Source organism: Schistocerca americana, chromosome 2 (genome assembly GCF_021461395.2).
Source record: "Schistocerca americana isolate TAMUIC-IGC-003095 chromosome 2, iqSchAmer2.1, whole genome shotgun sequence".
NCBI classification, from domain to species: domain Eukaryota; kingdom Metazoa; phylum Arthropoda; class Insecta; order Orthoptera; family Acrididae; genus Schistocerca; species Schistocerca americana.
This window is the reverse complement of record NC_060120.1, coordinates 838,924,951-839,069,129: the sequence shown is the minus strand read 5'-3', so window position 1 is coordinate 839,069,129 and position 144,179 is coordinate 838,924,951. Positions and strand designations below refer to the sequence as shown.

Here is a 144,179-nt window from a genome sequence, read left to right as displayed (position 1 = left end):
CACAGATAAGTTCACCATGCGTCATTTAGGGCCTATTCATATATAAATGATACCATCATAATACCTTTTCATATCCAGTTGCTTGCTTGACCAGTCGAGAGAGAGCGAATCTTTTATACGCGAATACCACTTCATTTTTCATACATCATTCTAGTGATTCGAAAAGAATATCGAATGGAATCCTAAATTCCTTGCATATAGGGTTTATGGATTTCTGCTCCCACATCATCAAGGCTAAAAACATGCTCGTACTTTGATCCATTATACAACAATCAACTGAGAAAATTACGATTTTACAAATGGTGACCACGATAAGGCATCCTATAAAGCATCACTGAAAACCTCCTCTGAAAAATACTGTAGTGAATTGGAAGGACAGGGCGACTGATATGCAACTCATCCAACACGGGCGTCCAAAATGTAATAAAACTATTCATAAATTTGAGTTCTAATGAGATCCCCACACACTGAACACCAAAAAAGTAATGAAGTAGTTAAGAAATGATAATGTGTGGAACATTTACACTTATTATCATTACAATTCACAGATCAATGTTATAAATATAATCTCAGGGCCACTTTTTCTGGGCATTGGAAGGTCACAGTAATTGAGCAAGTACAGGTGGTAACAGTGTTGCTTCCATGCACATGCGGCTGAAGCGATGATCCAGCCTTTATGTCCCATTTCATGTGCTCCTGAGGACAGGATCCAGGCCACCTCACCTCCTCCCTTCTTCTGCTTGTTGGTATACAACTCTGCCCCTCAAGGTAAAGCGAAGGCTAACAGCCAGTATGGCTTTGCTTGGTCACTGTTGTCTGCTGCCTTTACCATAATGTTTGAATGCTGAGGTCAGTCATACGCTCAAAGGCTGAAAATGTTTGAGCTGTAAAGAAATCCATGTGACATGGAAAGGAAAATCTGTGTGCCACAAACTAATGGTAGTCATCAGAATGAATGCGCATACATGACTCGTAGTCTGAAAGCTGACTCGACAATAATCTGATACGCCGTCAAAAGTTGGTTGAATGCTTTTTGCGAAGAAAAATGCAAATCACTTCTTCTCACGCATTTCTCAGTCCTCCTTGCACTGACGAATCGATCATTATCTTCACTGACAGGCTCGTCTCGAGGCTGCATCTACTTGATAGTTTTCTTCATTTTCCTTCACTCTGTCGCTCTCATCATATCGTCATTCCTGCTCTAAATTCTCGTGAATTGCTTGGTCTGTAACTCGATCATGTTCACTTTCGTCAGATAAAGACATTTTCACAAATTCGCCAGACTTTACCATAACCTGTAATTACTGTACAATTATCCCAATTCTTCACACTCAATAATTTAACACTGATATCTTATCAAATTTCAACTCACGAAAATGGCTTTTAGCATGAGAAATTATTGTGCTTTGATGCCATGTTCGTAAAACAAACTGCAGTCACCATTTGCCATCTTGTTCACATGTTGCATTTCAGAGCTTATTAACCAATTATTCCGCACTATTAATATGAAATTAGGATCATTTGTTTTCACTTTATGAAGTGCAATTGGTTGAAATATGAAATTCCAAGATCGATCTACTTATCTTTTATAGCCAGGTGCAGCTAGTTCCAGGAAACTCACCAATTGTCGACAAAAGTACTACTTTCCATCTGTCCTCCAGACTCACTGTACATAATAAAGAAAATACACAAAAATTACAAAATTGTACAGTTATTGCATCTACAATCTGAAATGATCCTGTCATGGTTGCCAATTTAAACTAGATCCTACCTGTGCTTTCTAATGACTTCAGCGATTTTTGTCATAGGAAATTGAGAAAATTTGTCTCTAAAGTTATTATTATGAACTTCTCTTCCTACATTTAATAATGGAAACTGCACTTCAAATATATCTTTATATAAAGTGAATATTTCGTGATGTTAGGAATTATTATTCTAATATCATAGATATATTTTACTGCTACAAATAATTATTTCTGGTATGAATATTAAGTATGTTCTTACTAACCTGAAATAAATTGTAAATGTTTTTAATTCTGAAATATTACTTTGTCAGGCTAAAATCAAAGTTAACGTAAACTTCTGTTAATGTGGTGTTATCTAAAGATAAATGTTCAACAACCAAAGATAACTGTGCTGTGTTAACTGAAAATCAGACTTCATAAGTAACATTAAAACGCAGGTTGTTCAGAAAGTAGAGTGCGAGAAATGAAATAAAACTAATTTTAAGCTACTTTTGGAAATAAATTAAAATACCACATGAGCTTTGACCTATACAAAGCATAGTCCACATTTAAATAAATGGTAAAGAGTGAAAAAGCTTACTGTTTCAAAGCAAGACCAAGTTTTTAAATTTAACTTACATGAATAGGCAGCAAGCCACTATACGCTAAATGGCATACAGAACCATGAACACAAGACAAGACAAGAGCTAACCAAAAAGATGAAAAAGACAAGCAATGAGAGAGAGATAAAATGGCCTCTTTCCTTTGGGTAGCAGTTCATGGAAACTTTATATTTGTGATAAATGTTCTTTGTTAAGTGTACGTCTTTGTAATTACTTTTACCAGTAATTACAGGCATCACACTTTACCTGTCTTGGAGTAATCAATTTACATCAGGCGTGTCCAACCCACAGCCTGCAGGTCACAGCAAATGTCAGTCCAGTCCAAGAAGCGAGCGCCTATCACACGATCGCTAAAAAAAGAAAAAATCCGTTTATCTAAAGTTATGATAAAATAAATATTTGGAATCTGAAACCCCTGCCACACTTCCACCATACCTCCATAGCTCGGACCAGCTTCTAGCAAAGACACTGTCCAGAAGTGTGACCTTAGCACTAGAATTAATAATTGTCACCAGTTTTCTGTAGCTAACTATTGCAGTCACATAAACAATTACAGTAGTATCTGTGATTTAGTGTCCACCTCTATTCCCTAAAATAAGTACCAAAGCACTCAAGTAATGCACACTGTAACTGGTGTTGGGAGCAGCGCAACTACAGATGTGGGCTAGTGGAAGTTTTGATAACTGCTCCATGCTGTGAAATTAGTTAAAATTCTCGGACTTCTTCTTTGTATTACTGCAGGTTCAGATTGTACAATAAGAACAAATAGATACTGAAAATTAGTGCCAAAGCCAGGCCAATGGTGGATCGGTGCTGTGTCGAAATGTTGTGTCTCTTCCACAAAAAGTCAAAGAATTGAACTGGCAGCACAATGATTATTTACATAAATTTGTGGACTGATTTTGTAATAAACTATTCTAATACGTTTTGAATGAAAGTTAGTTCAGTATATTAGAAATTATTCAGAGCTACAGACAACATTGCTGACACAACAAGATCAGGATGGTAACAGACAAAAGTGAACAGCCAGATATCTCCTGGAAGCCCTCAAAAAAACTGAAGGCCACACCCTCTGTTATTTGTACATGTAGTATAAATATTGGCATACGAACTCTTTGGTCCTCAACCAAAATATTAATTACATGTTCCTTTGAATAAGCATACACATAATTTTACATAGAAAAAAAGATTTTTGTAAAAGGGCTCTTGCCCTGCCTACTATTGTCGATTACCTTGAGCTCACAGTAAAGCATCACTTTTGTTTTCTGTGGGTTACAGCATAAAGGTGTCCCAGCAGGTTTCCATGGCTGCTCATTTAATATCCTTTTCTGTGATACTGAACATAGTTCTGGTCCTACATTTCACTGGAAGTCTTCTTCTCACAGGTACTTTCAAATAAAAACTCTCCAGTTCCTGCACAGAGAAAAACATTACTTTCATGCACTTCTGTTGCATCTTTTCGTGATGAAATCGAAGATAAATTTTTGTAATTCATTATTGCAATTACATGTGTCAGACGAGTCAATGTTATTCACTACACTACCATGATGATTTTTAACATTGTTTTTAAATTGTTTGCAGAATTCCATCAAATATGTCTTCATGTTCAGTTGCATTTGATGACAAAACTTTGATAGTCCTTCTCATACAGAAGTAGTTTTACTCGATTCAAGTAACATTTGCCAAACAAGCTTCCCACATGAAATAGCTTTCGAGAAGCTTTCAGTACATTTCGTTGAAAGTCTATCTACCTTTTACAACTTGGATACCATTTCAACATCTACATCTATATTCTGCATAGCAGACTGTACATCCCACTGTACCAGTTATTAGGGCCTTTTCCTACTCCATTCACATATGGAGTGCGGGAAAATGATTGTTAAAATGCCTCTATGCATTCTTCAATTAATCTAATCTTTTCCTCGCTATCACTATGCGAGCAATATGTGGGAGTTAGTAGCATATTCCTTCAGTCATCATTTAAAGCCATTTCTGGAAACTTTGATAGCACAGTCTCTCAGGATAGTTCCCATCCATCAAGTATTTGCCTGAGTTTACAGACTCCAACTGTTCAAAAATTCAAATGGCTCTGAGCACTATGGGACTTAACATCTATGGTCATCAGTCCCCTAGAACTTAGAACTACTTAAACCTAACTAACCTAAGGACATCACACAGCACCCAGTCATCACGAGGCAGAGAACTCCAACTGTAACTCATTAATATTATATTTGTATGGTATTACGTTTTTTTGCTTTGTTTTATGAAGTGCACAATTTTAAATTTTTGAACATTTAAAGCAAGTTGTCAATCAATGTAGCACTTTGAAATCTTATTAAGATCTGATCATATTCAGCAGTGTATCTGTAACACCACTACATAATACATTTCCAAAAAAAAAAATTTATTCTCAATAATAACTTGCTCGATGTGCACATTCATGTTTCTTGCAGTATTCGTCAATAGTCTTACTTTGATAGTACCACAACAACAGATATATGGAAACCAACAATGACCATATTGTTGAGCTCTGCATTCCTCTCTGCATTGTAGGAAATGCTCCCCGCCAGTCTATCTTGAAATCCGAATACAGAAAAATATTTAGTAGAGTCACGCACACCACATGACAATGAGAGATGTTATTGGGTTAAATCACAAGCGTGAGTCAAATGAAAATCTTAAATATTTTTATATGTAATTTATTGTGGAGAAGTGGTACAAAGCTGTATCACTTTTCAACATAATCTCCCCAACGCTCATTGCAAGTCCTCCAGCACTTACAAAGTGCATAAATTCCTTTAGAAAAAAATTCTTTTGGTAGTCCGCGCAACCACTCATGCACCGCATGGCGTACCTCTTCATCAGAACGGAACTTCTTTCCTCCCATTGCGTGTTTGAATGGTCCAAACATATGAAAATCACTTGCTGCAAGGTCTGGTGAGTATGGTGGATGAGGAAGACACTCAAAATGCAGGTCTGTTATTGTTGCAACTGTTGTACAGGCAGTATGGGGCCTTGCATTGTCATGTTGCAAAAGGACACCTGCTGACAGCAATCCACGTCACTTTGATTTGATTACAGGCCACAGATGATTTTTTAGGAGATCTGTGTATGATGCACTGGTGACAATTGTCCCTCTAGACATGTAGTGCCTCAAAACGATGGCTTTTTTGTCCCAAAAGAGAGTCAGCATAACCTTCCGTGCTGATGGTTATGTTTGAAACTTCTTTGGTTTTGGTGATGAGGAATGGCGCCATTCCTTGCTCACTCTCTTCGTTTCCGGTTGGTGGAAGTGAACCCAGGTTTCATCCCCAGTAACGATTCTTGAAAGGAAGCCATCACCTTCTCATTCAAAGCACCTAAGAAGTTCTTCACAAGCATAAACACATTCTCTCATTTCAGGAGTCAGCTGCCGTGGCACCCATCTTGCAGACACTTTGTGAAACTGGAACACATCATGCACAATGTGGTGTGCTGACCCATGACTAATCTGCAAACATGCTGCAATGTTCATTCAGTGTCAGTCGGCGGTTTTCCTTCACTATGGCTTCAACTGCTGCAATGTTCTGTGGAGCCACAACTCGTTGTGCCTGACCTGGACGAGGAGCATCTTCCATTCAAGTCATGCCATCTGTGAACTTCCTACTCCATTCGAAGACTTGCTGCTGTAACAAACATGCATCACCGTACTGAACCTTCATTCGTCGATGAATTTCAATAGGTTTCACACCTTCACTATGTAAAATCCCGAATAACAGAACGCTGTTCTTTCCTGGTGCAAGTCGCAAGAGGGGTGGCCATCTTTGTACTGATACTGTGACGGTATGTGTGCATCTGCACTATGCTGCCACCTACAGGCCATTCTACTTGCTGTTTGTAGCACGCTTACCAACTCACAGGATAACAGCGCGAAATTTCGATTTGTTATTACAAACTTAAGGTTTTCATTTGACTCACCCTCATGCAACAGGAACAGCAAGGAATCGAACACACTTCCCTGGGGTACACCTGAAGTAACTTCTGAGTCGCCATTCAAGATAACACGCTGAATCTAGCGACAAAGAAATCCTCAGTCAATTCACATTATTGTGTCTGATCCCCCATATGATCGTACTTTTGATAATATGTGTAAGTGGGGTACTAAGTCAAATGCTTTTCGGAAATAGAGATATGTTGCACCTATCTGACTGCCTTGATCCATGGCTTTCAGGGTGTTGTGTGAGAAGAATGTGAATTAGGTTTCACATTATCTATGTTTTCGAAATCCATGTTAGTTGTCATGGAGAAGGTCATTCTGTTTGAGATACCTTATTGCGTTTCATCTCAGAATATGTTCTAAGATTCTACAATGAAATTGGTGTGAGAGACATTGGACAATGGTTTTGTGGATAACTTCTGCTACCCTTCTTGTAGACAGGTATGACCTGCGCTTTCTTTCAACTACTATGCACAAATTTTTGTTTGAGAGACCTATGATAGATTATAGTTAACAGAGGAGCTAACTCAGATGTGAACTGGATATAGAATCTGATAGGAATTCCTCTAAGCCCTGGGATTTTGTGCAATTTTAACGATTTCAACTGTTTCTCGACATCACTCACACTAAATCTGTTTCACTCGTCTTTTCAGTGGTACGAGAATTAAGTCGGGACAGACTTCCTGCGTTTTCCCTTGCAAAAGAACATTTGAAAATAAAGTTCAGCGTTTCTGCTTTTGCTTTGCTGATCTCAATTTCAGTACCAGTTTCACCCATGGGTGACTGGACAGTAACTTTGGTGCCACTAGCAGCCTTTAAGTACAACCAGAATTTCTTTGGATTCTGTGAAAGATTAGCTTCCTGGCGCAATTTGTCCATTTCTGCACAGTTATTACATGAAATAATTGCATTTAAATTAACTATGTTCAGTGTCTTGACATTCCTACATTCATCACAGTACTTTGATAGTTTTGTTGCTGTTTGTGTGTCTTCAAGACTTGAGTTGCAGTTTCAGGTCCATATTTCTGATTAGGCATATTAGTAAACTCAATTTGAATATATCAAGTGCATAGTATAATTTGTTGAAACCATCATTCAGTCCCCTTTTATTGCTTGCCAAAATTTTTCATTTACTTGAATCACTTTCTGACAATTTTTCTCCATTTTCTGATCAAGCTTTTCAATTTCTTGCAACATTTTCAAAAGGAAATCATTGCCAACTCGTTCTCGTTTTGTGACGAACTACTGGCATAGAACTATGTAATGTCGAATCTAAATTGCAGATGCCACTATCTTCTTTTATTACAATTATAAGATTAACAAATTCAAACTTCTGATGTACATTAAGTGAAGCGTTCAATTGTGTTTCTTCATTAACTTAACATCACTACCATTTTGCTCTATGTCAGTCGTCGTAATAGTGTTCACAATAGTCATGGTTCATTATATTTTATGCCTTTATGTGATTTAAAACTTCCTTTACGAATTAAAAATTCGTTAACACAGCTCATATTTGTTTCCTATCCACTCCTAAACAAAACTGCATCCATAAACAAAACTGTATCCATGTCAACACAAAGAACCTCTGTTGCAAGTAACTGGTGCACTCGCCTCGTTGTTAAGTGTATTCCTTGAACTCCTCCGAAGATTTCGTTGGTTTCAATGCCCTGGAACCACTCGTTGTATGTTGTAATCAAGCCAATTACACACTAGAAACCCTACGGTACCAGTAGGCATCGTTATCTTCCTTTACTCAAAACCAAATTCATATGAATCTATGGTCACAAAAAATTATTATTTGATACTTAAATATTTTTATTCTACGTACATACTTAAAATAATGTTGACGTATTTCACATAATTTTTTTAAATTCATTTTTATTAATTTTACTAAATATACACCAGCCATTGTCTCTGCTGAAGACGCAAATACTTTGCTCTGTATAGTATTTCTGTTCTTCTTCATTGTGTACAGGCTTGGCGGAAAGTGATTGTAAGTGGAAGCCAAGTCCTTTGTGAGGCTACAAAAAGCACACAACGAACACAAGCGAATGTGGAATGCCAACGAGGATTCTCTGTGGTGTAAACAGTAAACGCTATGCGTGCATGAGTGAACGGCATTGGTCGTGTTCGGTTGGCATTCGCTTGTGATACCTAGTGTTCGTTGTCGGTCTGTTACGAACCATCAGAGGAACTTAGATTGCTGTTTGCTTCGGCGCTAGCGGTATGGAAAACTTTCGTCCTCTCTTGTCTATGTTTTATTCTGACGACATGAATTGCGTGGGCTATGGACTGATCCGATGAGAATGCAGCGCTGTTGATAGGAGAATGTAGGTATCATATTTGCTTCTGGGCCAATAGATCCACATTACAAACGCCGAAAGAAAATTGCGAAGAACTCAAACGCCCTCGTGGTCACGTCAGAATGAAAACAAACTCATTAGATGCTTGCATCAGTACAGTAGGCACGAAGTGAATACCACAAGCTCTGAAATTCTTTTTCTCAAAAGAAAAAGCTCAACAAATTTCCATGGAAGTAAAGAACAGCGAATATGTGTCTGTTATGTTTCTTAAAATTAAAAATTTAGAAAGACTTCATCATTCTCGATGCTACATTCACGGTATCACGGCTTACGTTAGAGATTTTTTTTAATGATAAATAAAAATACTTTTTCGGGGTCACAGTATTCGCCCTCTGACAAAGTATATTACAGATTTTATCAAACAACCTATTTGGTAGACAGTATGTATGTGTCCCATTTCATTAGTCATATTTCATAGGTATTATCTTCATTTCAGGTACTTTAGTTAAGTTCTTGAAAGGCTCCGCTTATATCACTGCAACCGTCAGATACACAGCAGCTTGGTAGCAATTCAAGCAATTTGATCGACTTTCATATTCATGGTGAGAAGGGCATCTGCGCTTTGCAGTACCACAGTCTAAGACTGTGGCAGTACTCACATTTTTAAATTGCTTCCTTTTCCGAAAGAATTACTGTTGATAATAATTTATTCCATTAAAATCTGAACAGAATCTTGCGATCACAAACTAACATCCTACTTCTTCGGTTGTTAAACAAAGATCGATTTGGCAAAGTTGTTGTCAAGTGAAACATCTCTGGTGGAGTGAGTTGTGATGGTGAAGTGTTGTGTAATGACTGTACGAGGTTAAATTGACATTAATTTATGGCAACAGTGTAAAGAGACGTAACGCCATTATGTCGCGTATTGGATTCATGTCTGTTGTTTTGTGTATTGCTCTGGCAAGTGTACATGGGCGCGATAAAGAAATACCGACAACCAAGTTAACGATGAATTCGTACTTGGGACCCACTTTGAAATTTTTGTATTGGTAAGTTTGGTATCGAGATTTCAGTAGATTGTATCTCCTGTTGCAAAATGTAACCTCGTACATCAAATATATAAAATTTTATAATAACTGTCTTACCTTCTAACCTGTAGCTGATAAACAGATTTTCATTTTGGTGTTTGGCATATCTAATTATGAAACTTCCCCCCCTTAGCTATTCGTGAGGCTACAGGGGGCTTTTTGAGCAGTATGCAGCCATACTGCGTCAAAAGTATCCCGAGATAATGGTAGAGGGCGACCTATATCCACCTCCAAACATCAATATTTTCCTAGCTCAAGCATTGGTAAGTAAAGTTATATTAGCTTTTTGATCCAATTAACTGTCGTTAAATATTCAGCTATTTTAGTGCGTTAATGTGAAGAAGTAATTTTAAGCCGTAACTTTTAATAGTAGAAAGAGTCCATTTCAGGTATTTGTACTGCTGGAAGTGGAAAATAGTGTTTCTCAAAGTCTTCAGTGTTGGAAGTGTCTGTTAATGTTTCTATAAGCAGTTAAGACGATTGATAATTTTTTCATAGTTAGAGATAAAACATTAGGAAATCTACAGGATCAGTTAAGAAAGTTCTTTGAGTGTGCTTACTGGATATAGAAATTCTCAGATAAATGTCATGGTGTAATCAATGCAAATATAACTCTCCAAATTTACTTGCAGGAGTGGTGGACAGTGGAGTAACTGAAATTTGGGAACAAAGTTTTCTTAATTTGTGCCTTTTTATTCATAAGATATCAGTATATATTGTCCGGCCCCGGTAGCCGAGTGGTCAGCGTGACGGAATGTCAATCCTAAGGTCCCGGGTTCGATTCCCGGCTGGGTCAGAGATTTTCTCCGCCCAGGGACTGGGTGTTGTGTTGTCCTAATCATCATTATTTCATTCCCATCGACGCGCAGGTCTCCGAAGTGGCGTCAAATCGAAAGACTTGCACCAGGCGAATGGTCTACCCGACGGGGGGCCTTGGCCACACATTTCATTTCATTTGTATATATGTGGAGCTATGTTAGATGAATACTACACTAACAGTTGGTAATCATTAAAAGTTTGCTAAGGGCTATCCATGCATTTATCGGAAATTGGCTTCGTGTGGTGTGTGACATCAAACTCCATCAGACAGGAAGAGAATGAAAAATACATTTTTTTTGTGTCTACATAATTAGATTGTTGATTGTGGTGACAGATTGATCTGTAGCATAACTAGGCATATGAGTTAAGAAGAAAGATAAGATTTTGTTCTGAGTTTGCAAAGCAGTATTGGAGGATTCTGTTAATCTCGAAGTTTCATGTTGGCAACAGCTGCTTGTTTTTTTACTCATCAATAGATCAGTTTTACAAAGATATTGGACATCGTGCTTTTAAAATTTAAGAATGACAGAAATAAATTGATTCGTATTTAGAGGTATTTACATAGTTACAGGTCTAGTTTCTCAAGAATGAGACAGGTGGTGGGCTGTGAACCATAATTTAGGGAAACCACGGAAAACCTAAATCAGCACGGCTGGATGAAGATAGGAAGCTCCTCCCTCACAAAAACGAGGCCAATCTGTTTAAAATGATTCTGCTTTATTCGGTTTATACAGTTTTGCGAAGAGGTTATTTAATATTAAATACAGCTAGTGCTGTACTGTTTGTTCATTTCTCACACCTAGTCACTGTACACACTATACACACTTTCACAATGCAACACTACACACAGTCTCCACTGATGTCAGGACCATAATGATGATATCTTGTTTGAATTTTGAGTATGGCAACATCCCACCTGCTAACCTCAAAAATTATATCATCCCTCTACATGTGAGATGTTGAGTTCAGAAAGAGGATAAGATTTTCGTATTACGCATTGACTAACTTTGGGAATAAGCTTTACTAGAAAGGAAACCCAAAGGGGGAAAAAAGTGTGGAAGTGTTACGTGGTACGAAATATTATATTATTATTTATTATTATTAATAATCTTTTTTACTAAACCACTGCTGCGTTATCCAAGCAGTTCATCAATTCATAGACTGTATTAATCGACAGTTAGGCTACTTTTTACCTGTCTTATTAAATAAGTTTTAGTGGTCATTTGAATCTCCTTTGGCTGGTCATTGTACTGTTTTATTCCTCAACATAAAATGCTGTTTTGAGTCTTGTGTGTTTTCACATGCTAATAAAAGTTCAGTTTAGATCTTGTTCAGTGGTCATGGACAGAGCTGTTTATGCAGTGATTATCAATGTTATTTTTGATGATTGTCACTGTTCGGGGCTATTTTCGATCTACTTAACTGTTTGGCAAATGTACTTTTCGGTGGAAGGGTTAAAATCCCCTTTGTTTTGATCATAACTTTACAATGAGCTCCACTACTGTTTTTGGTTGTTTGTATGGTTCTTTACTGTTCTTTGAAAACCATTGTTATATTTTATGCATTTGTTACCACCACCACCACTACTGCCACAGAAAAAAGTCCATAGTGAATAACTGAGAGTACATATGAACAATTTGTAATTAAGACACTGGCTGTTACAAACTGATGATAGGATTTGTAAGGGCTGATTTTATAAACATTGCAGACTTGAGGTCAGTGTTGACATTAGTTCATTAAGGACACAGCTATATTATAGAACACTAAATTTATCCCCACTGTTGATCTAAGCAAGCACAAAACATGCTTAACAACACCACTAAAATCAGCTATTGACATAATTATCACAGTTCGAACACACACTAACCATACAATGTAGGTAAACAGTATTTATAATCGAAGATATTGTATTATAAAGATGGAGGAAAGTAAACTGAAAACAAAAAAGATATCTTCAAACTTCTCCCTATATTAAAATATTTGTTGCTTTAAATCATGTTGGGCAAATAGACAAAATAGAACACACAAAAATACCTGATAGATACTACAGCCAATAAGAAAAAGGAATAACTGTTTTCATATAAATACATTACTAATAAATTCTGCTCTTCTTGCATTGTGACTCCTGTGAGCTTATTTTTCTGTTGGCACTGTAATTTCTTCAGACAGATTTTCATGCCATGTGCACATTTTAATACATCCTGATTAACCTTAGCACCTGAGATCACTTGTGCAGTTAACGGAAATTATCCGTGACAATTCGTAAGTGTGTGTGCACTGTGGCAAAAAAAGGAAATTTGATAGGGATATGGGTACAGTGCTAGGATATGGGTACAGTGAGTAGCACCTAAATCACCAGGTAAACATGCTACCCATATTTGATAAAAATCACATTGTGTTTTGACTTCATTTTCTTCCATAGGCAATTTGATAAATTGTTTCTTCAGTGAAGCAATGCTGGCCAATGTTTTGTGCACAGCTATGCAAGTTGTTGCTGCATCTGTTCTACACATATCACCAGCCACAATCTGAAACCTTCCTGTGGCATCGTAATATTAAGAGGTAGCATGCATCTTGGAGTCAGCAGTTTTCAGAGGTGCCATCTGCATTGAATTAAACAGTGTCAAACCATGGAAGAGCCAGGATAGAATGCAACAATCTTATGGAAAGAATAGTAGCTACTCACCATATAGGGGTGATGCTACAAAAAGACTGTCACAAACTTTCGGCCAACAAGGCGTTTGTCAAAGCCCCCTCGACCCCACACACACACGCACGCGCGCGCGCGCGCCCACACACACACACACACACACACACACACACACACACACACACACACACACACACACTCCATTGCATCTCCCATAATGCACTGCTGCTTCTAGTCTGGCTTCAGCTGCTTGAGACTGTGGTCGTGTGGGGGGGGAGGGGGTTAGTTTTTACAAAGACCTTGTTGGCCGAAAGCTTATTTTGTAACAGCTTTTTTATCTTCCCTGTCTGCTACCCAGCATCCCCGATATATGGAGAATTAAATAGTGTCATTTTCCTTTGTCAAAATGAAATTCATGTTACTTGTTTATGTTAAATATCACTTTATTGGGTATTGATCAATTGCAAACTTCCTTGAAGATTTCATTTGCTTTCTTTTCAAAGAGTTTCTGTGTTTTGTCAACGAGTATAATGTTGCTGTTGTCAGTGAGGAGCTTTTTTCTCTCTATGGCTAACACTGTCGAGAAAGGAACAATATTACAAGAAGGAAAGTTGCTACTCACCATATAGCAGAGATGCTGAGTCACAGTTAGGCACAACAAAAAGATTTTCACACTTAGAGCTTTCAGCCAATGGCCTTTGTTAACAATACACACACACACACACACACACACACACACACACACACACACACACACACACACACACGCGCGCGCCTATCTGTGACGCAGCAGCTCTGCTATATTGGGACTGGCATTTTTCCTTCTCATAATAGTTACATTCCACCCTGGATTTTCTGTTGAAAGTCGTTGATGTAGATCAGGAACAGAATCTGCCCTAATATTCTGATTAAATCTTTGTATTAATGATTATTTCTTCTGATAAGTGTTTCAGTAAAAAGTTTAGATGCATTTGAGGTATGTTATCTCTATTCTTTATACCCTGTTTCGTAGGTATGATCTGAATCGTTCATCAGCTATACCTGTTGTTCCTAATGTTTCTAGTTTATTTAGTAGAACCTTATGTCAACAATATCAAAAGCTCTTTAATGCTCTAAATATATGTTGTGGCACACTCATCTTTATCAAGTGCCTTTAGTACCACTTTTGTTAATCTACTATGACTAATTCTGTACATCTACCACTTTGGGAACTGAATCGATTCCCGTAAAAGGTTGACTTTGTGAAGTAGATCAGTAACCTGCCTTTCAAGATTCTTTTACTTTTGATAATGATGGCAGAAGAGAAATGGGCCAGTAGGTTTGTCTTTTGCATTACCTTTCTTTACAAGAAGTAAACCTCCTGTGCACCGAGCGAGGTGGCGCAGTGGTTAGCACACTGGACTCGCATTCGGGAGGACGACGGTTCAATCCCGTCTCCGGCCATCCTGATTTAAGTTTTCCGTGATTTCCCTAAATCGCTTCAGGCAAATGCCGGGATGGTTCCTTTGAAAGGGCACTGCCGATTTCCTTCCCCATCCTTCCCTCACCCGAGTTTGCGCTCTGTCTCTAATGACCTCGTTGTCGACGGGACATAAACACTAATACCCTCCTCCTCCTCCTCCTGCGCTTTTAAATACTCTGAAAATTTCCTTGCTGTGAATTATTCATTTATTATGTTTGTTATGGGAGCTGTATACATTGTTTCAGGATATCTGTTGGTTCTTCATGTATGTCTATGGAAATTTTCTTTTCTTCTTTTTTTAAGTTTTACTGACTTCATGCTGTGTTGCTGGCAGTAACATCATTGTTCTTAGTCATAATTATTTAAAGTGATACATCTACCTTTGGAAATTTTTGTCATCATTTCTCTGCAGTTACTGAAAAATGCTAATTTACACAGTTTGCTGGTGTTGTGGATCCTTTAGTACTTAAACCTCTCCCTTGTCAGTATATTATTACAACTTTTTCTGCCCATGTGTACTTTTTAATGACTTCCCCACACTGCTGTGGTTGTATTATGTGCACTGTATATTATTTTGTCATTGACTTTTCACAGCAGTTAGTACTTCCCATAAACCTTTCTGTACCTACGGTTGTTGTTGTCTTCAGTCCAGAGACTGGTTTGATACAACTCTCCATGCTACTCTATCCTGTGCAGGTCTCTTCGTCTCCAAGTAACTGCAGCAACCTACATCCTTCTGAATCTCTTAGTCTCCCTCTATGATTTTTACGCTCTACACTACCCTCCAGTACTAAATTGGTGATCCCTTGATGCCTCAGAACATGTCCTACCAACCAATCCCTTTTTCTAGTCAAGCTGTGCCGCAAATTCCTCTTCTCCCCTATTCTATTCAGTATATCTACTACCCATCTGATCTTCAGCATTCTTCTGTAGCACCACAGTTGTCTAAAATATTTATCGTCAATGTTTCACTTTCAGAAAAGACAGAGTTCCTGACACTTAAATCTATACTTGTCAACAAATTTCTGTTCTTCAGAAATGCTTTTCTTGCCATTGCCAGTCTACATTTTATATCGCCTGTGCTTTGACTGTCATCAGTTCTTTTGCTCCCCAAGTTACAAAACTCATCTACTACTTTGTGTCTCATTTCCTAATGTAATTCTCTCAGCATCACCTGATTTAATTAGACTACATTCCATTATCTTTGTTTTTCTTTTGTTGATGTTCATCTTACATCCTCCTTTCAAGACATTCTGTTGAACTGCTCTTTGCCGTCTATAGAATTACAATGTCATCAGCAAACCTCAACATTTTTATTTCTTCTCCATGTATATTAATTCCTACTCCGAATTTTTCTTTTATTTCATTTACTGCTTGCTCAATACACAGATCGAATAACATCAGGCATAGGCTACAACCCTGTCTCTCTCCTTTCCAACAACTGCTTCCCTTTCGTGCCCCTCAACTCTTACAACTGCCATCTGGGTTCTGTACAAATTGTAAATAGTCTTTCGTCCTCTGCATTTGATCCCTGCCACCTTTAGAGTTTATTCTAGTCAACATTGTCAAAAGCTTTCTCTAAGTCTACAAATGCTAGGAATGTAGGTTTGCCTTTCCTTAATCTGTTTTCCAAGATAAGTTGTAGAGTCAGTATTGCCTCAAGTTCAGACAGTTCTACGGAATCCAAACTCATTTCCTCGAGGTCTGCTTCTACCAGTTTTTCCATTCACCTGTAAAGAATTTGTTAGTATTTTGCAGGTGTAACTTATTAAGCTGGTAGTTAGGTAATTTTCACACCTGTCAAAGCTTGCTTCCTTTGGGATTGGAATTATTATATTCTTCTTGAAGTCTGAGGGTATTTTGCTGGTATCATACATCTTGCTCACCAGGTGGTAGAGTTTTGTCTAGGCTGGCTCTCCTAAGGCTATCAGTAGTTCTAATGCAATGTTGTCTACTCCCAGGGCCTTGTTTCGATATGATATAAATATAAGAACTCTTGCTAGTTATGACTTTATCATGGAACTGTGGTACTCAAGGGTTTAGGAAATACACTAAATCTCGTTAATCTGGCCCCCACTAGTCTGGCCTCTCAGTAATCCAGTCTGCATCCAGCCTCTAGTTGCTCAAGCTGAGATGACGCATATAGTAATGAATTCTCATGTGCAGCAATGTTGTTAGTTAATTACAATACTGTACATGTTTGAAATTATGGCTTTCTTTATGGTTCAATGTCATAGCATCTAAAGGGGAACACATCATGCTAGACCTCAAACAGTAACTTGAAATAAGAAGTTAGTAGAACTGAGGTTCTTTACGAAAAGCCATTGCAGCTGAGTAGTGTTGGATGAGCAACTGTGTGACCAAACTTTATTAGATGAAGAGATAATCAAAAGTGTATACTAAAATTATGATGAAAGTAGTGAAGAAGAAGATGTAGGATAAGAGAACATGAAGATACCTCTCACTGCTGGTGCTGAGGCATCTTCCTGGAGTAGATCAGAAACATGCAGCCTTAATGTAAGGCTTGTAAAGCTGTAGTGTGATAAAACATACTGCCATAAGATATTTTTGCAACTAAAAATTTGGGACAGATTTCATAGTGAGTGATACTATTGTATTTATACACACACTCAGGGACTAAGTTTTCTATGAAAATGAATGTCTCTTTGGATTTAACAAAATATAATCCCTACATGTTTACACTGAATTTAAGACACTGCCAATAATCCGGCACTTTCGCTAATCCAGCACCCATATGGACAAGGAACGGCCGGATTAGCAAGAGTCTAGTGCACCTGCTGTTATCAATTTGTTTTTGTGAGGCATTGATTCTAATTGCTCTTCATATAATTGCTAACCTTCTAATATAATCAAGCCCAGTAGTTGGAAGAGAGCCAAGCCACATCCGTCTAGATGAAGGGGAGCAGAAGTGACCCACAAAAGTACTGTCAGATATCCTTGATCTCCAGTTTGTTGTAGACTCCTATACATACGTTGAGTTAAAATGTATCTCAAAAAGAATGGCCTCCTCCACAACAAACAGAATGGATTCTGAAACATTGATAATGTGAAACACAAATCACACATCTCACCCTATTTTTCGATATTTGGATAGAATTCTACTCAAATTTGTGACTGGATTGATTGAGCATTTCTTGGTAGGGAGGATGTGCAACATGTTATCTTGGATGGAGAATCATCTGCAGATGTGTAAGTAACTTCAGGTATGCAACAGAATAGTTTGTTGGGACCGTTGCTGTTCACTTTGTATATTAATGAACTTGCAGAAAATTTAATAGCAATCTTAGACTTTTCACAAGTGATGCAGCTACTTATAATGAAGTTCTGTCTGAGAAAATCTGCACAAATATTGTCAGATCTTGATAAGGTTTGGAAGTGATTGACAACTTGCTATAAATGTTAAGAAACATAAAAAGATGTACTTCACAAAATGAGAAAAAAACCTGGTAACCTGTGACTATAATATCAGTATGTCTCAATTTGGTCAGCTCATACTATATAGTCTGGTCACGTTAATGTGACCATAGCTTATGTTAGATATCGACATGCAATAACCATTCACAAAGAGCAGGTGGCAGCACTAGCAGTAGAGGGCATGTAAATGGTGTCGGGAGGATATGGAAAACAGTGCAGTCATTGTCGTAATGCAGGAATGGAGCAATTTATCTGACATTGAAAGGGGCATGATCATTGGCTTTCAGGCCAAGGGTGGAAGCATTTATGAAACAGCTAAGTATGTAAACTGTTGGCATGCCACTATGATTGAAGTGAACAATGTATGGTAAAGTGGTGCTGTCCAAAACTGGCATCTAGGCAACTGTGGTCCACTACAGGCCATAGATGATACGCATGAATGACTGCTGTGGAGATTTGTGGAGGCAAATAGACATGAAACTATTTAAGAACTGACTGTGCAGGTGAACAGTCAACAGCCAAGGGGCTACCAACACTATCTCGCCAATGACAGTTTCAGTGAACATTGCTGCTTACAGATCTCTGCAGCAGGTATGTGGTTCATGCATCCATGCTGACTGGTGTTCAGCAGTACCGTAACTTGATGTCAGGTGGTCTTTTCAGATGAATCTTATTCTGTGCTCTGTTGGACAGATGTTGATTTTTTTATGGTATGAGATGTCTGAAAGCAAACATTTTGCAACCTGGAGGGAGTATTATGGTCTTGGAAATGCTTTCGTGGCACTTCCTGGATGATCTTGTCATTCTGGAAGGCATAATGGATAAAGACACATCACATAGATAGGGATGTGCTACAGGCGCAGTTTGTTTTTCCTCAGCATATCTATTAGCAGGAAAATGTAACATGCTGCACAGCTCATAGTGTTCCTGCGTGGTTTGAAGAGCACCAGGATGTGTTTACTGTACTCGACTAGCCACCAAACTCCTTGGATTTAAACCTGATCAAGAATGTCTGACCACCTTGATCAGGCTGTTCACACCATGGATCCTCAACCAAGAAATCTAGTGCAACTGGCCATTGCACTAGAGTGAGTGTGACTCCACATTCCTGTCAGTGCCTTCCACAACCTCATTGACACTCTTCCTGCACTGCAAGAGGTTGTTATTCAGACTTTCGACAGGTGGTCAAATTTACAAAGTAGGACTAAGAAGGATATTCAATGTACAAAGAGAAGGGCAGCATGAACAGTCATGTGTTTGACACGTGAATGTCGCAGAGATGGTGAAGAAACTGTACTGACAGAAACTTAGAGATAACTACAAACTATACTGATGAAGCCCACCGGCAAAACTTCAAGGACCAGCTTTAAAACACAAATCTTAGAAATATACTAAAACCCTCTGCATATGGCTCACATAAGAATTATAAGGACAAGATTCAATTAATTATAGCATGTTCAGAGGCATTTAAACAGTCAGTTCTTTCCATGCTCCATACATGAATCAAACAGGAAGGATCCTAACAACTGGTAAAATGGGAAGCACCCTCGGCCATGCATTTTAGTTGTTTGCAGAATTTCATATGGTATATTTTCAAATGAAACACAGTAATAGTCTGATACAGTTGCTTTCCAGCTTTTGTCTTGGAGCAGCTGAGATGACTGTGTTTCAGGCAGTGAACATAAATTTGGAAAATGTCATTTAACTCTGTTACCACTCATTGTTTCCTTTGATTACTCTAGTCACTTGAGGCAAATTGGGGTTGGTTTCTCAAACAGGCTAGCATGATTTCTATACATTTGTTTGCCCAACTGCACATTGTGTTTCTTTTGTTCTAGTGTGTCAGTGAAACGTTAAATTCTAATTTATATATCATCCTTTATATGGCAATACACAGGAGAAAGCAAACTTTGTGCCAGTTAAACAGGCAGAACAAACTTGTGGTTCCTTAACTTTATACGCAAAACAAACAGCTAACACTTCTTCCCTGATGGGCATTTTAGTAATATCGGCCTCAGTATGTAGTACATCATGAGAAGGTTGTTGGGTTTAGTCTGCAGGTCCTTGCTGATCCTGGTATTGAAGAAGCATACCATCAGTTTGTGTACACACTCACACTCACTGATACGCTTCCTCAGTGCCAGGATCTTTAGTCATCGACACCTTTTAAGCGGCGATCCTCCCCCACTCTGTCCCCACTGCTCTCAACTGTGGACGGTGAGACACCTCTTACTTGAGTGCCCCTATTTTACTCCGTTACGCGCCCGTCTACAGCTGTCGCCTGATATATCTTCCATTTTAGCAGATGACACGCACTCATCCGATCGCGTTCGCGAGTTCATTAGTGCCAGTGAGATGACGTCAGCCATTTGAAGCTCTTTTTGGGGACAAATAATCCCCCTTCTGTAATGGTTTTTAAGCTTTCCCTCTTTTTTTGTGGTTTCCCCACTTTTTTGAGTTTCGCTCCCATTGCTGCTGGTTTAAAGTATCGTTTTTTTTTACCTTTTCCTAAGTCACAGACCAGGCGCTAATGACCGTAGCAGTTTTGCGCCCTAAAACCATAACAAAAAAAACCTCGGGATCAGAAAGCACCTCCAGACTTGAAACCTAGCAAACTTCTCATGATGTACTAGATTGACATTACTAAAATGTCTTCCAGACAATATTAATAGTATCCACAGACTTTTTGTAGATGATCCAGTTATATAAAATTTACCATCTGAAGAAAACTGCAAAAATATCCAGTCAGAAAATGGTGAGATTTCAAAGTGGTGCTAAGATTGGCAACTTGTCTTAAATGTCCAGAAATCTAAAACCATTCACTTCACAAATATAGAAGCACAGTATCCTATGATTAAAACGTGAGTTGTAATTTTACGCAATAAACTTGTACAATTATCTGGATGTAACCATGTTGATGATATCAAATTGCATGATCATATTTAAGATCAAGTATAGATAAAGCATGTGATAAACTTCTGTTTGTTGGTAGGATAGTGAGAAAATGTAGTCAGTTTACAGAGGGGATTGGTTACAAAACTCTTGTGTGGCCAATCCTAGAATATTGCTGAAGTGTTTGGAACCCATACAAATTAGGTTTAAAGGCAAATATGACATGGACAGGGAGGGCAATACATATGGTGACAAGTTTGTCTGATGTACAGGAGTGTCACAGAAAAGCTGAAAAAAGCAAAGAAGTATATAAATGCTGAATTAATGGAGTATTTTAAGGAGAAACTTAAGTTAGTTTGTTATTGCTGGCTTGATTCAGAATAAGTGGTACTGCCAGGGAATCTTCAATGTCCTTTTGGAATGTTCACAATACCATAGTGACACACTAAGTTTAATATGGTTATTTGTAATTTAAATTAGTTGTTTGGGATTATTTCCTTGTTTTTCTTAAAACTTGTTTTCATTTTACAGGGAGTTGCAAAAATGTTGTTAATTGGTTGCATATTAAGTGGAATGAATATATTTAATTTGTTTGGTCAAGAGCAACCTCCATGGTGGACTTGGTGCATCAACAACAAAATATACTCCTGTATGATGACTTTTTTTGTGTGCAATGCAGTTGAGGGTCAACTGGTTTCAACTGGAGCGTTTGAAATTTCTTTCAATGGTTGGTTTTTATTCTCTCTTTTTTCAAAATATTATCAGTGTTAAATATTCAAGTGCCTAGTGTACTGCTGCTGAATGATACTGGAATATATGCCATATTGTAGTCAATAATTTGAAGAAACATGTCGAAGCTGGATGGTGTCATACCTATCAGAAATTCTCAAGAAATTAATGAAGTGTTACTGGATAAAAGCATTAGCAAGTTATAATCCATTAGAGTGAAACAAGTTCATAGATAGGTAAGTGACATGAGGAAAATGGTAAATCGAGAGAGGTTAAAGTAGTAGAGGATAGCAGAAAACAAGGTAAGAAACTTTGATGAGTAAAAGTTACTGTTTATTGTTTATCTGCATGAAATGACTGTACGGTGCAGAAATGAAAAGGGATTAAGAGCACAAAGTTGGAAGCAGCTTAAAGGCCAGCAAAGTATATTAAATGAAGGCTCTGAAATTAGCCATATTGTGGTTATTGTACATCAAATTGAGGGGTGTTCCATCTAAGGTGGATTTTTTTTTTTTTTTTAAAGAAGCTGGTTTATGGAATATAAGTAGTACAATATTTAGTCATAAGAAATACTTAGTAATGTTTGAGAATTTGCATGTATGGATCAGACAGAGAAGACAAAATAAATCTACTCAGGACAATGGTTAATGGGGTAGTATTTGACATCGTTGACATTGGAATAAGTAGGATTAATAAATTGAGCAATGTGAGGAGAGAGGCATTTTTACTTACGTCATTTCTGAAATTGGAAATAAAAGGCAAAATTTAACAACAAAAGGATTCTTTGGAAGCAAAGAGACAAAAGCATTTGACATTAAATGTCATTGAAACTGGACCCAGGAAAATTCAGAGCAATTCATGTGACACAAAGCTGAGGAATAGGTAATCCTGTTTAAGATTCAGTGTGTGGGTTGCCAACACTGTCTGAATATGTTGTTGCCAACTATGTGTGGCCATGGACAGGGCTCAGCAGTTTAATTGTTAAATGACACTTCTTAAGAGAGAGTCAGCTGCGTAAACATGAGTAATAGTCAGATGATAAATAGTTCTTGCTTTTATTTGCACATTCTTGAGGGTGGTGAAGAAAATAAATACGTGATAGTAGTAAATGAAAAAACTGTAGTGAATTTCAGTGTTTGCAAGAAGCTGTGGTTTTGTAGAGACTGTTCCTATGGTTATTTTTGTATTTATCCTGAACAGTTCAAAGCTTCACATAAGCTCATTAACCCAAAAGTCTTGACTGTCTCCAGTTGTGCATAGTTAATCATCTATTCAAAGAACAGAATGGGATAATGACCATCTGAGAATTTCATTTCTCAGCGGGTAATTTGCGCCAGTGCGCCCTGGTACAGTGTCACACAGTACTTTTCACTCACATAAAAGTTGTCCTCCATGTTTTCATTTTTTAATTTAAATTGGTATCGGATGGGAATTAATAAAATATATTGCAGAAGCTAATAAATGTATTTGCTTGATGTTGTTTTCAGTGTGAAACATTTTAAAGCAACGTCCTGTACATAAGGAAACTTGGCATTCTGCACACCAGTATGAAGTCAATTTAAGAAGTTTTTTCCTCATACATGGCACACACCTTCTTGTTGGTCTTTCTTTGTTGTAGGTAGCAGAAGGTCTGGAAAAGGCCTGGCTGTAAGGCATGTTGCTTTTGATGTTCTAGGTTGGCTTCTTACTGATATCCCTTTTCTTAGTGAAGATAAGACCACCTGTTCAACAAGACTAATCACAAAGCTCATTCTGCCTTGTTTGCCTCTGTGCTTCTTGTACGGAACATATGCAGCATGCAGTGTCTAACAAGTCAATGGTTTTCGTTTTTCCACTGACAAAACTGTCAGTATGAATTTCTCAATTGGCTTCTCCCACCATCTTTACTTTGTGGGCCTGTTGCTCTTCCATTCATTGAAACTACAAAATTCCTGGGGCTCATGCTTGATAGGAAACTCCCTTGGTCCTCCCATGTGTCTTACCTGCAGCCTGCCGTACGCAGTTTCTCAATGTCCTACATGTCCTCAGTGGTACTTCCTGGGGTGCAGATTGAAGCATCCTTCTCTGTCTGTACTGGTCCTTTGTCCATTCAAAACTAGACGGTGTGTGCTTTGTTTATACACTAGCCTGGTTGAGAGTATGAGAAGCTGCTGAACTACCACTGTCCTACCATCGTGACTTTTTCCTCTGTAGGTATGCATGCCATTTGTCTGCTCTGCGTGGCCACCCATCCTATGCCACTTTCTTCGATGACTCCTTTGCTCGCCAGTATGGGTCGCAACCCTCTCATCTGTTACCTCCCGGAGTTTACATTCGGCTCTTGCTCCGGCAGCTTAACTTGACGCTCCTTGCAACTTTCCTGGTGGGTGTAAACCCTTCACCATCTTGGCTTCATGCGATGGCCTGTGTTCACTTTGGCCTTCATTCAGTTTGTAAGGACACTACTCCAGCCTCGTTCTACCACTGGTTCACGACCTTATGGAACTTCGCGATAGTACCTTGGTGTACACTGATGGCTCTCGGACTGACTGTGGTGTCGGGTGTGCCTTCATCATTGGCACCGACAGTTTTTTGTATCGGCTTCCGGCACACTGCTCAGTATTTACAGCCGAGCTCTTTGCCCTGTATCGGGCCACGGAGTACGTCTGACAACACAGGCTTTTCAATTGTGTCCTCTGCTCAGACACTCTCAGCACCCTTCAGAGTCTCTGTGTGCAGTACACTGCCCATCCCTTAGTGCAATGGGTCCAAGAAACTGTCACTTGCTCACACTTGATGGAGCCACTGTGATGTTTATGTGGGTTCCTGGTCATGTCGGTCTGCCAGGAAATGAGGTAGCTGACGCTGCTGCCAAGGCTGCAGCCCGCTAGTTCCTATATTCCCTCCAATGATCTCTGGTGCCCTCCATCAGGAGGTGGCGTCACTTCAGTATTGCCATTGGTCCTCCCTTCATGGAATAAGCTTCAGATTTTTAAGCCATTCCTGGCGGCTTGGATGACCACCTCTTGGTCCTCCCGCTGACAGGAGGTCATTCTGAGTTGCGTATGGGGCACTGCCTTTTTAGTCTTCGCCATTTAAGTGGCGCTACCCCACCACTTTGTACGTGTGTGTGTGTGTGTGTGTGTGTGTGTGTGTGTGTGTGTGTGTGTGTGTGTGTTTGTTTTGGACAGGTTAGCAGAATGTCGTTTGTAGCACATATGTAGCTACACAAGAAATATTTCTGTATAATCATAATTTTCACTCTTTTGTCATATTTATTTGGAGATTTCACATATAATCATGCATATATTTAAAACATTACAACTCTAGTGCCTGTTTATTCAGATGTTTTAGCATTTAAGTAATAAACTTTGCTGAAATATAAATATTTTCAAAAAATTGCTTAAATATACCAATTTTTGCATTTTATTACTCTTTGAAATCAACTGAAAACATGACACCCTATACCCTGCTACTGTTGAAATAAATTTCTTATACTTTCAAAACATTTCACTTTTTTAGGACATTCGAATTTCACGCATCTCTAGACATGAACCATAATGTCACAGAACATCACTGCAGATTGAACGCACTCTAAAAATACAAAATGTCTCACACCTGGAACTGAAAACATGAAAAACATTTAGCATGGAGGAAAGCTAACACTCGCTGCGCTATATCTCTCTCCAAAAGTGTCACTTTTGAATGAGTCTGCAATTTTTTTATAGTGCCCTGGCACCTTAGTTCTGATCAGCAATTGTCACAGCCTTTCCCAGTATGGAAACCTTGAGCTATGTGTCATTTAAATGAAAAATACAAAAAAAAAAAAAAAAAAAAAAAAAAATCATTGGCAACAGACACAAAATTCGAGAGGCTGTTCACTCTGTCACTGTCTTTCACATTTCGTGTTCAGTTATTATAACTCTTACTCTTAAGCATAATATCTGTATCACTGCACAGAAACATCAGTGGCCCTGCTGCCATGGAACAGTAACTTCACACCATATCCTCCTCCTTCCAAATATGTATTTAGGCCCGGCACATTTTGACCCAAAACTACCTCTCTTCTGAAAGAAAACTAAAATTTAATCAGTAGACTGCCATGGATACCCATACTTAGGTTTCTTACCCCAATCTGTAAAACAGGCAGCTACAGCAATCCAGCCCACCCACTAAACACTTCAAAACTCTCTGATTTATTAATGTCATTATTATCTGAAGCTATGAGAAAGACAGTCTCAGATCTTCTCTCTAAAATCTCAACACATACTCATGAATTGGCTTCACCAGGCCCTTCTCAGTATTTTTCTGATGTTTACTGCTTCCTGTCTGATGACTCCCTAAAACCCACTTGGTTAAATTCAGACGTGGACCAAAAAATTAATCAATTTATTAGCAGGCTACACTTCCTAGTGGTACATATGGAAGTATTTGTTAAAAGCATGTCATGCAGCTGAATATACAAAAGAAAACCTGGTTGGGCCTAAGGTACAAGGGTTGGAACTTAAATAGTGGCAACTATTTGTTCACAACTGATACAAAAGAGTTACATGTTTCCACCGGTTACTGTCATTCATTGTAGTCACCGGCATTGTGTAGAACTTGTTGCCATAGATGTGGAAGGCGTAGTATACCGTTACAGCCTCTGCTCTTGATGGTGCGAATGGAGCAGTCTACTGGCTGTCGAATGTCTGTAACAGTTCTGAAGCGAATGCCACGAAGTGGTTCTTCATCTTCGGAATCAAATCAAAGTCACAAGGACTTAAGTCAGGGGAGTATGGTGGATGGTACAGTACTGCCCAGTCCCATCGACTAAACAGAGCAGCCACAGCTTGCGCTGTATACGCCCATGCATTGTCGTGCAAAATGATGGGTGGGTTGCGCCGAAAGTGTTGCCGCTTCTTTCGCAAAGCTTGATCACAGGTGATGTTCCAAAAATGAACAGTAATACTGTGCATTGACAGTCTGCTATGGAGGAATGTAATGCGTTAGGATGCTACAGTTTGCCGACCTTTGTTGAAGGCTTTTACCCAATGTGCCACTGTTCTGTACGGCAATGCAGATTCCCCACACGCCTCTTGAAGACCTTGACACTGTTGTGCTGTATGACCTCTGACACGTTCAATCTTGATCCAACTCATTCCTGTTTCAAAACATAGTGACACCGTTACGTTAGACCGCTCGCTCACAAATGACTGTTTTTCCCTTGATTGTGTGCATGCTGGTGATGTGGGACGGGAGAGTCCATTTGCTCAGAAGTAAGGTAGGTATGTCAACAACATGTGCTATCAGCAACAATAGTACATTCCATTGCATAGTGTCTCCACAGCAGTGTTGCCACTATTTAAGTTCCATCCATGCTCTGCTAATTCATAGTGGGTTGGATGGATATAGCTGTCCATTGTATTCTGTGGCTAGTAGCTAATGGGAATGGCGAGTTGTCAGTCTGGCATTGAAACTGTGATATTAGTTGAGCTTCAGCCACTAGATGGCAGCTTTTTTCAGGCAACACTGTGTGTTCTGGGATAGTTAGAACATTTTCAGCTCAAGTGCGAGTCAACAGTATGTGACCTTTGAAACAGTTGCAGAAGCATGTCTTTTTCGTCCACGTTTACCGCTGCATTGGTGAGTGATCTTTTTCAGTGGTGAAAAGAAGTCATTTATCAGATTCGAAGATAGAGCAACTGCTTTCAGAAAGTTACCATAATTTCAGCGACAATTCTGAAAGTTTTCAAGATATGGATGTTGAGGCTAGTGAAAGCAACTTTGATTGGGAAACACCTGATGATGAGACACTACTGTAGCAAATAGTACCTAGCGCCTTCCCCCCTGCAGGCCCTGGGGTAAGAATAGGCCCGAGTTATTCCTGCCTGTCGCAAGAGGTGACTAAAAGGAGTCTCACATGTTTCGGCCTTTATGTGATGGGCCCCTGTAGAATTTGACCTCCATTCTTCAGAATCTTTCCGAAGACCGAGCCAGTTGGGGAAGGGCACCTTTCATGGTCCATCGTGCCTTGAGATCTGTAGCCTGCTTTCTCATCATCACATTGCAGTCCCACTCATTCTCCATCTCTTGGGGAGGACACGTTTCTGTGTGCACTTTCCACCATGCACTATTCAGTGTCGCTCTCTGCACCGACGATGACCATGGACTTGCTTGCACCTGATATCCAGCACAGTAGCCAGTTGTGGTGGGGCTGCCATATATCGTATTGGTTGTAGCCCCGACAGCACAGGGATCAGTCTGCTGATGCCTGCACCGTTAACTCCCCATGTGTGCCAAGGAGTAGATGCCTGTGTTCCTCGAACATCGGGAATCCCTGCAATGACCATCCTGCCAGGTGGCCTTTGCTGCGGCTGGGTGGCGCCCATGGGGATGGCCCCTGGTTGTAGTGGATAGCATCAGGGCGGATGATGCACGATGAGGCGTATCACGTCATCGCTTGCTGGTGATCAAACACCAGCAGTGTCTAAGTGTTCTAAGTCTCAGTACAGTGCAAGGAAGTACGACCCTAACCATTCCCCTCCCTGGCCATACCATGGGAGGAATGCCAGGCTAAGGATGACAGCGAACCTTATTCACCCCGGTACCTCATACATACAAGAACTGATGGAGGCTCTTCTGTTTCGATGAAGCCACAGTTTTTTTGCAGTCCATTTGGAGGACAAGATTGGGGAGATGGAGGGCTTGTCCAAAATGCTGTCAGGCTCAATCTTGATAAAACCAGAACCATCTGCCCAGTCACGGAAATTACTCGCTTGCGACAAGCTGGGGGATGTTTGTTACCATCACGCCCCATAAGAGTCTAATTATGGTCCAGGGTATTATATTCCACAGGGACACCTTCTTTTGCAATCTGACGACGAGCTGCGTGCCAATTTAAAGTGCCGAGGTGTCCATTCCGTCTGGTGTGTCCTTCGGGGTCCGAGGGATAATCAGGTTGCCACCAGTGCCTTCATCTTGGCCTTCGAGGATGACACATTGCCCGAGAAGGTCAAATTGATGGTCTACTGCTGTGATGTAAAGGCATATATCTCTCACCCTATGCAGTGCTTAAAGTGCTGGAAGTTCGGCCATATGTCTTCCCGCTGTAATTCCAGTGTCATATCCCAATACTCCACATGCCCTGCCTCCCATCTGTGTAAGCTGCGGAGAGCATCACTCCCCTTGTTTACCAGACTGCAGGATTTTACAGCGCGAAAGGAAAATCATAGAACACAAGACACTGGACCAACTGACCTACACTGAGGCTAAGAGGAAATTTAAGCATCTACTTCCTGTGGTTATGATTTCCTCTTAAGCCGCCAAGCTGCCGGTACGAGAGCAGTTGTGGCCCCATCTGTTCCGCGAATTGCGGTCAGCTCTCCTAGTCGGAAGACTACATCTGCCCCCTTGATGGTGGGGGCACTTCCATCCCTGTTGCTCCCACACCACCTATCTGGGGAGCACTGCTCCTCCTCCCCCCCCCCCCCACCCTCCCGCCCCCCACCCCTCCCCCAACCATCAGGAACACCATTCCCCACTTCTCAGCCGGAGAAACATAAGTCTTCTTCGGCACCTCTCGCTAGGAAAGGGTCCCTTGGGTCACTCCCTTCCCAGGCTTCTGCTAGTGGTAAAGATGACTCCAGCAAGTGGCTGAAGTGCCCAAAAGTAGCTGGTTGTAGAGCTTCACAACCATCCTCAGTTCTGGAGAGTCAGTCAAGCCCTCCCAGCCAGAGAAACCCAGCGAGAGAAATCTGAAAGAAGACCCCCAAGACCAAGGGACTTGGGGTGGCACCCACACAAGCTTTGCTTCTGAGGATGAGGTGGAGATTCTGGCATCCGCTAAGGACCTAGATCTCGCCGGACCCTCAGACACCATGGATACAGACTGGTCAGGAAATAAATCCGTGGCAATGAGGCATAAACTGCCTCATTGAATATTCCATGCCTTCACAGCCTCACGATCATGTCATCCTCCAGTGGAATTGTGGCGGTTTTTCCACCGCCTGGCTGAGTTACGGCAACTGTTAAGCTGTACACCTGCTTTCTGCATTGCCTTCCAGGAAACCTGGTTTCTGGCAATGTGGAACCATGCCCTCCACAGCTATAAGCGATATTACAGGAACCTTAATGACTATAATAGTGTCAGGTGGAGTTTGCGTCTATGTCCTGAACTCAGTATGCAGTGAACCTGTGCCCCTTCAAACCCCTCATGAAGCTATGGCTGTCAGGAGAAGGGTGATGCAGTAAATAACTGACTGCAACATTTATATTCCTCCATATGGCGCAGTACCCCTGAACGCATTGGCTGCACTGATTGATTAACTCCCTAAACCTTTCCTACTTTTGGGAGATTTTAACGCTTGCCATCTGTTGTGGGGTGGCACTGTGCTTACTGGCCGAGGCAGAGATATTGAAAATTTACTGTCACAACTCGACCTCTGCCTCTTAAATACAAGTGCCCCCACACGTTTCAGTGTGGCACATGGGACATATTCGGCCATTGATCTCTCGGTTTGCAGTCCTGGCCTTCTCCCATCTATACACTGATGAGCACATGACGACCTGTGTGGTAGTGACTGCTTCCTAATCTTCCTGTCACTGCCGCAGAATCAGGCCCACGGACTCCTGCCCAGGTGGGCTTTAAACAAGGCAGACTGGGAAACTTTCACCCGTTGTCACTGTTGAATCTCCCCCACACAGTAACTTCGATGTGATGGTTGAGCATGTGACTGTAACTATCGTTTCTGCGGCAGAAAACACAATCCCTCACTCTTTAGGGTGCCTGCAGCGAAAGGCAGTCCCTTGGTGATCGCATGTAGTCGCTGAAGCAATTAAGGATCATTGGCAAGCTCTACAGCTGCATAAGCAGCACCCTTCCCTGGAGCACCGCATAGCCTTTAAACGGCTCCGTGCCTGCATTCGCCATCTTATCAAATGACGGAAACAGGAGTGTTAGAAGAGATATGTCTCGACCATTGGGTGGCATACATCACCTTCCCAAGTCTGGGCAAAATCAAACATGTTTTCGGGTACCAGACCCCAACAGGTGTTACATAAATGGCATGTTATCTATCGATGTGTCGCAGCATTACCCCCCTGCCTTTAGCACGCTCAAACGGTGGCTGGAAGGGAAAGTGATTTCATTCACTACACGCAACAGTCAATCTTATAAGGCCCCATTTACAGAGTGGGAGCTCCTCAGTGCCCTGACACATTGCCCCAACACAGCTCCTGGGCCAGTTCAGATCCACAGTCAGATGATAGAACATCTCTCATCTGACTACAAGCGACATGTCGTCCTCTTCAACCGGATCTGGTGCGATGGCATATTTCCATCACAGTGTTGGGACAGCACTATCATTCCGGTGCTCAAACCCAGTAAAAACCTGCTTGATGTGGATAGCTATCGGCCCATCAGCTTCACCAAAGTTATTTGTAAGCTGCTGGAAAGTATGGTGTGTCAACAGTTGGGTTGGGTCGTGGAGTCATGTGGCCTACTGGCTTCGTGCAGGGCGACTTCCGCCAGGGTCGCTCTGCTACTGATAATCTTTCGTCCTTAGAGTTTGCTGTCCAAACAGCCTTTTCCAGACACAAACACCAGTTTGCCTTCTTTTTTTATTTACAAAAAGCGTATGACACGACCTGGCGACATCATATCCTTGCCACATTGTATGAGTGGGGTCTCCGGGGCCGCTCCTGATTTTTATCCAAAACTTATTGTTGCTCCATACTTTCCCTGTCCAAGTCGGTGCCTCCAATAACCGCCCCCCGCCCCCTACAACCCCCACCCGCGTATTCAGGAGAATGGCATTCCACAGGGCTATGTATTGAGTCTCTCTCTTTTTTAGTGGCTATTAACAGTCTATCAGTAGCTGTAGGGCTGTATGCGGATGACTTCTATATTTCGTGCTGCTCTTACAGTACTAGTGTTGCTGAGCGGTGCCTACAGGGAGCCATTCACAAGACGCAGTAATGGGCTCTAGCCCACGAAGCCGTGTGTCATGCATTTCTGTCAGCATCGCACCGTTCATCGAGAACCAGATCTTTATCTTAATGATGATCCACTCACTGTAGTGGAGGCATATCGATTATTAGGACCAGTTTTCGATGCCCAATCGACTTGGCTACCTCACCTTCGTCAGCTTAAGCAGAAATGTTGGCAGCACCTCAATGCCCTCCGCTGCCTGAGCAACACCAAATGGGGTGCAGATCGCTCTACGCTTCTGCAGCTCTACAGAGCCCTTGTTCAATCCCACCTTAACTACTGGAGTGTGGTTTATGGTTCGGCGGTGCCCTCAGCATTGCGTTTACTTGACGCAGTGCACCACTGTGACGTTCACCTAGGGACAGGTTATTTTAGAATGAGTCTGGTGACCAGTGTCGTGGTGGAGGCCGGAGTCCCTCCATTGAAGGTTAGGCATGCACAACTGCTCGTCAGTTACATTGCACACGTTCCTAGTTCTCTTGCGCATCCGAATTACTGTCTCCTTTTCCCACCTGTGTCAGCCTGTCTCCCGCATCAGCAGCTCAGGTCAGGGCTAATGATTGCGGTTCGCGTGCAATTCCTTCTGTCTGAACTGGAGTCATTCCCTTTACCACCTATACTTGAGGTCCATTTACGTACACATCCGTGGAGTACACCTAGGCCGTGGCTTTGCCTGGACATTTCACATAGCCCTAAGGACTCAGTTAACCCTGCGACTCTCCGCTGTCACTTCCTCCAGATTCTCGACTTGTACCAGGCCCATGAAGTGAAGTGGTTTATACGGATGGCCCGATGGCAGATGGTCACATTGACTTTGCCTATGTTCATGGAGGACATATAGAACAGCACTCCTTGCCCAATGGCTGCAATGTATTCACTGCAGAACTGGGAGCCATATTTCTTTCTCTTGAGCACATCCGCTCATGCCCAGAAGACTCATTTCTCCTGTCATCCTTTGGTAGTGACCATCCAGGAATGGTCTAATCGTTTAGTGGTGTTTGTCTGAACCTCAGGTCACATCGGAATACCAGGCAACGAACTTGCCGAAAGGCTGGCCAAGCAGGCTACGCGGAAACTACTTATGGAGATGGGCATCACTGAACCTGACCATGAAGACCCGCTTCAGTGTTGCTGTGGCACCCAATTGACAGTGGCCTATGTTTTGGTGCATTGCCCCACTTTGACTGCCCAGCGATGGAGTCTTGGGTTACCGGACCCGCTGCCACTAATTTTATCTGACAACGCCTCATTGGCTGATTTAGTTTTATGTTTTGTTTGTGATGGTGGGTTTTATCATTTGATCTAAGTTTTAGCGCATGTCCTTTATCTCTCTGTGTCCTCTACCCTAGTGCTTTTAGGGTGGAAGTTTTAATGTGTTGCAGGGTGGCTGGCTTATCATTTTTATTCTCATGGTCAGCCAGCCGTGGTCATCTGCTTTGTTGTTTTACTCTCTTCATCCCATTTCTTGTGTTTCTGTGGTTTTCTTGTCCCCCTTTTGTCCATTTACACGTTAGTTGCCCTTCATTGTTCTTGTGATTATTTTCCATTTATTCCATTCTTGTGTTGTCAGTCTCTTTCGTTTTATTCTCACACTTGTGGCATTGTTTTATTCGGAACAAGGGATTGATGACCCCCCCCCCCCCCCCTCCATTTTAATCCAACCAACCAAACTAGCGCATTTGTGTGTGCTAGTTCAATTCGTGATCAATATTCGTTCAGTGGTTGTAGTGGTACAGCTGTGCCTCTAAAACAGTATGATGTGATGAATTGTTTTGTGTATGATGCTTTGTGCAAAATACTGCTGAACAGATGAATTTATATCCACAACAGTTCATAGCTTCTCATTACAGTTTAGCGGCATGCCCCAGGCTTTGCAGTTTGCGGGATACTACAAGAGAGGAGGTAAAAAACACTTACTGGAATGCTCATATTTCAATGAATTCATCACAAACGAGAGCACAATACATACTCTTCAAAGAGAGAATCATATGACAAATGGGGAAGCTGTTGAGTGAAAAACGGTTTCATCTTTTATTGATATACCGCCACTTTGCTGATGATACCTCGTACCATGCCACTAAGCACTATCAGCAGAAAACTATTCAAAATTCACCCAATTAGGGAGCATTTGTGGCACAGATTCAGATCAGTTTTCTATTGTAGAGGGGAACACCACCATTGACAAATCATCACTCTGGGAAGGATGACTTGACTAGAAGCTATTAATTCCATCAAGGCGCAACAAATTCGGCATCAATTTTATGGAAGCAGCTCCGGGTATATATGGCACTTCCTTGTTTACACTGGAAAGGACACTAATTATAGTAGCCACTCTCCAGTAGAAACAATAACCTCTTAAATTGTTTTTGAGTTTGCACGAAATACTCTGGAAAGGTCACTGCATTCCAGGTTTGGGGGACAAACAAACCAGCAATAAAACCGACATTGTCATCATAATGCGGCAAGACAGGAAGGGGTTCCTTGACTTTATTGTGTACTCTTCCTTTCCTTGTACTGTTTGTACTCTCCTTTCTTCAGTTTTTCTGTACTGAAGTAGGAGGTGTATAGGTGCTATTCTCATTTGTACAGCTGCCAGATGGCCAGGAGCAGACTGAATAAAATATTATCGAGACTTTTTCCACCACTTTATCTAGAAGGCAGGTTGCTATTGGTGAGATTCTACACAATGGGGGGAGAGAGAGATAAACTGAGACTGAATCTGTGCACCACAATATAGTTGAAATGTGTTTAAAGGCCGACATCCCATTGGCAAATGTAGGTAACATTGAAGTTAGGTCACTTTTGAATAAACATGTCGCTGCTGCTGGTTGTATACCCAGTTCAGATAAACTTAGATGAGAATATGTCAGTTAGTGTAGTGACGAAATGAAAGATGCTATGAAGGATGTTCCTATTGTGGTTATTGCTGACAAAACTTTTGGCAAAAAACACCCACTTTTTGCAGTTTTATTTTGTACGACAACTGCAAAATCAGACCAGAAACTGTATCTGGCTTCCTGTAACTTTTAGATATTTCTAACAGAAGTACTTGTGCCCATGCCACAGTAGATACCCTAAAAGACTAAAACATTAAATATGAAAATGTTGTGGATTTAGTATCAGGCTCTGACAGCTTCAGATAGTGATTGGAGATCATCTAATACCTTTCAAATGCTGGGCACACACAATTAAATTAGCAGGTGACATCTTTGTGAAAGAACTAAAGAAACTAAATTCTGCTGTCAGTAAGGTGAACGTCGCATTTCTTAATTTCGGTTGGTTTGTGGGATTGAAGGGACCAGACTTCTTAATCTCTCAAAATGAAAAGTCTATACCTTCAGTTCCTTCAAGGAAATTTCCTCATATGTGAAGAAAAATTTTTGTGATCCGATAATCAAAAGAAGTAATTGCTGGTTCCATGCCATGTAATACTTGGATTTGCAGTTACCAGCAATCATCAAAGTTTTCAGACAATTGCACAACAAAAATGCTGCTGTTGAGGTCATTCTTGCTCATTCAATACATGAAGCTGTATCACATTTAGTCTTCTTACAAAGCATATTTGTAAGTGACACATGTGCCTGCATTGTGAGTTTAATTACAACACTAGAAGATACAACTTATCCATTCGTACATTTGTTATGGGAAGGACTTTAATCAAATTACTATTGAAAAGAAATTCTGAAGGTTGTTTTCCAACAAGCACTATTGTTATGCATACTCAGAAATTAGCATAGAAAGCATCTGCAAAAAATTATCTCAGATCTGCGGGTATGAATAGTTTACAAAAGCTATGTAAACACACACCACCAGACACAACTAACATTTTTTGCAAAAGCATTCACAATGTCTCCAACCTTGCAGTTTGTGATGTAACACTGTATTTGAATGATTTTGCTGCTGTTAATATAGTAAAAAAATTACACTGTTAGAAAGTATTCCATCTGACACTTGCTTTAAAGCATATTCAGCATTCCATCAACACGTTGTTAACTGTTTGGAACATTATGAGAAGCCTGGTATAGTGCAGCTTCTACTCTGTGAAAAGCTTAAATACAGTGGATTTGTAAGAGCTACTTTATCTGCAATTTGGCCACCTGCAATAGTGCGGATGTGGAGAGGTTACTTCTCGATGTTAAATTTAATTGTAAGTGACAGGAGGTGGTGAACGAAGCAGTCCCAATTGAAACTACTTCAGTTGTTGCATTCAGTAGATGAACGTTATTATACAGGCCTATAACGCATGTTAGATGAGAACTAACAAACACTTTGGTGTTATGTCACAGAAGTAATCAAAATTCTATTTTTTTTTTTTTTTTTTAAATGAACCGTGAAAAAGAGAAAATCAAACTTACAGGTAAGGATTTTGTGTGTATATGTTGTTTAGGAGATACACACTGTGATCAAAAGTATCCGGACACCCCCAAAAAAATACATTTTTCATATTAGGTGCATTGTGCTGCCAGGTACTCCATGTCAGTGACCTCAGTAGTCATTAGACATCCTGAGAGAGAGCAGAATGGGGCACTCTGCAGAACTCAAAGACATTGAATGTGGTCAGGTGATTGGGTGCCACTTGTCATATGTCTGTACGTGAGATTACCACACTCTTAAACATCTATAGGTCCACTGTTACTGATGTGATAGTGAAGTGGAAATGTGAAGGGATGCATACAACACAAAAGCGTACAGGTCGGCCTCGTCTGTTCACTTGATGGAGACCGTCGACAGTTGAAGAGGGTCATAATGTGCAGTAGGTAGACATCAATCCAGACCATCGCACAGGAATTGCAAACTGCATCAGGTTCCACTGTACGGACTATGACAGTTAGGCAGGAGGTGAGAAAACTTGGATTTCATGGTCAAGCAGCTGCTTGTAAGCCACACATCACGCTGATAAATGCCAAACAATGCCTCGCTTGGTGTAAGGAGTGTAAACATTGGACGATTGAACAGTGGAAAAACGTGTAGTGATGAGTCACAGTATACAATGTGGCAATCAGATGGCAGGGTGTGGGTATGGCGAATGCCCAGTGAACGTCCTCTGCCAGCATGTGTAGTGCCAACAGTAAAATTTGGAGGCAGAGGTGTTATGGTGTGGTCGTGTTTTTCATGGAGGGGGCTTGCACCTCTTGTTGTTTTGCATGGCACTATCACAGCATAGACCTTCATTAATGTTGTAAGCACCTTCTTGCTCCCCACTGTTGAAGAGCAATTCAGGGATGGCGATTGCAGCTTTCAACACTGTCGAGCACCTGTCCATAATGCACGGCCTGTGGCGGAGTGGTTACGTGACAATAACATCCCTGTAATGGGCTGGCCTGCACAGAGTTCTGACCGGCACAGAGTTCTGACCTGAATCCTGTAGAACTCCTTTGGGATGGTTTGGAACGCTGACTTCGTGCCAGGCCTCACAGACAGACATTGATACCTCTCCTCAGTGCGACTGAAAGTATGCCTTTGAGAGTGGAAGCTGTCATCTAGGTTAAGGGTGCGCCAACACCATATTTAATTCCAGCATTACCAATGTAAGGTGCCACGAACTTGTAAGTCATTTTCAGCTAGGTATCCGGATACTTTTGATCACATAGTGTATGTATGTTCATGTGTTCTGGTTGACAAAAACTTATGTGAACTTAAGTGTTTGTGAGGCTAATATGCTATACTGTTAGTTTACATATTTATATGCGCCTATCATAAAAATATGCAATTTAAGTGATTCACCCCATTAAAGATGTTCCCAGAAAGCATCAGTTTTAGTATGGTTTGTTGTGAAAAAGTGTTGCATAATGTAACATCAGTCACAAAACATGTTACTATACAGCCATATCGTTCGATTGAAATTATGTACATATCCTTGCCTGAATTTGGACTGTTTTCGTTCTCGATTGATTAATGAGTGGGTGCATAATTTGCTTCCACTGTTGCTCTAAGCTCATCTTCCAAGTGTTTGCCTAATAAAATGTACACTGAATTCATATTGTGCTGTTTGATTCATGGTATGCTAAAGTTATTTACAAGAAAATAAGGCTTCAGGAATTCGGGCACAATACATGCACAAAAAGAAATTTGTGTATAGTGCACATCCCACAAATGCTGTCAGAAGTAAGGAAATTCTTGGCAACTGATGGTAACAGGACATGTGGACATGTTTCACATGTATATTTTCTCTACTCATTCATAAAAGGTTTCTGTATTCTACTGCTCTGTAGAAAGACATTACAGACTTTCCTACAATAGATAGAACTGCTAATGACAGAAATAAATATCAGTATTTAACACTATCAAAACATTAATATTCAACATCAATGAATGACACATCAAAGCATAACAGACATATACAGAGACAGATTTGACAGCAGAGGTTCAGCCACTCCTTTGTTTCCCTTTCATTAGGAGCAGGGGAATGTGAAAATCGTATGGAGGTTGGTATGATGCCCTTAGGCTGCATGAATTGAATCTTTTGGAGGTCAATAAGAGCTGTTCTCTGCAGAAGCCAACACAACACCCCCCCCCCCCCCCCCCTCCTTCTCCGAACTTCTGCTACCTGGAGGTAACTGGCATTTGAAGGCACAGCCTTAAGAGTAATTGCTACCTGTTCGAAAAACATCACTTGATTTAGACGGTTCTAGAACCAACATTGAGTCCCATTATTTCATCTGTATAGGATATATTAGAGAAGTTTCCTGTAATTTAAATTCTTTAGTCCATTTTATATATACTGTTGCCATTCTTCTTGTAGGAAAATTTCTTTCCTTAGCTGTGCAATACTGTTATTTCCAGAATAAGTTGTTGTTAATAACACTTTTAATTTCTCATTTTGATCATGCCATATTATTTTTCAGAGTTTCTGCGTGTAAATTAATATTATTTATTTGTATTACAGATGTTCCTATTTGGTCAAAACTGGAAACGGGCAGGATACCACAGCCACCAGAATTATTCCAAATCATTGATAATCACCTCCATTTTGGTCGCCAGTCGTAATTAAGGTGTAAAATATTGGTTTGAGTTTGTTTAACAATATGTCTGGTTAATTTGTTTATTCTTTTCACTGAGATAAATGTGTTTACATTTGCTACAGTATGAAGGCTTCTTCACAAAGTGGGAAATACCTGCAGGAAGTTGCCAGAAGTTTTTAAGCAGATGTACACACATTTGTTGAAGTGAATGATTAGTGCTTGTGCTAGAATAAATGTTTACCAGTATGTCTTGTTTTAAATGTGTAATACTATGTTTTATTGGAAATTTGTTATTTTGGATATTTGTAAGGTGAGAACTTCCATTGTTGCTCATGTAAAGCTGTATTTACAGTATTACTTTCTGTATCTTATGTTATGTATATTGAAATGTATAGTAAATACCATTGGTTTCCCAAAAACTAGTGTAAAGGTTGTATGCTTTCCTTTTTATGCAGTTTCATTCTTCATAAAACTTGGATTTTTACAATAACTTTCAGTTTAGAAGAAGTGTTTAACAAATATTGTTTTTTAGGCAAAAACTTGGGCGAAACCAGTGTAGTTGAAGTTCAGTATCACTCTCCAAAATCATTCAAGTATAAAAAGAATCACACCATCCTTAACTTCCCGTGATTTGAAGTGGAAGAGGGGGAAAATGGAAAAATGTTCACGCATATCAAAGTAAAGTGGATTAAAATACAGATTTTTCATTGTTGATATTTTCATTATTTATATGAACAGTATATTTAAAACCTAGCACATAAAGCACAGAGTGAGGTACTTTAATAGTTTTACCACTGGAAACTGCCTGAAGAGACAAGACCAAAAAAAATTTTAGAAGTTCGATCAGATGTGGAGTTTCTTCTCACCATTTTCTTCAGCAAAAGTGGGATAGAGCCTCAAGAGTTCCTGCCTTATTGTCGTACAGTCAATAAGGAAGTTATGTGCCATTTGTATGAAGCAACCCAAAGAAAACAGCAAGAATGTGGGAAAGTCACTCCAGGAAATTTTAACCATAATGCACCTGCTCATCCTTAATGCTTTTTCATGATTTTTTGGCAAAAAAACAACTCATGTTGCCACAGTCACCCTATTCACAAGACATGGTACCTTGCATCTTTCTATTCCTGAGGCTGAAGAGAACCATGATAGGACATTGTTTTGGCACCGCTGGTGAGGACGTCGTTTTGCCAAAATTGATGAGATAATGAAATTGATGAATGAGTTCAACACCATAACTTAAAGCGAGTTCCATAAATGCTTCCAAAATTGAAGGAAGTGCTGGCACAAGTGTATTGTATCTCAGGAGGGTTACTTTGAAGGGAACAAAGTTGATGCTGATGTATAAATATATTCTTTAAGAAAACAAAAATTCCCAGTACTGTTTGATCACATGTCATATGTTGCTGCTTGGGGTTTGGGACATGCTTCATGCTGTCATTTTCTGTTGCTATCAACTAATCAGAGCACTATGTTTTTTGTCTTGTTTCCATTGAAAAGTGGCGCACAGGAATGATATTTGCACCTGCGAGGTAAACCTCGTATGAGTGGAAGAAAATGGATTGCCGCAAGAAACCACATTTTATAATATTCATTTTTACAAATAGAAGATTTTTTTTGTCAAAACTGGCACATCAGTTTCTGCATTAGGAAAAGTGGTGCTTTGGATTTGAATTTATACTGAACCATTACTATAAACAAAAAATAACTCATTAAAAACTTAAAAATGCTTCAGCAGAAATATTTTCACATTAAGAATTATAATTTTGTTAGATTTGATGGTAAAGTGGACAACTATTTGTGCCAACTGTTTCAGCTGAAACATAATGCCACACAAGTGTCTTGGAAAAACAAGAAATCACTTGTCAGCAAAAAATTTGATCATAATATACACAGCCATGGGCACTGGCGTGGCACTCTCCTGTGCCAATTTTTTCATGGGCCAACTAGAGGAAATTGTCATAGCCTCACCAAACCCATGCTCTGGTTCAGGTTCATTGATATATTCATGATTTGGTCTCAGCCCAAGATACACTACACTTATTACTCCACAACCTCAACATTGCTCTGATTTTGCAATTACGTGGTGTGTGGCACAGGAGTGTTTGTGTCTCATTGAGGGGATTTAAGACTGTGAGTAGTGGTAAATGTGTAATTAGGTAATACATCTACACCTACATAGATACTCCACAAGCCACTGTACAGTGCATGGCAGAGGGTGCCCTATACCCCTACTTGCCATTTCCTTTCCTGTTACAGGCGAGGGAAAAAAAGACTATATATGCCTCCATATGAGCCTTAAGTTCTTGTACTTCTTGGTCCGTACACACAATGTATATTGGCAGCAGAATTGTTCGGCAGTCAGCTTCAAATGCCAGATCTCTAAATAGTTTTTTTGAAAAGAACATCACATTTCATGTAGAGATTCCTATTTGAGTTCCTGAAGCATTTCCGTAACACTTGCATGGTGTTCGAACCTACCAGTTACAAATTTAGCAGTCCACCTCTAAATCAGTTTCGCTAACTGACCTAGTGTGGATCCAAAACACTCTAGCAGTACTCAAGGATAGATTGCAACAATGTCCTAGGTGCAGTCTCCTTCACATGCGACTCTTTCCAAAACTTTCCCAATAAACTGAAGTCAACCACTCACCTTCCCTACTACAGTTCTCACGTGCTCGTTCCACCTCATATCGCATTGTAATGTTATGCCGAGATATTTGACCCTGTTGTTCTGTTCACTTTTACTGTACAAATGTACTGTTCGGGTAAATACAACCCGCCATAATAAAATGTAGAGAAAAACTACTCACACTTATTCTTCTTACTGTTGTAAACCGACATTGTAGTTATATTGCAGTATGTTGTTAATCATCATAGCAATCGTAGTAGCAGTAGTAATAATACACACTTCACTGAAGAAAATTTCTTATTTTAATATTCATGCAGGGTATATTAGGAACAGCAGACATTTCCACCAATGTCATTCTTAACACCTAACTGCCTGCCCCTATCACTTTCTTTCCTTCTCAGTCACTGCAGTTTGGACACAATTAGGTGACGTGTGTTTTGCATAAATGTTTATTACTTTTCCACATTCCATGTTTGTCTTGTTACTGACTTGGCCACACCTGCCACTCCTTCAGTGTCTTGGATGCTTCTGACCATTTTCAAAGAATCTTCTATTCTTGGAAAATGCTTCCTTGATGCAATGTGCACTGCAACCAGCGACTTTCCAAGTTCTTCCACAAATATTCTCCTTCTAGTCAATTTTCTTGCATTCCAGTTAAGGTCAAAGTCAACTAGACACACATCATCAGCAGCAACATCAAGAATATTGTAGAAAACTATCATGGGCCATCTATTGATTTTACATTTGCTTGTATATGTACTAGTACCTGTTAACTGATAGTGTAGTGTGTCTACAGCCCCTTTGGTTGAATTACAATTTAAAATAATTCTTGGCTTCTTATCAGCCCTGTCACTTATTTCCCCACCATGGTTGAGAGTGCTCATTAGTACAACATAATTATTTCTCTTACGAATGTAACTGACCACTGTAGTGTCATTTGTGAAGTAAAATAAAGAGCTATGAACCTCCTTGTTGGTCATATTTTGTGGAAGCTCTGGCTTATTTTTATGTATGGTTCCTAACATTGTCACACTGTATGATGTGAAACAAAAAAGAGGTCACGTTACATTCCAACCTTGCAAATCAGCGGTAAGATCAGCAACTATTCTCATTCCGTGCGTTTTTTTTCCCCCCCCTTCTGCAGTCCACTGTCCTTTCCTGTATAAATTTGGGCTTTCAGCACATATGAAGATTTGCTGTCACACAGAGTGCTCATCTTGATCTCATATTTTGCCGGTTTGCTTGGGATGTACTGCATGAATGAAGAGCGGCCTCTAAATGTTACCAGCTGCTCATCAGCAGTCGCATTTTCTCCTGGATTATACACTTTAGGAAGGACTTCTAACCACTTCTCCAAGATACTGCGAATTGCGGCAAGTTTCTCAGCCTTTCCTCTATTGTGGATTTCTTACTAAATCACAAGACGCACAATATTTTACAAAATGTTTCTAGGGACATGGTTGCTTGAAATATGTTCCGCCCAGTATCCTTACACCACAAACTTTTTGTCGATTCCCCATGTGAGCCATATACACCTGCAAGGAATAAGAGTCATAAGTATGTGCGAAGAAGAGAATAATCAATGTTTATCCATTGTTTACCATAAACTCAGGAAGTGCTGTAGAAAATAATGCTTCAAATGAACATTTTACATCACTTATTATGCTGCTTGCATACCTGGTAAGTCCCGAGGGACTCATGACAACGTTCGAAGCAGGTAGGTGGCCATGTTGTGTTGGTGGTTGCAACTGCCATGCTATGTTCCCATTTTTAGACGTAGAGGTCTGTGCACTACTTTGAACAGGCTGTGGACTGTCGTCAATGTCATCACAGCACTCACTTTCAGATGCATTACTGACATGATCTTTGAACTCTGAAAGTGATCCTTTGTCTGTTGAGCTGTTTACTAATTCTTCCAACACGGCATCAGTCACTGATGAAATCGTCATGTCACAATTCAGACTGATCATAAATGACAAGGAACACAAATTAAGCAGAAACAATGAATAATTTGAACAATTGGCATGTCATAATAAGTCCATTGTTGTAAATGCAGTGCCTTGAGGATAAGTATGAACTGTTGAAGTCATTACTACTATAAAAGATGAGACAACCAGAAAGTATTTCACTTTAGAGTAATCATATTATTGTCAGGTCACATTGGCTCTAACATTACGTATGTAACTTAAGGTTTGTGACCAGATTACTTAAAATATTTTAGAACTTTTTTAGCATTTTGAGAAAGTCACCAAATTTCGTAAACTTATTTTGATATTTAGATAACCAGAAATGAAATTTATGATGATTTTGGGTTGTAGACCCAAACAGAACAGCAGGGTTAAACAACTCAGATGTGTCTAGCACAACACTAGTAATACTGTGTCTGAACATTATAGGTTTGATCTTCCTACTCATCTGCATTAATTTACATTTTTCCACATTTACGCGTAGTTGCCATTCATCACACCAAATGGAAATTTTGTCGAAGTCATCTTGTATCTTTCTCTAGTCACTCAACTTCGACACCACGGCACCATCAGCAAACAACTGCCGATTGCTGTCCACACTGTCTGCCATATCATTTGTGTACATAGAGAACAGAAGTGGTCCTATCACACTTCCCTGGGGCATTCCCTGATGACACCCTTGTTTCTGATGAACACTCACCATGAGTTCTATTATTTAAAAAGTCTTTAAGCCACTCTCATATCTGAACTTATTCCATATGCTCGTATCTTTGTTAACAGCCCGCAATGGGGCACTGTGTCAGATGCTTGCCAGAAGTGTGGAATCTGCCTGTTGCCCTTCATACATGATTCGCAGTATATCATGTGAGGAAAGGGCATGTTGAGTTTTGCATGAGCAATGCTTTCTAAAACCATGCTGATACGTGGACATTAGCTTCGCAGTCTCAAGAAAGTTCATTGTATTCCGACTGGGAATATGTTCAGGGATTCTACAGCAAACAGAAGTTACTGATATGTCTGTAATTTTGCGGGTCCATTCTTTTACTCTTTTTATATACTGGAGTCACCTGTGCTTTTTCCCAGAGGCTCGGGACTTTGTGCTGGGTGAGAGATTCACAATAAATGCAAGCTAGATAAGAGACTAATGCTTTGTGAAATCAAGCTGTAATTCCATCCAGACCTGGTCATTTATTTGTTTTCAAATCTTTCAGTCGTTTCTGTATGTCAGATATGCATATTACTGTGTCACCCGTATGGGAGTGTTCAGTGACAATATGTTCATATGATTCTCCTTTGTGAACAATTTCTTGAACTTTAAATTTAAAACTACATTTTATAATCACCAACTGCCACACCAGATTGGTCAACAAGGGCTGAATGGAAGCCTTAGACCGGCTTAGCGATTTTACATAAGACCAGAATTTTCTCAGGTTCTCTGCAGTATCTTTTGCTAAGGTGGAATGGTGGTAGTAGTTGTCTTCTCCAGCATCCTGCATTCGGGAGGACGGCGGTTCAATCCCGCGACCGGCCATCCTGATTTAGGTTTTCTGTGATTTCCCTAAATCGCTCCAGGCAAATGCTGGGATGGTTCCTTTGAAAGGGCACAGCCGACTTCCCTCCCAAATCTGACGAGACCGATGACCTCACTGTTTGGTCTCTCCCCCAAACAACCCAACCCAACCCAACCCCAGCATCCTCTGAAGTTCTCATTAAACTGTGGTGGGTGTTTTCCATCCTTTATCCACTTACCAGGCACATAACTCACAAGACCAAGATTAATAACAATTAATTATGAAAGATTTACAGTGTATAGTCTTCAAAATGCAGAAAGGTTGAGACGAAACTTTAATAGAATTTTTACAAGTTAAATTCATCAGCAGAGAACTGATTAAGATCACAGACTGGATCAACAAGATAGTAAGATAAGTAGCAGATTTGATGAACAGGGTAGTCATATCCGAAATTGCAAGGTGACTTAAAAAAGTGAGAGGAGATTAACAATAGATTGCTGGATATTATGGTAGATGAATCATATGAAAGAGTAACTCAGGTCAAAGATGAACTTCAGAGTGAAATAGTAGAAAATGTAGATTTGATTTAGAATGAACACAAGAACTCAAAAGACTTTAAACTCATATTAGAGGGTATCAAAGTAAAATGTAATTTGGAGGATAAGGTTAGCAATCCAGGAAATAAATCTGAAATGTAATGTATGTGAGGACCTAAATAGTTTTTAACAGAATACAAGGAATCCCTACTGAATGTTTTATTTGAAGTCATTCAGAATGGTTTGAGGAAGTGGAAACTCGAACACCAATATGAAAATAAATGTAAAGTGCTGAGAGATGAACTGTAAGCAATTAAAAGTGACTAATGATAATGATTTTTATGATTAGCATGTAGAAGATGAGACTGACTTTAAGTAATAGAACCCATAAAAAAAAAGTAATGGGTGAGGGAGCATAGTACAGGGACAGAATTCCAAGTATAATCAAGCAATTGGAGAAATACTTCGACAAGGTTGATAGACTACAGGAGGTTGTAGAACAACCCTGTAAGAAATGTATAAGGTTAGAAGATCAATGAACAGGAGATATGAAAGGACTTGTTAATGTTCATTCCACATGAAAATTTTGTACATGTGTTACACATCTGAAAGAAATAGTAATATTGAATAATTTTTTGTAATTTTTCAAACCATGAACTTGCTGATAGTGCAATTATTAACTCAATGCCTGAATTAATTTATAGATGAAACATAAAAATTGTGTCTTGTGGCGCTTCATATGTACCTGAAACACTCAGAAGAGTGCAGCACTTGTCTGAGGCATTGGTAGCTTCACACAGAATCGGCAGCTACGTGTGCCAGTGCTCAAAAACAGTCAATCTTCCAATTATTTGCACAGCATTGGTATGATGCAAATTCGTGACACTCGGCATTAAGGGGTTAATGTATTAGTCAAGATCTGCTGTAGTGACAAGTGCAAATTAAGTATCCAAGCCAAGGGCGTAAAGATTCATAAAAGATGGCAGAAATATCAGAGTTACGGAAGCAGGTAGTTAAGAGTTAGACATGATTTAGTAGAGAAATGCAAACACAGACCAGCGAAGTCCAAATTATGGAGTTGGTTGCAACAGTGTCAAGTTCTAATTATTCAGGGTGGTTATTATATGTAAATAATAGCATATCGAAATACATAGAACACCTTTCAAGTAGATACTGTATTGCTACTATGATGGCATTATCATGATTATAATTTCTATTGAAGGTTAGTGTATGCACATTCCAACACCAATGAAACACACAATACATTGTCCAGTCACAGTAGTAGTAGTAGTAGTAGTAGTAGTAGTAGTAGTAGGAGGAGGAGGAGGAGGAGATTAAGGAAATCGGCCGTGCCCTTTCACAGGAACCATCCCGGCATTTGCCTGAAGTGATTTAGGGAAATCACAGAAAACCTAAATCAGGATGGCCGGAGACGGGATTGAACTGTCGTCCTCCCGAATGCGAGTCCAGTGTGCTAACCACTGCACCACCTTGTTCGGTCTCCAGTCACAGTAATGTGACCATTTGTCAAAAGCCTGAAGAACCACCTTTTGCAGTGCGAGCTGTTGCGAGACTTGCAGGAAGAGTGAGTGAAGTACTGGAAGGTATCAACAGGTATGTGAAGCCATGCTGACTCCAATGCTGTGGCCAGCTGTGTTAGGTTGAGGATTCCACGGCACAAAAAGTCCGATCAAGGTGGTTCCACAGATAGGGTTTAAATCAGGGGAGTGCAGAAAATGTATCCTGGTAGCCTCTGAACCACATGTATTGTACTACTGGCAGATAACATTGTGCTGAGGAAAAGCAAACAGTGTATGGGGTAGACATGGTCCCCAAAGATACACACATACTTTGATTGATCCACTGTGCCTTACAGAATGACAAGATTGCCTACAGAATGCTGTGGAAACAACTACCAGAACATAATGCTCCGTTCTTCAGCCTGGATCCTCCGGACTATTGTTGCAGGGTATTCGCTTTCAGACATTTCGAGCCATATTTGCCAATGCACATCTGCCCAATTATGCATAACATGTGAGTCATCTGAAAAGGGCATTGTCACCACTCAACAGGCTCCCCAGTTGCATTTGTTGCCAATGAATAGCAGTCAGCAGGGGTGCATGAACCAGGCACCTGCTGCAGGGACCCATACACAGCAACTTTCACTGAATGGTCATTGAGGAGAGACTATTGCTAGCTCCTTGGTTCATTTGGGTGATCAGTTGCTCAGCAGTTGCATGTCTATTCACCCGTATATCTCTCCACAGCCATCTTTCACCCCTTCATCCTAGGGCCCATGGTTCACAAAAGTTGCCTCAGGACAGGTTTTGGATAGCACCCTTTTGCCATGAATGCAAACAGTTTACATACTTCACCATTTTGGAAATGCTTCCACACTTGGCCCAAAAGCCAGAGATCATCTCATTTTAGACATCACATAAATTGCTCTGTTTCTACATTATGAAAATAAATACACCACTTTGTGTTCCCCACAATATGCTTTATACCTTTTTCACTGCTAGTGCTGACATCTGTTAATGGTTATTGCAAGTTGACAGCAAACAGAGGTGGTGGCCACATTAATGTGACTGGGACATGTATACAAAGAGAGAATTTTGGGAGCAAACCATAGTGCTATTCTTAAGCAAAAGGGATAACATTATTTAAGGAAGGATGTGGTAAGGTTATGGAACTGGGGTCCAGAGGGACATGCTGGCTAATATGAGGTATTTGGTAAGCTCATAGTTACGGAGCTGGGACCCACTGAGACTTTCTGGCTAAGATCCCGTATTTTGCGAAGAAAAGGGATCCTATCATGTTTTTTTTGTGAGAGCAATGTGGAGCTAAAGAGCATGGGGCACAGTTGCAAAGCATTTTGTCCATATTATAATGGGAAGGCTTCACCTTGTTGAATGCTATTAAACAGTGATAAAACTGATACAGTCTCTGAAAGCACCCGTAGGAATAAAATATAGAACTGCTAATGTTCTTGTTAGAATGTTAATGAAAGATAAATTTGATTATAAATGAATGAACACTTTTAAAAGCAATACTGGAAAGTAACAAGAGTTTGGGTTTTCTGGAAAAAAAGTGTACAAAATCTAACCAAGTAAGCCACTGAATATGGAAACTAACTGACTTTAATCATACTGGTTTCTAATGGAAAACATTTCATTATAGGACTGAATAATTAATTAAAGATATGACAAAGTAGATGTAACAAGAAAAACAGTACATCTACAGCCATACTCCGCAAGCCACCTGACGGTGTGTGGCGGAGGGTACCTTGAGTACCTCTATCGGTTCTCCCTTCTATTCCAGTCTCGTATTGTTCGTGGAAAGAAGGATTGTCGGTATGCCTCTGTGTGGGCTCTAATCTTTCTGATTTTATCCTCATGGTCTCTTCACAAGATATACGTAGGAGGGAGCAATATACTGCTCGACTCCTCGGTGAAGGTATGTTCTCGAAACTTCAACAAAAGCCCGCACCGAGCTACTGAGCGTCTCTTCTGCAGAGTCTTCCACTGGAGTTTATCTGTCATCTCCGTAACGCTTTCGCAATTACTAAATGATACTGTAACTTAGCGTGCAGTAAAGATTTAAGCAGAGAGAAAGGACAATTGAAGAAAAATATAGATACCAGAAACTATTATTGCAAAGGATTTTGAAACAATAAACTTTGGAAAATGAGTTTCATTTGAAATAACTGAACAAGAATATGTTAAAGTAAAAATGTTTCAGTTAAAGTAAATACCTAAATCACTTAAGTTGTTATAGTTACATAAGTAAAGAAAGATTAGTTTGAAGTACAGACTTCAGTTAGTTAATGGTTGAAAAATGTCCTGAAACTGATGGTGACACTTGCTTCATGTAATTGCTGACTCAATGTGCATATTCACACAAGCCATTTTATGAGTTGTGTTATATTTTAAGTTGTGTGTCTGTGACTACAGAAATTTTATTTTTCTCCCATCATGTAATGGCTGATCATAGTGAGATTGTATATCATCTTTGAAGATGGACCACACTGTCAAATAACTAATGGATCTAAGGCCACACTATCGCATATCAAAGGTCACATATTATCGCTGTTTCTTCCATGACACGAAGGTAATTTTATGAGTTGAGTGCAGTTTTTATTGAATCAATTTGTTTATTCATGATGTACAAAGCTTACAACACCAAATAAATGTTTTGAAGTTGGAAATTAGTTTTACCTGAAAAAAAAAAAAAAAAAAAAAAAGAAAAAGTATGATAAATTTTTATTATACGCTGGAGACTGGAGAGGTGTTTGAGTCTTACAACAAAAGATTAATGAAGTATTTGGTCATTTGATGCCAATTTTAAGAGACAATTTGATTTATTGTTGAACTGTGCACAGAAATTCTGTTCACTCAGCAGAGATTAAAGGGCTGCTACAGACGACATATCAGTTTACCAGTTATCTGTGCTGTACTTATCCTATTGTCTTCGCACGTTGTAGAAAGCTGAATATAAATTGCGATTTGTCTGTGGATTCAAAGTCAAGGACGACGACGCAGTACCACACTAGTTAGGATAAAAAATAACCTATTTATTGATGATGTATTTTGAAACTATCCCAGCAGTGTTAACAGGATATGCTATTACTTGGGAATGCCAGACTCCCACTCATAGCACCAGTACAGGCTGCTAAAAGAATGCCACATGAAATAATTCTGTAGCTGGTGGAAGCTTTTGCCGTTGAGAAACTGCACATAATACTCTGAAGAAACTGAAGACATTATGATAAACATTGGAAATATTACATTCCATATTTCAACATATAATTACACACAATACATTCATACCAAAATTTGACAGTAGCACCGAGTCAGAAATAAGACATTTGTATTAACACCCCCTTCTCCCCACGCTGAAAAACAATTAGGACTTCTGAAAGTGAACTATGCATTTCCACCAACTTAATGTCAGTTAATTTTTACATTGTATATGTTGTGAAATTTTCCTAAGTCATATTTAACAAGAATCTATTAGGCAGAATAGTCCCATATGACTTAAAATGTTTACAAAACAGAGTATAAGGTCTGGTGCACAGAATCACAGAACATCATTGTTGATGACCATCTGTTGCAGTATCCTGGAACATATTTTAAGCTCAAACATGACATTTCTGGATGAAAACCTTCTTTCAAAGAATCAGCACTGATTCCAGAAAACCACTCATGTCAAAAACAACCTGCTTCATTCAATCAATAGGTATAACAGGTAGACTATTTCCAGAAGGCATTCAGTATTGCACCATATTGTTACCTATAAACCAAGATACAATCACACACAGTATCTTCACAGATATGAGATTGGCTCCATGAATATTTAACCAACAAAATCAGGTATGTCATACTGGAGGAATATTAAACAGAAACTAAAGTCTAAATATACAGAAACAATTTATCAGACAGTGTGTCAGCAACACTAAGATTGTTCACCAATGGAGCTCTTATGTAAAGGGCAGGAAGGAAGACAACATAAGTCTACCAAAACAATGCTGGATAAATTTAGAAAACTTATTTGAAAGAGACTGTACAACCATTATGACCCATATCTTATTTAGGAATTGTGAGTAAGAGACCACACACATACCAAATGCAAATTCGCAATATTAGTACAAAGTACTCGCCCCCATGTACTGTGCAATGGCTTGCGGAGTATGTATGTAGTAAGCTGTACTGAAAGGTGATGCCTCCCAATTTATTATAATCATATTAGTTGAGTTATTGCATGTCACATGTATTACTTGACCAACTTTCCTCACTTTGCTGACAAGTTGAAACCTCTGCTGCAGGAGAGCTCTGAATTGTAGCAGTAACATGGCGGTGTGTAACGTAACTCTGTCGGTGCATGTGAAACAGTGCTGTAATTGAGTTTCTAACTGTGGAAAACATGCCTCCAATTGAAATCCATAGAATGAAAGCTGTGTACAGTGATAATTGTATTGACATAACTAACATGCAATGTAGGGTTGTTCGTGCTCATCATGAGGGAAAAGGTGATGCTACACTCAACGTGTGACAGAGCTTCAAGTGGACAATATACAGCAATCGACAAGACTTGTTGGAATCAGGTTGATGGAGCTCGCCAGAGAAAATTGCTGGGTAACAGACAGAGTTCTCAGGTAAGTGTGACAAAATATACTCACCAGGATTAACAACACTTTGTCTCTACATCTTTTCTAGTACCGATTTCTGTGCTCGTAGATAGGTCAATTTTTATTTGCTTATAACAATCCCATTGTTATTTACGGTTCATTACACTGCATGGCCTTCTCCCGGTAGTCTTTTGCCGATTCATTCGCAAACTTAACAACTATTTTCTTTCTCACCATCCATTTATCTTGTTTATACGTAATTCTTTCACTTTTTTTTTGCGTTTGTTTTTCAGCAGACCACTCTGATCAACTTTTGTTGCCATATCTTACATCGCTTTAATTGCGAAACTAAGTAGTTTACATTTTCTCCTGTGACTTTTGCTTTCTGTTTACCCAGTTTTTTTTTTTAAATTACGTCTGTTTTCACAACTTTCCCACTCGATTTTTTCCTTTTCCAATCATTTTTTTCATACCATATGGATGATCCCCTCATTACCTCTTACTAACAATTTTAGTACGATTTTTTCTGATTTTTTACTTGTTTTTCAATCTATCCCACCCTCGTCTTATTACTTTTTGTGCCACTCCCACGATTTCTTACTCTCCAAACTGTCCTCTCTTGCCATGATGAACCCCATCTCACATTACGTCCGTACATTTCGAAAACATGCTTTTGCACTATCAAAACTAAGGTCCCACATTCTGTTTCTTGAAACCTGCTTGTCCCTTGAAGTTACTTCAAAATGCCTAACACTGAAAGTCTCTGTTTCTGGTTATAATCCCAACCTACACCAGGCTCTTTTACAGTTTCAAATACAGCAATCTCTTGCTCTTACCTGGCTAATCTGTGACCTATATGCCTCCATCAGCAAATTTCCACTCTACCAGACTTCTCTCCTCCTACAAAATCCTGCAGCTATCTGCCTCTCATGTTTCCTTGATGGTATCATCCGCCAAGCCAACTTCAAACTGCAACAATATGCCAGACTCCATGTCAAAAAGCTATCCCACCTTCATCTACACCAGGGGTCTCCAAACTTTAGTCCGCGGGCCACATTGACTCCTCCACGAAGTCATAAGGGCCAAGATATACCAAGTGGGATTAAAGCACCCTAGCACTCCGTGATCACCATAATGTAAGGCTAAAGGAAAGATGAAATCGCAAAAATCTAAGGTTGTGGGAATAGCTAGCAGTGAAATGAACCACGATTTTTATTTAATTACATAATTTTGATTGGTGGACGTACCTGACCGAAATTCTGGCGTATTTTATTTTGGCGAATTTCACCGACAAAAAAGTGTGTCACTGCACATTCTTCACGGAAGCGCCCTGCAAAGTTAATGAAATCTCAAAATCACTGTTAGCAACATTATTACTGCAAGACGTAACAGAGATAGAGTATGTCAACGCATTGTTATTTCAAGCTGTGCAACAATAAGTTTAGTTATGTAGTCTTGTAGCGAGTAGCAGAGCCAATGTCGCAGTGTACTGGTCGCGATAGGCCTCGAAACTCAATTGTTGGCAGTATAGGTACCACCTCAAATATTCGGCGGGCCGGATACCGGGGATGTCCGACCAGCTAACGCAGGCCGGTTTTGGCCCGCGGGCCGTAGTTTGGAGACCCCTGATCTACATTACCTGAATAGTGGTGTTTCCCTTCCTGCCCCTATGCAGCTCCCTAAACAGCCACACCATCAACCACCACTCCTCTCCTACAAACTGAGTTTGGCCAACCTCAACATCCCACAACCTTCACCATAGCCTCCCAGACCAAGAATAACCCATAATCCCAATAATCAGTCACAACAGTACAATGTCAACCTCTCATCTAAAGCACTCTCCCCTCCTGAATTATCTAAGGGTCTCACTTTCAGCTCTAAACCTGCATTTGATCATGCCACTTTGGTGAAGGATGTACTTTCCTTCACATGTAATAGCCAGTGTTGCAACCCAATCCCAAAACCTTTCCAACAGCAAACCTGAACTGACCCCTGCCTTTAACAGTTCAGACCCTGATCCCAACTTGATCCACCATCAGCACCTCAGAATCATCCTTTACAAGCCTTCCAAGAAGTCCTCACATCCAGCATTGCCTCACAATCCTTCCTCAGGTCCCTACAACATGACCCTAACCTGCCCTTAGCTGAACTCTAGGCTCTACGTTCCCTAAAAACTGATGACTCCATCATTATCCTCCCAGCAGACAAAGGATCTACCACTATTAATTGAAACCGACCTGCAGTCCCTCCTTAAAACCTCAGATCCCTCACAAGGACTAACACCTCAATCCATAGAACTCACCCCACACAAACCATGCACCCCCACCTTTTATCTTCTTACGACCCACAAAGCCAGTCATCCTGGCCGTACTACAGTTGCTGGCTTCAAAGCACCCACCGAACTTATATCTGCCTTAGATTAAAAACATATATTAGTAAAGAATTTTACAAAAATTGGACACGGGACAGTAGTGAGAATGAAACCAAAGCCAACAGATGAGCAGTCTCGTATGCCATCTGGTGGGCTACTTTAATTTGCATGTGCAATGAGCTGATTGGCCAACTTAAATGACAAATCAGAAAACTGCCAAACATCTCTTTTTGCTCGGCAATTATTTCTCGCACAACTTACCCTGCAACATCCTTAGAAGCTTCTCAGACTGTCTCTGATGACCCTGTAGAAGTGTTTAATAATTGAACTGTGCTCAGTTCCATACTGTATTGTAGCCCTTTCATATTTTTTGAAATTAGAACACATTTACATATAGCCACTTAATATAACTTAATTGTAATGTCAAGTAACTGATAACCAAGCTCCACCACCTGTCTATTACCTTTGTATCCTGTGCAAAAGCAACATTACAACATCTTTGAAGTGACAGTGTAAATATATTGTACAGTGGAGAGGACATAAAACAACAGTATGCCAGCTTTATGCCTCTACTGCCCCTGTAAGTACAATTTACTGTAATAAATTGTTTTTAACTTTAAAAATGCCTTTTCCATAAAAAAAGTTATCACAAAAGATGCAACATCTCCTACAGTGACTTTGGTCTACTGAGGCAGAAAGGTGTCTGTTCTCCTCTAACACCAGCTATGTAACTAAACATTTCTCCACCTGAAGATAACTGTGTGAACCATCAAAATGCATAGTGGCAAACTAAGTAACCGACACAAAGCTGTTTTATTTGTACTTATTAACAGTCGCAGCCCTCGCTTTGCTACCCTTTATGAACAAATATTCAGTGGAATTCCACACTGTGAAGTTGCCAGGTCCTCGTCCATTAATGTTTTCATGAGAGAACATCTTTATAATTAAACTAATGGTACTCCATGCCAAGAGATTTGGGCAATCACCAAAAATGAATGGGATTGAGACAACCACAGCTTAGTGGCACTGTGTGAACTCAGTATTAATACTTACCCATTTTTAACTATTTCAATCCTGGTTGCTGAAGTGGCCCTTTTAAATTTACTACACTGGAGCATCATAAATGGACTGATACCTAAATGGCTGCATGTGCATGCACACAAATGTCAAGAAGCAACTCATGGTGTGAACCAAATTAAGCTGAAACATATGTATCTGCTGTGGTGAGTCAGTGTGTGTGTGTGTGTGTGTGTGTGTGTGTGTGTGTGTGTGTGTGTGTCATATTGCAATGGAGCACTTCATTAACAAAGTTGTGTGGCAAATTCTGAAAAATAGCAATAGAAACAAACACAATACAAGTGTATGGAAAAGATGGTAATCGGAGAGTATTTTACAATAGTTTTAAATGCATATGGAGTAGGAAGGGAACTGACAATGCATTTGGGTTGATATGGTACTGTTTGATCAGTGATGAAAGAGCAAAATTATGGCATCAAAATTGCAGATTCAATGTCCATTCAGTCATGATTTTTATGTCAGCTTCTTTCACATTAACAAACATTACCGGATGTGGAGGAAGTGATGAGTTGCCCCATGGTTCAGAATCTTTCTTAAACTATAGGCCCTGTAACTGGCTGGACAAGTAGAAGAAATCAGTAGCATACCAGCTCCAATAGAACCATGCCTGGCAAACCACTGGTCCCCAAACTAAGCTTTGAGCTGATAATGTGTACCTTCAGTGTTTGGTGACAGGGAAATTCTCATACACAATTCAGTTTAAAGTGCTACAGGCTATTGTAATAACAGAAAAAGAAAAAATTGTGTGCGCAACTTGATATGTTAACATTACCAATTACCACACTCGGAGGTGTGTGTGTGTGTGTGTGTGTGTGTGTGTGTGTGTGTGTGTGTGTGTGTGTGGGGGGGGAGCCAACAACAATGCTACCTTGAACATTGTGACACATTACAACTTCTGCAGCCTTCCTGCCAGATGTACAAGTCACGCGGCAAAGCACGAGGTTCCGCAGAGCGTGGAAGGTAAGGAGACAAAATAAATGACTAGTGGTCAGTGGTCAGAATCTGTTATTGGCAATTATGGCAATATTTTATCTATAGCTCCTTGGCAGAGGATAACAGTAAAATTTCAGCACCACCAAACACAGCCATAAAAACAATTTACTTATCTGGTGGCAACAAAGCAAAACTATTCCAGCTTTTGTACGTATGTGAATCATTATAGCGGTGTGCATGTAAGAAAGCAACAGGGCGATGCATCCTGCACAGACAGAATACCCTGTGGTGATACCAGTGTGTTCTCCACCTCCGTGCCAAGCCTCACATTCTGGTATGGGTGAGCAACTGTTTCTGCTTCAGACTGTCTAGCACTCTGAAAGCTATAGCTGTTGCTTCTTAACGTAATACTTGTCATGTCTGTTTTATGTCACCCATAATGATCATAGAGTAGCCACACTGTACCTAAAGTACCACATATGTGTGTGTGTGTGTGTGTGTGTGTGTGTGTGTGTGTGTGAGAGAGAGAGAGAGAGAGAGAGAGAGAGAGAGAGAGAGAGAGAGAGAGAGAGAGAGAGAGGCAGGCCTTTGTTTTTATAAAAAAAAGTACTTTTATATGGAAAATATTTACTTTTACAATAAAAAGTCTCTAATAATATTCACAGCATAAACATGCAGAAATTTTTACATGTGATAAACTAGTATACAACCCTTAGTGGGATAAATATTGTTATAAAGACATCTAATCACTAATTATATACATTTGTTTTATATTATTGTAAAATCAATATAGTCAGTCGTGTTTTTCTGTGGCAGTAAACACAGACAGTTCTGGAGAAAGGATCAGCAAAGGGAAGAAATACTTTCCTAGAACGCATTGTTTCATTTCTCACTGTGTACTTAGTATGTAAGAATATTTGCTCCTATTAGGTTTTTAGATACAGATCGTACAGGATACCATCACATTACACAAATCACTACGACATCAGTCTTTTGATTTAGTAATATGCCAATGACCCAACAATTAACGAATTCCATGCATCATATTAGGAACACTTTTTGTTTCCACTGGTTCAGTCTTCTTTGCAGGGTCTGGAGTGAAGCACTTCCACAACCTTAATGTTTCATCTGCTCCAGCTGACAGAACAGTACTGCCATCAGGAGACAAGGCAAGATGCAAAACTCTTGCAGTATGTCCAGTGAGCTCTGCAATCTGGAAATAGCACAAAACAATAAATCAAAAGTTATTTAAATATATCACTACAGTGGTTTTTAACATTGTAGTCTTAAGTGTTGTACAAATTCCAGAAATTATGATTTGTTTTCTAATGTTTAAAATTACCAACCAGTGGCGCAGAGATAAAAGCTCTGTAAAGCAGTGATATCCGAGATACTAAATTATCCCAACAAACCATGGTACCACTGCAATACCATGACAAATTTAATCACCACGTGTGTGTATTGAAGACATTTTTTATGAGGTTCTTACTTTTGTCTTTTAATATCAAAGTTTCTAACCCATTAATATCAAAGTTTCTAAGCCATAAACAGATCTTTGATGGTAGGACATTGCACCACCCAATAACCAGTCAGATGTCATATTTTCAACTATGCATCAATTTTTTGGTGCATACAGGTCATCTCTCTTGTGAGTATTTACAGCTACTTTATCCAAATAAAGAAATTAAGCTCAATCTGCCGAAAAATTATGAAAGGGAAACATACAGTTAATGTTTGGGAATTTATTGTGGTCTTTTTACTCACTGGGTGTGAGAGCAAACTTAAATATGAACACACTGCAATAACAAAGGAACGACTTTTTACAAGGACCACTTCTTTGAAATTTTGAAAATAAAATTTTTGTAAAATAACTGCAAATTTCTACATAATAGTCTCATTTACCAAGCAGAAATCAATTATCACATGGCTCATGTGACTTAACCTAAGGGTAATAGGAATTCTGTAATGCGCAACATGCATATTTATCTACCAATTGCATGATAATTTGTGTCGCATCGAGCAAAACCCAGTGGACCATGCGAGTACCCATCAATATAATGAAACAGAACACAAGTTCTTTAATGCAACCAAAATGTTTTACTTTATATGTAAATTCAAAGGTCCATTTTTTCTGTTCTTTCAGAATTCAATTAATGATTACTGCCTCACAGAATTAAAAAAGTGCCAAAACTGTGGTGGGATAGAGCCCAATGAGACACTGATCATGTGTTTCATTAGAATGAAGATGATACAGGAAAAGAAGATAAATACAATTCTTCGTATGTCTTATTGTCACTAAGTGAGGTATCAATTGTCAAAAACTTCACTCTCACCACTTCAAATTAGTTTAACCTTTCAAATTAGCATTACAGCATGTAAAACAGTAGTTATGCACTTAAACTATTACTGATTTTTCCAGCATTGTACTTTGGGACATCAACTGAAACTTACCTATTTACAATTTTCAGAGGTATCATCAAGCATGTTTTAGGCAATTCCTTGCTACAGTAACATTTGAAACTATTCATACATCACTCCATCAGGTTTGGGGTGGTTGCATGCTATGTGTGGTGGGAGAGTTAATGGAAATTAAGGACACATGGTTTGATGTTCAGAGATTGTGTTATATGCACAGTTCCTATTTACATAGTTCAGTAGTTCAGAAACCCTTGGTTTTTTTTTTTTGGGGAGGTGGGCTCCAAATTAGAGATTGCGAAGCAGCCATTTAATTTTAACACATGTGAATCAATGTTCCACCACTGGATGGTTGATCTGCTCTTTGCCACTTTGCCTGTGTGCAAAAGGGAGGTCCCACACCCACATATTTTATAATGATATGATAAAGATGCCACAGACGGACAGAAGTCATCAGCTCTGAAGGACGCCAAGACCTTAGAAAAGTTTTCTATTGACCACTCAACACCTCACTATTTGGTGAGATTTTAGTTTTATCCTTTTGATTATTTACATTCAACCATAGAATTACCATGTGTACTACTTTCATTTTTCCTCATCTCGTCATATGTAGTCAACGGCCTCCCAACACCTTTTGATGTACCCATGTCTCACTTCATTTCCGAAGAACTGTACTAATCTTATTTCATAAAATTTTAGCAACAATTCTTTAACTACATTTAAAAGTTTTAATTTTGCCACAAATTGTGTGGAATTTTTGAATCTTACATTTATGTCTATTTCATCTTGGTAAGATATTTTACAGCGCAAATAATAGAAATTATTAATGCGCTCTATAATCTTTATCTGTATCAATTTTTTTTCCTCTCATAGGGACCCTGTCTAGAAAACTTATATTACTTTTGATATCGATTACAAATTTCTTAGCTATACACTGGGGGCGGGTGGAGTGTCAACACCAAGGAGAAGTTTTACAACAACCGAACACTGGTAGACTTGTTTCTACATCTGAAGGATGATGTCTATTCAAATTTTGGGCCAGTCTTACAGGATTGGTGCTAATAGAGCCACTATGAAGTTGCAAATCAGGTTTGCTTTAAATACACTCTGTAATGGTTATGAGCATTGTGACCTTTGGACATGGTGAGTTGATTTTAGTTAAAAATCCCTTTGAGGTGCCAAAGACAATATTATCAACACACTGTGAGTTTGAACAAGGTTGTGAAATAGTGCTACAAGAATCTTGAGGTTCCGTCTGCGACACTGCAAACAGCCTTGGCAGGAACGCAGCCACTGTACATGAATGCTGGCATGGTGGTCACGAGAATGTACAATCACAAGAAGAACAGGGTTCCAGATGGCCCTATGACACTACCAAGAGAGAAGACCATCATGTTGAGCGTATGGCTCTGGTGCAACATTCTACATCTGCAGCAGCAACTTGAAAAGCTGTTGGGTCCACAGTGACCATGAACTCTTACAAATATGTTACTTCAAGGACAGCTTTGAGTCTGACATCCTGCAGCACGCATGACCGCAAACCATTGCCTTTTGCAACTTCAGTGGTGTCAAACGAGAGCCCATATAGACAGCACGATGGAACTCTGTTGTGTTTTCTGATGAAAGCTGTTTCTGCCTTGGTGCCAGTGATGGCAGTGCATTGGTTAGGAGGCCAGTCGAGTGCCTGCAACCAATCTGTCTGCATGCTAGACACACTGGATGTACACAGAGTTAAGATGTGAGGTGCAATTTTGTTTGAGAGCAGGACAGCACTCATTGTTGCCCAGTGCACCCTGACTGTAAATTTGTAGATCTATTTATTGATTTGACCTAATGTGCTGCAATTAACAGTATTCCAGCAGGTGTTTTCTAAAGGATAACACAACATTTGCCTTGATATGATAGATCACTAGATCTGCTTCAGAGTGAGCACAGATGGGACACCTGACTGCAACTCCAGCATCATCCACAACCAGCATTATCCGTCCCTGTGTTAACAACCAAGTGCAACAGGCATGGATTTCCATCCCACAAACTGACTCCTGAGACCTGTACAACACAATACATGCATGTCTGCATGCTTGCATTCAACATACAGGCAGTTACACCAGTTATTAATGTACCAGCATTTAGAATTTGCATTGGTTTTGTCTCACTCTTACATTGATCAGTGATCTTGCAATGTTAATCACTAACATACTTAACCTATACAAAGGTATTCCCCAAAATTTCATTACTCTACATTATTTTTTGGTGCTGCAATTTCTTTCTGTAGTGTATTCTGCCGAACTATCAGTTTAATAAGTCACAGCTGCAAAATACTAACGCGAATTCTTTACAGACGAATGGAAAAACTGGTAGAAGCTGACCTCGGGGAAGATCAGTTTGGATTCCATAGAACTGTTGGAACACGTGAGGCAATACTGACCCTACGACTTATCTTAGAAGAAAGATTAAGGAAAGGCAAACCTACGTTTCTAGCATTTGTAGACTTAGAGAAAGCTGTTGACAATGTTGACTGGAATACTCTCTTTCAAATTCTAAAACGCGGCAGGGGTAAAATACAGGGAGTGAAGGGCTATTTACAATTTGTACAGAAACCAGATGGCAGTTATAAGAATCGAGGGACATGAAAGGGAAGCAGTGGTTGGGAAGGAAGTGAGAAAGGGTTGTAGCCTCTCCCTGATGTTATTCAATCTGTATATTGAGCAAGCAGTAAAGGAAACAAAAGAAAAATTCAGAGTAGGTATTAAAACCCATGGAGAAGAAATAAAAACTTTGAGGTTCGCCGATGACATTGTAATTCCGTCAGAGACAGCAAAGGACTTGGAAGAGCAGTTGAACGGAATGGACAGTGTCTTGAAAGGATGATATAAGATGAACATCAACAAAAGCAAAACGAGGATAATGGAATGTAGTCAAATTAAGTCGGGTGATGCTGTGGGAATTAGATTAGGAAATGAGACACTTAAAGTAGTAAAGGAGTTTTGCTATTTGGGGAGCAAAATAACTGATGATGGTCGAAGTAGAGGATATAAAATGTAGACTGGCAATGGCAAGGAAAGCGTTTCTGAAGAAGAGAAATTTGTTAACATCGAGTATAGATTTAAGTGTCAGGAAGTCGTTTCTGAAAGTATTTGTATGCAGTGAAGCCATGTATGGAAGTGAAACATGGACGATAAATAATTTGGACAAGACGAGAATAGAAGCTTTTGAAATGTGGTGCTACAGAAGTATGCTGAAGATTAGATGGGTAGAAAACATAACTAATGAGGAGGTATTGAATAGAATTGGGGAGAAGAGAAGTTTGTGGCACAACTTGACAAAAAGAAGGGACCGGTTGGTAGGACATGTTCTGAGGCATCAGTGGATCACAAATTTAGCATTGGAGGGCAGCGTGGAGCGTAAAAATCGTAGAGGGAGACCAAGAGATGAATACACTAAGCAGACTCAGAAGGATGTAGGTTGCAGTAGGTACTGGGAGATGATGAGGCTTGCACAGGATAGAGTAGCATGGAGAGCTGCATCAAACCAGTCTCAGGACTGAAGACCATAACAACAACAACAACAACAGCAACAGTGTATTCTGCTGACATATCCATGAGTTTAAATTCAGCACACTGCAATCCATACTCAGCTTTGTATTCTCAGTACTAACAGCTATTGATACCCAGGCACTATGGCATGATGCAGTTCAACTAAATGTGGAAATGATCTGTTTTCAAATATGCTGAAAAGCTTTTCTCCCTTCAATGCTTTTACATAATTTATGAATAAACATGAATTCCTCTGTTACATTCAGTGTTGCTCTTATTTGAGTTCTGATAACCTGTGAGTGTAGCTCCTTCCCTTCCTGAAACAACATTTTCTTTGTTTTATGATAGCCTCAGCTTTCTTATTATGCCTTGTGATCATAAAATCATTATCCCGTGTTTCCATTTTGATAGAATATATTGTCTTCTCCAGAGCTTATTTGTGAATCATCTGAATCTCTCAGTCACTAAGCAGCCTCTTTTGTACACCGGTTCTCCATTTGGGTCTTCCCTGTGTAACTTTTGTTCTTATCTCAAATTATTCGTACACTGAAAATAAAACTAGCATTTTTCTAGTTAGCTACTAACCTTGTTCATCGATGGGTATTTCCATATGACTAATTGGTTGTTAGCATATCCATGACCAGATATAAATTCCCTGTAATTTGTTGACCATAGCAATGCACAGACCTGGAAACAGAGCCGAGAAGCACATTTTTACTTTGACAAACATGTTATCAACCAGCAACACTAATTTAGTTTGTCATGATTATCACCAAATTGCATATGAACAACATTTTTATGGTTGCATGCAAACATACAAAATGATACAATAGCTAATATGTACTGAACTTACTTGAGATTTTGTGTCTACTGTTTTTAAGCAGTTCCCATTGCTGCAGTTCCAGAATCTTATGCACCGATCTGCAGTGCCACCACCACTCGCAAGGATACTTGGCTGCCATGGGCACCACGCAAGTGCCTTGACTGCTGCTTGATGTTGACTAGAAACCATTACGAAAATTTACCATGTAATTTCATAGATACACCTCAACATGATTGTTGGACAAAATCTTATGGAGCATAGTACTATTTTGTTACATATGAATCATTTCAGGAACAGCAATGTTAATAACTACAGGCATTTTAATAACATTTAGGTTTTTTTAAATTCTACTTTCATGCAGATCAAAAACTGTATGTAAATATTCACATTATTCAGCAATGTTTCATTCTAGAGCTCTAGTCCACCACTAATAATGGAGGGTGGATCTTTGACAATGCTAGCCACTCATGCTGGTGAAATGTCAAACAGAAAAACGCTGAACTACTGTCAGCTGAATTTTCTGAGCCGAGTGCCAACAGTTAACATGTCAGAAGTGGCCACAAAAAAATCCTCAACAATTTTATATTGAAGCGAAAATTAATTATTATTCTAGAATCAAAAAATTACCTTTAAAATGTTGACAGTTCTGCAGTAATGTGAACCTCATCTTCTTACTTTAGTAATAATACTCTCAAAATATGTTGAATTACCACAAATGATGCTGTTTAATATAAATTCTAATAAGTGATTAATTTCTGAAAGTTGTAATGAGATTCCTATCTCAGAGTTTAGGAATCCATCATATTTATTTACTTAGGCAGAAATGAATAATTCATGACCTGTGCTGTCTAACAAACCAAAGCTGAATAGCTGAATGTGAGTCGATTCACCTAAGAAGAGTTGCTAACCTCTTGGGCAGGCTACTCCAACAGTGCCCCAGGGAGGAATAGCTCTCACTGTGGTGAATGAGTCCATGTGGTGGGGGAAGGCAAACTCACTGCGTCCTGGCTGCATTGAGCTGCAGTAATCCATCTTCAAAGGCAGCCATCGTCAGTCAGGGAAGTCCTGTGCCTCAATTGGAGGCTATATTTCTACTCATTGAGAGGGATGGATGTCCGCAGTTCCTTGTATGTAGTAAAATATTTAATTTTGCTAAGAAGTGTAACACACAGTGTCATTATACACTTTTTTATGCAGCACATTATGAGCAGATAGAAGGCGAAGCACGCAAAGAGCTAGTAGTCAGTTTTAAGAATGACATGCCAGGAGACTTAAGTTTTAAAAAGAATTCTTAGGACTGAAGTTACAGAAATATGCAGCATAGTTCATGTATTGTAACACATTTGTACTTTTCAGGGTGAATGACTGAAGGAAACTGAACTGAAGCAGCAATTCAAGCAAGCTACAAAGCCACTCACATTATAGCGATAAGTGGCAAGTCGTTTTCTGGGACCTCTCGTAAAATCATGCATGGCGGCAATTGCAGAATGATTCTATGGGAGCTGCAAGCAATTGAAGCAAACAGTTTCTTGTCAAATCCTGGACATTGCAGCGAATTAAGAGAGAAAGCTCAGGATAAAAGCTGAGAGAGCTTTGTTATATTTTCGCTAGCACTTCATGAAAGCACAGATATGTGCGACTGATGTCAACTTTCAATATTTGTGCATGATGTCTACATGTAACTGAGGAACTCTTTGATGTGGTACTGCTCAATTACACAGCAAAGGGAATTCATAGTTTTGAAGTGATTTGTGAAACAGCGGACATTTCGAACTGGCGTTGGGAAAAGCTCCATTCTGTAGCCAACAAGGTCCGCTTCGAACGATTGGGCATCATGAAGGATTCACTTCTTGTTTGACTTTTAAACTCGAGAACAGATCTGGCAAAGACATTTTCACTATTCATTGTTTCATTCACCAAGTGGCACTGTGTGCTAAGAGTGGAACTAGGTGATGTAATTGAAGTTGTGAGCAAGTGGCTGAATTTTGTGCTTCATCATAGTGCAAGTAATTGTCAATTCAAAGGATTACTGGAAGACATGGTAGCAGAGTATGGAGACATACCATACCACAGTACAGTTTGTTGGCTGAGTCTGAGAAATATTCTTGATGTTTTCTTTGCCATTTGTGAGGAAATATCTCCTTCTGGAAATGAAAGGGGAAGAAATAAGTTGTCTGAAAGATTTAAAATGGCCATCAGATCTAGCATTCTTAGTTGACGTAACTATCCATCTGTATAATTTCATTCAATCTGTCATTGCAGGACAAAGAATAGCTAATAGCTGTCATGCTGACCAAATCAGGTATTTCATGGAAAAGTTACATTTGTTTGAAAGGCAAGTGGCTAATGGAATTTTAACTTTCTTCAACAATCTGTCTTCTTTAAAACTACCTGAAGGTGCCGGTTTCAGCAATTATCAAGTCAATATAAGGCAACTCATCACTACTTCTGAAATAAGATACCTCCGCCATTTTTGAAATGAAACTGTTCAGCACCCCTTTCTCAGTTTCACCCGACTAACTGCCATCATCACCCCAGTTGGAAGTTACCAATATGCAAAATTCTACTTTGCTGAAAGACATGACACTGCAACATGCTAATTTGTCATGGTGGTATCTTGCTTTAGAGCAAAAATATATTTCACAAACTCCACAAAAATGCCACACAGATCATTTTCATGTTTGGATCAACTTACTGCTGTCCACAGCTTTTCTTAGCAATGGAAAGAATAAAAACAAGAAGTGATCTGATCTTCAGGACGTGACACTGAAGGACATCCTCAGTATTAACACTGAACACTTTGAAGTCAGATATTTCCACTCTTCTAAATAAAGTCTAATTTCAGATGCTCAATAAATATATTTCTTTTAAAACAGTTTCTTATTTTACTTATTGTGGATAGTCTTCTTGCAAGAAAAATACACAAAATGCAGGATAGCACATGGCAAAAAGTGATACTGACCGATTACATAAAAAGGTGACCCTAATGATTGAATTATTGTACATTCTACAAATGTATGTACATATGCAGTGGCAGACGAGATGAAACAAAGCAGAATGTGCTGTTAAATTTTAGATTACTGTCAGGTCCCAACCAACACCTCAGAAATCAAGATGCTTTTACCAAGGAGTGCCAAAAGCGTGTGACAATTATGGCTGTATTTAAATTTTTTAGGCTTCGCTATTAGTTCCTGGCCAAACCAGACCCTTCAGAAATCTCTAAGTATTCTGAAAAAACCATACAACATACATCATTTGATAACCTTGCAAACCAAAGTCAAAGCACATTTTTATGAAATAATATGTAACCATCCCTGTGTCGTTCATATATTTTTCACAAGAGGCACCACATCTGCAAGGCTCACTGTTAGTTCATATATTATCCAGAAGAGGCAATAGCAAAGCTCTTGTTTTATCGTTACCATCTTAACTTCTGTTCAAACTAATACTAAATTTTCAGCCGAACCCAATGCTTCATTGAATAACGCAACTATGAACAACGCTACATTCAGTACAGTAACTGTTAGGTTTGCAGTTTTAGGAGACAAAGCAGTATGCATGAATTGTTTCAACTTTTAATGCCCACCAAATCAGGACTAGACCACAGCTTGAGAAAGTTTATTGCATAATGCTTGTAAACACTACTTGAAAGCCATCATCATCATCATCATCATCATCATCACCATCACCATCACCATCACCACGTCTTGTTTCATTAACACTAGAAGGACCTTATGAGCATTGTTCAACATTAAAAAAAACAGCTTGCATTTTACTTTATAGGCCTCATTTTTCATGACTTAATTTACCTCAGTGGTTTATAATTTCAGTAAAAGACCAAAAACTGAACGAATTATGAACATTTTTATCTTCAAGGACCACAGCCAGTCATTCTGACTGGTGAGATGGATATACGTATCATGCCTGTAAAGGCACAATGGATCTTTTCATCCACTTAGCTTATTTTATTCTATTGTTGTGATCTGTCCTCCTCCCCCTCTCCCCCACACCCCACCTCATTTTACTTTATTTAGTGGAAGAGCGGACATACTGCAGTTGCCGTTCTCTGCAATACACTGTTGTGCTTTGCGCTGTGCAGAAGTTTCAGTGCTGCTCCTCATTATTATGGTGTACCAGTGGAAGAGATATTTTTGAATGTGATGAGTTGGATAAGATTGTAGAGATGACACAGAATATCAGCCCCATGAAACATAACAAAGCGAATGATCTGAGTTGAAAGATGAATATTCAGAACCTGTACAACAACATACAAATAACCCAGTGCTCACAGGTTCGATTCCAGTGGCACCACAAATTGTTACTTGCAGGCAAGGAAAAATCCATCTCACCATCCGTAAGTTGGAAGTGAAGCAACTGCAGCCGATGAAACAGTGTGGTCTAATTGCACCAGGGCAGGCACCTGGAAGATTAGAGCGCCACAGTGTGTGGATGGTAACTCCTGTGCCAGCATGTAATGCTAAGAAACTTATAGTTGCAGGCAGTTACTTGAATGCATGGCGAGTATTGATAGACAATAATATTCTACAGAACATGAACGTTACAGAAATTGGAGCCCGAGAACTTCCGCAAGATAACACATGGGTACTTGATATTGCAAAGTTAGATGCTGCCATAGCTATAATGTATGGTAAAGTGCATGGAGGAAAGAATTTCCCCCTGAAACATCTGTGGTCTCTAATGTGGGGGCCAGCATTTTCTTCTCGCGCTATGGGAAGAAATAAGTTCATAGAAGCATTTGATTTGTAAGATCTAATGACAATCACCCTCTAGCCAAGACTCAAGACTGATGGCTTTGCAGCAGCTACCCCAGTCTGGAATTCATTTGTGGCGAACTGCATCAAGAACTATAAACCAGATGCATTCAAAATCGTAAATGAGAGTCTTTTCATGCAAAGCTTGGTGCCACTTTATACAATACATGAGTAATAAGCCAGACAATTTTGTCCTCAAGTTATAGCTTGTAGCAGAACCAGTGGTAAATATCTGGTGAATGGATTTCCTTACTTGGGTCAGCAAAGCTAAAGACACACTAACATACCTGTGGCACAGCATGTTGTTACATGTCTCGTGCAACCTTCACTTCAAAAGGAAAAAATTTAACATGTAACAATTTCTTCACAGCCAAACCTCTTGCAGAGCAGCCGAAGCAGGAGAACACAGACATTGTGCGTACACTGAAGAAAACCCAAAGATAAGTTCCTCCATCAGTGAAGTCTACTGCCGGATCTTTGTAGGATACTATTTTATACAAATCTGGTGACAACAGTAACTTCATATCAGGGAAGAGCAAGAAAAATGTTCTATTGAGCACAATTCACCAGTCAGTTCGAGTGGATGAACAAATGCAGAAGAAACTTCCTGAAATTGAGTTTCTACAATACCACTAAATTTGAAGTTGATATTCTGGACCAGATGTCTCGTCTGTACACTCAAGTTTGGCTGCCGCAGATGGCCTATGTACATGTTTTTCAACATCCTAAACTTTGCTAAAATCAATACCTAGATCCTTCACAGAGAGACAACACAAAAAGAATTAGTTGTTGAATGTTTATTTTCAAATTAGCAGAAGAACTCTCCTCTGTGTATGTACAATCAAGCAGAGGACCTGATCATACATTCACTGCAACCACTGCAAAAAGTAAGATACGGATACAAAAGTTCGAACAAAACCAAAAATCTGTGTGTCCAGTGCAAGAAATTCTTATGTGGTACATGTGCTGGAACTGTTCAGTATGTTAAGTGCAAAGTATTTTGACAATGATGGCCTTGAGGGAAAAGATGTCAGAGAGAAAAAATGTTATTTTCTCGTTACTGCTACAGCAATTGTGTCCATTGTTCTTTATTTTTTGTACAAAATATATGTTTATGACCTGATTGGGGCTCTGACAATACAATTCATACGGATAAAAAATGTTTTACATTATATGTTTATTTGCATTTGAAAGTTTAGTTGAAATGGATTTTTTATTTGCAATGTCTTGTTTCAACCTTTATTTAATTAAATATACTTTAAATTTAATTAAATAAAGGTTGAAACAAAAGACATTGTAAATAAAAAATCAATTTCAATATACTTTAAATCCTCCCCCCATGAACCATGGACCTTGCCGTTTGTGAGGAGGCTTGCGTGCCTCAGTGATACAGATAGCCGTACCGTAGGTGCAACCACAATGGAGGGGTATCTGTTGAGAGGCCAGACAAACGTGTGGTTCCTGAAGAGGGGCAGCAGCCTTTTCAGTAGTTGCAAGGGCAACAGTCTGAATTACTGGCTGATCTGGCCCTGTAACACTAACCAAAAGGGCCTTGCTGTTTTGGTACTGCGAACAGCGGAAAGCAAGGGGAAACTACAGCCGTAATTTTTCCCCAAGGGCATGCAGCTTTACTGCATGATTAAATGATGATGGCGTCCTCTTGGGTAAAATATTCCGGAGGTAAAATAGTCCCCATTCGGATCTCTGGGTGGGGACTACTCAAGAGGACATCATTATCAGGAGAAAGAAAACTGGCATTCTACGGATCGGAGCATGGGATGTCAGATCCCTTATTCGGGCAGGTAGGTTAGAAAATTTAAAAAGGGAAATGGATAGGTTAAAGTTAGATATAGTGGGAATTAGTGAAGTTCGGTGGCAGGAGAAACAAGACTTTTGGTCAGGCGAATACAGGGTTATAAATACAAAATCAAATAGGGGTAAAGCAGGAGTAGGTTTAATAATGAATAAAAAAATAGGAGTGCAGGTAAGCTACTACAAACAGCATAGTGAACGCATTATTGTGGTCAAGATAGACACGAAGCCCACGCCTACTACAGTAGTACAAGTTTATATGCCAAATAGCTCTGCAGATGATGATGATGATGAAGTTGATGAAACGTATGATGACAAAAGAAATTATTCAGGTAGTGAAGGGAGACGAAAATTTAATAGTCATGGGTGACTGAAATTCGACAGTAGGAAAAGGAAGAGAAGGAAACGTAGTAGGTGAATATGGATTGGGGCTAAGAAATGAAAGAGTAAGCCGCCTGGTAGAATTTTGCACAGAGCATAACTTAATCATAGCTAACACTTGGTTCAAGAATCATGAAAGAAGGTTGTATACATGGAAGAACCCTGGAGATACTAAAAGGTTTCAGATAGATTATATAATGGTAAGACAGAGATTTAGGAAGCAAATTTTAAATTGTAAGACATTTCCAGGGGCAGATGTGGACTCTGACCACAATCTATTGGTTATGAACTGTAGATTAAAACTGAAGGAACTGCAAAAAGGTGGCAATTTAAGGAGATGGGTCCTGGATAAACTGAAAGAACCAGAGGTTGTACAGAGTTTCAGGGAAAGCATAACGAAACAATTGACAGGAATGGGGGAAAGAAATACAGTAGAAGAAGAATGGGTAGCTTTGAGGAATGAAATAGTGAAGGCAGCAGAGGACCACGTAGGTAAAAAGAAGAGGGCTAGTAGAAATCCTTGGGTAACAGAAGAGATTCTGAATTTAATTGATGAAAGGAGAAAATACAAAAATGCAGCAAGTGAAGCAGGCAAAAAGGAATGCAAATGTCTCAAAAATGAGATCGAAAGGAAGTGCAAAATGGCTAAGCAGGCATGGCTAGAGAACAAGGATGTAGAAGCTTATCTCATGAGGGGCAAGATAGAAACTGCCTACAGGAAAATTGAAGAGACCTTTGGAGAAAAGTCAACCACTTGCATGAATATCAAGAGCTCAGATGGAAACCCAGTTCTAAGCAAAGAAGGGAAAGCAGAAAGGTGGAAGGAGTATATAGAGGGTCTATACAGGGGCAATGTACTTGAGGACAATATTACGGAAATGAAAGAGGAGGTAGATGAAGATGAAATGGGAGATATGATATTGCGTGAAGAGTTCGCTAGAGCACTGAAAGACCTGAGTCGAAACAAAGCCCCGGGAGTAGACAACATTCCATTAAGACTACTGACAGCCTTGGGAGAGCCAGTCCTGACAAAACTCTACCATCTGGTGAGCAGGATGTACGAGGCAGGCGAAATTCCCTCAGACTCCAAGAAGAATATAATAATTCCAATCCTAAAGAAAGCAAGTGAAAATTACTATCAGTTTAATAAGCCACGGCTGCAAAATACTAACGCGAATTCTTTACAGATGAATGGAAAAACTGGTAGAATCTGACCTCGGCGAAGATCAGTTTGGATTCCGTAGAAATGTTGGAACACGTGAGGCAATACTGACCCGACAACGTATCTTAGAAGAAAGATTCAGGAAAGGCAAACCCACGTTTCTAGCATTTGTAGACTTAGAGAAAGCTGTTGACAATGTTGACTGGAATACTCTCTTTCAAATTCTAAAACGCGGCAGGGGTAAAATACAGGGAGTGAAGGGCTATTTACAATTTGTACAGAAACCAGATGCCAGTTACGAGAGTCGAGGGACATGAGAGGGAAGCAGTGGTTGGGAAGGGGGTGATAAAGGGTTGCAGCCTCTCCCCGATGTTCTTCAATCTGTATATTGAGCAAGCAGTAAAGGAAACAAAAGAAAAGTTCGGAGTAGGTATTAAAATCCATGGAGAAGAAATAAAAATTTTGAGGTTCGACAATGACATTGTAATTCTGCCAGAGACAGCAAAGGACTTGGAAGAGCAGTTGAACAGAATGGACCATGTCTTGAAAGGAGGGTATGAGATGAACATCAACAAAAGCAAAACGAGAATAATGGAATGTAGTCGAATTAAGTCGGGTGATGCTGCGGGAATTAGATTAGGAAATGAGACACTTAAAGTAGTAAAGGAGTTTTGCTATTTGGGGAGCAAAATAACTGATGATGGTCGAAGTAGAGAGGATATAAAATGTAGAGAGGATATAAAATGTAGACTGGCAATGGCAAGGAAAGCGTTTCTGAAGAAGAGAAATTTGTTAACAGCGAGTATAGATTTAAGTGTCAGGAAGTCATTTCTGAAAGTATTTGTATGCAGTGTAGCCATGTATGGAAGTGAAACATGGACGATAAATAATTTGGACAAGAAGAGAATAGCAGCTTTTGAAATGTGGTGCTACGGAAGAATACTGAAGATTAGATGGGTAGATCACATAACTAATGAGGAGGTACTGAATAGAATTGGGGAGAAGAGGAGTTTGTGGCACAACTTGACGAGAAGAAGTGATCGGTTGGTAGGAAATGTTCTGAGGCATCAAGGGATCACCAATTTAGTACTGGAGGGCAGTGTGGAGGGTAAAAATTGTAGAGTGTGACCAAGAGATGAATACACTAAGCAGATTCAGAAGGATGTAGGCTGCAGTAGGTACTGGGAGATGAAGAGGCTTGCACAGGATAGAGTAGCATGGAGAGCTGCATCAAACCAGTCTCAGGACTGAAGACCACACCAATAACAATACTTTAAATAGAAATTTTTCAGCATAAAGCATTTGTGTGATAAGCATAATGTGCCTCTAACGACACCACACAGAAGCAACTTAAGTAAAACTGAAAACAAAGAAGAAAAACTTCACCAGTCAAAATGCCTGTTAGCAGTCCTCCTAGGTAGTTCCCTAATGTTGGTCCTCCAAGTGTTTAAATAAAACTTATTTATCATAAACTGTAGAATTTCATTATAGCCTATCAGACAGGAACCTGGTTCAAATGGCTTCAATCTTCAGTAATTATGCAGAGAAGCATTTTCCACATTACGCAAGCACAGGAAGCAACTTAAAACCAGGCTTTCGACTGAGGAAGATAAAACCAAAAAGCAATTTTGGTAATATTCAAAATCACAAAAAAGACAAAATGAAAAACTAGAGGGTATCAATGGGTATACCTTTTAGCTGTACGTTAGTATGTAATAATGCAAAAACCAATATATACTTTACACTGTTCCACTAAAAGCTGCAATTACATCATGAGTGTGAGAGAATTCAAGTTCATACTGATAACAGACAGGTGTGTTCAGGTCAGACGATATTCTCATTGATGTTTACACTCTTGCGGGGTCACTCAACTGCCATACAAAAACTTGTGAGGAAAGAAAAATGTGTCATATCTACAAATACAAGCCCAGCTATTATCAAGTGATGTAAAGATATGTGAACAGCAGTGTTACAGGTGACAAAATCTATTCTTGTTACTTTAAAGTTCTAGCAATGTCACAAATTACACTGTGGTTGTTGGAAGATGAGAGCATACTTATCACAGCTGGCAATATCTAACGTCATGAAGTGAATTATTGTACGAGGGCATTTTGAAAAGTAAAGATACAATGGCTCGCAGTCCTTAAATGGAACATTTATTTAGAAAACGTCAGTTACATCTTATTAACTGGATTATCTGTTATTTTTTGACAATCACCCTCGTTATCCAAACATTTGTTAAGTCGGTGCACAAGCTTTTGTATCCCAGTCATAGAAGGTTGTTGCCTGTTGTCGGAACCACATTTCAACTTCATCTTTGATCTATTCATCGTCGTGGAATGATTTTCCACCAAGATGTGACTTCAGGTAACTGAGGACATGGAAGTCTGTGGGCGCAAGGTTCGGGCTGTATGGCAGATTGTTCAATACGTCCTATTTGAATTGTTTGAGTAGTGCTTTGGTTACAAGCACTGTGTGAGGCCGAGCGTTGTCATGAAGCAAGCGGACTCCACTTGTCAGCATTCCCCTGCATTTGTTTTGAATTGCCCTTCGAAGACGTTTCAAAGTCTGGCAATATGCAGCAGCATTAATTGTCGTTCCAGGAGGCATAAATTCCAACAGAAGAATGCCTTTTCCATCCCAAAAAAGCGGAAGCCATAATTTTCTTCGCTGAAATCGACATTTTGCATTTCTTGGCTTTTGTTGAATTCGAATGGTGCCATTGCACTGATTGTTGCTTGGATTCAGGTGGCTGGTGATAAACCCATGTCTCGTCACCTGTCATGATGTAATCGAGGAACTCATCACCTGCTTCAGCATAGCGTGTGAGGAAGTCGAGTGCAAAGCCCATCCTTTTCTTTTTGTGTTCTTCAGTTAACAATTTTGGACCCAGCGCACACACAATTTCCTGTATCCTAACTTGGCAGTCACAACATCAAAGAGTTGTCATTGACACGTCCGGTATGATCTGATGCAATTCTTTCAGTGTGAGACATCTGTTCGCACGAATTGCTTCCTCTGTTCTCCAAAGAAGGGCATCAAAGATCACAGATGACCGACCTGTTCTTTGTTTGTCATGAAGGTCGGTCCTACCTTCAGAGAAATGACGACACCATTTCATTACATTTTGTCGATTCATAATGTTCCCATAAACAGAAACAATTTCTTTGTAAATATCCGCAGGTCGCTGACCTTTTACATGAAGAAAACGTATGACAGAGCGCACTTTGCATTTGGCGGGATTCTGAATCGGCGCAGCCATTTTAAACATGACCTACTCCAACCAGAAGCAACATTCAACTGCCAAATGACCGCAAGGGGAAAGCCAACAGTTCAAGGTTAACACCAGTGTTGCCAACTTGCTCGCCAAAACTCTTCTGTCCATCTGGCGTACGGTGTATTTTTACTTTCTGAAATAACCTCGTATTCTCAGTTCACAGCTGCTGTTATGTAGAACGTAATGCTTGTCCTTAAGTCTAAACCTTTTTTAGTTATAAGTACATTTAGACAAACGGTTGAATCTTGCAATACTGCACTCTTACACTTTCAGGTCATAATAATTATAGTTTTTAACAACCAAATGCACCTTAGTGATGGAGGGAGAATAATTAATGTGATTGGAAGGAAAAGTTTCTAAGAATGAAGAGTGCCTAGAAGTAGGTGGAAAGTATTTTGAAAATCAAGTAAATAACTTAAATTCAAAATTTTTATGAAACTCCATCTTATTTGATTTCAGAATGACTTCAGATAAATCACAACAGTGGTTGCAGCATTATTTTTACCCACAGTTTTAAATATCAGATGCTTCAAATGGATACATAAAAAAGCTACTTACCACAAGTGGTGGCAAAACACACACATAAAAGACAGTTGTAATTGGCAAGCTTTTGGAGCCAGTGGCTACTCCTTCAGGCAGATGCATTGAAGGGGAAAGAAGAGGGGTGAAGGAAAAGGACTGCAGAGGTCTAGGCAAAACGGGTAGATTTTGGGGAAAGTCACCCAGAATCATGGATCAGGGGGGACTTTCCCAAAATCTACCTGTTTTCCTAGACCTCTCCAGTCCTTTTCCTTCACCCACCTTTCTTCCCCTTCAACCCATGCTTGCCAATTACATCAGTTTATTACATCAGTTTTTTGTCTTTTATGTGTGTGTGCTGCCATCACTTGGTGAATAGCTTTTTATCTTTCCGATTAAATAATTTTGTCAATAATTGATTGTTTTTGTTATTACAGATACTTTAAATGGTTTTTCGATAATACAAGCATAATGTGTGTTCAAAACACAATAACTACTTTGGATTTTACCTCAACGTGTAAAGTGGTGTAGTCTGAGTATGTGCTCCACCTGGTGTAGCAGGCCATATATTCAGTAGATTATCATTACCACCACTAGCAAGATACCTTCCATCTGGCGACCATTTCAAACCACAAACCTAAACATAGAAATTATGCTTAGAACAGTAAGTTTTATGAGCTGATTAAATTAACAAATACATAACACACAAAACTTTCAACTGGTAGCACACTACCTGCAGTCAACAGGGATCTACATTCAAATCCCAGTGCAGCACATATTTATCTACATATAATCAAAAATTAAATTTAAGAGACAATAGTACTGCTTTTATATAAATCGATACGGCGACAAATGTTGCTCTGATGAGAATTATGTTGTTACCAACATACGGCACTATTAAGTGTGTTACTTGTACATTTAAGACAAACTTTCAATGTAGACAGCTGTTATTGAACTGTAATGACGCAGCTGTCACAAATATGTATTCAGTCCCAGTCTGAAGAACGACCAAACGCACACATGCAGGCAGGCGCGCACACACACACACACACACACACACACACACACACACACACACACACACACGGAGGGGGGGGGGGGGTAGAGGAGGGAGGGGGGTAGAGGAAGAGAATGAGAGAATTCCATGTGTGGGAAGGAAGGAAAGGGATGTCTTAAGTGATGGTGGCAGTTTCGGCATCTCACAATAACGACTTTTCTTTCCTCGGCTGTAGTTTAAGCACAGTGTTTAAATATCGATAATCTAAAGGGACTAACCTCAAAATAATTAACACACACTGAAATATTAAGAATTTTACAATTTGTGGTTTATAAGACACAATAAAATTAAATTCCATTGTTAGGTTAATAAAAAAATAAAGAACAGAATTCCCAGAGACTCTATAAAATTCTTTAAATACCACAGGAAATTTTAGATTTTTTTACAGGTAAAATGTAGTTCCCTGAGAATTCCAGGTTTCCCCAGAAGAACTGCCATCCCGCCGATCTTGCAATGGCAGTTGACTGGTAGCAAGTGCACCCACAGCCAATTGTCTGGATCACTAAATTCTTTCGCCATTCAGCGGTATTCTCATTCCAAATGAATATTATATGACTAGGTTCTAAAAGCTATTGGTGTTGGGTTTTCAATTTGCGATCCTTTTTCCTTGAGTTACCAACAAATGGCAAACTACTAAAACTGTGAATATGGAAAGTACTGTGATGTTAAACTTTTTGCTGCTATAAAGGTGTTCTCTGTATTCCATGCTGAGAGTAGCTTTTGTTATGGCTGTACAGCTCGCCAAATGCCGGTGCCGGTACTGAGAGACAGAATTCCAGTCAATATGAAATACTTATCTTCCAATTTTTCAAAAGCTGTTAGGTGATAAAATTTGTTTTTTTTTTTCACATTTTACAGTCCAATATCTTCACTCGATAAAGACAATTTATTTTCATTACCCGTCAGACTTCTGTGCTGCATTAAATAAAGTAAAACAATGCGCAAAATATTAAAGAGTTTGCAGTTTATTGAAGAGTCTAAGTTACCAATTTTACTTTTGTAGAGCTATGGCATGCAGACAGACAGATTACAGTTCAGCAAAAGCTGACTATCATTCGCAACGTCTAGTACAATCTTAACATAAAATAGACATCCAAAAAATATAATTCAGCAGCCCTGTCTACATTGTTGGCATACTCAAAAGTAATGACAAAGCTGCACCCAAAATAAGAACGTATGTCTACATTCACTGCTGTGGAAAACATTTTAAATGTAGTTTCATGGAATGAAGTGGCAGTATTGAAGTAAGTAGGAACATACTGCAAGAGAGAGCTCGTGACATCTGCATTTAAAATTTCAGTGCATTGAATGGCTGGTTTGAGCTTTTTTTTTTTTGGGTGGGGGGGGAGGGGGGTCCATAATCTATCATTACAAAGTGCAAATGGAGGAAGTAAGGCTGCAGATGTAAAACATTTGAACTGTTGGAAGAACATTACATTGCAATGATTGAGCCCAGAGACGTATTTAACACTGATGAAACCAGGTATTTTAAAGTACTTCCTCAAAAATGTATTCTTTCAATGGAGAAAAATGTTCTGGGGGTAAAGAAAATCAAGAAAGGAAGGATGATTATGCAATTGTGTGTAAATAATGATTGCCTCTAATAATAGGAAATTCCCAAGAGTTTAATAACTTAAAAACACCACCCTTCATTGGGTAAACATCATTTTTAAGAAATTTAAATGTTGTGCTCCTCCCTCCAAGTCCGCAAGTCTCTGGACCTTGGCATAACACACACTGTTAAAGGGAAATACAGATTAGCAATTGTGCAGAAGTCTACTTCGTTCCTTGAGAAGAACAACATGTTGAGACTTAGCATTCTACAGGCTATCATATGTTTGTTACTAGTTGAAATTCTGTAAAACAAGAGAATGTGTTAAATTGTTTCACAAAGGCTGGCTTTAGTACACCATTTGCTGTTGATGACAACATTGTTCCAGAAGAAGAATGAAGTAGGCTCACTGATATTTTGACAATGTGACATCACAGGATTGTTTGTTGTGATTATGTCTTAACTTCCACATCTGAGATGGATTCAAGTGAGATGTGCGACATGCTTGTGAAGGAACTCTACGAGGTAGGAGCTGATGGTGAAGAAGAAGAAGAAGAAGAAGAAGAAGAAGAAGAAGACACAATTAGAAATTCTTTTTCATTGTACAAAAGGATATTGATAATTAAGACACCAAAATATGCTTTAATTATGATTCTCGTCACTTCTGAGTTTTCTGTCAAATCACCACTTAAGGAAAAAATATTTAGATCCCCAGAGTTTCATTAAAAAGTGGTTTTACTTTATTTACTTCTCCAAAGCAGCCTTCTTCAATTGATAAGTGATCCACATTAACTTGGCAGTTAACACTCAGTACCCTTCCTAAGAATTTTACTTCACACAGAAACTCAGTCTGTATGATACTATAGCAGAGGAAGCTTAATTATTTTTTATACCAAATATTCAATGAATATTGGGTAACAGAAACCCCTCACTACTGTACTGAGCGACATCTGGACACACTGTTTCTACTATCTTCCTATACAGATGTTTGTTATTTGGTAACTTTATGATTTTTACAACAAATGACTGATTTAATTGTTATGTAATTTGCATTGCTAGAGATGTGGATGGAGAGTAAAAAGTAAAATAAGTGAAAACAATTATTTACACACAGCCTTCTGCTATTAAAATAAGAATGATACAAAGAATGTCATCATGAGACCCATTTCTTCACAAGACAAAGGAGCTAAAATTAATATGTCACTCTAAAGAAGAGTTTGCACATCTTTAATGCTTCCTGACATTATACACATGCCAGATCAGGATTCCAACCCAAACTCTTGTCTTACAATGTGATCGTATAGACGTACAAGGTGTAGCAATAAAGAAACCAGACTCCTGATCTAACTCTTAATTGGAAAAAAAAATTCCACGACTGAAATGTAGCCCCTCTCCGATCCCTGCACCGCTCCATGTGAATTTTTCACTGTTGGAAACAGTGCTGCAAGTATTGTTCTGTTATGCTGTTGAGGAGGCTCATTATTTTTTCCTTCACTGCATCCACGGACTCAAATCTGGTTCCTTTGACTGCAGACTTCAGTTGTGGGTAGAGAAAGAAGTCTCATAGTGCTCGGTCAGGCATATATGGTGGATGTGCCATCACTGGAATGTTGTTTATCACCAACAGCTCTTCACAGACATTGTGTTATGGGCTGGTGCGTTGTTCTGATGAACGCACGAGTTATTCTTCCACAGATCTGATCTCCTCCATCGCACATGTTCATGGAGGAGAGGGGGGGGGGGGGGGGGGTGGTATCTTCATAACAGTTACATAATAAGCTTGATTGACAGTATGATCTTCAGGCACCCCAATCAATGCAGATAACCTCTCAGATATCAAGGAAAACAATTACTGCTTTGAACTTTGGTTTGCTTATGCACGCTTTCTTCTTGCTAGGGGATTGAGGGCTCTTCCGATGCATAGACTGTCAATCTCTGGATTGTATCTGAATATCTATATTTCTTCACACATAATTACTCTGCTGAGGTAATGAGGGTCATTTTCAATTTTTCAAGACTTTCAGCACAGCAGTCCACTTTATGTTGTCTTTGCTTGTTTGTGAGGATTCTTGGCACCACTTCAGCACAAACTTTTGTCAGGCCCAGATCATCATGCAATACCTGTCTAACGGTTTCCTTATTGATGCATGCAAGTTCTGAAATTGCTCAAATGCTCAGGCAGTGGTATTCTCAAACAATTCTACCGACCTTCTCCACATTCCCTTCAGGTTTCGAAGTGGAAGGACCACCCATTATCAGAGTGTCTTTGACATCTTCCCTACTGTCCTTTAACCTCTTAACCCACTCGAAAACTTGTGCAAACATAAGACACTGATCACCATAAACTTGTTTCTATAAATCAAACTTCTGTGGCAGATTTTCTGTTTTGTGAGGCATTTGATGTTCACACTTTAGAGTGTAGCATAATTCTGACAGTTCAGACACTGCCCATTTCGAAGGCAGCTCACAGCCAGACTAACCACCACAACGGCGTGAAATTTTGTATGCATGTCAGGGAGAGTCCCAAGGTTATTCCTCCACTCTTCTCTTTGCCATTGACAAAGCCGGAAATGCGATCAACAACCAGTCTGATTACCTTATTGCCACACTTCGTATACTCAAATATGTCACAAAAGAACTGCATGTGAAAGACTAGGAAACAGATCAGGGTGCTGATCTAGTACACATCTTTTCCCTGGCTGGAAAGAATATTTGTAATATAACACACAATATGCTACAAAGTCTGTTTGCCAGGAACTGCACAATATCACCTTTCCTTCCCTTTGGAGTCCAATTCCATGATTCACACCAGCTATTAGGTCAAGTGTACAACTACATCATGCACAGTAATTAAGCATAACTAAACAATATAATAATATTTAGTTCCCTCTGAGTAAGTCAACATACCACTCACTTGTTAATAACTCTTATTTCTTATTTTGATGAATAGTAGTTGTGAGACTTAAATTTTGTGACAATAACCTGCAGAACTGTTACTAACTCTAAAGTAAAATGAATGATAATGTCACAGTAACTATGCTGTGCATGCATTAATATACAAACCTCCTGGGTATGTCCTGCCAATGTGGCCACAATATGTTCTTTCACACGGACATCATGATGAATTATGTGGCCACTGCGGGATCCTGAAGAAAGGATGTACGAGTTCCAGGATAAAGCTCCAACTCTAGCAGAATGGCCATCAAGTAGACGAAGACGTCTCATAGCTGAACAGTCCCAAAGCTGTAAAACTTTTTTCTTTAAGATTAACCAAGCATATAATAACCAGTTCATTTTATCACAGCATCCTGACAATAGCATTAACCTTCAATCATTTTACCTTTTCACAGTGTGTTCAAAAGACATTAAAAACACTAAATACAATTCTAATTCAAACAGTAATAACTTCTCACTAAAAATGTATTTGAAATGCAGAGACAGACAAAAATATAAGCAAGTAATTGCCATGAGAGTAAAGAAAAGAATAATATTTGAGAGAATCCAGACAATTCTTGAATAAAGAGTTTGTGTTTCCAGCCACATCAGGTGATTAAAATTACACAATCTTTCAGACAAGCACTACTTGGCAATTGTCAAGTGGTATAACTGCCAATGGGCTGCTGGTATGCCCCTTATATAGACTAACTGCTGGCTGGGACGTCACTGGTGCTTGCGGCATCCCCATGTATGGACATATGTTTACTCAGTATTCAATGTGCCCGCTTCAACCATTTGACTGCTGGATCCCATGCCATGCTGAGCTGTAACCACCATGTCTATTTAGGGTATTATCAGTGATTTTTTATACGATGACTTCTTTAAACACAGTCCTAGCCGTTAGTGCGAGCCACTACAGATGTTTCATCAAATTTTATCCAGTGACTTTTCTTAAGCATGCTTAGCTAAAGCAGATCTCTCAGCATAATGGAGGCCTCGTGCTCCTTCCTGCATTTTTTCACACTGCATACTGTTTGTTTGATGTACGATTTACCACACTCACAAGGTACCTTGTAGAGCCCAGGTGTTGAGACACGCTGCTGCTTCGACTGGTCTCAGCAATTGACGAATTTTTGTCGGAGCCCTGAAAATACATTTTATCTCTCTTCAGCAAGCGAGTTATCTTGCCTGACACCAGGCTACAGAAACCAACTTCCTTTTCCTGCTCCTCATCGGGTTTTATTGTGATTATTGCTTGAAGTCACTTCATTTATTTGATGAACATTATAGCCTTTTAAATTTAAGGGGCCTTGTGTAGATGGCTCAGCTCAAGGGGGTAGGTTATCCATATGATATTCTTGCACAACACACCAGTGTTCGAACACAGTGCCAGATGATGGCTGATGGCATGCAAATACAGATCAGTATGGATGGGTTGTCTATGCTGTGGCCCAGGCATCCATTCCTTGAGGCAGATGGTTTAGCCCCATGGTAAACTGGATGTTACTGTTATTGCCACTCAGGTGTTCCATAAACTCTTCAAGTTTCTCATGTCTGTGGGCCAAAAGACGAACATGTCGTCAACATTTCGAAAGAAACCACTAGCCTTTTTAATTTCTGTTCCTTTGTCAGATCATTTTAATCAATGTGTTAACTGTTTCAATTACTCTTATTTCTTCTTTCCTATCATTGTTTTTCCACTTGTAATCCTTGTGCATGTGACAGTGGCATAACGAACATACTCTTAACTGGCGCCTGGGGCACGACACTTCATTCATGAGCCCCCCTCCCCTCAACGTGTGCCTTCTGTCATAATTGCTGAGACCTGAATCATCAGTTCAGGTCAGTAGAACTGTTAAGTTGCACTTTTAAGGGCCCGTGTTAAAAACCTCACGTGAAAATAAAGAAAGTGTGCCTGGTGAGGGAAAGAAACAAGTGCAAATATCATTTATTACAAACAAAAAGGGGAAGTTTTGACTAGCTATGAGAAAGGCAAATGTGACATTCAGCATGCTTTGGGATTTTTAGAATCCACTGTGAGAATTGTTCGTGACGATGCAGTATCATCACAAAAAACTGCTCAAGGTTCAACAAGAGCCAAATCTCGCTCTCAGGTGGTGGAAAGAATATAAAAAATGAGAAGCTATTGAATTGAACTGCACAACCAATAGCACATGCCTCTCTCTGGAGCTGCTATTCAAGCAAAAGCCGAGAGCTCGAATGCAGATTTACCGAAAGAAGATTATTCAGCACCTTTCTTGGACAGCTCAGGTTAATTTGATTACTTCAAGCACCGTTTTCACTTTCACAACGCTAAAAATGACAGGAGAGACAGTAGTGGGATGTAAAGTTGGAGTGCAGAAAATTAGAAAGAGGTTTAAATAAATAGTGAGAGAAAAAGGTTGTACTGTGAAACAGTTATCAACCTTGATGAAAAAGTTATTTTGGAAATTAACATCTAGATGCATATCCATTTCTACTGTAGAAAAACAAGGCCACCAAGTCCTTGCTGCACCCGCCTTGTAGAGGTTTCGTAATTAAAATGCCTTATGATCTACTTTCAAGATCTTAGGGTGCTAAGGGGTTGTTATAATCGCTGGCTGGGAGTTCATTCAAGAAGGAATAATGATTTTAGTTGCTAAAAACATTCAACAGTCTATATCACACTGAAATTTCTTTATTTAAGACAATTGGTTTGTCAAACCCAAAATATTTAAAAAACACAGCATGTTGTGCAAATGGCCATATATCTCTCTCAGCTGCTTGTTATATCACAAAAAGGTACATTACACACCATCTGAAACGTATTTTCACTGGTTAGAATATGTCCAGCTTACGTAAACAGATGTGCTATTATGTACTCTGTTTCTAATTGAACAAGCATCTATGAGCAATATATAAAAATTTAACACTAAAACCCGCAACAATACACTAAAATAATTGAATTTTCTCATTTTGAGAAAGCCGAAGTAGTGATCTGTTTTAGAAATGCTGCACAATGCAGGTGTTCACGTACTTCACTATAACCTGCGTGAAATGACTGATTACACATTGTTTATTATAATTTAATGTTTTAACACTGACTTTGTTGGAGATTTAATGTGTGTAAAAACAGATGGAACCTGTTACAGACAGGAAAGTAAACACCCCACAATAATTCTGGTTAATAGGAAAGGTCTTAAGAGAAACCAGACTGGAGCATCATATTGGAATGTTGGCAACAACCTGTTGTTTTACTAACCTACTGGATTATAATGAGACTTCATTGTCTCTTATTCTCCATATGTTATTCTCTTAACCTAACTGTTTAACATGCTTTCGTTCAGTAGACTGCAATTAAACACAACATACCCTTGGTATGTGTGCTCAAAGGATGTAAAAATGTTGTTACAGAATAACAAAGGCAGTTCTCCTTTAACTTAATTGTACCCAGTGTATCACAAACACTGCAGTGTAACATTGATGTGGTAATATCTGGTGGCTAATTTTAACAAGCCTGTCAAATAAGATGTGGTATCTTATGAGGCTAATTATTGTTTAACACATATTCAACTTTCCAACTATAATATTTTATTAATTTTTTGTCTGTAATGGCCTGCACCAATGCATTATTTTTCTGTCAAGAGTATGACTGGCATTTCAGCAACTGGGTAACAGCAATAATATTGTCTGTGCTCTACCTGTTCTAAAGAAGGGAACAACTACATGTTTTTTTAGGGAAATATATTGAAAATCTAATACATCACAATGTCAACTAATGTTATCACTAATGCCTATCAGAAAGAACTATTAAATATGTCTTACTCCTGTTATTCCTTTACTTGTTGCTACTGCCAAAACCTCCCCTTCCTGAATCCATGAAAGTGAACATACATAATCACTTCCTTCCAGAACAAGAAGCTGCTCTATTTCTCCAGTGTGAGCATTCCACAGGTACACACCACTGCCCAAGGCAACAGCCAAAATGTTATGTGCACCCCAGTCAATCAGATTAAGATCTGTAAAACAAATTACGTATGAACAACACTGCAAAACGACTATCTTAAGTTTTTGAACAATGGAAACTCCAGCTAGGAATATCAACATCTGTCACACCTATTAATCACATCACTAGTTTTGGACAAAAATATTGTTACATATAAACACAATTTAAGCCCCAAGGTGGATAAGTATCTTACTTTGTTCCACTAATACTCATTGTTACTCACAGTAATCATCCATAATGTCAGGTGCATCAAGTATACGATCTGGTGTCATCGGAATGTAGCGTGTTGTGCTCTTTACAGAGCCTGGAGTTTTTGAATGACTGTAGACAACCTTTAAGGAGTTTTGATGACCCTAAAATGACATATAAGAGCTTCATAACTTCTAGAATACTATCACTGGGTAACAATTTTGATCTACAAATAATATTTTAAAATTTTTGTTACCTCTGGAGCATTTGGTGCTTTATTCTGATAGCAAAGCACTCTTGTCTTGTTAATATCTGCTCCATGAAGGTTTTCTGACATGATGCGTTGTTTATCTCTTTTGGAAGGACTCAGCAGTTCTTCATTTTCTTGCTCCTGATTTATCTAAGAAGAAATCACAAAATAAATTATTTTCATATTTAAAAGCACAATAATTATGAAATGCCTACTGTAGTAAAAGCAAATTTTTATCATTTTATGCACTCTGCATCAAAAAAACCAGGCAATTGTAATCATAAACAGAAATGCAAGTTAAGTGCAGCCAGTAATGGTTGGTTGCTCACTTAGCACGATATGCTACAACGTTGTGGAATGAGCAAGTTTATGGAATGTTAACTTAACTGGGATTTAAATATGGTTGTACAGCAACCATTTACGGATGAGTCCACAAAAAATAAAATTTAATTTAATGACAATATAAGCTTCAAGTTTCTAAATAAAATCCCTGTGGAATGGAAGATGTTCCCCAGAATTAACTTTTTCAGCTCAGTTTCTAATTTAGCTATGTTACTTGATTTGTTATTCAATATCACTAGACCGAAGAATTTGGTTCCAGCATTAATCATCATTTTCGGAAATAAAGTAAATTTAAAGGAAAAGTAATTTAAGTTTTTCTTTTTTTTTTTTCATAGTACTGAAACTGTGGATGTCATTAATCCTTCTGATATGTAATGGGTTATCTACAACAAATTTCATGAAGTTATGATAAACAACTCTGTATAGATTTGTCTACGATATGGTGAGGGAGCACCATATATTATTCTTACGGTAATGCTACACTCTAGTGCAGTGAAGACTATTATTTGTTGTGTCCACGTTGGCAAAGTTTAGGAACCATGGCTATGTGGAAAAATAATCTGCATTTTCTGCTCCCAGTGACATTTATTTACTTTATGTTTAACTTAACACATTGCAACATGTTTCAAGCACAGTTTGCTCATCAGGCATTTACACATACAGATGTTAGTTAATGATAAAATGTCTTAGTCTAAATTAACCTACAACAGGTTTTGTTCACTATTCTGCTTTTGGAGTGGTTACTGGGCCTTAGAAGCAATTGATACTACAGCCTGTGTGGGATGCAGATAGTTTTTCGTCAGTTGTTATGGTGTGATAATCTTGTGATACACTTTTTTATATGTCAGTCGTTCACACACTATTCTGATGTCCCAGAGCTTCATCTGCTTCACTGTTACACTGGCACTCAGCTGCTGTTCAACATGACACTACTGCACTGCTTAATCCAACACTGTTTTTACATACTTTCACTGCACAAACATTTCTCAATATAAGTAAACAATACATCTTAAATATAATACAGCAGTCTTGCAGCCTGTGGATAAATACTGACTATCATTTCTTTCCAGCAATATTAATTTGTTAGAACTTCAAGTTTAACACATATATTTCGGAATGACACAACAACACATATAAGTCACAGAGTAAGTTGACAAGTAAGACATGCGAACACGTTAGCATTCGAATGAGCCCTGAGTCCCAGCCTAGCGGCCGCTGCTCGGCTGGCCGCTTAGGTGGCGCAGCTGCTACATGGCTGGCAGACAGCGCCGCAAGTAGAGGACGCGCGTAATTGCGCGGCGGCACTTTGAATGATCGGCGAGTCACAACACTTTTCCCCCCTTTGAAATTGTTGCACTGGTCTTGATGGAGGTGTCCTGGAGATGGCTAACGTCCATAGGCGTTGTTTGACTCGCCGTAAAGTCTCGAGGAGGAGGCTTCCCGTACGGACGGAAGTGCCCCCGATGATAACTGGTCGAGATGACAGGAGACGTAGGGGTCGAATCTGCTGGGGCCCCATGCACCAATCTGCCCGTTGCGGCAAGTCCAGTTGATATGACAGGAGACATGGGCGATGTGTCGGCGTCCGTTGGAGGAGGAGGCGAGTAGATTTGCTCTGACAGAGGATGGTCCTCCGGTTCCTGCATGGGCACGTCTCCTGGTGGCGTCCATTCTGGTGCTGGCATCGCGATGACGGTAAGAGGGCTGCGTTGTGAGTATTGAGAGATGCCAAGATCCCGAGCGTCAGGTAGAGCCAAAGGTGGTGTGGCGGCATTCTGAACAGGCGTTGCTGGCACCCGAGGCCGAAGCCGGTCCGAATGACGCACTGCAACACCCGTGTCCGTCTGGATTTCATACAGGCGTCTGCCACGGTGTCTTAAGATGCGGCCCAGGCTCCATTTTGGCCACCTGCCATATCCCCGTACCCAGACGAGGTCGTTGGCGGTGAACCGGCCAAGTGAAGGCACCCGCGGCCGTGAGGTGGGAGGCCACAGAAGATGAAGTAGTGTGCGGGGCTATCGGCCATGTAAGAGCTCAGCCGGGCTGTGGTCGCCCATGGGGATGAAACGGTAAGACGCCAGAAACTGGAGAAGCACATCATCAGCAGCAGAAGAAGTCAGAAGTTTCCGCATCTGAGCCTTAAATGAGCGGACCAGTCGTTCAGCCTCACCGTTGGATTGTGGATGGAATGGCGCGCCGTGAGATGCGTAACGCTGTGACGAGCACAAAAATCCGCAAAGTCGGAAGAGGCAAATTGCGGACCATTATCAGTAACAAGAGTAGAGGGGAGGCCTTCCAAAGAAAAAATGCGGGTGAGAGCACTGGTGGTTGCCGCAGTGGTAGGTGACGTGCAACGGACAATGAAAGGAAAGTTAGAGTAGGCGTCAATTATGAGGAGCCAATAAGTACCTAAAAAGGGTCCCGCATCAGCATGAATGCGCTCCCAGGGCTTCTCAGGCGAAGGCCACGGTGACAAAGATGACTTCGGGGCAGCGGCCTGTGACGCACAAGGGCAGCAGGCAGCGACCATGTGTGCTATTTCAGAGTCGATGCCAGGCCAGTACACATGACGGCGCGCCAGAGATTTTGTGCGAGACACACCCCAGTGCCCTTGGTGAAGAAGGCGCAAGACCAAAGCACGCAAAGACGCAGGTACCACAACACGCAGCGAAGCATTGTCAGTGGAGAGGAGGATAACACCATCCCTAGCCGTGAGGCGGTAGCGCAAAGTGTAGTAGTTCCGCAACGGATCAGAAGTCTTAGCGGACAGGCGATCTGGCCAACCCTTCTGAATACAGCGTAAAACCCGGGAGAGGGTAGGGTCAGAACCCGTAGCAGCCGCCAGCCTGTCCCCAGTGATGGGGGAACCCGTCCACAACCCGCTGCTCGGCAACATCCAGGTGGAAACACAAAAGTTCGTCCCTATCGAATGCCTGATCAGGACCCATGGGAAGGCAAGACAGAGCATCAGCATTCGCATGTTGAGCCGTTGGCCGGAAATGAATCTCATAATTGAAACAGGACAAGTAAAGAGCCCAACGCTGGAGGCGGTGTGCAGCCTTGTCGGGAAGTGACGTTGATGGATGAAACAAGGAAACAAGTGGTTTGTGATCCGTAACAAGATGAAATTTTTGAGCCATAGAGAAAAACACCAAACTTATGAAGAGCATAAATGATGGCCAAAGCTTCTTTCTCAATTTGAAAATACTTTTGTTGGGCATCCGTGAGCGTTTTGGAGTCATAAGCAATGGGTTGTTCCGAACCGTCAGAAAAACGGTGCGCAAGGACTGCACCGACCCCGTATTAAGAGGCATCTGTGGCAAGAACAGAATGTTGGCCAGGTCGATAAGTAGCCAGGCACGGGGCCTGTTTCAGCATAGTCTTCAACTTCTGGAAAGGCGCTTCACATGACGCGGACCAGTGAAAAGGCACGTTTTTATGCAACAGGCGATGCAACGGCTGAGCCACCGTAGCCGCAGACGGTAAAAACTTGTGATAGTATGCTATTTTCCCCAAGAAGGCCTGCAGTTCCTTAACAGATGTAGGGCGAGGAAGGGCATCGATCGCAGCGACAGTTTGTTGAAGCGGACGAGTACCATCCCAAGAGAGTTGAAACCCCAAGTACGTGATAGATTCATGAAAAAATTGTGATTTCTGAAGATTACACTTAAGACCAGCAGTCTGTAAGACATGAAAAAGTGTGCGGAGACTTTGAAGATGATCTTCAGTGGTGGAGCCAGTGACAACAATGTCGTCCATGTAATTGATACACCCAGGAACAGGGAGCAATAATTGTTCCAAGAATCGCTGAAAGAGAGCAGGGGCGCTAGCAACCCCGAATGGCAAGCGTTGGTATTGATAGAGACCAAAAGGCGTGTTAAGGACCAGAAACTGCCGGGAAGCAGCGTCGAGAGGAAGTTGATGATAAGCTTCTGACAGGTCAATTTTAGAAAAATACTGGCCTCCAGCAAGTTTAGTGAACAGTTCTTCAGGACGGGGCATAGGGTAAGTGTCGATGAGGCATTGAGCATTTACAGTGGCTTTGAAATCGCCACAGAGACGAATATCACCAGTTGGCTTAGCAACTACAATGACAGGAGAGGACCACTCACTGGAAGTGACAGGAAGCAATACCCCTGAAGCAGTGAGACTATCCAACTCCCGTTTTACCCGATCATGAAGGGCCACAGGAATGAGCCGAGCCCGAAAAAACTTAGGCCGAGCAGTGGGTTTGAGCGTGATATGAGCTTCAAAGTCGTTTGCACGGCCTATCCCAGGAGAAAAAAGGGACGAAAATGTCATCGACAAGGAATCCAGTTGAGCATAAGGAATAGCATCAGAGACAATATTGACAGAGTCATCTATGGAGAACACAAAAACGCGAAAGGCATTGAAACCAAAAAGATTTTCTGCGTTGCTCTGGTTGACCACAAATATGGGAACAGTGCGAACGACGGATTTGTAAGATACCTCAGCATTAAACTGTCCCAAGAGAGAAATCTTCTGTTTATTGTACGTCCGTAATTGCCGAGTGACAGGGGACAGGAGTGGAGAACCCAGCTGAAGATACGTCTGAGAATTAATTATAGTGGCAGCAGAACCGGTATCCACTTGCATGCGAACATCTCGACCAAGGATTTGGACAGTGAGGAATAACTTCCCTGAAAGGGAAGAAGTGCAATTGACAGACAACACAGAATCAGAATCAGCGTCATGTTCATGAACGTCATGTATGCGGTCGGATTTGCAAATGGAAGACACATGACATTTCTTTTTGCAGTTGTGACACACAGTCCGACGTTGGGGACAATCCTCGCGTGAATGTTTCGTAAAACACCGCAGACATGAAGGAAGTTGCCGGGGGTTTTGCTGCAGTTTCTTAGCGGGTTGTTTACGGCTAGGCCAAGGCTGCGCGTGGGAGTGCACTGCGGCCACGTCGGCCGGTGGGGACGCGCCGCACGCGTCATCAACAGCGCACAGAGGTTGTATTTCCCCAACATCACCCCACGCCTCTATTTGCGCCCCAGCGGTGTGAGAAATTTCAAAAGACTGCGCAATAGAGAGAACTTCATCTAGAGTCGGATTCGCCAACTAAAGGGCATGTTGCCAAATTTCTTTGTCGGGCGCCAACCGGATAATAGCATCCCGTACCATGGAATCGGCATAGTATTCTTTTTGAACGTCAGTAACAAACTGACACTTTCGACTGAGGCCGTGAAGTTCAGCAGCCCAAGCGTGATAGGATTGATTTGGTTGTTTTTGACAACGATAAAAGGCAACACGAGAGGCAGACAGAAGTGAGCAGATTTCAGCAAAGGACAAAGACGCAGGATCCTTCAAAGGAGCCAATTGCGACAACAACCGATACATTTGAGGTGAAATCCAGGAAAGGAACAGAGACTTACATGGTTGTTCGTCCGTGACATGAAATGCCAAGAAGTGCTGTCGAAGACGTTTCTCATAATCAGACCAGTCTTCTGCCGTCTCGTCGTAAGGAGGAAAAGGAGGTGTAGCCAACGACGAGAAACGCCCTGCATTTGACGCCGTGACGAAATCGCGAATTGCCACTGTTAGAAGCATTTGCTGTTCAAGGAGATTTTGCAATAGTTGCTCGACAGTAGCCATGGAACCCTGTGAGTCAACGGTGAAAAGGAAAAATCCCATCCTCGTCGCCAATTGTTAGAACTTCAAGTTTAACACGTATATTTCGGAACAACACAACAACACACATAAGTCACAGAGTACGTTGATGAGTAAGACATGCGAACACGTTAGCATTCGAATGAGCCCTGAGTCCCAGTCTAGCGGCCGCTGCTCGGCTGGCCGCTTAGGTGGCGCAGCTGCTGCATGGCTGGCAGACAGCGCCGCACGTAGAGGACGTGCGTAATTGCGCGGCGGCACTTTGAATGATCGGCGAGTCACAACATAATTATACTGCCAGTCTGATAGTAATTTGTTTCACACTAGCAGATATTAACCACTGTATTAGTACTGGTTTAAGACTAAGAAATTTGTGGCCTTTGAGTTATCATTAGTAATATCAATTTTTTGTATTACAAATGAAAATGTCCATATCTTCCACAATATCCATCATTTAACTTTTTTTCAGTTTTGTGCAAAATTTCAATGTTATCTTCGATTTTCAAAGGATTGCATGTGTCAATGCATGTTGCTACTGTTCATTTGTTACAGCTGTATAGTCTGTAGCAGTCTATACGTTTCTTAAATCAAGTTCTGAAATTTCTGGCTGTCTTGACTGTATATTATTTGTCACATTCATTGCAGTTAATTTTGCTAATGCCAGATGCTATATCAGTGGTTTTATACATGAGTAAACCTCCTACTTATGTGGTTGGTGGTGATAAAGCTATTTTTTTTTACATGTGTGTTTTTTAATAACATAGCTAATTTGCTAGACATTATATGAAGATATGGCATTTTAACATATTTAATAGCTGAGGCGCTGCGACTAGTTTGTTGGTGGTGTTCAGCTTCTTTTTTCTTAATTCGCTGTGACATTGTATAATGGCTGAAGAATCAAATCCTTTGTTTAATGCATTGGCATAATCCGTGTATCACTTCAGGCAGGGGGGTTACCTTCATAGTCTCTGCAGTTATTGAATTTAGCACATGTTAAAACTAAAGAGTAAGTAAGAAATACGTATTTTTTGTTTTCTCCAGAAAAATTCCTGCACTGAGATTCAGGCCTCCAAAGATGGCACTGCAAACACCATTTTGAAGATGCTAATTTTGGAACTTTTTTTAAAAATGTATCTCTGTAATAGTTCTAGATATTTTGTTAGTTATTTTTTTATTTGAAAGATAATTACTTTATGATTACAATGGTATCTTCTGTTTGGACATATCTGTCAAAGTTATTTTACTGTCACTTTTTGAATTTTTTTATAATTTACAATTTTTTTTTTTCAAAGATGCCAATCCAGAAAAGTTGATTTTTTTCTGTTAATAGTACCATGTAGTACTACATTCTCTGTAAAGTAGAGCTTCCACTTTTAAGTTGGACAGGTTTTATTTAAAAAAATAATTTTTGTTAACTTTCAAGGGTAATGTATGCCTTCACTGAATGTTTCTTACCATGTTCTTTGTTACAATGTTTATTTCTATTGCCTTTGTTGCAGTTATTTCTTATCACTTTCTTTGTTGCAGCTATTTCTCACATTTTGTTGTAGTTTCTTGTCAGTTTCTTTGTCGTGGTTGTTCACTGCAGGTTTCTGTATTTTCGTTGTTCAGTGCTAATTTGTTTACTAGAGGGGCTTCTAAGAAATCCGAGACCATCCAGTGAGTTCCGTGTTTTTGTGAGGAATTTGACAGTTGGCACAGTTGCAGTGTGTTTTGTGAAAAGGACTGTTTGAAACATCTTCTGACAGGGGCCACAGGAGAGTGAAGTAATAAAAGAGTGGTGTATAAGACACTTAAAAAAACTTTGTTCAGGTCAGGAATAAGTGTTCTCATTTGAAGCCTCTGTTTCAAAGATAATATGTTTCCAGTGACGACTGTGTGTTCTAAATGTTTTGACCTAACAACAACAACAGCATGAAGCCTCCCATGGTGCAGATGATTCAGATTTTGCATCAATAGAGGAAGAATTAAATACCCTTAATCAGTCAACTACAGAGCTGTGTTTTAGTCCCATTAAGAAACCATCAGTGAAGCCGAGTCATAAGCTCTACGCATCAAGAAAGTGCAGAGAAATTACTGAAGCTGTGGATGAATACACCACAGCAAAACTGACCACACTCTTCAAAGTAAGAATTCCATCTTCAGAGGAAAATGAACCAAAGCACTTTTGCACCCCTTGCCAAGAATTTTTCACAAATATCAATTCAGCTGTTGAATATTGTGCATCCTACAGTGAAAAGGTGCAAGTTTTAACTATTATTCCACAGACATTTTCAAAGAAAACAACTTTGAACCACGTTCCATCAGTATCAAAAGACATGGTAGACAAATCAAGAAATGTGAGGTCTGTAAAATGAGCCTTTGGAAGACCAGATCCCTATTATCGTCATCCTGTAGAAGCAGCTCAAGTTCAAATAGTGCAGTCATTTTACCTGCAAGATAAATGGGACTGTTCTCAACAGAGTGCCAACGAAAAAGACACTATAACTGCAACAGTTGAAGGTCAAAAAGTTGAGAAAGTGAAGAGGTACATAACTCACAGTATTAAAGAAACTTTTGCAATTTATAAGAGCAACTATACAACTTCACATAATGGAAGATCAAAATTTTATGCATTACAACCTAAGTGGGTAGTTCCACACCCACCTAGAAATGTATGTCTATGTGTGTACTGCGCGAATTTTGAACTTTGTGTGGTAACTTTGAAGAATTTATTGGAGCACGTGACATATGACACCTTGGTTGGGCGTGTGAAGTCATTAGTAGTCTGTGACAAAGTGAGAGACTTGTTTGTTTCAAGAAGGTGGTGATTGCCCTGGAAATGGAGGACTGTCTTTACAGATGCAAGCCTGAGAGATGTAGCAGATAACTCTGCAAACTCTGCAGAAATTACATATGCAATATGGGAGGAAAATAAACAAATTAAGAAAACTGTTGCCTTTGACAATTTCATTGATGAACTTGGTAAATGGTCAGTGAAAGAGTAACACAGCGGCATCTGAAGAATTGCAACAACAACACATTGCAGAAATGAAAGGGTGTGTACAGGCTGAAGAACTGTGTTTAGTGCTTTACTGTGATTTTGCTGAGAAGTGGTCTGTAATTCTCCCACAAGAAGTACAAGGGTATCATTGGAGTAATGAACAGGTTTCAATTTTTACAGGAGTGACATATTTTCAAAACAAGACCATAAGTGTTGCAGTTAAAAGTTATGACACAGGGCATGACTCAGCACATGCTTTGCTAGCGATGTGCAAAATTCTTCAACTGCAAACAGGGGCCGAGAAGACCATTATTTCTGATGGTGCTCCTAGTCATTTTAAAAATCATTACCAGCTGTTTGAATTAAGTTGCTTGTGCCAACTGACTGTGTATACAGTGCTATTTGTCATGGGAAGGGGTCTTGTGATGGTATAGGAGGCCTGCTGAAGCACTATGCTATAAAACAATCTTTCCAGTCCAAATACAGCTGCAATTCAGAATGCAAAGGATTTTACGAAAGTTGTGAAACCTTACACATCCACACCCCTCATTCTTTTGTCCAAAGAGGAAATCGAAGAATTCAAAGAACAGAATACAGAAGAATGGTCCATACAAACTACTCCTGTGAAAGGAATTCAGAAGACAAATTTTTGGACCCAAAGTGATGGGCAAACTCGCACTGCACGCACTTTAAAGAGCAAGAAAGAAGAAATTTTGTTTGTTCGGCCAACACCTCAGAAACAGCAAGATAATATTCAGATTCACAACCTGAGACGGGGGATGTTACTGGTGCGTGTGTATGGCTGTGACTGGTGGATTGCAGAGATTATGGACACTAGTTACGAGTTAAACGAAATTGTAGTGAACTTTATGCTACCACATGGACCAGCTGCTGGATATAGGTTTCCAGTTGAAGGACAGCAGCAATGCCATCAGTGCTCACTTCCTGTTCACAATATTTTGAAGATTGTGCGTGCTCCAGTTCCTATTGGTTCAACAGGAAGGCATCACTCTATATCAAAGGAAGATACTGAAGCAGTGGAACACATTTTTAGTTAATTGACTGGCTAATTTCAGTACAAAACAGAGCACATAGAAGTTGTATAAATAGAAACCTTTAAAAGTTTTTGGACCTTTCACATACATTTTGGAACCATTTAAAATGCTTGACACCCAAGTTTCTTCCTTATTCAAAACTAAAATTACGTTACATAAGGCTAGGTTTTGATTTTTATGAGCCTGTTATGTGACAATGTCGTAATAAATCAGGTTTTATGTATGGCAAAAATTTCAGTTGTTTGTAAAACCTGTTCAACCTAAAAGTGGAAGCTTCCCTTTTCAGGGAATGTACAACTATATGGTGCTGATTAAAAAAAAAAAAAATAATAAAAAAATAAAAAATTTAAAAAAATTGTGGGTTGGCATATTAGAAATTTTTTTTCGCATAAATTACAAAAATGTTCAGAACACTATAGTAAAAGAACTTTGACAGGTAAGTCCAAATGGAGGATTTTTTGTAATCATAAAACAATTATCATTATAAAAAAAACACCAATCTATCTAGAACTGTTGCAGAGATACAACATTTTATTTTTTTTCCAAAATTCACATCTTCAAAATTTTCATATCCAGAAAAGGTACAGTGGTGGTCTCTTCATATTCAGGAGTGAATTGGATATCTCTATGCAGACTACTGAATTTTTTAAAAAGGGTTGTTACTTCATAATCCGTTCCATGGAATAGAATGAGGTTCTCATCCAAAACCTCTTATAGAATTGAACTTTGCTTGTGGTACTGATTTTCAGTTTCAATATTTTGTCCTCTATATGGATGATGAATATTTCAGCCAGTAGGCCACTACAAGAGCTTCCCATAGCATGCCCTAAGGTGTTGCTTATAAATTTTATTGTTGAAATAAATAATTCTATTAGAGTACTAAATTAAATATATCTATAAGCTTTATTATTTCCAGTTTGCTCACAGACTTCTCTCATTGGGTTCTTTCTTATTACCACAACTGTTTCACCTACAAGTATATTGCTATGTAAGTTTACATTTGGTATGATAGTCACTCACTAATACAATGATACAGATAAAAAAACTGAACAAACAGCAACAAACTACTTTCAACTCACAGCAACCCCACAGTGAAACATTTAAAAATGCTGTATCTTCATATAATATCTAACAAATTAACTCTGTTATTCGAAAACACGGATGTAAAAAAACAAAAAAAGCTTTAGCACCATCAACAACCTAAGGAGGTGGCTTATTCACAAAATGAAACCACCAGATACAGAATTTAGTGTATCCAGTATTTACAAAATCAGTTTCAGCCAATACAACAAATAATATATGGGTCAAAACTATTTACAAATACACAGACTGCTACACTCTAGAGAAATATAATTACCCAGTAACAACACAAAATTACACAGACCATGATTTGAAAATCGAAGACTACCTTGAAATTTTGCAAAACCAAAAAAAGTAAAATAATGGACATAATGGAGGACATGGAAATTTTCCATTCAAAGGTGATATTCTTAATAAGATAACTGAATTCCAACAAAATTCTTAAACAGCCTTAAACCAATAGTGTGTAATAGATTTCAGATGTGTTCTGTGTAACAAACGACCACCATATTGCATCACAAACATATCGGTAAAGAAACAATTTTATGAGAAGGATAGTTGCTACTCACCATGTAACAGAGATTTTCTCAGTGGGGGCGCAGTAACCAGCCACAATGGGGCATCCTGGGTTGTGGTGTTTATGGACTTTAGGAAGCCTCTAAAGGTAGGAGTAGGAGAGGTCTTTAACAAGTCCTGCGCGATTGAATTTGGGGGTGGGGGCAAAAGGTGAGGCCTTTGGAAAAGGCTAGTATTTCTGCAGGGCTAAGGCTTTTTGAGGAAAGATTCATGACTGTTTCGGGCCTGTCTAGGCTCTGGATTCTGTGTGGTGGTAGGAGGAAGTTTTGGAGGATAGGCTAAATGTAGTATGTCTGCAAGACAGGGTTTGTCAGCTATGAGGGGACATGGGGGAGGTTTAGAGGTTGTTTTAGAGCTGGTGGACAATGATAGTCCAAGGTGGGAGTAGGATGAGAGTAGAGTGGAGAGTTTTTTTGAGGTGGCATGCATGTTGCTCTAGTTCCTGTAGGGTAAGAGTTTCAATGTGTGTTACAGGATTACATAGCAGGATAATTTTATGAATGGAGAGAAAGTATTGAAAGGAGGTTTGGGCTTGATTGATATGGTTATGCAGGACTATGTTGGTGAGGGCTAAGGATTGGCAGAATCTGAACAGATGGAGGTCTGTGTGGAAGGAAGGATGGCAGCCAGAAGATGGGTAATTTGATGGTAAGGCCATCTGGGCGGATTCCAGGAGCCAAGCAACAGCACAGGAACAGTATGTAGGATTGGGTTCTGATTATGGATAAGAAACTTTTCTGTACTGATGCAAATAGAAGGAGCAAGGATCCATGGTGGTGGCAAAAACGAGAAAAAAATATGCAAACAACAGAATTACGACTGAAAATTTTGCAAAAAACACCCAAATATATAAGAAAAATCACAAAGTTGAAACAGATGAAATAAGGGGAAGCAATATGAAATCTGAGGGAGTACATAAATACTGAAAAACAAAAATCAAATTAAATTGGCATGAAGCCACAAAGAGATCTTTTTCTGTGGGTAGCAGGTCTGTGGGTGAATAAGTGTGAAGAAAGGGAATGGCAGATGTGACCTGATTAAGTGAAATTAATAGGTGTAAACTGGAACAGAGATAAGGATTGGGGGTTAGAGAGGGGTTTGTAGGGTGAGATACAAGATCGAGTGGCACTGGAAACGCGCGAAAATACAGGAGAGTGACGCGGGTAGAGTAATTGATTTGAATGTGTTGGATTAATGATACCGGTGTGAATAATGTGGGACATAAGATGCAGCATCAACAATCAGTGTGGTCATGTAGCCATGTTTTGTGCGCAGCCGAGACAGCTGATACAGTGTGGCTCATAAGTAGAGTGTACAGTGTGGTTGGTAAGATGACAAGAGAAATACAGGAAAGAAGGATGGTCATCAAGCATAGTAAGACATTAAAAAATACTAACAAAGGGAAACAGCGCTGGGTGAGGACGGAAGAAAAGCATCAGGCAAAATCAAACAATGGAAAGTCGAGGATGGACTGACAATATTATGAAAAGAATAGTTGCTACTCACCATGTAGTGTAGATGCTGAGTCACAGACAGGCACAACAGAAAGACTGTTACACAACACACACACACACACACACACACACACACACACACACACACCACAGTCTCTGGTAGCTGAAGCCAGACTATGAACAGCAGCCATGATGAAAGAGGCAACCAGGTGGGGGTACGGAAGAGGCAGGGGCAGGTTGGGGGAGGGATAGCAGGGTAAGGGTGGAAGACGGTAAAGTGGTGCTGTGGGAGAGTGCAGGGACAAGGTGGAGAGAGGGCAGGGCAGCTAGGTGCAGTCGGGAGGTTAAACGGAGGGCAGGGGATAGCGGAAAAGGAAAGAAGTAAAAAGACTGGGTGTGTTAGTGGCATAGAGGGCTGTGTAGTGCTGAAATGGGAATAGGGAAGAGGCTGAACGGATAGGACAAGGACTAACAAAGGTCGAGGTCAGGAGGGTGATTGGAAGCAGGGAGAGTTCCCATCTGCACAATTCAAGAAAGCTGGTGTTGGTGGTAAGGATCCAGATGGCACAGGCAGTGAAGCAGTCATTTGAAACTTAACCCATTAAGACCCACTTAACACTTACAGTACGGTGCCCGTACGCCATACGGGAGAGGCCGCCCTGACGTTGGCGACGGCGTCCGAATACCGTACGGGTGAGCCTTTTTATAGCGCGTTTAGCGGGTCTACGAAGCAGTTTCGTCAACTAATGTGGAGGTAGTTCATTCTTCTTCCGCAAGAGGCCAGCATTTATCGGCTATCTCATCGTGGGAGCGGTTGTGAGTACTGCAAAGACGAAATTATCTGCAGTTCATTCACAGTTGTTTACAATCGTGAAAAATGGCGCGCATCGAGCTGACGGAGGCCGAGATCTTAGATATTCTTTATGGTCATGCAGGATCTGAAATTGACAATTCTGACAAAGAGGATTCGTACACTCCAGGCGAAAGTGCAAGTGAGGATTCAGGTATGAATGCGTCTCAATTGTTTATAAAGTGAAGAGTTCATTACCGCATTTTGTATTGTGAGTAGTGTTCGTTACTTCACTTGAATTTAGTACCTCCTAGTACCAATCTTAGCATTATTTTTTTTCTATGCAGACAGTGGTACAGACCATTAGTCACCATCTGTGGTACCTGGTCGTGTGTGCACCTCACTGAGCTCAAAGAGCAAGACTGGTCGAAACTAGATGATCAGCCAGCACTGCCGGACTTCCAGGAAGTAGTCGGCGTAGCATCGCATTTTTCAGATGCCACTGAGGAGCTTCAATATTTTAGATATTTCTTTGATGACGACATTATTTGGCTCATCAAAAGTGAAATGAATCGGTACGCTGGTAACATTATTACAGCAATGAAATGCAAAGGTAGCCTGAAAATAAACTATTTGGAATAAGTGGTCTGCAGTAAAATTGCAAGAGATTTACTGGTTTTTCAGTGTTATTTTGCATGTGTGTGTCGTCAAATTGGCGAAAATCAGTGATTATTGGTCAACAGACCCGTTTTTGCAGACTGGATTTGCGAGTAAATTGTTGAGTCACGATCGATTTTGCGCTATATTGACGATGTTACCCTTGAATGACAGTGCTACGTTCATTAGCAGAGGCAAAGAAATTCATTACCCACTTCACAAAGTGAGACCTGTTATAGATTTCTTTGTGAATAAAAGCAAAAGTAGTTTTCATACATTCATCACTCTGACAATAGATGAGGCAATGTGTCCCTTTCTTGGTAGAACAGGCTTCAGAGTATACATGAAAAACAAACCCAATAAATATGGGATAAAATTGTATGCTCTCTGCAATTCATCAACTGGTTATATGCTAAACTATGATGTATATACAGGTTCTGCAGTGAATGTTGACAATAGTATCCAGGGCCTTGTAAAAAGGTTGTGTTCACAGTACTTTGGCAAAGGACACTGCATTTGTATGGATAGGTACTACACCAGTCCATCTCTTTTGAACACGTTGTGGGAAAATAAAACTCTTGGAGTGGAAACTGTAATGAAAAACAGGAAAGGTTGTCAGATAGTTTTTCAAAGGAAACACCATCTCTTGGCAGTGAAGTGGAAGTCAAAACGAGATATTTTTTGTCTTTCCACAAAGCGTAAGTCTACCAGCACTAGTACCCAAGTGAGGGCCAAAGGTGGAATAGCAGAAATTCCAAAGCCAGACATTATTGATTACAATAAGAATAAAGCTGGGGTTGACAGAGCAGCAGTTCTCCAGCTATTATCCGTTTGCCCGGAAAACTTTGAAGTGGTGGAAAAAGCTGTTTTTCCATTTGTTTATTATGTCAACAGTTTTATTTTATATAAAGAGAAGACTAGGAAGAATGTATCCCTAGTAGACTTTATTCACAAAGTGGGGAAAAAACTGGCTGAGAAGGGCGGAAATATTTTTCAGCGACAAGCCGCTTCATCCTCACAAACTGAGAGGACATTTGCAAGGCAATTTCAAGAGAAGGTCCCACCCACTGCAAACAAGGTGAATACTACTAGGTATTGCAAAGTATGTTCAGACAGGGGGAAGAAAGAGACCGGTAAGCGCATCCAGAAGTAAAGTAGATGGTGGTGCAAGGACTGCGGCGTTGGCCTTTGCCTCCCACAGTGTTTCCAGGATTTCCACACAAACGCTAACTACATCTGAACTATTAAAATACTCTAGTTTACAGGTACCTGCAGTTATACATTCTGGTGATTTTTTTTAAAATTTAGATGCGGTATAATGGCATTACTCAAGAGAGAGATCATGTAAAACTTTTTTGTCCACGACATTTTTGTGTTTTCTCTTTTTAATTATAACAATCATTTGTATTTTATATTGTAAAATAAACTCACATTCATGTAAAGCTCTTAGTTTTTCCTTTTAAATAATGCAAGAACCATATTCCTATCTTTTTCTGTTCTTTGCAATCCAATTTCAAACATCCATTAAATAAGCCAGTTCACAGCCAAGTGTCTGGTGTAAGGAAAGCAGTGTTGAAAGTGTTAAATACATTCTCCAAATTAATTCAGGATCACTCATGTAAATAAAAAAGGTTGTAATATGTAATATACGCCTGAATAAATTTATACCAACAAAAATAATTACTACATTATATTTACCTTAAAGTGTAGATGCTCTGTAAATGAAAGGAACATTTTCCATGAAAGGAGCCTCTAGTAATTAATAAAAAAAAAAGAAGCATTATTGTAATTACGTATTCGAGAAGTTATTCTCGAACAAAATAACAGACATGTACTAATATCATAGTGTCCTTCCTGTTCTGGAGCAGACATACGTTTTATAAGCAAATTTTAGTTTTTATATGTCAATTTTAATTGTTAATTAATCAAAAAAATTATTCTAAACAATGCCAGTAGCCATATTGGCATAACTAAGTCAGTCTGGTTTTGGTTTTTGAGCAGTCAGCATTTAGCTGCTGCTCTTGTATTGTAAGTATTGTTTGCCTTTGTGATGAAGCTTTGATTTTGTTTTGAAAGTATAATAAATATTGTAAAACATAATACAAGATTTATTTTAAAATTAATCTTTCCAAAGTTAAATGTTACAGTTACTGAAAACTTAGGACTTCAGCAGCGACAGATCGTCAGAAAGGATGAGTACACAAACCCCAATATAAATGTTTAACATAAGAATAGTTAGGTTTTACATTGAAACGAAGAACAACATGTTGTGCAGCATGCTCAGCAACAGTGTGGTCCAGTTGTTTTTTGGCAGCCGTTTGTTGGTCGCAATTCATGTGGACAGACAGCTTGTTGGTTGTAATGCCCATGTAGAATGCAGCACAGTGTTTGCCTATGTCTATATGAAACCTACCAATGACCAGCAATACCTCAACTTCAACAGCTGCAACCCATTCCATACAGCCTAGCCACCCATGCGTGTCTCATCTACAGTGACGAGCAGCCCCTCTCAAAATACACTGAGGGTCTCACCAAGGCCTTTACAGACTGTAATTACCTCCCTAACCTTGTTCAAAACAGATCTCCCATGTCTTATCTATCCAGTCACCCACCAACTCACAAAGTCTGACCATCCAGCCCCAGAGGAGCATTCCCCTAGTGAACCAGTACCACCCAGAACTGGAGCAATTGAATTACATTCTCTGCCAGGATTTCAACTAGAGTCCTGCATGACCGAGTAAGTGAGCACAAAATACGAGGTGGGGCGAGCACACCCTAACTGGATAGGCTACCCGCACTAGTTCTTGTGACAGAGCATAGAAGCCGTGACCGAATACGTGGCACATAACTTCAAACACATTTACACTTGCTATTATCCGCGTGACACTGCAGCCAGTACGGGCTTCTCATTTGTGGTGTGTCTCTCTCTGTAATCATGCAGCACGAGGAAGCCAGTGTAGTAAGACGTAAGATTGAAATCAATGTTTACACATTAAAGAAACGGGAAGGTCTAAAAAGCCAAGTATGGAGTACATTTCTGCTGGTTGTAGATGGAAACACTGCGTCTACTGGGTACGTATCGTGCATAAAAAGCTCGACTTTATTGTTTTATCAGTCGGGAACCACTCATTTAAAGAAACACAGTTGCAAGAAACCTCACAAAGATCGTTTCTTTGGGCGTCCTTCCGTGATCTTAATATGCTTGAAATAAGTGAAAAGCAGTAAATTCTTAGCAATGTGCGACACGTGTGCTACGTACGCAGGTTCAACATGCAATCATTAACATAATCGTTTTTGCATAGTTAGTGGGAAGTGTATTATAGAGAAACTGGAATGTTGTGACTCGTATAATATTTCATTAATGTAAAACATCTCGTTTTTATGGGAACGGGGGTCAAGTTTTTTGGGGTAGAGACCAAACAGCGAGGTCATCGGTCTCTTACGGGAATGTTTCGATGATTTCGATATCAGTTCTGTATTAGTTGTCTCTTTTGTTTATTATCATAGATTCTTCAAGTACTGTGTCATCACCACCCAGAAAGAGAGATCGTTTCAAGGAATGGAGGAACAACAGATCATCCGCAGCAGGTGAAATAGATCTGTACATTTTAATGCCCCCCGGAGATGATGATGACACCTTAAAGTGGTGGAGCAGACATGAAACAGATCTGCCAGATTTGGCTACAGTTGCAAGACGTATTTTATGTATCCCAGCAACAAGCGCACCTAGTGAAAGGTGCTTTAGTAAAGCCAACATGTTACTAACAAATTGCCGCAGCCAATTAAATCCGGAACGCATTCGTTATTTACTGCTGATCAACAATAACTATAATTTTGTTTATGTTGTAAACAATTGAAAAGTGTGACAAGTTACGTCTGTAAATGTTTAATGTTCTTTGTGTGCTTTCTTTACGAAGGTGGTTGTCTTCTAGATTACAGGAAAAGCACTTATTTAATGTTTCCTACAAATGAAAGGAAAAATATATCTTTTGTTTGGAAATGAGACTCGTCTTCTATCCGCGATTGTATTGAAATATCATTTTACGTTCCAGGTGCTTTATGAACTTAGCTGTGTCACGTACCCATTCTTGGAAATGTTACTTTTGTATTAAAAGAGAGAGAGAGAGAGAGAGAGAGAGAGAGAAATACACTGTGTGTGTGAGAGAGAGAGAGAGAGAGAGAGAAAGAGAAAGAGAAAGAGAAAGAGAAAGAGAGGCGTTGGATTTGTACAGTACAGTACAGTGCAGCGAGCCAGGGCGAGGCGAGGCGGGACGTCAGCGGTGACCGGTCATGCTCGGTTATCCGCGTGTCCGGAATCCGGACAACAGACACAGAGCGAGTACGTGACCGATCCAAGTTGTATGGGGCCGGACACGAGCGGCTCGGTCCCCCCCGTAAACAGGCGAGCCGTGACTGGTCAAACACTGAGTGTTGCAGCACTCTAATTTCAACTACCTCTCGCTGTGCCCTGAAATGAGAAATGCCCGCCCGCACGCCCCCCCCCCCCCCCTTCTTTTCACAGTGATACTCCGCCACCCACTGAACCTACACAATACCCACGTCCATCCCTACACAATTCTTGTTCCCAACCCCTTGCCTCTTGGCTCGTATCCCTGTAATAGATCTAGATGCAAGACCTGTCCCATACCTCCTCCCACTATCACCTACTCCAGTCTGGTCACAAACATGACCTATCGCGCCAAAGGTAGGACTACCTGTGAAACCATTCATCTGATCTATATGCTAAGCTGCTACCAGTATGCTGCATTCTACATGGGCATGACAACCAACAAGCTGTCTGTCCACATGAATGGCCACAAACAAACTGTGGATCCCCTCTCCGTCTAACCTGCACTTAACTGCCCTACCCTCTCTCCACCTCATCCCTGCACGCTCCCGCAGCAGCACTTCACTGTCCCCCCCACCCTTATCCGGATGTGTCTCCCATCATGTGCTGCTGCTCATAGTCTGGGTCCAGCTGCCAGACTGTGGTCTCTCACACTCGCATGCCTCAAAGGCTTTATAGGCCAAAAGCTTATTGTGTGACAGTGTTTTCGTAGTACCTACCTGCAACTCAGCATCTCCGCTATATGATTAGTAGCAACTATCCTTTTCATGAAATTGTTACAGTCCATCTTGGATTTTCCATTGTTTGATTTTGTTTGCAAAGGAACAATAGTTTATAATCATCCACAGGATGCAATGCCTACATATTATACTTAAGTTGTATAATATACTTAAGTTGTTGTGTGAACAGTACGTCTGCACAGAAGTAACCAGTATTGGTTTGTTCTGTGCATACATACTGTTCACACTAGATTAGTTTGTTACAATTTCAAGCCTCCAATTTTCCAGTAGTTACATAGACATATCACATTTACATCATATACATTTCTGATTTACAAACGCACGGATGTATAATGCTGCATCGACGATGTGTATATTTCCTATACAGACAGCTCAAGCAATTTGTTTTTAATGACTGAAGTGAGCACATACAAAGACTTCGAACATGAAATAGCTTCCACAGTGACTATTACTGCATTCAGTAAACATTCTGTTTTAAATTTGACAACCATATGTACTCGCTTTCAGAACTGTAATGTCTGCTGTTAAACAATCTAATGATTACAAGGTCATGGCACTTAAGTACAAATTTAAGGCTGTTCTCTGCAAAAATAATTTTTATTGGTCAGTGAGCCAAACAAACTTGTTACTTTTTATTCACAGCACTTTAAAATCGACTGTAATGCTGAAATTGGCCAATTGCGCGAATTTCAATGAAGTAGATATGTGTAAGTGACAGCTGAGATGGAAACTTCTCAATGCCCTCCACTAAATGTAACTACTTAGACAAAAATACATGTGCAGCTCTATCTTATGGTAATTAGCATCTCACGCAGTAAATACTGTAGATAGCGTTTTGTATCTACTTCATACCTTAAAATGACCCATTTCAAATGAGGACTGGCTTCGAACTGGTATAAACCTGTCACCCCCACTCGGAGTTTTTGCGCCTGGTGTTTTGGACCCTATAAAGACCAAAATAAAAATGAAGATAAAAATTGACCTTTTATCAAACCAGACACTATTCATTCAATAGTATTATGAAAAGGATATAATGTTGCTCACTGTAAAGATGGCAGGAGTTGCAGACCACGTGAAACAGATGGGAGAGAAGGTGATACCTCCATGATCTGAACTCAGGGCCAAGACACCCTATCCTCATTTCTTCACATCGACACCTTATCTCATTCACCTCACCTGGTCCTCTTCAGCCCAGCATCCCACCTTCCTGGATGTTTATCGCCTCACCTCTGGTGGCTGAATCCACATTAAACATACCAACCGTCAACACTACCTGTATTTTGGCAGCTGCCATCCCTTTTCCACCAAAAAAATTCCCTCCCATACTGCCTGGCCATCTGGGAATTGCATTCCACCAGTGACAACTCCCTTGCCCAGTAGATGAAGGTCTTGAAAAAGCCTTCAAAGATAGGCACTGTCCTGCAGACTTACTTCATGAACAGCTTTCCTATGTCATATTCCCACACCCCCAATCCTTCAACGCCCCGCCCCAAGAATCGCTACAAAGGAGGTCCCCTTCCCATCACGCAGTTATCACTCTGGACTGGACAAATTGAATCACATCCTTCATCACAGCTCCGATTATCTATCATCGTGCTCTGAAGTGAGAGATATTTTACATTAGATCCTTCCCACCCCTCCTAACATGGTGTTCTGTCACCAACCCAACCTCTACATCTTTATAGCTTCCTATGCCACTCCCAGCCCCCAACCAGATACAAGACCCAACCAGCCCTTCCACAATCCTGTCACAAGTTTGTCCTACCTCATCAAACACAGCACCACCACTGCACGCAGTCATGTCAATCATTGGGCAGTTCTTTTATAATGGTGTGGCTACCAACCAGTTATCGAGCAGGATGAAAGGTCATCACCAAACTGTGGCCCAGACCACAGTGGACCACCCTGTGGCACATCATGCAGCTGAAAGTAGCATGCTTTATTTTAGTGGCTGCTTCACAACTCAGCTCACGTGGATTCTTCCCCCAACCATCAGCTTTTCTGAACTGTGCAGATAGAATTTATTTTTCAACCACATTCTCCAGCCTCAACTTACAGTAATCCCTCCAGCCAACAGCTTCTGTCCCTTCTGTCCCATCAACTGTGCACCACACTCTAGCAACACACCCACCAGTCTTTTCCTCTTCTCTGCACCTCTCCTTTTCCACTAACCATTCCCTCCCCTCCATCCTCCCACAGCCTCCCGAAGCTGCACCTGGTAACCTTGTCCTCCCACCATATAGACTCAGCACACACCAACACGCAGTGCTGACTTCTCTCCCCACACTCTTGCAGTGCTATCCCTCCCCCCCCCCCCCCTTCCCCACCCCATTCCAGACTGTTACTCGCATTTGACATGACACGGATCCATTCTGGCCAAAGTGGCCAGAGATGGCAGTCATGGGCACGAAGTGTGCTTGCTTTTCTGAATCTGTGCATTTTTTGAAAGTTCAACATGTAGGCCTAAATCTTTTTTTCGTGCCTGCCTGCAACTCAACACATCATCTTGACAGTAAGTAGCAATCTACCTATTTCATAATACTGTTCATATATCAACCTGGACTTTATACCATTCATTCACAATTACATTAACAATTTGGACTGTAACATCTACATGGAAAATGTCAATCACAGTTTACTGTTTTAGGAAAATTCTGCTGCAATGTTAACACTTTTAGGTTAATGAAGACCACTCGGCAGAAAGCACTGAGCTGTCTATAATTACATACAGACAGCTGGAGTAATCCTCTCTCTCTCTCTCTCTCTCTCTCTCTCTCTCTCTCTCTCACTCACTCACTCACTCACACACACACAACACCCCCTACATGGTGAGGGCTGGATGAACAGTACCAGTGCTGTATTTCAGCAGGTCGCCTCATTGTAGTGGGATTGGTAGTGGTAGGTGGCATGGATAGAAGGAGAGGGAGACAGATTAGAGGGACTGGGAGTGGGTTGCTAGCAGATAGGAGAGAAGCAGAGGATTTGTCAGCTAGGAATGCAGGGGAAGAAGGGTGACAGGTATACAAGTTAGGCATGTGAAGGATTGTTGTAGGAGCAGCGTATACGGAAGGTGAGTTGGGAGGGGAAACTGTTCGGTGGAGAGTGCGGGGAGGTGTTTTACGAGATTGAGGCACTCAGCTGTTGCCTGTTCACATCTCCACAATGGCAAGTTACATATTTAGCTTTTCCTGTGTTTTCCTACCAGAATATTTCTTAAATTTCATATACGTTTTCCAATTTAAGAAGTTTCATGTCACATTTTTAACTGTAAGTGTTAATTCAGGCAGTCTGTAGAACAATGTTCATTTCTCCCGAACAGCATGCTATGCTGCTCATCAAGGCATCAGCATCCACTGGTGACCTCAGGAGGGTAGCAAGTTTCATATCTATGTTCCTATCTACTTTATAATAGAGGGAAACATTCCACGTGGGAAAAATATATATATAAGCATATCGACCTGCCAGCGCTTTCGTTCGGTAAGTCATATTTCTATCTACTTCTCTATTTTGCTTCTTCAGCTGCTATTACAGGCAGGATGTGTGCATGCTGCATGCAGACAAAGGAACTAGCCGCAGTCACCAAACATATGAATGCATTTTTGGCTATGATCAACAACATTCAGGTTGCTGCCTCGTGGTGCAGAACTGGTGAAGAATCTGTCATGTGCATGGGACACATCAGGTGCCACTTTTTTGGCCAATGGGCTCTGCTACTAAGGCACTTTTTAGTGTATCCTAACAGTAGGATAAATATCAGGTAGTACAGCGTTTGCATGGCTCGAGGCGAAGGGGCAAAGTGCAAGCTGATCAGCTGGCCTCACCTATTCACCCTATGGGTGAGCAGATGGCTGTTCCTTCAGAAGAGTGAGCAGGTTAATGTGGTCACAATTTGCTACTTATCAGGAGCTCCAATGTTAGGCACATTATGGAGCCCCTTGGGAAGATAACATTCAAGATATGGAGAAAAAGCCAATGTGCACTCTGTATATCTGCCACAGTGCTTCTTCCGAGATGTTGTGGCAGCCTTGCCTGTGGCTACTGAACATGCAAGTGCAGTCGTCTGCAAGTTGTGGCTCACACTGGCACCGACACCTGTCGCATCGTTTCTGAGAGCATCCTTAGTTCATACAGGCATTAGACAGAGGTGGCGATAGTGGTGGTGGTTTCATGCACATGGTGCAACCAGAGTTCACAATTTGTAGCTTTGTTCAAACAACTGATGGGGGTCCTTTGGTTTGGCCAAGTGGAAGGTCTCAAATGGAGGCTTCGTCAGTAGTCACGGTCTTGGCTGCAGATTCCTGGATCTGCATTATTGAGTGGAGATTTGAAGGACGTCCCCTGATAGACCAGAGGTGCACTACACAAAGGAAGCAACTGCTCAGGTAGCAGAGTACTGGCGGTTTCTTAGGCTAGGCAGTAATTTGAAGTATTCTGATGAACAATTCCCAGTCTATACACATGAAGGGAAGTCAGGCTACGTCCAGAGTAAAGACATTTTAACTGTCAAAATTTTACCTGTAAACACAACAAACATCCCGAATTTACTGCCCTCCAGGAAAGTTCTCACTCTCATACTTGGGACAGAGCTGTCTGGAAGGCAAGGTAGATAGCTCTGAAATGTGGCAACCCTGACAAGTTTCCCCAAGTGAAATTCCCTGATATTTCCCCAATTTCCAGACAAGCTTTAGCATTTTCCCCTGACAAATTTTGAGATCCCATGGGTAAGTAAAGACGCAAGTTGACAAAAGAATGTAACGACTTCTATTTCTTCCCCCTGTGTGTGGTGTGTGTGTTTGATTAATACCATTCATTTCAATAAAATAAAACACATCTGGTGACAAAAATACGAGGTCCTTGGAGTTACAAGACACATTTAAAATACCTTCACTGATTTCAGAAATAACCTCAGGAAAAGTAGGCCTCTTGAAAGAAGTGTATAAAACACGGAAAAGTTGTGTAAACAAACACTAAGTGACCACCAGTAAAATGTTGGTTCTACTACACTCCTGGAAATGGAAAAAAGAACACATTGACACCGGTGTGTCAGACCCACCATACTTGCTCCGGACACTGCGAGAGGGCTGTACAAGCAATGATCACACGCACGGCACAGCGGACACACCAGGAACCGCGGTGTTGGCCGTCGAATGGCGCTAGCTGCGCAGCATTTGTGCACCGCCGCCGTCAGTGTCAGCCAGTTTGCCGTGGCATACGGAGCTCCATCGCAGTCTTTAACACTGGTAGCATGCCGCGACAGCGTGGACGTGAACCGTATGTGCAGTTGATGGACTTTGAGCGAGGGCGTATAGTGGGCATGCGGGAGGCCGGGTGGACGTACCGCCGAATTGCTCAACACGTGGGGCGTGATGTCTCCACAGTACATCGCTGTTGTCGCCAGTGGTCGACGGAAGGTGCACGTGCCCGTCGACTTGGGACCGGACCGCAGCGACGCACGGATACACGCCAAGACCGTAGGATCCTATGCAGTGCCGTAGGGGACCGCACCGCCACTTCCCAGCAAATTAGGGACATTGTTGCTCCTGGGGTATCGGCGAGGACCATTCGCAACCGTCTCCATGAAGCTGGGCTACGGTCCCGCACACCGTTAGGCCGTCTTCCACTCACGCCCCAACATCGTGCAGCCCGCCTCCAGTGGTGTCGCGACAGTCGTGAATGGAGGGACGAATGGAGACGTGTCGTCTTCAGCGATGAGAGTCGCTTCTGCCTTGGCGCCAATGATGGTCGTATGCGTGTTTGGCGCCGTGCAGGTGAGCGCCACAATCAGGACTGCATACGACCGAGGCACACAGGGCCAACACCCGGCATCATGGTGTGGGGAGCGATCTCCTACACTGGCCGTACACCACTGGTGATCGTCGAGGGGACACTGAATAGTGCACGGTACATCCAAACCGTCATCGAACCCATCGTTCTACCATTCCTAGACCGGCAAGGGAACTTGCTGTTCCAACAGGACAATGCACGTCCGCATGTATCCCGTGCCACCCAACGTGCTCTAGAAGGTGTAAGTCAACTACCCTGGCCAGCAAGATCTCCGGATCTGTTCCCCATTGAGCATGTTTGGGACTGGATGAAGCGTCGTCTCACGCGGCCTGCACGTCCAGCACGAACGCTGGTCCAACTGAGGCGCCAGGTGGAAATGGCATGGCAAGCCGTTCCACAGGACTACATCCAGCATCTCTACGATTGTCTCCATGGGAGAATAGCAGCCTGAATTGCTGCGAAAGGTGGATGTACACTGTACTAGTGCCGACATTGTGCATGCTCTGTTGCCTGTGTCTATGTGCCTGTGGTTCTGTCAGTGTGATCATGTGATGTATCTGACCCCAGGAATGTGTCAATTAAGTTTCCCCTTCCTGGGACAATGAATTCACGGTGTTCTTATTTCAATTTCCAGGAGTGTATGTTCATTATTGTCTGTTATTACCCACTTTGTTATGTCTTATTTTAGAAGTATTGTGTGATTTTTCTTTCGAGAAATATATGAGTACACAGCGTACAAACTGCCAGTTACTGCCACAGTTTTCTTCTCCTTATCATTCATACTTTCTAATATACGAACTAGTTTCAAAGTGCCAAAATGTACCACAATAAATAAAATGTCAATAAAATGCCACACTGTACAATGTACTTGCAGTGAGACAGTCACAATTCCTGAATTCCATTGCCCATGGCCTGTCGCCTACCAAGAGGCAGGTCTGTCCTGGGTCGGTGGATAAACCATGAAAATCCACTGCATTATGCCACACACAAAGAGATCCGGACCGCAGACACATTGGTGACTAGATTTGATGGGTATGATCTGCAAAAAATGGTTCAAATGGCTCTGAGCACTATGGGACTTACTATCAGAGGTTATCAGTCCCCTATACTGAGAACTACTTAAACCTAACTAACATAAGGACATCACACACACCCATGCCTGAGGCAGGAATCGAACCTGCGACTGTATCAGCAGGGACTGCACATTAGTGGGAAACAATGAGCTTCAGATCGGCAGACCCAATCCCTTGGAGATACCCGCACAAATGGCCTTTGGTTTTGACCCGTTGTGGAAATCTGCTAGTGTGGCCAGCTATTCACGTGTCACAGACACCATGTTAATGAAATGAAACCACGGTGATCAGTCCATGCAACAGAACTTGCGCAAATACTCGGAATCAATACTAAGAAGAATAGGTAGCATCCCATAGTAGAGATGATAGCTGAGCCACAGACAGACATGTAGAAAAGACAATCACCCAAAAATAAATAAATTTTCAGCCATAGCCTTTGTCAGAAAACAAGAACACACACATGTTCACACAATCACTCAGACAAATCGTGCACACATTACCGCTGTCTCCGGTCAGTGCGTCAACAATATCTGAGAATCAGATCCAAACCAAACCACTGCTCACACCTCCCTGCCTCTCATTGGTAGCTGACAGGCTAGTGGCAAGAAGTGGTGACAGCACTGACAACAAGGTGAGGGGAGTGGCAGGAAGGGGAAAAGCAGTACAAATGAGAGATTAGGGAAGCAGAGCATGTTCTCAGCTGCGACCAGCCAGCAACGATGCACGACATATCAGTAAACAAACCATTTCATCTACTGAGACAAAATAAGATTTTTCCTGCAGTTTTTTGTTTCCTCAAATTTCCCCGATTTCCTCGACATGTCTGAAATTCCCTGATACTGAGCGAGGTGGCGCAGTGGTTAGACACTGGACTCGCATTCAGGAGGACGACGGTTCAATCCCGCGTCCGGCCATCCTGATTTAGGTTTTCCGTGATTTCCCTAAATCGCTCCAGGCAAATGCCGGGATGGTTCCTTTCAAAGGGCACGGCCGACTTCCTTCCCCGTCCTTCCCTAATCTGATGAGACCGATGACTTCGCTGTCTGGTCTCCTTCCCCAAAACAACCAACCCACCAACCAAATTCCCTGATTTCCACAACTTGTAGCAACCCTGAATATATATCAGAATGACAGATTAGATACCATAGGATGGGGGTGTTCACTGCAGTTGACAGACGTTGTCCCTACTGATGTCTAAATTGAGCACGATAGTGAAGCTAGGTGGCCGTGTATGACAGGTCTAGGTAAAACCAAGTTAACTGTTGAGACATTTACCAGCCGTCCGATTCTGCTGTGACAGTTCTATCGTCATTCAAAGAAAGTCTATGGTCAATAATGCAAGAATATCCGGAGCATGCAAAACTAGTTGGAAGTGCAAAGGTCCCGAGTTAGAGTTTCGGTCTGGTACACAGTTTTAATGTGTCAGGAAGTTTCATAACAGTGCACACTCTGCTTCAGGGTGGAAATCTCATTCTGGCAGTCATGTATTGACTATTCTGGCATGGCAGTAGAAGACAGCAAAGCGAAAGCCAAAGTTTATAAAGCCATTCACACAGGAGAATCATACAAACACATTGTTGTCTAACCATCACAGAGCCTGGATAGGTAACATAGTAACGAGCATTCCTGGCACAGAGAAATAACAAAGTGTTGAAATCAAATAAGTCACCAGGTCCGTATGGAATCCCAATTCAGTTTTAGAAGGAGTACTCTAAGACACTGGCCCCTCACTTAGCTTGCATTTATCACGAAGGTCTCCCCCAACAGAAAGCCCCAAATAACTCTAAAAATGCACAGGTGACTCCTTTATATAAGAAGGGTAAAAGAATGGATCCACAAAGTTACATACTAATATCCTTAACATCAGTTTGCTGCTGGATTCTTGAACACATTGTCAGTCTGAATACAATAAATTTCCAAGAGACCAAAAAACATGTTCACAAATCAGCACAGTTTTAGAAAGCATTGCTCATGCAAAACTCTGCTTTGCCCCTTTCCTCAACTTTCTATTCTAAACAAGGGATGAAGAGCAACAGGCTGATTCCATATTTCTACAGGGTGTATCACAATGTTTTGACGATTTCAAACTCTAACAACACACACAAACTAACAGGAAACACAGCAAAATATTTTACACACGGTAAAACATTTGTTCAATTTAACTTATGAAATACTATCAGACAAATGACTACCATTTGTGACTGCACAATACTCTATGCATTTCACCCAGTTTTTGAACATGTTTCCTAACTGCCGGAGGAATTCTGGAAATTTCATCATGAATTTGATCTTTTTATCTTTGCAAACTTCTCAGCCAATCAGAGTACACTCTTGTCTTAAAATAACCATGTAGGTAAAAATCTGACTTGGTTAAATCAGGTGAGTGAGGCAGCCATTCAACACAAATGCACTTTGAAATTGTGCCGTTACCAAACTGCTTCATGGAGAACTTGTCAGAGCTTTGAAGTGTGCCATGTCGTGCTGTCTTATTGGAACTAAGACAGTGAAGCACAGGGATTAGGAACACCTGCAACATCTCCGTACTCCATGCAGTGCTTATAGTTCTTTTGAAGGTGATATCCCACAATGCCACACCTGCCCTTACTTTTTCTCACTCATCGTGTAACAGCTTCTCTTCAGTGGCCTCCTGATACTCAGAAGCCCAGTAGCAATAATTTTTTTTATTCACTCCACTGGTTACATGGAAGTGTGCCTCATCTGTCATCAAAATTTGATAAGGATCAATTTCTTTATCCTTCATTTTCTCAAGTCTCTGCTCGGCGAATCTTTCTTTTTGGATAATCTCTAGGGTCTAACTCTTGTGTCACAACTAATTTGTACAAATGATAACGCAATCACACCAGATTATGTGATGAGGACGCAGGCGAAATGTTCATCAGTTGGGCATTTTTTTGAAACAAACTAGGAATTGCCTGTAAACTGCTACGCTCACTTTCATTGTTCTCGGGAGGTTGGACGGTTTTCCTTAGGGCCGGCTGAGCTTCCATTCAATGTAATGGCAGTTGCACAGAAGTTTCTTACTCAATTCCATACTGTTCCATGAGCAGGAATTTGTTTTTACAGCTGAACCTTGAAACGCATACGGAATACATGTTACACATGCACGAAAGATTCACCGTACCAAAAATGGCACTCCACCATAAACACACAATGAGATTTTCACTCGGCAGTGGAATGTGCGCTGATATTAAACTTCTTGGCAGATTAAAACTGTGTGCCGGACCAAGACTCGAACTCAGGAGCTTTGCCTTTCGAGGGCAAGTGCTCTACCAACGAGTTCGAGTCTCTGTCCGGTACACAGTTTTAATCTGCCAGGAAGTTTCATGAACACACTATTTTTATTCAACCTGTATGACCTGATTACTGACTAGTATAGGGAATAAAACTTTACATTCCGCACTTGGTGCCGTCATTATCTTGTATTTAGCATGTGTTATTCAACTCTAGAAGAGTCAAAACATTGTACAACACCCTGCAGATTTCCGAAAAGCATTTGACATGGGGGACACTACACTTAACAGAGATACAAGCATTTGGAATAGGTTCCCAGATCTAGAATGGGGTGTACGAGGATAAATCATCACAGCACCCCCAAGAATAAGCTACAAAGAAGTGTCCCCTATATCACCCAGTAGCATCCTGGACTGGAACCACTGAACATCTCACCACACCCCAAAATGAGAAATGTTTGACTCAAGATCTTTCCCATGCCTCCCAAAGTGGTGTTCTGTCACCCACTCACAAAACATTCTAGTGAATCCCTATGCTACCCCCATTTCCAACCACTTGCCACAGGGTTCATACCCTGCCCAATCCACCCACCCAGTACCTCCTACTCCAGTCCTGTCGCAGGACTGCCCTCCTGTCAGAGGCCAGGCCACCTGTGAAAGCATCCAAGTGAAAGCATGCAGCTCTGCTGTAAACTGCATAGCTTTTTTATGCCACGATGTATACCATCCAGCTGTCCATCAGGATGGATGACCATTGCCAAATGGAACAGAGTTGACCACCCTCTGTCACCACATGCAGCTGAGCACAATGTGTTCAATTTCAAGGGCTGCTTCACAACCGAAGCCATTTGGATCCTTCTCTCCACCAGTTTCTCTGAACTAGACATAGAGGGATTATCCTTACAACATCCTCCATTCCCATAATTGTCCTGACCTCACTCTCACATAATCCACTGCCCCTGTAACCTCACCCAAAAGCTTCCCCTTCCTCTGTCCTGTCACCTCCACCCACTTCACTTCTTCGCATTACCTACAGTGTGTGCTGCTTCCCACAGACTCTTACAATAGTGCATCACATGAGGAAGCCAGCCCATCTGCCAAAATGCAGCACTGGCACTACTAGTCCAGCTGGCACCATGTAGGGGCAAAGTGGTACACTCATTCACACTCTTGAGAGTTAGTGAGTGCTCATCAAAGAATTACTCCAAACACCAACAAGTTCTCTCTCTTTGTAAGTGTCTATTGACAAGTCAATGCTTCTGCTTTTCAGCGAGTGGCCTCCATTAATACAAAATTATTTACAATCACAGTTTAATTTTAGCTCAAAAACGTGAAGTAAAATGTCATTAATAAGGAAGTAGTAATAATTAACATAACCAATGACTAATCACAAAAAGTTAATACATTTATTGTTTACAGCCAATGAAATATATTTACCCAGTGATTCTGGAGTGGATAAAGTACGATCTTATGCTAGAGGAAAAACAGTTCTGTGTCATGAAGGCATGAAGCATAAGCACTGTGAGTGGCAGATTCACATATTTCCTAAACATTTTTGTGTTAATAACAATATGTTTACTTGTTACTTCATTTTAATTTAAATTTGCGCAATACAACTGGCTTTAACCTGGCAACTGTAGTTTAACTCAGTTCGATCTGCAAAATTTTGACAATCAAAGTTGCTCTTATTTTGTGGCAATTTAATCAGATTTTCCAAGTTCAGCTTGATCTGAGGTCATTTCCTGTGTCTTTTTTTTGCCAGCCTTAAGAGTAAAATCAGCAATATAAATGTTCTTAATGAGCTGTTTCTACTTTCTTCAGAATATGTAAAAAAGCCACACAGGCTAAATATGTCTATTTGATTACAATAAGAGGTAACTGCTACAGATAAGATCATCATAATAGTATTTACCTGGCGACTTTTTTGGTGTTTTTGAGGGAGTCTTCTTTGATTTGTTTCCATTTTCTGTTGTAACCCTTGTTGGTGTCTTATTGGAGGTTGAACTGCTAGATGTGTTAGGCTTGCCCCTGGAAATATTTGTATTTAAACAGACCATAAGTAAAACCATGTTAGTAATTAAAGACTAAATAAAATCTCGAAAAGAGAAAGTTCATATAGTTATGTACAAAGTGGAATGCAACTGTAGCACCAACAGCAGCAGAAGAGAGGTGTATTTTGTTTAACAACTTTCAGAATTTCTGTGTGTACATACTGATTATGAACTGGAAATTGCACATCACAGGCATTGTTGACAACATCAACAAATTTTGCACAGTGTAATTTCTGATAAAGTCAGGAAAACTACACTGAATACTTCCACTCTTTTTGCGATGTTCTGAGTCAATTCTACACTTAAAAAGTATTTGTTTCACAAAAATGTGCAATAAATAATGTGCTTGTAGTAAATTTATAAATTACTTGGCTACAATAGACTAAGCAACTAGTTTACAAACAATTGCTTCAAAATACATAACTAGACGAAATCTGTTGTTAAGAGTCATTCAGAATTTGGAAAAAAAAAATTGCCTCTGACAGGTCGTTCAGCCGACTGGCTCAACTCTTGCTATTTCACAGCACTTAGGCAACTTGCATATCAGACTATAGCACACAATCACTTTGATTAAAAGTAACTGTATTTATGACAACCCGATCATAACATGAAGGTGGCAATTTTACTTAAAAACAAATAGCAAACATATTAAACCATTCTCATGTACAGCAGCAATAACTTCCACAACAAATTTAAAAAAAAGGCCTAATATTTACACCCTAACATTGTATCGGTTTATATGGAATTTCAATTTTTAATCACACTAAAGTTAAATATCTGTAAAATAGAATTAAGTGTTAACTGAGCTAGGTTGGTATTTATACACATTGTCAGAAACAACAAGTGCAATATCCAGAATGTCAAAATGAACCTAGTTGTGAAAATAAAACAACATGGATTAAATAGTACTGTGATTCCCCTTCATTCAAGGTCTAAACTGAATTTATATTCTAGTTTTTGTTGCCTTCACGATACCTCTGGTATATAAGTTAATTTGCCGAACAGTCAAATTTTCATGAACTATTCATCTTATCGAGGAAGAAAAAATCTGGTTCCCAAACAAATATTCTTGTCATCTTTTGTTTGCCTGTTGGTGCTTCAACGTGCAAGTGTCTACATCTGATCAAAAGAAAAGACCAACTTATGAGAATAACTAACATTAACATATTTCTCATTTATCTACTGTCTACCATGTACTGCAGTCCAATTTGAACTTCAATTTTTTCCTCCTACAAAGCTCCCTACACGTTAAAGTTGACTCAAAAAGTATCAACCATGTCATTAAATACTGGAACCATTTTCATTATAATTCCACTGTTTAGTCAAAGTTTCCCATGATCAAAACATTGAAAATATCCTTAGACCATTGAACCAGTTCCATTCAATGTCACTGTCTCCAAAATGTCCACAAGAAAATTTAACTCACCAGGTGCACAGACTGTCTAAAATGATCATCTGGGTGCCATAACTCTTCCATTTCTAACACTAAACAACCTATTTCAATTCTGGCAAGATCCAATGGTAACACTATTTACACTGCTATGCAATGGCTTCTAGACAGCAGTGTAAGCAATGAAAACTCAACCTTTTCATTTCCCTACAAGTGATTAAGTAACTGAGAGCTGTGCCTGAGCAGCAACAGAGATCCTCTGCAACAGCTAAGAAACACACCTACATCAACATCTATTCTATGCAAGCTATAGTAGTGTGTGGAAGTGGGTACATCCTATTGTTGTTGTTGTTGTTGTTGTTGTTAGAGTTTCTCAAAGATCCATTCACATATGGAGTGCGAGAAAAATGACTGTTTAAATGCCTCTGCGCAAGTTGTAATTAATCTAACCTTTTGCTCACAATCCCTATCTGAGCAATACATAGGGGATTTTAGTATAGTCACAGTCATCATTTAAAGCTGGTTCCTGAAACTAGTGGGCTTTCTCGGCATCGTTTACATTTACCTTCAAGAGCCTGCCAGTTCAATTTCTTCGGCATCTGACACTACTCCATGGGTCAAATGAACCTGTGACCATTCGTCTGCGGATCCCTCCCAGGCATCTTTCATGAGACACCCTCGACAAGCTAATAGGTAGTGTGTGCATACTCAGTATATAAACACCCTGCGGCCGCTGTCACCTGCCGCAACCATATTGTGTGCACAAACAAACAAGAACCAATAACATCATCCCCTCCCACCCTCAGCTGTTGCCACTTCAATATTTCAATAGTTGTCTAAGTTATTTTCTTCATCCATTCTAAAAAATTCGTTATTCTTAACATTCTTGGAGTCTATTTTAAAAGATGTGGTCATTGTTACTTGCTTAATGCACAAGTATTATCAGAAGTGAGAGTAGTATCCAGTGTATCTGGTCGTAGTGTTAAGACCACTACTGTTTCTTTTACACAGACATTGCCTGTCTGCAGCACCAGGCAGCAGTTCACAAACACAGATATTACATCTCTAAGCTCTAGTTACTAAATGGAGAAATACTCACAGCTAATAAAACAAACAAAACTTGTGCATGTAAATATATAATAAGAACCTTCACTTTTTTTACTGTTCACTCTGGTATGATGATTTAATGTGGCAGAATAGGATAGTATAAAACACAGAAAGATACAATAGCTCTCAGATTACGATACTGTGATGCAATCTTTATGCAATCTCATATACATGTGGAAGTTTCAATCATATCATTACTTGCTTGCACTGTATATGACTTACAATGAGATTAAGTGTGTAACAAATAGTTGGAATAAACAGAGAAGGATTGTACTAAAAACCCAAAATATGTTAAACCAAATGGAAACGCACACTAAGAACATTCTTTGTGCAAATATTATACAAAAAAGTAATAGTATTAACTACAGAACTCAATGAAATGACACAGAAACCACGTAAGGATCAGAAGTCACAATGTAATTGTGAAGGAATTAATAAAAACAGTGTATTGTTATCAATGTACAATAAAATTTCAATGCAACAGCCAAATTATTTCAACATACTAGTTGAACCAGTTTTATTAAAGCACATAAATCTCAATCATAAGTTTAATTATGTACAGTTTAAAAAAAGAATATATTGATAGATATTAATAGTTTTATGTTATATAAGGACCAATGGTAGTAGCAATACTGCACTTGTTTTAGCGCAGTATTATGCCAGTATTGTGTTGGTCCTGGATAATATTTGGTATGTGTGTGTGTGAAAATGAATTAGCGAAATTTTAACTTTGAGTCAATCACAATATTTTAGTACTTACTGTACCACAAGAACTGTATTTTTGGCAATAATCGTAGGTGCAGTACTGAGTTGAAATGCTTTTCAGATTATTCCCATAAGCAGTGAAACATTATAACAGATAGCAACCTTTGATACTTTAAATCCAACCAAAGTGGATGGCTGCATTCACTACCAACAATTGTTAATAGCCACAGATTTTAACTACATCTAGCATCGATAAAACAACATCAATGCACATAAATCCTGAATGTTGGTCAGCATAAGGTCACACACAATTCCTCACAGAGAAAGCTTTCCAATAGAACTGAATAATTATTTGTTCCTTCATCTTCATTATCATCCAAACCAAAATGTCATGGAATGGAATATGCTGCCCTTGTTTCAAACTATGTTTGACAGTGAATTAAAACTTACACCGAAAATGGTTTCCTAGACATTATTAGTTACTTGTCCTAAGGTTCAACTGTAAGAATCACAGAAATCTAATGTACAGCAACCCAAACTACTGCAGAACAGCAAATTTATTTCATGTTTGAAATTAAGCAACCTAGGTTGTATGCTAGCAGTTTTTTTAATCCATAAGTTAACAGAGCATTTGGCAGGGAATAATAAAGGTTAGACCACGAAATGTGTTAACATTACGTAGTAAATTTTGTGTTCCTTGTGCCACAGACATGTAGATGTAGACAGACATTATCTGTGGATTAACATGGTTTTCCAGACAAGTAGCAACAGAAACTCTGAAGGGCGTGTTTTGTTTAAAGTTCACATTGGCATGGATTCTCTAGTCCAGTGAGCAATGTGAGCCATCTGTATAGTCCAAAGAGTTACACAAATTGCCCCCGAAATGTTTTGTTTGTATGTTTCAGTTGTGGGTGTAGGTCGTATGTTCGGCCATGTCATTTATTTCCGTGGTCAGTGACAGTGTTGGTTACTAGCCTCGTCTAGATCTAGTAGAGGTGCCAGTACACTGAGAGGATAGATCTTCTGTATTGTGTTGTACCGGAGATCTATTTACTTTTTATGAGGATGTGACGACAGACTAAAAGGCTAAACTAACGTAGCCTGGGTTCTAAGTTAGGCTGGAAAGCAACAGCCTGGTTGAAAGTTGGCCCAGCCAACAAATGGGTCACACCTATCTTTTATAAACACGTCATGCATTCCACAGTTATATTTATGTCCTTTATTAAAAACCCCTATTTTATCACTGCAGTCCGATACTCCCATATTTTTAAAATGTCTGAAGGTGTTAATAAGAACAAAGTGGTCTCAGGTTTCCAGCCACATTAAAATGCCACAAGCTTTCAACCTAGCATTCTCTGGCTGCTCTCAATTTAATGATTGACAGCTGAAAACCTGAAAACATTTTATTCAGTGTTATCGCTGCGAGACTCTGAATTCTTATATTAATAACAAAAACATTCACAACCCAAATCACTTATCCCCATGGAGACTCTGTAACTTTGTTGGATTTTTTTTTTTTTTGCCTATGTTCCCATGTTGTTACTCACATGAACCATTGGTTGTTTAAGGTTGATACCTCTCCCATGTTAACATCACTGGTCAATTGAAGCAGTGTCATGCTGTTACTTAATCCAGCACTCTGAAAACACATTAAGCTTAACAGCCACTTCTGTCTGACTTATTAGGGATGGTTCTATCGGTATATTCTTGCTGATGTTATACATGAGTACCAACTGTAAGTCATAGGGGGTTCTAGAGATGGAATACAAAATTTTTCACACACGTACCAAGTCCCTCTCAGGCACATTTTCTCTGGTGTTTTGGCAGATATTTGCAACTTTGTTACTGCAATGTGTAGCTGGAGTCAGCCCAACTCAGTAGCTGCTGAAGTACTGTTTATGCTTTTTATCTTACTCTCCCTGTTAACACAGACATTTCATCTAACCAGACAGCACACTAGACTACTGAGACCGATCTATCAAATAGGCACATAAAATTTGACTTTCAAAATAATTTTGTTTGCAACAGGTAAAATAACCGTCTCTTTCCACTGAGGTCACATGGAAGACATGCTGAGCCATATTTTTTTGGGCTGAGTCCAATTACACATTGCAAAAACAGGATTGCAAATAGTTTCAGAATTGCAAATACTTTTCTAAACACCAGAAAAAGTGTGCCGACAACTCTAAGACATAAAGCCTATTTATCACTATTAACTGTAAAAGACTTGTCAATTAGGACTTACCACAAATTCTGAAATGAACAGTTTATATATAGTATTACATGGTTTCAAGCAATGGAAAATCAGGGCAGATAAAACTAATTTGTGTGTGAGTGTGTGTGTGTGTGTGTGTGTGTGTGTGTGTGTGTGTGTGTTTGTTGTAGGCATAACACCCTAATTGCGACAGCAAACAGGTCCATAAACATACCTTGTTCCTCTCCCACTTCCTACAGTGGAACACCTTACCTCCTAGCTTACCTTCTATGCTCAGCTGTGAATCTACCTGGTTGGGGCTTACTTAATCATGATTATCAGAATAAATTCTTCCTTACACAGAAAGCTTAATGTCTACTCAAAGATCACTTTCTTGCATATAACAACTGGATAAAGAGGAACATTCAATACTGGTCATCTACTCTGAACAGTGATGTGAGAAAAAAAATGTGACTAATATCAAACAACACGGTGACTATAACATGATATCACTGGCAAGTTTTTCGAATGCACCAAGCAACAGATGAACTTGTCAACAAGTTTTTTACTTTCACACTCACTGGCTTCGCCAAGTAACAACCAAACTGAAAATATGCATTGAAAATAGTTGTTACAGCAACCATTAACATTAGGTCACTGGTCAAGGCTGCAAACTTGTATTAAATATTCCTCTAGATCCTAACACCTTGAGGCCCTATGCCTGGATCAGAACAAAAAGTGACTGATATCTAACTGTTTACAAGGCTGCTACCTTAGCAACAACCAGTCAGAAATGTGCTTGGTTGCACCTCCTGTTCCATTTACTGTTGTCAAATTGCTGTGCTACAGCAGTTATTGGAAGTTGCAGATGACACTTGGGAACAGTAATCTAATAGTTGTGATCCGTTTCTGTTGTGTGCTCCCTTTCACTGTGCAGTGAGCTAATTTTGCACTACAAAATGCCTGAAACTTGCAGATGAAATGTGCAGGTAAGTGGGGTTGCTAAACTGAATGTTCAGCAATCTGCTCACCTCACATTTTGCGAGGTCAGACATGCGAAGTTTGTGCAGTACAGGAATATTTCAAAAAATATATAGACTATGACGCGAATCTACTGCATCTGACAAAGAACAGCAGATGCTTTGAAAGCTCAAAGACATTGACATGAAAATTTTTGAAGAAAAAATACTTTGCTGAACAGAAAGCAGCTGGTTCATCTAAAGCTATGGACACCTGGTAAAGAACACAGAACAACTAAACTTTGACTCATCCCAGCAAGATTCTCTTCCCCACCATATATACAGATATTACAAGGCAAAAGAACATCCAACCATAAACAAATTGTGTTATTCTTAGTGGCACAATTATTCAGAAGCAGCAGGACTTCTCTGGTAACAGATGTCAGAAATCTCTGTTTCAGGTTTAAAAATATATAATAATAATAAATAAAAGCAGACACAAAATTATACTGATGAGAAGTGAAATTGTTGCGCGGTATTCTTTATTTTCAAGAGACATTGTTTGAAGACATTGTGTGGCTTGAACTTCCATAAGAAATACAATTTTGTTTTTATGGAATACACACCTGTCCAAGCATGGCACATTACATGCACACCACAGTTTGTATTATTTTAATGTTAGTTATTGTATTCACATGAAGGATTCAGATAAAACTGTGCACCCATTTCATATGGAATATGCTAATGTACATAAATGGTACTGAGTTGCATTTTCAGTGGATTATTTGGCACAACATATCATAACAATGTTGAACGAGTCATTTTATATCCACATCACAAATTAAGGCGTAAATGATCCAAAATGTTTTTTTGCGGCATTATGCACACATTTTTGTGTTAAAGACAACCTTACTGTGGCGTAATGAATGTCGTTTTTTCTTCAGGTATTTTAATTATGTACATCACTGTTCCTTTTGAATTGTAGTGGATTATTTAAAGCAAACTTCATGAGGGAATATGTAATGTGAAGCAGTAGTCAGAACACCCAATTTCTCAAACATATGTCTACAAGATGATTGTGGGTGAGCACCACATACTATACTTAAAGCACATTTTTGCACAATGAAGACTTTCTCACTTAACCCTTGAGCAGGGGTGCCATTTTTCATGGGGCACTTTGTACATATGTGAGGATCGCTGTCTTTATGGTACCAAGGTAAACATGTATGAGCAAAATCACAGTTTAATCTTACTTTAATTAAACAATGATAAAACAAAATATGGCTGAACTTAGTTGTTTGATTAAACAATAATAAAATAGCCTTTCCATTTTATCACCCCACAGTAATGACCCACTACGCATTAAAGAGTGCAGTTGCATCAGACCCCAGTCAACCACTTATTTGATTGTTAATTATCTCATAAATAATTGCCTCATTAGGGGATTGTGTTGCTAGCTCGAAGCCGAGGTCATTTTCGTGCAGGGGTCGTAAATTTTTTCTCACTTAGCTCGCTGTTTATTTCATACTGCTACTGCTCACTTGTACATTATGACAACACAACTTATTACTGTACTAAATGAAGTAATAATTCAGAAATAGGTATGGGCTCACAACTGTAAAACAACAACAGAACGGTACAAGAGAATTATTCCTTATTGATCCACTTTATATGTATTCTCATCAATACAAACACCTAAGAATTTTTAAGTTTCCACACTATTATTTCTTAAGCATGTGTTATACTTAACACTGGTGTAGTATCTGATCAATCCAAGTGAAATCAACCAGTGGTCTGGGTCTTTACGTCTCGGATTTGATAATATTTGTATATCAGTAGAAGTAGCTTTCTTACATGAAGAATCTCAAAATGTTTTGGACTATTCATTTTTGAATTATTAATTTTAGAAGTTTCCAAAGTTCTCCAATTTTTTATTACCTTTTGGAACCTTAAAATGGCTATATCTCAAAATCTAGTTGACTGACTCGCTGTTAATACCACCTCCCTATACACCAACATCCCTCATACACATGGTTTGGTTGGATGAGTGGTCTAAAAAAGAGAGGGGGGGGGGGGGGACACCAACTGCTATGTCATCGGTCCCTCATTAGGATTAAAATAATTCCACAAGGGTGGGAGTAAAATAATCGAGACATACAAAACACATCTGGAAGATAGGAGAAAACCACAAGAATGACAGAAAGGCAACAAACATTAAAATGGAGATAATTAGACAAGAAAACCACAGAGAGGTGCAAGAAACACGTAGAAGAGATCAAAACAAGAGAGCAGATTACCATGGCTGGCTGACCATGAGAATAAAAAGGAGAAGCCAGCCATTCTGCAACACATTAAAACCTCTACCCTAAAAACACTAGTGTGGAGGACACAGAGGGACAAAGGACATGCACTAAAATTTATATCAAATGATAAAACCCACCCTCATGAATAAAACTTAAAACTAAAGCTGCTGTTGAAGCATTGTCACCCAACACTGACGGGAGGCTGCTGCGAAAGTTAAAAGTCTGCCACAGAGCGGTTAAAAGTGGGCAGTCCAGCAAGAGTTGGACAACCATCATTTGTGAGCCACAGCGACACTGAGGTGGGTCCTCGTGACAGAGGAGGTAACGATGCGTTAGCCATGTATGGCCAATGTGGAGACAGGAGAGGACAACTGATTCCCTGCGAGATGACCGCATGGAAGACTTCCACACATTCTTAGCCTCCTTAATGACACGCAGTTTGTTGTGCATACTGTAATGTCATTCTGTCTCCCAAAGCTGAAAAACTCTGCAGTGTAAGGCAGAACACTGGTCAGTTTCAGAGATGCCCATCTCAAGAAGCAGTTTCTGATTAGCCTGTTTGGCCAGCCAGTCAGCATGTTTGTTGCCTGGGATCCACACGAATACCACTGAACGACAGGACCGTTCCAGAGCGTAGATGGACTCCTGGATAGACCCTACCAAAGGATGGTGAGGGTAGCACTGGTTGATAGTTTGTAGGCTGCTCAAGGAGTCAGTACACAGAAGAAATAACTCCAGGGCACGAGCGGATGTGCTCAAGAGCACGAGATATAGCTGGCAGCTAGGCAGTGAAAACACTGTAGCCACCTGGCATGGAGTGCTGTTGAATATGTCCTCCATGAACATAAGCAAAGCTATCGGTGTAAACCACTTCATAGCCCCGGTACATGTCGAGAATCGAGAGGAAGTGATCGCGAAGAGCCGCAGTGTTAACGGAGTCCTTAGGACCATGCGAAAGGTACAGGCGAAGCCGCGACCTAGGTGTACACCATGGAGGTGTACATGAATGGACCTTTAGGAGAGGTGGTAACGGGAGGGACTCCAGTTCAGACAGAAGGGACCGGATGCGAACTGCAATCTTAAGCCCTGACCTGAGCCACCAATGCGGGAGATGAATCGCCATTGTAATTAGGATGAGCAGGAGAACTACAACTGTGTGCAACGTAACTGGTGAGCAGTTGTGCACACCTAACCTTCAATAGAGGGACTCCGGCCTCCACCAGGACACTGGTCACCAGACTCGTTCTAAAAGTTCCCGTCGCTAGGCAAACGCCACAGTGGTGCGCTGGGTCGAGTAAATGCAACACCGAGGGCACCACCGAACCATAAACCACACTCCCATAGTCAATGCAGGATTGAACAAGGACTCTGTAGAGCTGCAGCAGCATAGAGCAATCTGCACCCCATCTGGTGTTGCTCAGGCAGCGGAGGGCATTGAGGTGCTGCCAGCATTTCCGCTTAAGCCAATGAAGGTGAGGTAGCTAAGACAATCGGTTGTTGAGAACCAGTCCTAAGAATCTATAGTCTCCTAGACAGTGAGTGGATCGTCATTAAGTGAAGTTCTGGTTCTGGATGAATGGTGCGACACTGACAGAAATGCATGACACACGGCTTCCTGGCTGAAAACTGGAAGCCATGGGCTAGAGCCCATGACTTCACCTTGTGAATGGCTCCCTGCCACTCAGCAACACTAGTACTGGAGGATAAAATGTAGAAGCCATCCGCATACAGAGAAGGTGAGACTGACAGCCCTATAGCTGGTGCTAGACCGTTAATACCCACTAAAAATAGAGAGAGACTCAATAGGGAGCCCTGCGCATGCCATTCTCCCAAATACGAGTGGGGAACTACCAGAGGCACCGACTTGGACATGAAAAGTACGGAGCGCCATGAACTTTTGGATTAAAAAAAAAAAATCTGATGCGGTCCCCAGAGACCCCACTCACACAATGTGGCAAGGATATGATGTCGCCAGGTCATGTCGTATGCTTTACCTAAGTCAAAAAAAGACGGCAACCAGATGTAGGTGTCTGGAAAAGGCTGTTCAGATGGCAGACTAGCGTGACGCAAGGTTATCAGTGGTAGAGCGACCCCGGCGGAAGCTGCCCTGACATGGAGCGCCAGTAGGTCACGTGACTCCAGGACCCGACCCAACCCGACCGCTAACACAATATATGTTCCAGCAGCTTACAAAGAAAGTTGTTGAGGCTCGATGGGCCGATAGTTATCCACATCAAGTGGGTTTTGACCAGGTTTGCGCACCCAAATGATGGTGCTCTCCCACCATTGCGATGGAAAGACGCCATCGCACCAGATCTAGTTGAAGATGACGAGAATGTCACTTGAAGTCAGATGAAAGATGTTTAATCATCTGACTGTGGATCTGATCTGGCCCAGGAGCTGTGTCTGGGCAATGTGCAAGGGCACTGAGGAGCTGCTCTGTAAATGGAGTATTACAGGGTTCACTGCGGCGAGTAGTGAACGAGAGGGCTTTCCTTGCCATCTGCTGTTTGAGAGTGCGATAGGCTGGAGGTGGTTAGTTCTCCAAAGTTCTGCAAAGTACTCCGCAATCGCATTTCCTCCGGCAGATAACATGCCATTGATGTTAATGCCAGCGACACCTGTTGGGGTCTGGTACCCAAAAAGACGTCTGACCTTCATACACACTTGTGAAGATGACATGGCACCCAATGGTCGACACATACCTCTCCCAACACTCCTGTTTCCATCGTTTTATAAGATGGCAAACACGGGCACGGAGATGCTTGAAGGCTATTCGGCGCTCTAGGGAAGGGTGCCGTTCATGTCACTGTAGAGCTCGCCGACACACTTTAACTTCCTCGATGACTTCCGGTGACCACCAAGGGACTGTCTTTCACCGGGGGCACTCCAAAGAACGAGGGATCACCTTTTCTGCCACAGAAATGATTGTTGTAGTGACCTGATCAACGATAACATCAATTGCACCATGCGGGGGATATTCAGCGGTGACAGCAGAGGCGAAGGCTTCCCAGTCTGCCTTGTTTAAAGCCCATCTGGGTAGGCATCCATGGGCATGACGCCGGGGGAGTGACAGCAAGATGAGGAGGTGGTCACTACCACACAGGTCATGTGCTCCCCATTGGGTAGATGTGAGAACACCAGGGCTGCAGACCGAGAGATCAACGGTCAAATATGTGCCATGTGCCACACTGAAATGTGTGGGGGATTCTGTATTTAAGAGGCAGAGGTCAAGTTGGGTGAAAAAACTTTCCACCTACCTACCTTGGCCAGTAAGCATGGTGCCACCCTACATGGGGTTACGTGCATTAAAATCTTCCAAAAGTAGGAATGGTTTAGGGAGTTGATCAATCAGTGCAGCCAATGTGTTCAGGGGCACTGCATCATCTGGAGGAAGATATACATTTCAGACATTTATTTCCTGCGTCGTCCTTATTCTGACAGCCACAGCTTCAAGAGGGGTTTGAAGGGGCACAGGTTCACTACATACCGAGTTCAAGACATAGACGCAAACTCCACAAGACACTAATATAGTCACTACGGTTCCTGTAATATCCCTTATAGCTGCGGAGGGCAGGGGTTCGCATTGTCGGGAACCAGGTTTTCTGGAGGGCAATGCAGGAAGCAAGTGTAAACGCTTAACAGTTGCCGTAGCTCAGCCAGGTTGTGGGGGGGGAAACCACCTTAATTCCACTGGAGGATTACATGATTGTGAGACTGGGAAAGCATGAAACACTCAATGAGGCAGTCTACGCCTCAGGGTCACCTGTTGCCACCAGATGAGTACCTGTGCGACTGACATCCACTGTGTCTGAGGGCCCAGCAACATCTAGGTCCTCAGCGGACGCCAGAATCTCAACCTCATCCTCATACACAGAACTTTTAGGTAGCAGTGGTGTGGGAGCCACCGCAGTGCCTTGGTTCTTGGGGTGTCTCTTTTTAGGTTTATCTTGCTGCTCCTTAGGTTTGTCCGGCTGGGAGAGCTTCACCGATTCAGTCTCAGGGATGGAGGAGGACCAGCTACCTGTGGTTGCTTCAGCCACTGGCGGGTGTCTGCTTGGCCACTGGGAGGAGCCTGGGAAGGGAGTGGCCCAAAGGATCCCTTCCTGGTGAGAAGAGCCGAAGAAGACTTACACTTCTCTGGCTGAGAAGTAGGGACTGACACCCCCGATGGTTGGGAAAGTGTTGCTCCTGAAGTAGGTTGAGCAGGAGCAACAGGGAGTGAAGTGCCCACCACCATCAAGGGGGCAGGTGGAGTCTGACGGCTCTCAGCGCCAACTGTACATGGCGGAACGGAAGATAGTAGAATCGTTGTCATAGCTGCAGCATAGTTTGACATCATATGCACAGGATGTAGCTTCTCATATTTTCTCTTAGCCTCAGTGTAGGTCAGTCGTTCCAGGGTCTTGTATTCAGTTATTTTTGTTTGTTTGTTTCTTTCTTTCTTGAGAATGCTACAGTCTGGCGAGCAAGGCGAATGGTGCTCTCCGCAGTTGACATTGATGGGAGGCGGGGCACAGGGAGTATTGGGATGTGAAGGACATCCACAACCCCAACAGGTGACACTGGAAGTACGCAAAAAGACATGGCCGAACTTCCAGCACTTAAAGCATCGCATCGGGGGAGGGATATAAGGCTTTACCTCACAGTGGTAGACCACCACCTTGACGACCTCGGATAATGTGTCACCCTCGATGGCCAAGATGAAGGTACCAGTGGCATGCTTATTATCCCTCGGATCCCGGTGGATGTGCCGAACAAAATGGACACCTTGCCGCTTTAAACTGGCGCGCAGCTCATTGACAGACTGCAAAAGAAGGTCCCTGTGAAGTATGATACCCTGGACCATATTTAAGCTCTTATGGGGCGTGATGGAAAGAGGATGCTGTTTTGATCAAGACTGACCCCGACTACATTTTGGACACTAACTCCACCTCCCCAAATTTGTCATCCACAAAAAACTGAGGTTTCATTGACAAGAAACATTCCTCATCAACTCTTGTATGTACGAAGTACTGGGGTGAATAAGCTTCGCTGCCATCCTTAGCCTGGGATGCCTCCCATGGGGAACAATTTGGGGTTGTATTTCTTAGGACTGTAGTTAGACCTTGACTGCTTAAAGACTGCTGGTCTTTGACCACGAGCTAGAGATGATGTACTACGCTTCATGGTGTGTCATCCGTCCTACTGCCACCCACTCTGACTATGGGACCTCCCTATGGGTGCCACCCAGCCACAGCAAAGGACATATGGCAGAATGGCCATTGCTGGGAGTCCCGATGCCCCAGGGTGACTGGCATCTACTCCTTGGCATATGTGGGGAGTTAACAGTACAGGCATCAGCACAGTGATCCCTGTGTGGTCAGGGGGCTACAACCAAGAGGGTACATGGCGGCCCCACCACAATGGACTGGCTACCATGCTGGATATCAGGCACAAACGAGCTAAGAAGCCCATTATCATGGACAGCGCAGAAAGCAATACTGCAAAGAGAATGGAGGAAAACGTACCCATAAGTGTGACCTGGCTCAACAGCTGAAGAATGAGCAAAGTGCAGATCCACATCGATGAAGGATGCGAGGAGGTCTCAGTGCAAGATGGACACTATGCACCATGTAAGGCGCCCTTCCCCAAATGGCTTGCCTTTGGGAAAATTTTGAAAAATGGAGGTCAAACCCCACAGGGGATCATCACATAAAGGACGAAACATGAGACACTCCTTTTAGTCGCCTCTTATGACAGGCAGGAATACCTCTGGTCTACTCTAACCCCCGGACACACAGGGCGACACCCATGGTTTTGCTGCTATTTAACACTACCTTTCCCAATGTCCTTTAGACTCCAGGCCCACTACCTCATTCCTCAAACACCTTACTAACTTCAGCCTAATCCCACAGCAATTTCTCCTTAGAAGGCATGGTATATAAACAAATCCACAGCACAGACATGGGCACCCACATGGCATCCTCCTGTCCTAACCTTTCCATGGGCCATCCACAGGAGACCTTCCTAGAATCCCAAAACACCAAACCCCTAGTCTGATTCAGGTTCACTGATGATATGTTCATTATCTGGACACAGGGCCAAGACACCCTATCTTCGTTCCTTCCTTCACAACACCTTCTCTCCAATCTGCTTCACCTGGCCCCCCTCATCCCAGGGTGCCACCTTCCTAGATGTTGACTTCCTCCTCACTGTTGGCTACGTCCACACCTCTATCCACATTAAAACCATCAACAGTACCTGCATTTTGACAGCTGTCATCCTTGTCACCCCAAAAAATCCCTCCACTACAGCCTGGCCACCTGGGGTCGGAGTACCTGCAGTGACAAAAACACCCTTGCTCTCTATGCTGAGGTCTCACCAAGGCCTTCACATGACAAGAACTATCCTTAGACCTAGCCCACAATCAGATCTCCATGGCCATCCCCCCCCCCCTCCCCCCACTCACAATCCTTCCATCACCCCCTAGGACCAGCCACAAAGGAGTGTCCTCTTCATCATCCAGCATCATCCCAGACAAACAACTGAACCACATCCTTCGCCAGGGCTTTGATTACCTATTACCACGTCCTGAAATGAAATACATCCTACCTGAGATACTCCCCATCCCTCCTAAAGTGGTGTTCTGTCACCCACCCAACCTTCACAACACCATAGTCCATCACTATGGCACTTCCAATTTCAACCTCTTGCCACATCCCTCTTGCCATCACATCCCTGTGGAAGACCCTGGTGCAAAACCTGCCCAATCCACCCACCCAGCACTTCCTATCCAAGTCACGTCACAGGTTCATTCTAATCAATCAGGGGCCAGGCCACCTGTTTAGAAGCCATGTCATTCAGCAGCTCTTCTGCAATCACTGCACAGCTCTTTATATTGGTATGACTACCAACCAGCTGTCCACTAGGATGAACAGCCACTGCCGAACTGTGGCCCAGAGCAAAGTACACCACCCTGTGTCAATATGCAGCTGACTGTAACTCCTTATTTTAGTGGCTGCTTCACTATCCAAGCCATCTGGATCCTTCTCTCTACCACCAGCTTTTCTGAACTGCACAAATGGGAGTTGTAATTATGACACATTCTCCACTCCTGTAAATATCCCAGCCTCAACCTATGGTAACATACTGTCCCCAAACACTAACAGTTTCCGCCCCCTCTGACCTATCATCTCCTACACATTCTCATCTCTCAACCCATTTATTTGCTGCCCTCTGACAGTGCAGCCACCTGTCTTTCTCTGCTCCTCTTTTTTGCCCCCCCCCCCCCCCCACACACACACACACACACACACACACACACACACACACACACACACACACACACACACACACACACCCTGCACCCACCACTACCTCCTAACACTTCCATCAGACAGCATTCATCTCTCTCCCCACCTGTACCCTACTATCCCTTCCCCTTTCCCACCCTCTCCACATTGGTTCTTGCATCCCACTCGATTGTTGCATTCCAGCCCGAGAGGCTGAAATTGGCAGCCATGTGTGCATGAGGTGTGCTTGCCTGAATGTATGTGTCTCTCTTGCTGTGGCCAAAAGCTTTATGTAAGTGTGTTGATTGTGCCTGTCAAATTTAACACATCATCTTTACATTAAGTAGCAACCTGTCTTTTTCCCACATTGTTGTTATTCCTACCTAGAGTTTCCATTGTTTGACTTACAGATCTGAAATTTGTACCAATTTATTCAGCTTCTTATAAGGTTTAAAAATATATGCTACTTTACCGTATTTATAAGAAATGAATTTTCCAAAACCAGATCCTTTTTTTTAAATCCTCAGAACCTCACATTTGGAATTTCTTCTTTCCTTTGAAAAATATATATGTTACTTATATACTGTTTGTAGGTACATGTGCCGAATTTCAAGATTGTGTTCCCATGGGAATATGTTAAAATTTTATTTTACTGGCAAGCACAACATCCAGCACATAGTTGGTATGACTGCACACTTGTTAAGAAATTGTAATGACAACCTTAAATGGCAAAAAAAAAAAAAAAATTAATATAATGCTGCCAAATCAATGTTATTTTTCATTAGGTAACAATATATTGCATTATTAGAATTTAAAGTCTGTATTTGCCTGCCAGGTTGATTACGAAAATATATGAACATACAATTAGACACTACATGCTCGAGAAAGATGACAATTTACTTAACTGTACCTGCATTTTACAAATACATTCATATTAATTAAACACTTGTGTAGCTGTTATTATTTAATAGTGAGATTTTTAAATGCATTTCATCTCCAACAGGAAAAACATTATAATGATCCAGTTACAATCTTAGTAGACTACAATTACATACTGCAGTCTTCCTTTATAAGACACTACTTAGTCCTCCAAAACAACAGCAAGAGATTATTGGTATAAGAACACATTCTTTTGCAACAATCTGAGGCTTTTCGCATCTCTTCATCTGATAGTCTGTATGTTCTTCCGGTGGCAGTTGTACAATGTAATTTACAAAGTATGAATGTCCTTGTAAAGATCAATTCATCTGGTCTTCTTGAGTATGAAAAAGTAGTTGGCCCACACAGACACATAAATAAAAGGTTTACTTCTTTTTCCATTTCTTCACAGCACACAACCCATCCATCATACAGTATGTTGCCATTAGTCCAAGCAACAAATCCTGTAATCTGTTCACAAGGCATGTCATTTACATACGGAGCCACCTGAATTTTATGAACATCAAAGTCTTTAAAATCAGAAACAACTTTTGCATTAACCTTGTCTTTGTCCAAAGGAACGAATGAATGATATTTGAGTCCCTTGACTGCTACGGTGTCACAAAACCTTATTGCCAATATCCTTTCTGCTGCTGCATGCTCGTCATTCAACACAGAAGAAGGAAAAAAAAAAAGGTAGTGATGGGATGCTTGCATCATCCCACTCAAACAACTGGAAGATAGTCATTATATCATTACTGACAGGATTTTGCAGACTAGATTTGGCTGCAAGCCTTTTCATTGTGCCGCCAACACCATCGCACATCCCCTTTCCATATGAAGCAGTGTAAATATGTTATTTGCCTCAATTCCTTCAAAATCTTCAGCACGGTGACATATGTTAGTAAAGTTTTTTTATTCTTATATGCTGCTGAACCACCAATAAAGTTTTTTTTCCTAATTTAAGAAGAAAAATCAAGTTTTATGAACACAAAGGTTTTTTAATATGTGGAAGAACTGTTTGTGCCTTAAACTGTGGTATAAAAACAAAGCATTTGAGTACTTTCATTTTATTTTATAATAAATACATTTATGTGCCATGGCCATGGAATTGTTCCATTGGAATCCTTAAGCTTCATCTTCACACACAAAAGAATAATTTTCAACAAAATCACATACAGTAATAGTTCATCCTGCATTAGTGAAGTTTTCTGTCCAGAACGGGAAGAGAGAGAGGGGGGGGGGGGGAAGAGAGAAGGATTCCTGTTTTGCAACAGAGTTGTCATTTTACTTGTATTAGCTGTGTACGAAAACCTTTGTGAATTTCTCTGTTGATTTGTTTACACTCTAAAACGAGCAGTGATCAACAGTGATCTCCTTCTTGTAAGATATGTTTTCTATCATTTCCTCCTGAAGTGCACAAATTGAGGCATCTTCAAGGGCTTGCATCAGGGCAGTACTCAACTCATTTGTGAAGCACAGTGTATTTGAAGGGTTGCAATAATTTTGAACATCCAGTGTTTGTATGTGGGAACTGAGCTTTCATATTCTGATATAGTGACTTTGCTCAAGTTTGTGCCCGCTATCATTAGTTTCACATTTTGATGAGCTGTACAAATACAGTGTGTCCCACTTGCTCCAGCTGTAAAACAAGTTTTTGGCCTTAATTCAGCAAATTCTGAGATTCCAATTTGGACCTGTGGGTAATTTGATTTGAAAAGTTCATACACTTTTCTTACATTTCATAAAACTAATCTTTTTTTGAGCATGCATCGGCTTGCCATCACTGTCTTTTCCCATAAAAATTTAATCCTTTTTGCCAGGATTCTCCCTGCTAATATCATTACAATAAAATTCCTTCACTAACAGAAGAGTTTTGGCAGACAAATATTATCCAGGTTTAGGAACAGGAGTAGAGAATACGCCCTTCTCTTCCATCAATTTTTTTATCTTGCCATGTAGTTGCTTACTCCACACTTTTTCTGTACAAGTTGGGTAGTGAATTTTTATCCATAGTTTGTATCCTTAAGTAGTAAACAAGCATCAAAAGGATGAAAGGATAAAAAGAGATGTTAATGTAAAAGTGATTAGTTTAAGTTATAATAAAACCTTAATTATGAGAAGTAAAAAAGTACAACCCTTCTTTCAAAAAATACCATTTTACAAACTAGTAATGCAGTAGGCCTGAAATGATAAGTGTTGGAGTCCTAAGACTGTAGCAAAACTTATTGCATTCTGTGTAAAATGGCATTACCACTATTTGAGAATGGCTCCTATATGTGTGCCTCAGTCCTGCATCATATGTACTGCACTCCAGCAGCCTCGTCCCCTTTTCCCCTACAGTACATTTTTGCTAAATTTGTTTCCATAACTCAACATTACTGAAGTGCATTATCCAGTGCAAAAGTTGTGATGTAGCTTGCAAAGCAAATTCCAGTAAAATAATATTTTAATGTGTCACATATTAACAATGGTGTAAAGTTAACATTTTTTTTAAAAAAAAGATCTGAACCTAAAAGTTTAAGGATTAAAAAAAATATGGTTTTGGAAAATTAATTTTTTATGAATATAACAATGTGGCATACATTTTTAAACCTTATAAGATACTAAATATATTGGTACAAATTTCAGGTCTAAGTCAAATACTTCCCGAGCTACAGCCATTTTAACATTTCAAAATGTGGCAAAAATCACACAATTTCAGGAACTTTAAAAATTAATAACCCAAAAACAAAATGCCAGAAAAATCTTTAATTTTGGATTTAATAAAAAAAAAAAAAAAAAAAATTACAAAATTCTAAACCATTAAAGGTTCCCCCCCCCCCCCCCCTCACATGGAATGGCCCTGTCCCTAAGTGTGCAGAACTGCATATTTTGCATCTTTTTTCAAATCAAGGACAAGATTGTTCCCAGAGAACCAGTCAATGAAACTTAAGAACCATGTTTAGCATTTCTTCTGGTTCTGTATGTACGATTGGTTTGATTAGAATGCTATTGTCATCTGCAAAAATGACTAATTCCTCTTGTTGTACGTTGGATGGAAGAGCGTTTACATATGTGAGAAACAATAGTGGACCTAAGACAGCCTTAGGGTAACCCGTACCTGACTCCTGTCAGAACTATGCCTTTGACTACATTGGTCGGATTACCAAGTCTGACTTTCTGCGTTCTTTTGGCTATATATGACATTATCCATCGGTTGGCTATACCATCAAACCCATAAAAAACTAATTTATCTAGGAGAATAAGTACTGTGATTCACACAGTCCAAAGCCTTATTTAATGCTTGTAAAATATGGTGAATGAACATGTAAATGGCATTCTTGGTAGAGCAACCCTTCTGAAACCCTAACCCAAAGTTTCAAAGAGTTGTTTTTGTTAAGATTTACAAATAATAGGAAAAAGACAGGAATTCAATCACTAAGCAACAATGATATAATGATTGTGTGAAGCAAACTCAGTACTGCATGTTAACAAGATCATGTGAAGACAGTCAACAAAGATCCACACAGCTGTTACTGCTAGAGCCATACTGCACCCAGATGCATTGGTGAACCACCAACTTCAGCCCTTTCCCACATCTGCTTTGTTATTCTGATCCATGAACCTGTTGCGAATTAGGCTCTTCTGAGTCTATTTTCACTTCTGGACTCTGAGAGCATGTCCAAATGCAAGAATTTGTGGTGGGATAGAGGAGATTGACGGTGGAATGCTATTACGTTCATTTTATGTCCTACCAACAACCAAAATAAATGCAATACTTTGCATTCACTTCTATATTCATGCAACACATAAGCAATTCCATTCTATTTGGGGGGGGGGGGTCTAATACTTATTTGATTCCCTGCCCTCCCCCTGATTTTTCAATACGGCATGGGTGCAAACATTATGCTTCGCTACCAGTCAATGTTACCACAACCAGATTTCCTGCTTCCATACTCACCGGCTGTACCATCTCACAACCAAACTGTCTCCTTGCAACCTAACCTAGATATGCACTACAGATCAGTCTGTCACCACAACCAAGACTTCAGGGTGAGATTCAATACTCTACTTTCGTTCACTATGTGTAATCACATGTCCGATTTAAAGCATTTTTTTTATATAATACCATTACACACTCAACAGTGTCGACATATCAAATGTCAACTGGTCATTCTATACTTATGTGTTATAAAATATCAAACATTTTTGGAATCAGCGTACCTGTTGCTAGTGTCCAGGGTTTTCTTTTGCCACCTAGGTACAGGACCCTTTGTGATAGGATCATCCATTCTCACACAACTGTTAATTTCATTGAAGAAAGAGAACTGCGACATGACGCCGATTTCCAAGCTGTAAAATGTCAAAACGTACAACACTAAAACTGGATTCCGCTTGAACCACGGAAAGGTTTAATTTTTTGATTAAAAGCAGATGTAGTAAAACTATGTGGAAACTGTTTGTAAAGTGGTAAATTAAATGAATATTTGCTGGTAACGAAACATCGTTTCCCTTTTAAGCACGACTGTTTACGATTAAATCATGATTGCTTTCCGATCTCCTTATCCTGAAACCCGCGCGCGCTGTTTCCCAGATTTCACAAGAGCCTTTCTTTTAATACAAGGGGTTGCAAAACAGGTGCTCGCCTCACAGTATTATTTCAGTTAATGCGTTGTCTACAAAAAACATTTGTCATGACTCTTCTACTTTTACATTTTATCTTAATTGACGAATCTTAACTTTAACTATGAAAAAATAATTCAAATTTACACTTTTTTTTAATTTATTACTTCCTTCGACGTAACGCGACTAAGGTATGGTTGACAATATTAAAAATGTCACGAAACACATGCACACAATTTGTTTCGCACACAGAAGAGCCAAATATGGTACCATATACTCCTCACACATTCAACTCTCTATTATTTTTTTCACTCACGATATGCGTTCAACGAGTACTTGACAGGGAATTAAATACCCACTGCGTCTTCACCATTCAAATTTGAGCGACGACACAACGGCGTCGCGTAGCCAACATAACAAAATCACAGAACTTTCTCGTTTCACATCGCATAGAATTTTCCCGCATCAAATGTACCTTTATCAAATCACAAAAGGAGGAAATCTTCATCTTTAAAACTAATCTGCTTCATTTTTTCAGCTGATTTTGCATTACGTCAATCTATTGGCTATAAACAGCTTTTGGTTTGAAAGAAATGTACCATACGGCAATTAATCCATTATATTTGATAGTGTATAAAAATAAATTATTTTTTATGATAACAACTGAGTTTATGCATGTAGCCATGTACTGTGACAAGCGGCTGCTACGTACTGTACGAGTGTACGTGGTCTCCAGTTTATAATGTAGACTTATTCCTACTTCATTTCCTTCAGATAAGGGCATTGATCACTAAACTATTTTAATAAATTACTTTCGGTTATGTGGTTTGAGCTGACTGCAATTTAATTATAAAGAATTACTTCAGGCGCGTTTCATTTTTATTTCTAAAGCCTCTACCGTGGTTATTCTGCTAATTGGATACTTACATGTTTGTAAATTTTGGGTTAAAAACACCGTTTTGTTTAGAAAGTTGATATGCAAGTTACTTACAGTGTTTCTTTACAAATTCTGCTCCTTCCCTTCTTGTTAGCAGCGACTGACGTCGAAAGACTTCGATTCACCTTTGCACTTAGCAGTTTTTGCCAGGAGCAGAATATGTAAAGAAACACCGTAAGTAACTTGCACAGCAACTTAATAAGCAAACCGTTGTTTTTAACGCAAAACAACCAAAATGTACAAACGTATGATCCAGTTTGCTTAATAGCCACTAAAGATGCTTTATAAATAAAAGCAAAATGCATCTAGTGTAATTTTTTAATTAAATTGCAATCAGCTGAAGATGGATAGTCAATAGTAATAGATTTTAACAGCTGCTGTGAAAGATGGACACGCAAACAAACGCATTTTAATAAGGTACATTCCGCAACAATACGCCTTTTTGTGTCGCTATTGAAAAGGCATTTGACTTGATCAGCTGTGGGCTGTATTATACTATCAAAATTCTTTGACAATGTTGCTTTATCCAATATATTTGACTGATAATAGGGAGCTTTCTTAGATGCCGTTTTTTCTTCCAATTTATTTGGTCAAATCTAGCGCTTTGCATTGATCAAAGAAAGCGTTAGTCTTCTGTATAGTGCAATGACAAATATAGCCGCTTGGAGAGCTAGCACCGCTGCAGATGTTTGACGTCCGTAATGTTTGTAAACATTTCTGCTAAGTTCATTTGTTATGTTCCTTCAACTGCTAAATTTGACATTAATGTACAAAATAGATGAGGCATTCTATAATTTGCAACATCCGGAGTAAAAAGAAAAATAAGCTGAGAAGAATCGAGAGCTTTGAAGAAATTGTGGAGGCCGTTAGCCTTGAAGCACAGCATGGACGTACCAAAGATGACATCTAAAAGAAAATCAATAGCCTACCCACACTACTAGATTAGATTAGATTTACTTTCATTCCAATTGATCCGTAGTGAGGAGGTCCTCCAGGATGTGGAACATGTCAGAAAAACAACAATACATGACAAATATTTACAACTAAAACAAGTAAGCTAATGTACCATTCCACAGGTCCCAAGTGGAATGACCGTCATTTTTTAATGAACACTAAGAGTCATTTTACAAATACTAATGCACTGAATTTAAAATAAAAATTACTACTACAGCTACTACTACTCGGCTCTACAGCCCTTGGAGGGCCATGGCCTGCATCACAATATCCTGCCAGTCTATCTGGTCCATGGCTTTCCGTCTCCGTCCTCTGACACCCAGCGTTTTCATGTCTTCTTCAATTCCCGCCACTCATCTCTTTCTGGAATGTCCCTTCCGTGTCTACCTCCAGCCTTGCCATCAAAAATCTTCTTAAGTGTTCTGTTTTCCTCCGTTCTGACCACGTGTCCTGCCCATCGCAGTCTTCTTATTTTAATGATAGTGACAACGTCAGGCTGTTCAAAAAGTTGTTCTAATTCTGCATTTGTACGGATGTGCCAGCCTTCTTGATTGTATATTGGGCCATATATTTTACACAGAACCGTTCTCTCCCAAATGCTAAGGATCCTTTCCTCATTTGCAGTCTTGGTCCATGTCTCGGCACCACACATAACAACTGGTTTTATAACTGTTTTGTAAATAAGGATTTTAGATTTTCATGATAGAAGTGAGCTTCTAAGCATGGGTTGTGTGGCAGAGTAGCATCTGTTGCCTGCTGCCATTCTAGCTTTCACCTCGCTGCTGATGTCATTTGTGTCTGTGATAGTCGATCCAAGGTACTTCTTGTTGGCTATCCTGAGATTTGGTAGGTTTTGTTGGTTTATCATTGCTGTATATTTGGTCTTTTCAACAGTGACTACCAGGCCAAGTTCCGTTGCACCTCTCTCCAGTTGTTGATAGGCATCAGCCAGCACAGTGGTGTTTCATGTGAGTAATTCCGCGTCATCTGCATAAGCCAGTTACTGCAGTGACTGATTAAAAATGGTTCCTCCTCTATTTATCTCTATCTGACTTATGACTTTTTCTAGGCAGAGGTTGAATAGCAGTGAGGAGATATTGTCACCCTGTCTCAGTCCCTGTTTCACTTCCACTTTTCTGGAGATACTTTACAGTTGGTTTCACTGAGGGTCATCATGGTAAGTTTAACAAACTTCTTAAATATTCCTGCCTCTTCCATCACATTCCGCAATGTCACTCTTGATATGCTATCATAGGCTTGTTTGAAATCGATATAAAGCTGATGTATGTTTAGCTATCTGATGTTCATAACATTTTTCAAGTAGTATGCATAATGTGAATATGTGGTCAGTTGTTGACCTGTTTCTTCTAAAGCCACTCTGATAGTCTCCAATTCTCTCTTCCACATAAGAAGTAAGCCTTCTAGTTAGGATCTCGGAGAACACTTTATATGTAGTATTTAGCAGGGATATTCCTCGGTATTTCTGGCAGTTTAATTTATCTCCTTTTTTATGTATGGGGCACATAATAGCCATTTTCCACGCCATTGGTATGCTCTCCTCCTAGCAGATGTTCAGTATTACTTTATGTATTACTTTCCACAATGCTTCCCCACCATATTTGAGTAGTTCAGCCTGAATCTGATCTTTTGCAGGTGCCCTATTATTTTTTAAGGTCTTAATGGCTTGAAACTTCCTGGCAGATTAAAACTGTGTGCCCGACCGAGGCTCGAACTCGGGCACACAGTTTTATTCTGCCAGGAAGTTTCATATCAGTGAAAACTCTGCTGCAGAGTGAAAATCTCATTCTTAATGGCTTGTATCACTTCCCCCAGTGTGAATTCTGCTGTTAAGACCTCTGGTCCATAATAAGTTATTTCCACCAGTTCTTCTTGTTCTAATCCTTCTAATTCTGGGTTCAGTAACTCTTGGAAGTATTCTGCCCATGTGTCGAGTATTTTATTACTCTCCCCTATCAAATCCCCTTCTTTATTTCTACATATATTTGTTCTGGCTTGAAACCCAGCCTTTTCTTATTTAATCTTTTGGTACATTTCATGTACTTGCTTCTCTTCTCCTAGCTGTTTAATTTCTTACATTTCTTTTCTTTTCTGGTGCGTTTTTCTCCTTTCTGCAAACCCTCTTAGCTACACGGCACTTCTCATTATATTCATTCAGATTTGCTGTAGTTCTTCTGTGGAATAATTTCATTCGTGCTATGTTATGGTCTTCAGTTCTTCTCATACATTCTTCATCAAACCAATCTGCCTTCCTTTGAGCCCATACATGTCCCAAAACCTCCCCAGTTGCCTTGAGGATTGCAGTCTTACATTGTTTCCACATTATTTCTATATGTTAATTTGATGTGTCGATATCATTCTTAATCCCCTCTTCTATTTTTGCCTGATATGCTCTCTTTATTTCTACTGTCTGTAGTTTCTTAATGTCATAACTTTTCTGTTTGTGGCCTTTTTGTTTACTCATGGAGGCTGTCTCTTCCTATAGTTGGCTGACAAGTCTCTTCTTTCCCTATTTTTGCATTCAAGTCTCCTATTAAGATCTTAACATCATGTTTAGGAGCCTGATCATACAACTGCTCTACTTTGTTATAAAACTCATCCTTCTGTTGTTCATCTGCGATTTCTGTGGGTGCATATACATTTATAATAATTATGTTGAAAAACTTTCCCCTTAATCTTAATATGGACATCCGCTCATTGACTGGTTCGAAGCACATTACAGCATGTTTCACTTCTTTAGCGACCACAAAACCTGTACCAAAGGTATTCCTCCTCCCACCACTATAGAATATTGTGAAATTTAATTTCCTGGTACCCTCCATATCTGGAGGTCGTTCCCCTGTACGCCACTTTTTGAGGTGCCTGATGGGGGACCAGCAACCCCACACAGGAATAGCCTCTGCATAAGTCATGCTAATGAGAAGGCAAAATTGCCTAAAAGTCAAAAGTGGAGCCAGAATACAAGTTGTGGGATTACAGAAGTGTCTGATTACACCTGTCTGCTTTGACCCATGACACCATCAATATGGCAGAAATGACTATTCTAAGTGTCTCCAATATGGCAGGTTTCTATGACTGTGGACACACCTCACTGGCAAGTGAACCTATGTTTTTCTCCTGATGGTTAGCATGTTATGCAATGTGCAAGCAGCTAGTGTTTCTATAGCAAACTTTTTTGGAGGTAGATTTATGGATGTAAGGAAACCCCTGAAGTGACTGACAAGAATACCAAAGCTGCTTTCCGCTACTATTCTTCCTCATGACAATGTGTAATTAAAGCCTTTTCTTTCTTATCAATTCCCTTCAAGGAAAACAGCTCCATAATGTTATGCTCAGGGGAAAATCGTCTGCCCCCCCCCCCTTCCCCACCAGCACTGGTCGCTATATTTCTGTTCTCAAGTTTTTCTTAGTTTTCTGCCTTTAGGATCATTCAGAATAGATGTGCTGATAAGGCATTCCTGGAGCTTGAAATAGAGGCTCAAGAGGCACAAGAGGAGGGTGTCATTACCCACAGAGAGCCACAGCCTCAGCTTGACAGCTTAAAGAGTAACCTCAAAGAAAGCAGAGGGGAAAATCATCCGATGTGCCAATGGAAGCTACTGGAATGCTGGGGCTGTTGGCTAAACTAAGTAGGCCCATGCTCAGCCTCATCACAGACACAGCCGTCCACCTCTGCCCCTGGATTCATCCAAGCTGTCCTTCAACAGGTGGACATAGAGGTGGAGATCACAACATAGAATAAAGTTTTTTGTAGCTCTCAATTTTTATTAGTCTATTTTTGTACTCAGGATGCTGCAGGTTATAAAGTGCTTCATCCATGTCATACATTTCTATCAGTTTTGAACTTGATGGAATGCAATGCATAACTTTTCAATTAATAAAAAATTAGAATAGTTCTTAATAACAATATAGTGTACCAAACATTTATTTACTTTCAGATTTTCCTCCTTCAGTACTTTATAAATAACTTCACATATCTCTGGTATTATTTTCATCAATGTACACTCTGGTATTTTAGTGATTTCCTGTAAACTAGAGTATCTTGTTACTGTTGCAAGAATTCATAGCATTATGGTAAGCCTGTCATTTGAGGATACAGCACTTCTGAGATGAGTGTTCTGCTTTATAATACAAAGTTCCATTTCCCTGTGCATGTATTGAAGTGTGCACTCATCCAGTTGCAAGTAATTTCTCTTTATGTCCTGTATTTACAACTTGTGTAACAAATTTTGTTGGATGCTTTTATTATCTCACTTTGTAACCCATGGCTTCACCCAAGCATGTTTCCTTCCTTTCCACTACTCTTCCAAATGCACACACAATGTAATTGTATACACAACTGCAGATTATAGTAACAAGTCATCGTCCATCATTCCGAAGAAACTTTGATGAAATATTGGGTGATTATGTAATACCACTTTCTGTGTCACATTCAAAGATTTTTGTCAAAGGAACATGACCAATATTTGATCAAATTTCTTTGTAAAAGAAATTTGATAGTGTAATACTGGTCATGCAGCAGTCATACAAGTCACTTGTACGATTGCAAGGTAAATGCTGG

The 144,179-nt window shown here is 40.3% G+C and overlaps 1 protein-coding gene and 1 pseudogene across 5 annotated transcripts; one reads left to right on the top strand and one right to left on the bottom strand.

Moving 5' to 3' along the window:
- Positions 1–9,255: 9,255 nt before the first annotated feature.
- On the top strand, positions 9,256–39,031 carry LOC124595117 (annotated as a pseudogene).
- Positions 39,032–56,414: 17,383 nt separating this feature from the next.
- On the bottom strand, positions 56,415–138,719 carry LOC124596105 (cell division cycle protein 20 homolog). Of its 5 annotated transcripts, none has more exons than XM_047135116.1 (12): positions 138,701–138,719; positions 137,311–137,439; positions 116,116–116,231; positions 104,948–105,039; positions 84,437–84,580; positions 84,215–84,344; positions 83,811–84,004; positions 80,133–80,312; positions 74,970–75,097; positions 62,568–62,715; positions 62,300–62,401; positions 56,415–56,976 (listed from the first exon to the last, which is right to left on the bottom strand). In XM_047135116.1, the coding sequence occupies exons 2-12, from the start codon at positions 137,421–137,423 to the stop codon at positions 56,788–56,790; spliced, it is 1,536 nt and encodes a 511-aa protein (XP_046991072.1). In that variant the 5' UTR covers positions 137,424–137,439; positions 138,701–138,719; the 3' UTR covers positions 56,415–56,787. The 5 variants fall into 5 exon arrangements, with proteins under 5 accessions (XP_046991072.1, XP_046991068.1, XP_046991071.1 ...); XM_047135112.1 differs by lacking the exon at positions 138,701–138,719 and adding an exon at positions 138,026–138,106; XM_047135115.1 differs by lacking the exon at positions 138,701–138,719 and adding an exon at positions 137,980–137,998.
- Positions 138,720–144,179: the final 5,460 nt, after the last annotated feature.

Excerpts from the sequence above, each read along its gene's own strand:
- LOC124596105 (XM_047135116.1), bottom strand. The coding sequence starts at position 137,423 with ATGTCGCAGTTCTCTTTCTTCAATGAAATTAACAGTTGTGTGAGAATG. Across the intron at positions 75,098-80,132 it reads TGGCAGGACATACCCAGGAG|GTTTGTGGTTTGAAATGGTC; the intron begins GTTTGTATATTA and ends TTCTATGTTTAG. Across the intron at positions 56,977-62,299 it reads AATACCCATCGATGAACAAG|ATTGCAGAGCTCACTGGACA; the intron begins GTTAGTAGCTAA and ends TGCTATTTCCAG.